The 140184-nt window shown below is 55.4% G+C and overlaps 3 protein-coding genes and 1 pseudogene across 3 annotated transcripts; all 4 read left to right on the top strand.

Moving 5' to 3' along the window:
• LOC100625810 (olfactory receptor 6B3-like) lies at window positions 42609-43547 on the top strand. Its single transcript, XM_003359708.2, has one exon. The coding sequence runs from the start codon at window positions 42609-42611 to the stop codon at window positions 43545-43547; it is 939 nt and encodes a 312-aa protein (XP_003359756.2).
• Window positions 51265-52229, top strand: LOC100521825 (olfactory receptor 6B2). The gene has a single exon (XM_003133786.2). It carries the CDS (start codon window positions 51265-51267, stop codon window positions 52210-52212), a length of 948 nt encoding a protein of 315 aa, XP_003133834.2. The 3' UTR covers window positions 52213-52229.
• On the top strand, window positions 54556-55898 carry LOC100522905 (annotated as a pseudogene).
• On the top strand, window positions 61058-93776 carry NDUFA10 (NADH:ubiquinone oxidoreductase subunit A10). The gene is made up of 10 exons (XM_003133785.5): window positions 61058-61232; window positions 63281-63449; window positions 64338-64553; window positions 65752-65838; window positions 66934-67055; window positions 68664-68743; window positions 70159-70213; window positions 72030-72115; window positions 78550-78658; window positions 93425-93776. Exons 1-10 carry the CDS (start codon window positions 61152-61154, stop codon window positions 93491-93493), a joined length of 1074 nt encoding a protein of 357 aa, XP_003133833.1. The 5' UTR covers window positions 61058-61151; the 3' UTR covers window positions 93494-93776.

Below are 140184 nucleotides of genomic sequence, written 5' to 3'. Positions count from 1 at the left end.
CACTTCCTTTCGGGTTAAAATAGCATCTCTGAGGGGCACCTGCTTGGCTAGCTCTCTGACCTCCTTGAGGACGACCTTGATGTCTATGTGTAAGGAAGATGCTCAGAGATGCTGTGACAATGAGAGGTAATCCTAGAAAAATCCTGGAAGTTGGCCAGAGCCTAGCATTGGTTTTCTTAATTGCTTCTGGTATCTTGTCATAGGAAATAATATGTCCTCGTTGTCTAAGCCATTGTTAGGGGTTTTACTTGTAGCCAAATGACACCTGTTCATATATACTGCATTTCCATGTGTGCCCAGATATGTTGCTAGAATCTCTAGACTTAGGTCACTCTTTTAAAATGTACTTGATTTCAATTTCTGAATATAGACAGGTGTTAATTGCTTTATAAATATATAAATATGTAATTTTGATATATATGAATAAATATTTTTATACACGCTACACTGTTTTAGTTGTTCTTATTGTTGTGGGTGGTGATTTACTGTCGTTATTTTTCCATTTCCTTTTTAAAAAATGCGTCACTGTGAATTCCGTGTTGGCTCAGCTGGTTACGGATACAGTGTCGCTGCTGTGGCTGGGGTGACTGCTGTGGCATGGGTTTGATCCCTGGCCCTGGAACTTCCACATACCACAGATATGGCCCCAGTAAATAAATAAATAATTGGATCACTTTCCTCCCTCACATCAGATAACCTATATGTGACCTTAGATAACCTACAGTAACAATCCAGTTTATAGGATTCCATATAATGTCTGTACATGATTACATGATCAGTTAGAAATAATTATATTTATACATGCGTACATAAATATAAACTTTATATAAAAGCTATACAACTATAAGTTATCCAAGAATATGGTGGTAGCTTTGTCCATCTGCTAAGCTTTTTACTTATTGTTAAGATGGAGTAGCAATTTCCAAGCTCCTTAAACATGGAACCAGAAGTCGGAGGTCCCCTTTACCCATTTTTTTTAATTGAGATGTCTGTCTTCTTATTATTAAGTTTTAAGAGTTTTTCATACATTCAGATAGGTCTTTTATCAAACGTATGTTTTGAAAATATTGCCTTCATTCCAGTACCTTTTATTTTCTTAATTCATCCTTCACAAACTAAATGTTTTTTAATTTTTATAAAGTCCAAATTATCAAATGTTTCCCTCTGTAGCTTGTGTTTCTTGTATCTTATCAAAAATGTATAACAGATTCACTTTGCAGTACACCTGAAACTAACATAAGATTGTAAGTCAGCTATACTTCAATAAAATAAAAAAATCCTTGCCTAACCCAATTTAAAAAAAAATGGTCTCCTATATTTTATTTTACATGTTTAAAAATTTCAGCTTTTATATTTGGGAATTTTATCCATTTTGAGTTAATTACTGTAAGGATTGAGGTTTATATATTTGCACAGGGAGAGTCAACTCTTTCGGCAGAACTTGTTGAAAACACTGTCCTTTCCCCCTTTGAGTTACCTGACAGTTATGTCAAAAATAAACTTGCCTTACATGGGTAGGTCTAGTCTGCATTCTTGCTTCTATTTGTCCAAATTACACTTTTGTGATTCTTCTGGCTGTTACATAAATCCTGAAATCATGTAATTTAAGTCCTCCAACTTTTATTTTTCTTAAAATTAATTTTGGCTGCAGTATTCTTTTTATTTACACAAACTACAAAATTAGCTTGGGTTTTTGTTGTTGTTGTTTGCTTTTTAGTGCTGTTCCCTCGGCATATGGAGGTTCCCAGGCTAGGGGTCAAATGAGAGCTATAGCTGCCAGCCTACACCACAGCCACAGCAATGCAGGATCTGAGCTGCGTCTGTGACCCACACAACAGCTCACAGCAATGCCAGATCCTTAACCCACTGAGTGAGGCCAGAGAACGCATCTTCATGGATCCTAGTTGGGTTCATTAACCACTGAGCCAGGAAGGGAACACCAGCTTGATTTCTACAAAAAGTACCAGAAATTATTTCGATTCAAATTGCAATTAATCTTTAGGTAATTTGGGAGGAAATAGATATTTTAACATTACTGAGTCTTTTGCTCATGGAACACAAGATACATCTAAACTTATTTAGTCAGTCTTCAATTTCTCTCAGCAGTATTTTCAAGTTTTCACAGCCCTTGCACATATTTGGTTAAATCTATCTTTATTTTTTCAAAGGTATTGCAAATGGCATTTCCAATTGTTCATTCTAGTATGTAAAATATAATCAATGTGATATACTGACTTGTTATCCTGTGACTACTGTGTTAATTATAATCAATTTTTCTATAAGTTCCTCAAGATTTCCTGGGAGATAATCATGTCTGCAAATAAGAACGCTTTTATTCTTCTTTCCGATCTGTATACATTTATTTCTTCTTCTTGTCTTTTTGGACTGGATAGAACATCTAGTGCAATTTTCATCAGATGGATATTACAGATAAGACATCCTTGCCTTATTTCTGACATTGGAGGAAATAGTCAATCATTAACCATTAAATATGATATTAGCTGGATGTTTAAATAGATGTGCCTTTTGAGGAAATTTCCTACTATTTACAGTTTCCTGAAAGTTTGAAACAAAAAGAGTTGTGAGTTTTGTGAAATCCTTTTCTGCAGTTTTTGATATTACCATAGGCTTTTCTTGCTAAACCTTGTAACATATGGTCTATTGCATTGATTGTTAAACCAATCTTGTATGCCTGGGATAATCCCCACCTGATCATTGTGCGTTATAACTTTGACATATTGTTGGATATACCTTGTTAAGTTCTGTGAAGATATTTTCATCTATGTCACTGAGGGATATTCCTCTGCAGTTTTTCTTTTTTAAAAATATCTTTCTCGTTTTACTCTCAGTGTAATACTAACATCAAAATTATTTGCAAACACAGTGCTTCCTCTTCAATTTTCTGAAAGACTATACGTATAACTAGTACGATTTCTTCTTAGGTGTTTGGTAGAATTGACAAAAGAATACCTCCGGGCCTAAAGTTTCCTTCCTGTGGGAAAGTTTAACTATGAATCCAATTAATTTAATAGATATAAGACTATTCTACTCCCTTTTTTCCTCCAGTGTGAGTTGTTTCAAGTTATGCATTAATTGTATCCGTATCATCCATTAACGACTATAGGGTCCTTAATTGTGTTTCCTTTTTCATCTTGATATAGATACTTTATGTCTTCTCTCTTTTTTTTTTTTACTTTTTTCAAACAACCATGTTCTGACTTCAATGATTTTCCCATCATTTTGTTTTCTATTTTACTGATCTTTTAATATTTATCATTTTCTTTGCTCTTTCAAAAACTATTTCTTTCTTAGAGTGAAATCGTAGAACACCTGTCTGAGGTCTTTCTGGTTTTCTCTCATATAAACATTTAATGCTGTGATATTCCCTCTCCGCACTTGTGTTGATCAGCTCAGGCTTCCATAACAAAATGTAATAGACGGGTGGCCTGAACAACAGAAATTTACTTTCTCACAATACTGGCAGTTGGGACATCCCAAGTTGAGGTCCAGTAGGGTTAAATTCTGACACAACTTTTTTCCCTGGCTTGCAGAGAGCTATCTTCTTGCTGTGCAGAGGAGACTAGCCAAATGACCAAGAGACATTCAATGTGCACAGCCTGCTTAATTATCAGGAAAAGCCTAAACCTTAATGAGACACCACTGTATACCTACTGAAAGAGCAGATGGGCTATATCCAGTGCTATTGAGGACGGTAGCTTGGTAGTACAGAAGTTTGGCATTTTCCACTATGGCTGAAGATACCTGTTTTTCCTACAATTTAACTTTCCCTCTAGAAGGTATTTACCCAACAGAAATGCACACACCTGTGCACAAGGAGGCCCTGGATGAGGCTGTTGTAACATCAAACATAATCACTGCAAATGGAAAACACAGAGACATCTACCCCAGTGGAAGAGATAAATAAATTATGGATCATTGTCTGATGGAATACTACACAACAGTAAAAAATGAACAAGCTATGGAACAATACAAATGAATCCCATGAGTGTAGCACTGAGCAAAATAAGCCAGACAGAACATGTACTAGAGGATCCTACTTAGACAACCTTGAAAAGAGCTGGAGAAACAACCATGACACTCAGGGTGCATGCTTGGCCGGGACAACTCCGAAGGAAGGTTAGACACGGTTACCTTCAGCATCAGCACAGTGCCTACGTTACTGGGGCTCATGGGGACTGGGAACTGCATGGTACCTGGGCAGGGGTTGTGCTGAGATCTCTGTTGGAGCGTCCAGCTCTATTCCAGGTGCATCTCTGTGTATGCCATAGCTGAGAGTGATGTGCTGAGATCTCTGCTGGAGCGTCCAGCTCTGTTCCAGGTGCATCTCTGTGTATGCCGTAGCTGAGATCTCTGCTGGAGTGTCCAGCTCTGTTCCAGGTGCATCTCTGTGTATGCCGTAGCTGAGATCTCTGCTGGAGCGTCCAGCTCTGTTCCAGGTGCATCTCTGTGTATGCCGTAGCTGAGATCTCTGCTGGAGCGTCCAGCTCTGTTCCAGGTGCATCTCTGTGTATGCCGTAGCTGAGAGCGAGGGCTGGAGCACATGGCCTTCACCCTTGGCAATGGCTTCCTCCCCGTGATGAGTTTGCTCTTGGTGTTGGTAGCCATGGTCCTTCCTGGTCCCCGCCTGGGTCCTCTGACCACCTCTCTTACCTCCTTTGCAGGCTGACAGTCCCAGGCCACCCCTCAAATGCCAGGGTCTCCTGAAGCTCCGTTTCTTAATTGAGTGGTTGTCAAATGTCAGCATCTGGTGGAACTGGCTGGAGAGCTCCTTACTGTCCATGTCACTGGACCCCACGCTCAGAGATTTTAGATCAGTAAGGCTGAGGCAGAGCCTGAGAATCTGCATTTGAACTCGTCTGTAGGCAAGGTTGATGCTGCTGGTTTGGAGACCACACTTTATCTCCAACTCACATCCCTTTTCCTCTCAGAACCCACATTTCCAAATGGCCACTGGTAGTCCCACCAGAACCCCAAAGCTGTGGGTCCCTGCCCTCACGTCTGGGTTAGCGACCGCACTGCCCACCGCTGTCCCAAACCCGTCCTGTTTCTCGACTGCAACACCCAGTCTGCGCCGCATCCTGCCAGCTCCCGTTCAACGTTCCTCTCTCCCATCTCCCACCAATGCTGGGCCCTTCACGCCTCCAAATGGGTGCCAGGTCTGCTGGTGGCTCCAGCCTGTCCAGGCTCTCCTTTCCTTCCCATGCAGACTCCCGTGATGAGCCATAAAGCTTTCCCACTCAGATCCTATTGCTCCTAAGGCAAACCAGGCAATCCCTTTCCCATCATCCCCCCTAAACGCCCTGCTCCACCCCAAGCCTGCCTGCAACCTCAGCTCCATCCAGAGAATGTGCTGGGCCATCTCCATTGTCTCTTTCTGCCTGAAATATCTGTCCAGCCCAATCCACCTGTGGGTGCGACCAGCTCTCCCGTCTCCCCAGGCCCCTCCAGGACCCACTCTGATGTGACTGCTTCTTCCTCTGTGCCATCAGCAAGCTGTGCCATTAGTTGCCCCTCGCCACTCTGGTCCCATCAAAGGGCAGGTGTTTGACCCCACGTCTGTGTCTCTGCAGAGCCGAGGGCTGGACTTTTTCTAGGTTGTTTCTGCACCCTGAGCCAGGGCCTGTCCCTTCGTACCCTGTGCTCGGGATCTGGTGGTGAGGATCTGACCCTGAGAAGGCCATCTGAGGTGATGAAGTAGACAGTGGTGCTCTCTGGGACCCTCCGTTTGCAATGACAACCTGTCCCTCTGGTCTAAACGAGCCTGCAGCCCAAGGGCAGGGCTGGCTGGGCAGGAATGTGTCCCCATTTCCCCTGCTGAGAGCAAGCCATGAGCGCCTACTGCATACACAGCCCTGCCGCTCCCTCCCAGTCTCCTTTGACTCTGGTAGCCCTGACGGTAGCTGCTTGACCTCTTCCAGGCGAGGGTGATGACTCACCCAAGACCTCTCGGCCAGGATCTGCTTTCACAAGGTCTCTGGGCTCCTGACCAGATCAGTGCAGATACTAACCAGTGGGCACCAAGGACCACCCCGCATTCAGCTCTGACCTCTGGTGCAGTCAAGCGACAGCAGGGAGGGGACAGGGGCGGGTGTAGGAGGTCCCAGTGAGCATCGGGTCAGTGCTGCAAGTCTGGAGCTGGATGCTTCTGGTTTTAGTGGAAGCAGGGAGGGGGTCAGCTTGCTCACCTGCCCCCCAGCCCATGTCTGGCTGTATCAGCCCCGCAGCGCATCAAAGTACTTGCGCGTGGAGTCACCCTGCTGGGAGAACGCCCTCCTGGTGCGGTGGGACTCAGGGCCTTGAGTGGGCAGTGAGGCGAGGTCGTTTGTTTTCCAGGCTCCGCAGTGCACTGGGACTCCCTCTTCTCCCGAGTCGCCAGTTGCCACCCTTTGCCCATCGTACCTCACTCTCAGGTCCAAGGAGCCAAGCCCAGAAGTCCCTCAGCTTCCCAGTGACAAGCACAGCATCTAAGAACAGACCATGTGGCCCTCAGTGGACATGTCCCCCGGGGTGGCGGGGGGGGGGGGGACTCCTGGGTCCAAAGCCCTTCCCTCAGCCCCTGCCCACCCCCACCTAGAGCCTATCATTCTCCTGAGCTGGAGTGATTGACTAGGAACTAAAAGCCTCCTCTGGCCCCTCCCTCCTGTGGGTCCTGACCTGGCTCAGGTCACTCCCCATGAGTTTGAGAAGGGCACCCTAAATGTATATCTGTTCCTGGAGGAGAGGGGACAGGCATGACATTTGAAACTTCCTGATTTTAAAAATCCTAAACCCCAATCATGTTTGACCAGGCAAGCAAACAGAAGGGGTTTGGGGTCAACCGCGAGCATGCCCCCTCTACCCATCGCTGACCCAACCTCTGCTGGCGGTTTGGTTCTTCACGTCCAACCCCGTTGGGGTGGGGGAGGTGGTGTGGGTTTGCGGGTGCATTCTGTTTAATTTGATTTTTCCTTGCAAACATATGATGACGCGCTACACCAGGTCTGCAATTTTTTTTTAACAAATCTGTGTGATCATTGTCTTTCTGGACCAGCTTTCAATGACTCCAGTGTATGGGGAGACCACAATTCATTCGTTGAACTCTATGGAAATGGATATTCAGGATATCGCACCAAAATGTTTCACTATGAAAAGACCACTTCACATGAGGTGGAGTGCACAAATTTTAAAGTGTTAACTGTAGGTACAACAGTGTACAGCAAGTCTCTAGAGCTTACTTGTTTTGTTTGAAACTTTATGCCTGTTAATAGGTAACCCTGCCAAGCCCTGGCCACCACCGTTCCACTGTGTGAGTCTAAGAACTTGAGTATTTTAGAGACCTCAAATGCGTGGAATCATGTAATTTTGTCTTCCTGTGATTGGCTGGTTTCCCTGAGCATTTGGACTCCAGGCTCACTCACGTTTTTGCATATTGCAGAATTTCCTTCTTTTTGCAGACTGGGTGTCACTCCACCGTAGGCACAGACCACAGCTTCTCTGCTAATCCATCCATGGACATTTCAGCTGTTTCCACATCTGGACTTTGCGAAGGATGCTGCAGAGCACACAGGAGGCTAAAATCTCTTCCAAATCCTGACTTTGATTCTTTTTGAGAAATACCCAGAAATGTGATTGCTGCATCTCACAGTAGTTCTATTTTTAATTTTTTTTTGAGAAATTTCTGTATTTTCCCCCAAAGAGCTGCAGCGCTTTGCATTCCCACCAGGGTGTACAATCGCTCCAATCCCTCCACACACTCACCAACATTTGCTGTCTTTTCTTTTTCTTTTTTTGGTTTTTTTCAGGGCCTCGCCTATGGCGTACGGAGGTTGTCAGAGGTTCCCAGGCCAGGGGTTGAATCAGAGCTACAGCTGCCTGCCTACACCACAGCCACGGCAATGCTGGATCCGAGCCACATCTGCAACCTACACCACAGCTCATGGCAAAGATTAGTGATACTGAAGATTTTTTAATATACTTGTTGACTGTTTGTATGTCTTCTTTGGAGAATTGTCTCTTCAAGTCCTTAGCTCACTTGTAAATTGTTCTTTTAAATTTTTGAGTTGTAGGAATTCCTTACATATTTGGAGATTGATGATCAGATATACGGTCTGAAATATTTTCTCTTACCGCTTTTTCACTCTGTTGAGAGTTTCCTCGGCTGTGCAGAAGCTTTTTAGTTCGACAGAGTCCTGCTTCTTTACCTTTTGTTGTTGCTGTCTATGCCAAGACCAATGCCTTGAAGCTTTTCTCTTATATTTTTCCTAGGATTTTTACCATTTGGGGTTTTATGTTTAAGTCTTTAATCCATTTTGAGTTGATTTTTGTGTGTGGTGTAATGTAAGGGTCCAATTTCATTCTTTTGCACATGGATACACAGTTTTCCCATAGATGGACGTTATTCCATGTCATTCCATGCAAAAACCAAAGAAAGCAGTAGCTTTACTTATTTCAGACTAAATAGACTTTAGGCCAAAGATTGTAACAGGAGGCAAAGAAGGCTGTTCTATGATGATAAGGGGTCAACCCAACACAAGGATACGGTGTTTAAAAATATGTGTGCACCTAACCTAGAAGCACCTAAATATATTACGTAAATCTTAACAGGCCTGAAGGGAAAAACAGTCAATGAATACTCCACTTTCAACAACAAGTAAATTACCCAGACCAAAAAAAAAAAAAAAAATCAATGAGGAAACATCAGACCTAAACTACACATTGGACCAAATGGACTTAATACACATTTACCAAGCATTCCGTCTGACAGCAAAAGAACGCACATTCTTCTCAAGCACACACGAAACATTCTCCAGGAGTTACCATGTGTTAGGTCACAAAACAAGTCATTAAACTTAAGAAGTTAGGATTATGTCAAGTATCTACTCTGATCACAATAGTATGAAACTAGAAATCAAACCCAAGAAGAAAACTGGATAATTCACAAATATATGAAGATTAAACAACATGCTACTGAACAACAAATGGATCAAAGAAATCAAAAGAGAAGCTGGAAAACATATTGAGACAAGTGAAAATACAGTATACCAAAACTTATGATGTCACAAAAGCAATTCCGAGAGGGAAGTTGATGATAATACACACACCTACATCCAGAAATACGGAAGATCTCAAATGAACGACCTCAAGGAACGAGAGAAAGAGCAGACTAAGCCCAAAGTTAACAGAAGATTTTTCTTATCGTACTGCTTTCCAAGTCGTCTACAACTTCTCTTTTCATTTTCCTTTGACCTAGGCATGTATAGGAATGTATTTCTTAATCTCCCAAAGTCAGGATTTTGGGCCTCTTTTAAATTTTATTATGTATAACAAAAGACACTGGTAAGAAAACCAGCATCATTTTTAAAACTTATAAAGATTTCGATTTGGGAGTTCCCGCCGTGGCGCAGTGGTTAACGAATCCGACTAGGAACCATGAGGTTGCAGGTTCTGTCCCTGCCCCTGCTCAGTGGGTTAACGATCCGGCGTTGCCGTGAGCTGTGGTGTAGGTTGCAGATGCGGCTCGGATCCCGCGTTGCTGTGGCTCTGGCGTAGGCCGGTGGCTACAGCTCCGATTTGACTCCTAGCCTGGGAACCTCCATATGCCGCGGGAGCGGCCCAAAGAAATAGCAAAAAGACAAAAAAAAAAAAAAAAGATTTCGATTTGTATTATCATGGCCAAGCCATGATCTATTTTTGGAACATTCTATGAACAAAAAAAATAAACATAATATATCCTCTGCTAAATGGACCTATGATTTTTCTCTATAAAAATACCTGTTAAGAAGTTAGTTGACTAATCTTTTATTTCCTGTGTCCTTGCTTATATTTTTGACTGCTAGATCTGGCTAATTCTGCAAGAAATTTCTTGCAGAAATTCTTAGGAGAAATTTCTCCTAAGATTAGTAATATCTTTTACTTTGAGTACTCAACTCCTTTTGTGCGTGTATATGAAAGTTATGGCTGATACATCATATGCCTGTTTACCTACTTTCTTTGCCTAATCAACTCTTAATCCTCTTTACAAAGATAAAGGATTATAAGGATTTTAACTATAACTTTGACCTTGTCAGGTCTTAATAGTTCCTCTTCTGCTTTTCATGTGCATTTAGCTGATATCTTATAATACTGTGATTTATGATAAAAAATATATATTTGGCCTTTTTCCCTGTCCTGAAACCCTTGGAAATTCCTACGTGATGAGAACGATAAAGGTGTCTTTTGTTACATTAATGAGTTGACTTTCCGAAGGACTGGTTGCCAGCATAACCAGCCATGTGATTAGATGGATGTCACTTCCTGTCCTACCCCCACCCCAACCTCTGAAGTTGAGTTCAATCACCCATGGCTAAGAATTTAACCAATAATGTCTCTGTAATGAACTTCCATAAAATCCCAAAAGGACGGACGTTGGGGAGCTTCTGGGCTGATGATTGTGTGGAGGCGAGGGAAGAGGGCTGCCTGGAGTGGCCGTGGGAGCCCACACCTGTCCCACCCAGCTTGCCCTGTGCCTCGCTTCCTCTGAGTGTTCCTGAGTTATATCCTTTATAATAACCTGGTGATCTAGTGGGTCAAATATCTTTCTGAATTTTTTGAGCCATCCAGCAAGTTAATCAAACCCAAGGCAGGGATTGTCAGAACCTCCACTCTACAGCTGGTCTGTCACAAGCACCGGGGCTGGGGAGTTCCCGGCGTGGCTCAGTGGTTAACAAACCCAGCTAGTATCCATGAGGACAAGGATTCCATCCCTGGCCTTGCTCAGTGGGCTAAGGACCCACCATTGCTGTGAGCTGTGGTGTAGTGTAGGTCGCAGACTCAGCTCAGGTTCTGCATTGCTGTGGTGTAGGCCAGCGGCTACAGCTCTGATTCCACCCCTAGCCTGGGAACCTCCACATGCTGCCAGTGCATCCCTAAAAAAGACAAAAGACAAAAGAAAGAAAAAGAAAAAGCACCTGGGCTGATGACAGGCATTTGAAATGGGGTGGGGGTCAGTCTTGCGGGACGGAGGTCTTAGCATCTCCATAGAGAGTGCCAGAACTGAGCTCAACTGTAGCGCCCCAGCTAGTGTCTGGAGACTTGTTTGGGGGTGTGGGAGAAACAGTCGCCCTCGCCGAGAGAGGAACTGGCCGGCCAGACCTTGGCTCATGAGATTATTTCTCAACAACTCCTCGTCATTTTAGTGATGTTTCTTGTGTCTTCGTATACAGCTGGCTCTTACTTTATTCCAAACTTTCAGTCTCTGTCACCCAGCAGAAAAGGTGTTGTGTTACATTTTGTGTCGTGACTTCTCTTTCGCCCCCAATATCATTAGTAACGCCTGGACGTACCCTACGGCCTAGAATATCACAGCACAATAATGAACAAAGAAGACGGCATATAAGATCACCGACCACAATTCCACTGATACAAATTCAAGAACAGACAAAAGTAATCTTTACATTAAGGCAGTGATTACCTTTGGAGATAAACAATGGAGGACTAGAAGCCTTTTGGACTGTGATACTATAATTTTCTTGGCTAGGTGACGATTTGAAAGACATGTCTAGGAGTTCGCTGACGGCTTGGTGGGTTAAGGACACGGTGTGTCATTGATGTGGCCCCAGGTCAATGCTGTGGTGTGGGTTTGGCCCATCTGGAAACTTCCGTATGCCGTGGATGTGGCCAAAACAAATCAAGGTGTGCTTAATTTTTCAAAATTGATTGAGTTGTATACTTAGGTTTCATCTAGCTTTTTGTAAAAATATTATACATAAGCCTATTTATTAATTTTCTCTGGTCTATGAACACAATGTTGTCTGCAGTTACAGGTTTATTTCTTTTCTGAGACTTGTTTCTTCTTCCACTGGGTTTTTAATTTACATTCTTATTTAGTTTTCATGTCTGCCTGCTTACCTGACACTCCAAAACAATGCTGAATTCAAGAGATGATGGAGTGTATTGTGTATATGCTGTTTTAGACGACTTCCTTTATAAGGTTAAGGAAATTTCTTTTATTCCTAGTTTGCTAAGAGTTTTGTAGGAAATGAGATGTTGGATTTCATCACATGTTTGTATTGTTTGTACTGTTTTCTTTATTTTATTGACAAATTGTTCCATCTGTTGATTTTTAAGTGCTTAACAAAATTTACCTTTCTGAACTAAACATGCATTTGTTGTAATGAATTATTTCTATGGATTTTCTTTAGTCTTTTAAGAGGATTTTCATTTGTTTGTAAAAGCTTTCCATCCATATTTATTAGTGAGAAGAGCCTGGAATTCCATAACGTCCTTTACAGATTCAGGAATCAAGATTATGCTGGCCTTATCAAGTAAGTTCATCAAGGTTCCTCCTTCCATTTTCATAGTCATGCTTCTTTCTTGTATGTTCAAAAAAGATCCCTGGCAGAATTTTATGCATCTAGAATATTTTATATGGAAAGTGTGTAATTTCAGATTCAAGGTCTTTATATATAATAATTCAGCTTTTAAATTTCATCTCATATTTGTCTACGGAGGTGCATCACTAGAGGAATATTTGTCCTTTGCATATAAATAGTCTGTTGGCTTAAAGTTGTCCATAACATCGTTTGTGGGTTCTGTGTGATGTCACCCCATTTTTTGGCCACACCCACAGCATGTGGGAGTTCCCGGGCTGGGGATCAAACCTGTGTGGCAGTTGCAAACTGTGCCACACAGGAACTTCCTGTGATGACCCTTTCATTCCTGAAATAGGTTACTGACGCCTTTACTTCTTGATCTCACCATGTGTTCACCACTTTTATTAGCATTTGAAAAAAACACCAAACTTTTAACTTGGTTGACCTCCGTATTGAGCATTTATTTCTCAGTTCACTGGTTTTCACTCCTATCATTTCTTCCCTTCTTTTTCCTTGATGTATGTATACGTCCACCAGTTTCCTGAAATGTCTTCTGTTATTTCCATTGAAGATTGTCTGTCTTACGAAAATAGGAATTTTTTCTGTGACTGCCTTAGGTTTCCATTTGAATCTGGTTTTCGTATTCTTTTTTGGGGGGGATAATTGTAATTTTTTTATATACGTAATGATTTTTATTTGTTTCCATTATAGTTAGTTTACAGTGTTCTGACAATTTTCTACTGTACAGCATGGTGACCCAGTTACACATACATGTATACATTCTTTTTTCACACATGATCATGCTCTATCATAAGTAACCAGACATAGTTTCCAGGGCTACACAGCAGGATCTCATTGCTAATCCATTCCAAAGGCAATGGTCTGCATCTATTAACCCCGAGCACCCCATCCATCCCACTCCTTCCCCATCCCCCTTGGCAACCACAAGTCTATTCTCCAAGTCCATGATTTTCTTTTCTGTGGAAAGGTTCCTTTGTGCCATATATTAGATTCCAGATATGTGATATCATATGGTATTTGTCTTTCTCATTCTGACTTACTTCACTCAGTATGAGAGTCTCTAGTTCCATCCATGTTGCTACAAATGGCATTATTTTGTTCTTTTTTATGGCTGAGTAGTATTCCATTGTGTATATATACCACATCTTCCTATTCCAATCATCTGTCAATGGACATCACCCTAATAACGAAACCAGACAAAGATACCACCAAAAAAGAAAACTATAGGCCAATATCTTTGATGAACATAGATGCAAAAATTCTCGATAAAATTTTAACCAACCAAATCCAACACCATATAAAAAAGATACACCATGACCAGGTGGGATTCATCCCAGGTTCACAAGGATGTTTCAACCCACAAATCAATCAACATCATATACCACATTAACAAAAGAAAAATCAAAAACCACAGGATCATCTCAATAGATGCAGAAAAAGCATTTGACAAATCCAACATCCATTCATGATAAAAACTCTTAACAAAGTGATTTTTGTATTCTTAACAGTTACAGGCCTAGCTTTACCTTTTAAAAAAGGAAACAGCCCCTTTGAGTTTTCGTCAATTTCAGAAAACTCATCTATTATTTATTCAAACATTGGTCCCAGTTCCTTCATCCATTCTTCATTCAAAGACTTCAATTACACACACACACACTCATAAAATACTCATATATATATTGACTTATGACTATATATCACATCCTTTCTGCATCTTACTACATTTTCAGTATTTTTAATTCTTCTGTCTCTTCATGCTTAAGTATGGATTTTTTTTTTTTTTTTTTGCTCTATATTCCAGTTTACCAATTCTCTTTCCAGGTATATTTAATCTACTCTCAAACTCATCCATTCAATTCTTAATTGTAGTCATTTCACTTCTTAAACGTATGCTTTTAATTCCTCGACTGTACTCCTCACACTTACTTTAAAGTTCATGTCTGAGATCTCCTGTGGATCTCTTTCTAATGGCAACTTTTTCTCTTCACTTTTTGCCTCGTGTTCCTGAATAGCTGGTTACTTTTGATTATACACCAAATAATACACATTTAAAACGCAGGGATGACTCGAGGCCCTGGACGTGCTAGTTCTACCCTGAGAGGCTTTAATTTTGCTTCTAGTCATCAGCCAGACAACCATTCGTGGCCACACTGATTCGACAAAAACTAAGAACATTTGGATCTGCAGACATCGCGTGGTCCGATTTCAGTACTGCGGCTTCCAGAATTTTGCGCTGCTAACTCCCTCCTGTAGATGCCAGGTAGTCTTCCTGGCCCTGTGAGCCTCCCAGCCAGTCACCTCTCAGCGTTTCGGCATCAACTTTAGCACAGGGCAACTTCCTCATGGAAAAAGCTCCAACCGATTTTTATTTCACCTGTTTTGGCTTCACCTCCATCCCCATCCTGGCCCCAAACCCTTGCTTCTCTCAGGTGCTTTTAGGTAATTAAACAGAATTCTAAAACATTTCATATTTCGATAAGAGGTTCCTGTCTGAAATACCCTTCTCCCATTGCCGGAACAATTTCTGTTGTGTCATTTTCCATTATTTTCTTTTTGAACCTCCTGTGTCATTTTGGTTTAGCTGTATCTTGTGTATAAAACATCGAAAAACATATAACTTTTTTTTTCTTACCATTCTAAGGGCCGTTTTCTATGTAAAGGTTAATTTATTACATTCTTCTTTGTGCTAATATTTGGCTATTTTTCTTACCTTTTATCTAATTGTAGTACAAATAATTGATTTTTTCTACTTTTTGCTTAGTATTCAGAAATTACGCATTATTTATATCCTTTTAGTAGCTACTCTTACATTTTTAAAACACATGTTTAAACTTATATTTTTTTCTTTTCATAACCACACCTGTGACTATAAAAAGAAGTTCCCAGACTAGAGTTTGAATCAGAGCTGCAGCTGTCAGCCTACACCACAGCGGCAGCAATGCTGGCTCCTTACCCCACTGAGCAAGGCCAGGGTTCGAACCAGCATCCTCAAGGACACCATGTTGGGTTCTTAACCCCCGAGCCACAGAGGGAGCTCACACATGGTAAACATATTTTATATCGACGTCTAGAGTGAACCCGAAGCTCCTTCCTGAAGAAACCACAAACATTAGCGTGCGCTTTCTGTAACTCACCACCCTCATGGTGAACGCTTTTAGCTTTTTAGAACCAGATTTTATTTTAAAAAATAAACATTGTGTAACATTCTGTACCAAAAGCCATGAGGCTTAAAAATGCATTTTACATTTTCATTTTACATTTTCATTTTTAAAAATGCACTTTACATTTTTATTTTACATTTTATGATTGCTTTTGTTGTCTGTCGTTCTCGTTCTTGAACCATTCATTTTGCTGGAGTACATCACAGTCAACTATGCCACTTCCTCCAAACAGGATGTACCGGCGTCTTGGCGTTTGCGATCAGTGGCTGCCTGCACAGGGACGTAGCTCCCTGGCTCGTTTCCACAAACAGCAAAGCTTCACCTGCGGACAAATGCATGAGACGTGCCCTGAGAAAACGGGGTTGGGTGGTGTAGACTGGCTCAAGAGGAGCTCCCAAGGCAAGCCTTGGAGCCCTTTCTGCATCTTGCACCTGCCGACGGAACACCGACCATGCTTTGTTCCGCAGCAGAGCCTTCTACTATCTGAGGGTTTGGGTTTATACTGTCTTGGTTATTCCTCAGGTCTTTGCCTTTCTGAAGTAAAATCTGTAAAACGTCTGCTCGCTCACGACAGTATTTCTGATTTTCCAAGTTATTGTGGGGTTTTCATTTAGAAACACTCTTTTCTGTTATTTAATGGCATTTGGAGTGGCCAAGAGGAAAAAAAAAAAAAGGTGCTTATTCAGCCATCTTGATCCAACACAGTTTTAATTTTTATAGCAATGTGAAAATGACACCTACATATTTGGATTGGTATTATGAATTTTTATTAATCTTTCAAATTAATTAATTGTATTCAGTGAAGAAGGGGCTCAAAACAATTCAAAGGATAAAACATGGATTTTAAAACTTCTGAGCACATGAGCACAAACATATCAAATTAATATATTTGATGTATATTTGAATGTATTCAAATGCTACCCTAGTACTTAAGTGTTTAGATACTACACTCAAATACCCATTTCAACATGATAGCCTTAACCTATTCTTATACTATGCTGTGCAGCTAAATGCATTCACGTGCTGATTTAAACGCATTCTCACAATACTGTGAGTTAAATAGTGACAGTGCTTAACAATGTTTAATGTCTTTTTGTTTTTTTTTGTATTTTTTTTTTTTTTAGCAAGCCCACTGCTAGTGACTTGACTGGGGCTCAGGCCCAGGTCTTCTGAAACAAACCCAGCCCCCATACCACAGGAAAGCAGCCCGTTTCTACCCGCCCCATAGTCCAACCTTATCAGACGGGGTTAGCCGTCACCTTGGGCTGTTTACTCATCCTGCTGGAGCCTATTTTCCAACCCTGAAGGAACATTCTCCCCTGGGCTCTGCCTTCAAACGAAATCTTGTGCTAACAGTCTTGAAAGTCTTGCCTCATTAAAGAGCTTCTAATGAGCTAATCAAACATGGATGGAGTTTGGCCAAGGAAAGACCCTGGGAGAAGGTGAAAGAGGGCAGAGATGGGAGCCCCTGGAGCCCTCATCCCTCAGGACTGGGGGCTCCTAATGAGCCAGGCTGGCTCACACCCAGCTCCCAGGGAGCACGCGGGACCTAAGTGCCTGTCGTAATGAGCACAGGTCTTCCTCCCCAGAGCCCACGAGCGAGCCGTGCCCTCTAACGCAGCCAGGGTGCCCTAACGGCACCTGCAAAGTAGCTGCACACCCACAGGCCCTGGTGAGCCCCTCATCCCAGCACAAAGGCAAAGTCTCCCTGTCGAAGCCGCCCAGACACTGGGTTCTAAGTACTTCCCCACCTGTGGGACCAGAACCGGAGAACCTGGAAATATCCGAAAGGTCCTTTAGCCACATCCCATCATTTCGCAGGGGGCGCAAACGAGGCCTCGACACACAGGGATGTGAGAGGCTGTGTGACCTCCGGGGTGCATCGCAAAGAGGAAGAGGCTGCAGCAATGACAGAGGCAACTTTGGAAAAGCGTGAGGAGGAATTTTTTCCCACCAGATGGTCACATTTTTATAAAATATAAAGTATGAAGTATAAATATAAAATATAAAGAGTGTTTTGTACTGTTCAAACAGCGTTTTTCCTCTGTTGTCTGCCTACGAACACAGCCGCTGCCTGGGCAGAGACTGAAATGCCGCATGCCAGCTTGCTCAGCCCCTTGCAGCTGGGGGGAACCTGTGCTGTGGCAGGGGTGGCGACACAACGTGAAGAGCCGTTGTCTGTGAAGCAGTGTACTCCTGACCGAAAGGGAGAGGAGATACGCTCTGCGGAAGAGACGAAAGATGCCCTCCACTTCCACGCCCTCGAGGGCAGCTCAGCAAGATCCTGCCATTGGCTGTTCACACGATCGCCCAGAAACAAGACGACGGTTTCATCCTCTCGGGCAAAGGGTGTGGCCGAGTCTAATGTAACACCACACTTTCCAGAACCTTCCTCAAGAGGCGGCCCACACGCCCTCTGCTCTCTCATTTGTCTCTCCCTCTGGCCTCCTCCCTGTAACAGAAGATGCCATCCTGGCTCGTGTTTTCATGTTCAAGTGGGTGGAGCACCAAGGGGCAAGAAAGGGGACTCGTGGTCAGCTGGAGCGCCAGCTGAAGCGCCTCATACCAGCAAGCGAACCTATCTCTAGTCAGGCCTCTGTCGTTTGGGGTTTTCTGTTGGTCGCGAACCCTCGAAAGTCCAGGCTTTCCTCTGCGCCCTTCCGTTCTCTCCTCGGCCATGTTTGAGGGAGGATGTGGTGTTGGGACACGGCACCAGTCGCCCAGCGTAAAAGTCAGTACTCTGAGGAGGGGAGGATGGAAGAGCACACGTCCTCAGCCCTTGAGACAACTTCCAGCCCGACTACCCCGGACTGGTGCCCTCCACAAGGTAATAAGACCTTTCCCATTTAAGCCACTCGGAGCAAGATGTTGGTTACTTTTGGCCCCAAACATCCTGAATTCGGATATGTGAACGAAAACTAAATTCTTAGTAGAGGAACGGACACACAAGTCCGTGAAACAAACCACAGAATCCAAAGCTGGACATGTGTAAATGCAGCATCTCAGACCAGCGGGCTTGGAGGCACTAGGCTACTGAACAGACGTGGCTGTGGGGGAGGCGAGGACTGTACCTCGCATAAACTCCATATGGATTTAAATCAGAACATAAGACCAATAGAATATAATGCAGAAGAATATTTTTTATGATCTTGGAGGGAAAAAGTTTTCTCATAAAGATACAAATCTTATTTACTAATTTTTTTTTGTCTTTTGTCCTTTTAGGGACGCACCCATAGCATATGGAGGTTCCCAGGCTAGGGGTTTAATCAGAGTTGTTGCTGCCGGCCTAAGCCAAAGCCACTGCAATGCCAGATCCAAGCCGCATCTTCGACCTACACCACAGCTCACGGCAACACCGAATCCTTAACCCACTGAGCGAGGCCAGGGATCGAACCCCCAACCTCATGGTTCCTCGTCAGATTCGTTTCCGCTGCGCCACAACAGGAACTCCTAAAAATACGAATCTTAGAAGCAACGAAAGGCAATTTAAACTTCTCTATGAGGGAAAGTACCACAGATGAAGCTGACAGACAAATATTAGGCCCGGAAATTGTGTCTGTAACATGCCATACAAATAAAGCAATGGTTATGCAGAATATACTGAGAATTCTTACACATCAATAAGTAAAGAAAGATCTTTAAAGAGAAAACAAAACAGCTGGGAGAGGGACAACAGCTGGAAGTGGGCACAATACAGAAGAAAAATGAAAATGGACAATAAGTATAAAAATATTTTGTTTCAATGATAAATATCAGTTATCAGTGAAAAAAGTGAAGTATAAAAAGATGCGCAACTTCAATGAAGAAACGTTCACTTTCAATGAATAGGGGAAAGATAAAACACCGAAGAATTATGTTTTGTTCATAAGTTTGTGAAACATTAACAGACTGATAACATCCAGTGTTTGAGAAGAATGTCATCTTTACTTAGTCTCCTCAGAACGCTCTCAAAACGACAAGTCCAAGAGAAAACATCTTAATTTCCCTTCCTAATCTGTTCGTTTTCCCATTTCTGGATTCCTCCATTCATTACTCAAGTCAAAACACCTGGAATTCTTTCATTGCCTCTTGGCCATCCACCTGTCGTCTTTGGAGAAATGCCTATTTGGGTCTTCTGCCCATTTTTCAATTGGATTCTTTGTTGTCGTTGAGCAGTATGAGTTGTTTCTATATTTTGGAGATTAGGTCTGTGTCTGTTGCACAGTCTGCAAAGATTTTCTCCCATTCTGTGGGCTGTCTTTTCATTTTTTTAATGGTTTCCTTTGCTGTGCAGAAGTTTTTGAGTTTAATTAGACTGCTACTGCACAGCACAGGAAACTGTGCATGATTGGGTCACTTTGCTATACAACAGAAAATTGAGGAAACGTTGCAAATCTTTTTTACCTGAATAAAAACCCTGGGATTCATTTTCTTTTTAATGCTCCTTTCCAGTATTCACAATATCCAGCCAATATTCAGTCATTACCTGCATCATCGAGACGTGTTTTAAAGAGGAAAAACATCATGTGAGTTTAAAAATCACATAGGAAGCTCCACTGTGGCTCAGCAGTAATGAACCTGACTCGTACCCATGAGGATGTGGTTTCTACCCCTGGCCTTGACCAGAGGATTAAGGATCCCGTGTTGTGGCGGCTGTTTAAATAGGCTGGCAGCTGCAGTCCACTGCAACCCCTAGCCTGGGAACTTCCATACGCCACACCTGTGGATCTAAAAAATGAAAAAAAGTCATATATATAACATAATTTTATCCCTGTTAAAAACACGTAATGTGAGCAAGTATGTAATCAAAGCAAGAGAACCAGGCTGATACAACTCTGTTTACAGCACTGATCTCTGAAGAGGGAAATTGGGAAGGAGAGGGGAAACTAGAAAGAAAGAGAAGGCTTTAGTGTTTTATTTCCTGTGTGTTTATTGCCTTATTTCCAAGTAAATATGTTCCTAAATGCTAATGTAACAAAATAAGTTCAAAATGCTATTGTTTTTTTAAAAAAATGAAACCTCCAAAGGAGGCTCCAAATGTCACAACGATGATTCCACCATAACCCTGAACCTGAACCATCTCCAGGTTCTGTTGACCTGATGTAACACGCTGTTGTACCTCCTTCCGGAGCCTCCGTCCTGCGTCCATCCTTCTCCCTCCCTTCTCTTCTTTCCTCTCTCTCCCCCGCCCTCTCTCTCTCTAATGCAGCTGTATAGTTTTCCACTATATTAGTGCACCACAGTTTACACGTTTTGTTTAACGAACACATATAATAGGATTCCTAGAAGGAGAGGAGAGAAAGGGGAGGAAAGGAGATTTGAAGAAATAATGGAGTAAACTTCCCACATTTTCTGAAAAATATCTGTCTACCCCTGTAAGAAGTTCCATGAATTCCAAATGCAATATATTTAGCTATGTCCACACCTAAGAGTCCCCGCTGTGGCTCAGTGGAGAAAGAACCCAACGCAGTCTCCGTGAGGGTGCAGTTCAGCCCCTGGCCTTGCTCAGTGGGTTAAGGAACTGGCATTGCCCCAAGCTGTGGTGTATGTCACAGATGTAGCTCTGATCCAGTGTGGCTGTGGCTGTGGTACAGACTACAGCTGCATCTCCGACATGACCTCGAGCCCAGGAACTTCCATATGCTACAGGTGTGGCTGTAAAACAAATAACCAAACAAACAAACAAATAAATAAAGGAATCCACACCTAAACACAGTCGTCCAATGTCAAAAGTCAAAGACAATAAGAGAACACTGAAAGCAGCCATTAAAGATTTAAAATGGCTCATCATATAAAATAAAGCCTATACCAGATTAACGATCAATTTATCAGAAACCATGAAGGTCAGAAATTAGTGAAATGACATAAACTGATAAAAGAAAAAGGTTGTCAACCAAGAAATCAATACGCAGCAAAAAAAAAAAAATCAGAATACCCTTCAAAAATGAAGAATAAATTAAGATATTCATAGATTTTTTAAAGTATTTGTCACTAGCCCCTACAAGAAATACTAAAAAATGGCGTTTGGTTGACAATATTCAGGAGCAGCAAAGAACTGCACTTCTGAATATACAACTACGGCAAACCACGTGTAAAGCAAAAGAGAGGAAACTCTTTTAGAGAGGAGAAGGGGCAGCTGGGGGAGGCCACTGGAGACGCCTGGGTGTTCCAAGCCAGTGGCCTCTCACTGGCTGGGTTCTAACAGCCTCTCACTGGCTGGACTGTTGCCAAGGCAAGGAGCGTACCCTTCCTCCCAGTGGCAAAGTGAGCAGCCTCACTCCCTGCCGGAAATGGGAGTAGATACCGCTTCTGTTGGTGTCTGTGTCGATGTAAAGGGGACTCAGGCAAAGGTTCCCCTTCTGGCCCCCCCACTCCATTTTGGCGAGGTTTCCTTTGGTTGCGTTTCACGAGACAGAGTTTCAAAATTCCTTTAGTGAATTTTAAGCATGCGGTCTACTTTGCCTCTGCTCTATTAAGCAGCCTTATTAACCACTAACATTTTATCTAAAAGTATTTATCCTTGTAAACTTGAAATGCCAACAACTGCACTGCCACGTGGACGTGCCCTCCCTGTGCCAGGAGGAGGGAGGACAATCTTATCACCAGAGACGGGAGTTTGGAGCCTGGAAACCTGTGTCAACAAAGCTTTCCTTCCAAGTTACGTCTTCATCCTTTTCCACCTCTAGCCCAAGCCCCTTTGTCTTGCCGATGCTTTACAAACTTACTGTTTCTTTGTCTAAAATGAATAAAGATCCCTGCTCTGATCACTTTAGCTTTTCATGCTCCTGTGAAGGCTCCCAGTCACCTGCAAAAGTTCAGCAAAATGTGTATGCTTTTCTCCTGACACTCTTTCTTTGTCTCTTTAATTTTCAGACCCACCCACGGACCCCAGAAAGGTCAAGGAAAACCTTTTCATTTTCAGACCAGTGAGGGCAACAGAGCTTAAGGGAACTCTTGTGGCACAGAAAATAGGACTGTGGATGGAAAGCGAGGAAAACCCTCAGTTACCCAGAGACCTGCACGCTGTGGTGCAAAGGATGAGGGCATCTCCCAGGCATCTCAAGAAGCAGCTCAGATCTCAGGTCCCTGGAGCTCTGTAATGCTGCTCCGTGGTGCTGCTGCAGGAAGTCATCCTACTCTCAGAGCATCAGACTGAAGCGGCCACAAGGCCACACCCAGCCCAGGTGCAGCCAGATTGACTCAGGTGTCACTCAGTGCACCTGAGTGACACCTGAGTCACTCACCATCAAACCGCCAAAAATAGAAATAAAGAGAAAACCTTAACAGCAGCCTGAGGAATAAAAGATCTGCCACATACACTGGAATAACAATAAAAATGCGTCTGGCTTTCCTTCTAAACAGTGGCATCTGGAAGACACTGGAATGGCATCTTTAATATATTGAAAGAAAAACACTGTCAGCATAGAATTTTATATCCAGCAAAAAAAAAAAAAGCGTCAAAATGCATGCAAAAATAGACATTCTCAGGCAGAGAGAAGCTGTGATAATTTGAAGCCTGCGGGATGTTACTGTGAGAAATTCTAAAAGAAGATCTCTGGTCAGAGAGAAAATGGCATGAAACAGAACCCTGAATCTTGAGAACCTGAGGTAACAAGAGAGCAAATTGCAGGGGTGGGAGGTGGGGGTGGATGGATGAAATTAGGCAAGTGTGATTCTCTTACATTGCTTATGTCGCAGCATAATATGACTCGAAGGCAGGCTTTTAGTGTTAAAGATGCATCTTTCGGTTTATAGAACAATCCTGAAAATGTGTTGCACCTGTTTCTTATGGCTGTTATAACAATTACCACACCCTTGGTGGCTCAAAATAGCACAAAATGATTATCTTACGACTCTGGAAGTCAGAGGCCCAAACTGGGGCTAAAATCAAGCTGTAGAACAGCTGTGCTTCTTCTGCAGGCTCTGGAGGAATCACGTCCTCACCTTTTCCTACTTCCAGAGGCCACTGGCTCTCCTTGGCTCGGGCCGCATCCCTCTGACCTCTGCGCCCTCCGTCGCATCCCTTCCTGACCCTGGTTTCCCTCCACCGTCCTTTAAGGACCTGCGATCACGCTGGGTCCACCCTCAAACCCACCCCCCAATCTCAAGATCTTTATCTCAGTCAGCACTGCAAAGCCCCTCTGCAGCGGGAGGAAATGTCCCCAGAGGCCACACACTCGGGTGCGGGTACCCCAGAGGGGCTGTTCCTCGTCTACCGTGCTAAGCAAAGTATAGCTTGAATGTCAATATGGAACACAAAGAGCAGTATTTAAAAATGTGTCATTTACCCAAAAGAAGAGAGGAAACGGAGAGACAAAGAACAAAGGGAATGGGTAGAAAATCGATAATAATATGGGAGATTTAAAACACGTCATTAATTACGTTACGTCTAAATGGAGTAAAGAAAAGAGGCCTCTTCTCTAAGAAAAGACAGAGCTGCCTTTATTTTTTTTTAAGCATGCTCTAATTTTAAAATCAATAACCTTGCATCTAAAAGGCAGATATTTTTTGAAAGGGCTATTAGCTTTCCTGTGCTCGTCCAAGAATACTGAGGGGCCCATCTCCTTTCCCAAGTGGTTTCCTGAGCTTTGGTCGCAGGGAACAAGCATCTTTCTCCTTAAATAAATATCCACTGTGAAGGACTGAAGAATAACACATTAGCATTCTCCCCTTCTCAGGAAGGAGGGGGAATACAGGCCAAGTAAAGCAGAAACTTTCTCCAAAAATCTCTGACTGTGACATTCTCAGCCCAACGCAAGCTGAAGAGTCAAAAACAATTTTCATCCTACAATCAGCTCTAAGTCGCAAAGACCCTGCTGCCAAACCAACATAACCTAGTTCGTGTCAGTGTCACGTTGCCTAGAAAGGAAGCTGTTCCAGTCAGATGCTCTCTTCTAAATCTCAGGAGCCCAACAGCACATAAAGTCAGCAGAAGGGACCTTCCGAGTAAACCACCCAGACACCGTGCAGTGCTCACCCTGCTTCGTTAGCACACCCCACCTTTCTGAGAGCACCACCTCCCCTGACTCTACGTGGTGGGATGAACCTGCTGCTTCTGACATATTTGGAATCTGGGTCACCTCGTCCTGTTGGGCAAGGGCATCCAAGAGAAGGTGGGACCAGTTCTCAGCGTGACCAGAAGACCCACGCACAACCCCACAAAGAGGTGAAACAGGAGCTGCAAAGCACAGAGCTGCTGTCCTCTGCTTGGAGAGAGAGACTGTCTGGGCCCAAATAGCCCAAGAACAGAGGAGAACAGATGGAGTCTGGGAACAGCAAGACCATCCCGAGCCCAGGTCCAGGACCCCTGGGACCGGCTGGGTCCCTCCTTTCGCAGACCACCCAGCAAATCCCCACTTTTCCGTACCTTTGTGGTAGAGCTCCGAGCCTCTCCAAACAGAACATATCCTTCCTTTTGCCTCAGGGGAGAGTTTTCCCCAGACCTCCCCAAGGTTCTCGGCACCAGAACTGATTCTTCCCAAGAGCTCACGGTTGGTCCAATTAGAGCGGAAGGCCTGAGCTGTAATCTGCCTTCAGGATGTGACGTGGACTTTCCAGCTTCCGAGCTCACAGCCAACAGTGACATGGCTTTCTTTTGCAGCATCGTTTCTAGAGGTAGCAAACATTGCTTCTTTGATTGAGGCTTCTTTTTTAATTTGATTGCGGTTTCTTTTTAAAGAGTGGAAGGACTAATTGTTCAACTACGTCAATGACAAGTCTTCTGGAAGATGCTGGGAAGTGTAACATTATGTTGACAAATCTGACAACTTAGATGAAAAGTCCCCAAACTTTAAACATTCTCCTTCTCGGGAGTTCCCATTGCAGCTCAGCACTAATGAACCTGACTAGTATCTGTGAGGACGCAAAGTTCAATTCCTGGCCTCGCTCAGGGGGTTAAGGATTCGGCCTTTGTGGTGAGCTGTGATGTAGGTTGCAGACGTGGCTTGGATCTGGTGTTGCTGTGGCTGTGGCGTAGGCCGCCAGCTCAGCTTGGATTCAACCCCCAGCCTGGGAACTTCCATATGCTGTACCTGCAGCCCTGAAAAGCAAACAAAACAAAAACAAAAAAATCACTTTATCAAATCTGATACAAGTAAAAAAAAGCATTAATAGCCAAATTTTAATTAAACTACAGAACTTGTTTAAGTTAAGGAATTAAACAAAATATTCCTACAAAGACAATTCTGGGCTCATATGGTTTCATAGACATCACTAAAAAATGTATTGAAAAATAATACCAATCTTACAGACACTGCCAGAAACTCTGCGCTTGAAACTAGGAAAACGCTGCCCCCGAAGACAGACGTTGCAAGAGCGGGTGACCGCGCTGTTGCCCCTATTAACGTGGACACAAGAGTCTCAAAAAGTCGCAACCGGGTAACCCAGAAATTTCGGAGGAGGGTCATGTCGTGACCAAAGAGGGTCCTTTCCATGAACTCCAGACTGGGCAGCATTCAAAGTTCATTATCGTAATTTACCATGTTACCAGAATAAAAGAGAAAAATATATGAAAATCTCAATAAATGCAGAAAAAAAAACCTTTGAGAAAGTTCAACACCCACTCAAAGTTAATACCTGAGACGATAAGAATAAAAGAATCGAAGAATACGTCCTCAAGCCAAAAAAAAAGGGCATCTTGAAACGTACAGCCAGTGTCACGCATGACGGTGAAAAACTGAAGTTTCCCCCTAAAGTCGGGAGTGGGGCAAGGACGTCTGCTCGCGTCGCTGTCCTTTAATATTGTGCTGGAGGATTCGGCCAGGGCAAGAAGACGAGGAAAAGAAATAAGAGACAGAGACTGGTTTAAAAAATTAAGATGTTTATTTTCAAATGATGTGATGGTCTATGTATAAAATACTCAGGAATCCACAACCCAGCTAGTTAATCTAATAAGTGAACTTGGTTGGGCCATAGAAACTGACTCACACAAAATGAATTGGTTTTCTGTTTTTGAGCAACAAAAACAGAAAAATGGTTAACCATGAAAGCTATTTATAGCAGTACCAGTAGCAAAAATAAGGAATACATTTAATAAAAGGCATGCAAAGATGTCTGAACTGAAAACTGCACAACTTTGAAAAAAGGTAAATGAAAGTAGACCTAGGTAAAGAGAGAAATGTACTATGTCCATACTGTTTAAATATGAACAGTAAATTCCCCTACATGATCCCAGGCGGAAACAGCAAAATATACAATCCGTGAAGAGGGATTGAAGCGTAAATAGGTGGAAAAACATTACTTATTATTGACGGTATAAACAATAAGAGAAATGACACGTGGACTCTAAGATTTATGTAGAATTTTGCAAAAATTAGAAGAGAGTAAATGAATTTAAACTGTTTTAAAGATCTGGCATTATCGCAGCAGTTACAGTCTTCTTTAGACTGTATTAAGAGGATAATGCATGTTATCTTTCATAAGATAAGAAAATAATAGCTTAAAATGTATAATAATGAAAAAGGGGAAATAGAAAACTGAAAAAAAAATTCTTTCTGCTGCAGAGAGATAAAAATAAATCTAAACCAAGGGGTCAAGTAAAAAATAATAAGCAATATATGTCAACAAAATTATACATCACTTATATTAAGTCTTAATGGACTAAATATTTTTCAAAGACTAGTATCATCAAATTGGCTAAATAAAAACCCCATGTACTTCCTACAAGAGACATACCAAAAATACAGAGTTCCCATTGTGTCTCGGTGGGTTAAGAACCCAACATAGTGTATGTAAGAATGAGGCTTCAATCTGGTCTGGTGCAAGCTGTGGGTTAAGAATCCCCTGTTGCCACAAGCCGCGGTGTAGGTGAAATGCAGCTCAGACCCAACGTTGCTATGGCAGTGGCATAGACTGGCGGCTGCACTTCCTATTTGACCCTTCACCTGGGAACTTCCATATGCTACAGGTGTGGCCTTAAAAAGAAAACAAACAAAAATATAAGGCCACAGAAAAAATGAAAGCAGGAGCAAGGGGAAAATCTATGTCACAGTAGATAAAGTTCACCAAAAGAAATCCTGTGCAGCTACGCCAATGTCAGCTCAGTCCACTTAAAGCAAGAGTCCACTCCCGACTTTAGGGGAAACTTCTGTTTTTCACCGTCATGCGTGCTACTGGCTGTACGTTTCAAGATGCCCTTTTTGGCTTGAGGACATATTCTTCGATTCTTTTATTCTTATCGTCTCAAGAGTTAAAGAGGGACGATGTGCAATGAGAAAGTCAGATCTGTGTGCTGTCCAGCCTGGGCAGGTCTACCTGCAGCCCTTATGAAAGACTGGGATTTTTCCTTTCTTAGTGGTGATGCAAACTCACTCTGTGGGCAGCACCCACCTGGGCCACGCAACATCCCTCTTGCAGCACTTGGGCGTGGTCAAGGAGAAGGGTGCTAATATAAAAACTATTCTGGCTCCTGTCATGAGAAGTAAAACCCTTCGTGTCTAACCCAGGACCCACATGTCTTCTGCCAGCATCCATGAAACCATCGCAGACCTAATGGTTGGCTCACAAGGAGGCAACAGTTCAGGTCCTTCACAGTTCTTGGCACATAGGAATTGCCAAGAAGCACTTGAAAAGGTGCTCAACATTATCAGGAATTAGGGAAATGCAAATTAAAATCATAATTAAATGCCCTGCTCATTCACTGGGATGCCCAATATTTTTTAAATGATATTACAATCTAGGTGAGGAAGGAGAGCAGCTAAAACCCTCAGACACTGCTGATCAGAGTGTAAAATGGTACCGCCCCGCGAAAACTTTTCAATATGTATTTATCCAGCAGAAATAAAAAGCCATGTGTGCACAAATTCCTGTATTCCAAAACATGGAAACAATGTAACTCCATCAACAGGAAGAGAGAGAAAACTGTACAGCATATTCATAAGATGGGATACTATTCAGCAATAAAAAGGAGCAAATTACTTATGTACACAATATAGATGAATCTCCAAAACATTGTATTGTACAAAAGAAGGCATATTGTATGATTCCACTTCCATAAAATTCTAGAAATCTACTCTATAGTGTTCAAAACCAGCATTTGATGCAAATGGACAAAAAAAATTATGAGATGCTACAATGTTCAATTTCGATTATGGTAATGTTGTTGCGGAAACCGCAAAAACTGTGGCAACGGAAGGAGACAAACAGCACTCGGAGATATGGAAAAGCAAGGTTCAGAGGCGTCACCTCCAGAGTCTGAGCACCAGGTCTCTGTTCTCAGTAACTTTTATACACTACAAGGTCTTGATTTTCCCATGTAAGCATCCCGGACCTCCCCCATCCCCAAGCAGACAGTGTGCCTCCCTAAGAAACTGAGCAAAGCAAGGTTGCAGAAGCAGAACTGAGAAGCAATGCTGGGTACCTGATTAGCAGGGCTGCTGGCTTGGACAGAGGGCACACAGTTGTTACATTATTACAAGAAGGGTGGCATAGTGACGAGCACAGCTGGAAAGGCTTGCAGCTGCCTTCTTAGCCAAGGGGGGTTGTTCTTTAGTTAAAACTCTATTTCAATGTGACACAACTATATACATGAGACAAGTGCATGGAACTTTCCATTTAAATGACTGTATATTAATAAATAAATTACAGCTCAGAAAATTTGTATCAAAAAGAATACCATGGTACATGTAGAATCCAACTACAGCTAGGGTCGCTATGAAAGCTCAGATTCTATCCCTGGCCCAGTGCAGCAGGTTAAAGGGTCTGGCATTGCCACAGCTTCAGGGTAGGTCACAGCTATGACTTGGATTCAATCCTTGGCCCATAGCCACAGGTGCGGCTATTTAAAAAAAAAAAAAAAGGGAATATTTCAGTAAAAATTCTACAGCAAACACCAAGCCTGGTAAAATACTAAGCTTCCCCACATCCACCCTAAGTGAATTTCTTTTTATTTCTTCTGCACCAAGATTATTTGTTGAAAAGATGACTCTTTCCCCACTGTGAAACTTTTTTCAAAGATCAATTTATCATTTGTATGTGATCAATCTGAGTTATCACACATTCTGTTCCACTGGCCTATACGTAAATCTTTAAGCCAATCGCCCACTGACTTCACTGTAACTTTACAGTAAATCTGGAATCAGGCAGCAGACATCCTCCAACTCTGTTTTCTTTTTCAAAAATGAAAAAGAGGGTGTTCCCGTCGTGGTGCCGTGGAAACGAATCCCACTAGGAACCGTGAGGGTGTGGGTTTGATCCCTGGCCTCGCTCAGTGGGTTAAGGATCCGGCGTGGCTGTGAGTTGCGGTGCAGGTTGCAGACGCAGCTCAGATCTGGTGTTGCTGTGGCTGTGGCGCAGGCCGGCAGCAACAGCTCCAATTAGACTCCGGGCCTGGGAACCTCCATATGCCGCAGGTGAGGCCCTAAGATGACAAAAGACAAGAAAAAAAGAAAGAAAAATGAAAAAGACTCCTCTAGGGTCCTTCCTTTTCTATAAAAATATTACAGGAAGACTTTCAATTTCTAAAGCTGCTGGGATTTTGACTATGATTGTACTAAATCTGTGAATCAATTTGGGAAGAATTAGCATTCTTCACAGCGTGATGATTTTGGCCCATGAACACGGTATCTCTCTCCATTTGATTTTCGCTGTTTTCTTTCACGATGTGTGAGAGGTTTGCTGCTTCTCTTACCCATACTTCAGTCTTCAGCATGAGGACTGACAAACGGCCAGGGTCTTCTGGCTCAGTCGTTGGTTGGGGACCCAACATCACACTCATGTGTGAGGGAGAAGGCCAGAGGGAGGTGGGGAAACCTCTCCAGGGCTCCTTGACCTGGGAGCCCAGTGGCTCCCAAGCCTATTGGTAAAGCCCCAGTGGGAGCTACAGTTATGTTGGGAGGATAGAGCTGGACTGGAAGGTGGATGGGTCTGAGATGAATGTTCCGATGGAAACTGGAATACCTGAACGGACTTTATTGAAGTGGGTGCCTTTCTTGACCTGGCTGTATCACTGGGACGGACAGTCTGTCTGACTGGAGAACATGCCCCCTGCTTAGTTTAATAATAGAAAAGACAGGTGAGCTCACCCTTTAAGCATATTAATGGGATAGTCTACGTGGGAACCCTCGGAATTGCCGGAGCCCACGCAGGTTGTTCATGTGAAATAGTACAGAATTACAGACAAATCCTATAATGGATAAGAAGAGACTGCCCCTTTAATTAACACCACATTCAATACCAGAGCGCTTATAAGCCAATTTCCGCATAACAGCCCCAGGCAGACTGTGGGAAAGGCAGGGGCTGCGGAGTCTAACGTAGACCACGAAGAGGCTCAAATGCAGTTGGACCCCAACAGCATCAGCAATTTTTATCATGGTTTTGAAACCACGGGGTTTCAAAATCATTTTATTATGGGATTTTGTTGTTGTTGTTGCATAAAAGTGCCAAAAATACAGCAAAGCCGAGGAGACTTGTCCTCACACGTGCTTTTTTCTCGATCTTGGGCTCAGCAGCCAACCCAGTCGATCTTCCTGTGGAAAGGACCCCGGCTGACATTCACCACCTGGCCACAGGGGTCTCTGAATTCACCAGCTTACTCTCATAATTGGGTGGGAAAGGATTTGGACTTAATGCAGGGTCTGAGTGTGATTTTAGAAAGTAAAGAGAAAGCTGGACCTGCCTTAAGTCCAGTTCTGATGCAGGTGACTAACAAAGGCTGGCGTATAAATCCACGAAGACCACAGCACACTCCCAGACAGTGCAATTCCTGGCATGACATGGGAGGAGCCATCCTTGACATCCCACGGGTGCTGAGGAGAAACTGCAGTCCTTGCCTGTCCCTGGGACTCAGGAGGGAGGAAGGCCATGCACGGCTGCGTTGTTCAGAGCACGCACGGGCCCCTTCTGAGGATACTGCCAGCTCCTAACCACACCTGAAAGAAGGCCGTACTTGGCCGGGGGACTGAGCGACAGCGGGTTCTCTCCGAATCGCAAACAGCAGTAGCTCTGGTGAGCCGCACTCAGATTTGACTCAGGCAGAGTCCAGAAGTCACACTCTTGCAGTCCCAAGCTCGAGGCTAAAGCCTGTGAGTGCCACCCAGTGGCAAAGGTGGGGACCAGGATATTTCCAGGCCCAACGGTGATGGCAAACTCGATCTGAGAGAAAACCACTAGCTACTAATAGGCACTGATTGCAAGTGTCCCTAAGACTAAGGGCATAAAATGATCCCGAAACCAGAAACAGCCATAATATCTTGAGTGATGGCAGAGAAACTGATGAGAAGGGGGTTCCTTGACAGAAATGGCCATTCGGGAGCTTGCTGCCTGGGTGTGAGGGGACCGTCTCTTTGTGCTCACGAGCTGGGAGCCTCCCCTGAATTTGGAAGCACCTGTGGAACGTCCAGATTCCATTGCCAGGTGGACAGTGTCTGTGAGCGGCTCTTGATTGACCAGCCATAAGCGTCTTGGCTCAGGAAGGGCAGCTTAAGGCAGATGGACAGCGCCCCACTGGACGTGCTGCGGTCCCGTGACCAACTAATGGAAAAGCCCCGGTTGAAGGAGGTAAGAACCAGTCAGTTCTGAGGGCGGAACTGCATCTGCTTTTCTTGCAGCGACAGAAGAATTAAACAATAAGGCCCCTGGGTTTGCGTGTTCCCTCACCTGTGGGCAGAGCCTGGCTATGTGGCCGGGCAGATGGGCAGTGCCAACCTGGCCTGGCGAGAGGGTGCTGGAATGCGGCACAGCCCTACAGAAAACACTCTGAGAATCAGGGTGCCCCGGTAGGACACGTCAAGGCCATCAGGAGAAACCCCTTCTAGGATCAGAAGGTGACCGGAAACAGCTAATGAGAGTTTCAGCGCTGTCACCGGAGCTCACCACTCGAATCCATAAAAGGAGTGGACAGAGGGGCCGCAGCCCCTTGGACCTGTGAGGCCGCAGAAGAGCCCGGGATGACTGGAGGCAGGGTCCCTGGGGGAAGGCCCCACCGGGAGCAGGCAGATAGGCTGCCCCAGACCACTGCTGGACACTCCAGGAGGCTGCAAACAGGTCCAGGTAAGTGTCTTACCCTGGACTAGGCTTTGCATTCCCAGTGGTGGACGAAATGCTGGAATCCTGTCAGGGACAGGAAATAAGGCACTGTGCCCATATGGACCACAGAGCTGCATTTCTTCAAACCAGGGAACATGCGTATAGCCCAGGAGGCCAGTGTGGGCAGACACTCCACATCCAGTGGCATTCCATCCTCAGAGCAGTGGTTTGAGAGAGAACTGGAGCAGGTCATCGGAACGCTTGTTTCCTAAGGTGGGGGAGAGGGCATCAAGGGCTGGCTGACCCTCAGCGGCAGGGCAGTGGCGGGGGGAATCCCCACTTGATAGCCGCTCCTTGCTGGGGAGGGGCCAGAGTCATTGCTGGTCTCAACCCTCCTTCTCCTGTGTGATGGTCCAGGACGAGCACTGCCTCTGCGGGTGCCCGAAGCAGGGACAGCTCCTAGCGAGAAACTATAACGATTGATGCTTTAAACTTTCAGACCAGAAATTCTGAAGGTGATGGGTGGGGTGTGCCTCATGCTGTCTGGAAGCATTGGAGTGGGCGGTGGGTGGAGGGGGGCAGGGGGGCAGCTGTGTGGCCCTGACAGCTGTGTGCCCCTGGGGGACCCACCCTTTCGGGGGGGAGCAGGACTGAGGGGGAGACTTTGCTGGACTGGCTGCTGCCAGGAATCTGGACCAGCACAGGGGCTGAAACCAACACCTTTCAAAGGAGGAAAGTTTGGGCTGAAGTTGGTGACAAGTGGAGAGAAAGAATGAGCTGAAGGTACAGGAAGGTGCATGAAGGGGTCTCCACGGAGGGAAGCGCAGACAGCCTCCCACACAGGGCACGGGAGGCCCGCTAGACTCGGAGAGAACAAGCATTTCTTGCCCAGCGCCAGCCGAAAGGAAAAGGAGTCAGTGAGACCAGTAATGAGCAGGCATCTCTCCATTAACAAGAACTAGCATCTTTCTACCAACAAAGTGGGCCAGTTTCAGTCACCATGCACCTGAAACGGTGAGCTCCTGGCAAAGCAGTCTCGATTCCCATGGATCTACGGAGGGCAGAGGGGTGCGATGAGCAAGTTTATCCTACAGGCCGAGGTCATGAAACTGTCCCCAGGTCCCATGAACCCAGTAGGGAAGGAATGGGCCCCAGGCAGGTTGGTGCCCAGCACGTCTGCTCCTCAGAAGAAATTCGTGAGCGGGTGAGAGTGAACAATATACTAATATACAGAGAGAGGAGAATACCTGTTATATGTGTAACTTACCAAAACCCCTAAAGATGAGAATAAAGAACTCAAATAAGTAAGAGAAGGCGGTGAGTTCAGTTAAAAACAAGTAAAAGACAAGTAATCGCTTCTCAAGAAAGACAGCCAAACGGCCACTAAGCCAGTTTTACCAGCAGCACAGTCTTATCAACAACTAGAGAAATGCACACTGAAGACGTGAGATGTCCAAATGGACAAAAACTTGGGCAAATGTGAGCTCCATCCACACTGGTCATCAGCTGCTGTGTTTTCACAGTGTGGACGCTACAATTTCTTATCCATTTACACTTCGAAGGGCACCTGAGCCATGTCAGCTTTTAACAAGTATGAGAAGAGCGGCTGTAAACACCCGTGCACAGGTGTGCGTGTAAATGTAACTCCCGCTTTATGAGAAACTGCCGAGCTGTTTCCCAGGGTGGTGGCACCTCCAGCGAGGCACCCACACCAGCAGTGTGTACAGTCCCGTCTCCAGCATCCTCGCGGCACTGGCTGTGGTCACTGGTTTTGTGTTAGCCCTTCCGACCCACAGGCGGGGAATCTTGTCATGGTTTTGATGGCGTTGCCTGGTGGCTGGTGGATGTGCTTCCTCTCAAGTGCTTATTGGCTGTCCGTTTATCCTCTTTGATGAAGTGTCTGTTTGTCCTTTCTTTGTTCATTCCACTGGCTTTCCTGAGAGCAGGAAAGACATCAGCAGGTCGGGGTATTTATTTACAAGAATGATAACCCCTACCCCGCCGGCTGGGTCCTCCTGCCCCCGTGTCTGAGCTCAGGGAGCCCCAACATGCGCAGCCCCAGGCTTCTCTCAGTTGGTCCCGTCTTTCCTGCCAACACAAGAGCTTCTCGGGGCAACGTTTAGCAGGACAGGCCTGTCTTGGCCGAGACGGACACAAGGGTGGGTGTGTTTTAATTATACAGTTGGAGCAAAAGTTCTTTTACGCCGAAACTCAAATTCCCCGTCCCTTTGTGGGTAACAATGTTCGTGAGCTTGAGATCGGCAGGGACCACCAAGTCCACCGCCCTGGATCAGGTCACGGTCACTGCACTGCAGCTGACCCCTTCCCCAAGCAGGGGTCACACCCTTTCCTAGCCCCAAAGGGAGGGGGCAGCGGACGTCGTGGTGAGGACAGCACTGTGTGACCGGAGACTGTGTTGACAGGGGAGGTAGCTTGGTCAGAAACCTGGGCACCTGGCCAGAGCTTGGGGGCGGCCGGCGGGCAGTGCCCTCAGCCAGAGGCCACCAGCGGGGCCCGGAGGCCTGGGACAGGAGATTTGCGCTAATTGGCAGAGCGGGGCAGCTCATCTCCGTGGAAGGGGTAATTGGACCCTGGAGCCCCACACCTGTGCACCACAGGGCAGGAAGCCAACGGCGCTTCTTCCCCAGCCTCTTTAAACCAGCAGGCGCTCAGAGCCCAGCCAGCCGCCCCGCAGGACTGGCCAGGTTCCCGGAGGCCGCCCACTCAGTTGTCGGTGGGAGAGAGGAGCGGCTCCTGACCTGCACTGGGCTGGGGAGGCCAGGGACACTCGTGGCTCTCCAGGTAGGTTCCTGTGTGTCCTTCCTCTCGGAGAAGTGGCTGGCCTAGCAACCTCTGGACCTGGTCCCTCAAGGAAGTGGCTGGAGCCAGGCCAGACAGAGGGGCCACTCACACCACTGGCCCGGACCCTGATCTCACAGGGTGGGGACTTCCTCCCCCACCCCCCAGGCTTCACCCCCAGCCACCCCGTGTCTGCAGCCCCCGCCCCCTCTGAGCTCTGAAGTTCTCCACCCAGGCACACAGGCACTGTTCCCACCACCCACTTTGTCCACCCCCCAGGAGGCCCCCCACTCTAGGAGCATGGGGGACCCCTGCTGAAGGCTCCTTGCCCCTGTGTCTACCAGGGCTGCTCTCTGCCTCTCCCCACCCACCCTCCCCTCCCCAACCGGGAGCCCGCTGACCAGGGCACTTTGCTGCAAAGCCAGAGCGGGTGTTGGTTGCTGCTGCCTCCAGATACCCCGCTGGGTGTGCACCGGAGGCTCCCCTGCCCCCTGCACTCCGGCCTCTGCTCCTGCTCCCGCCCTGTGTCCCCAGCCCCACTTCCGTCTCTTCCTCGTGTGAACTTGCTCTGATCCCCTCTTTGAGGAAGCCAGAAATGACCCCACATTTCTGGAAAGTTTGAGGGTGACAAGGACTCAGAGGACACTGAGTCACTTACCTTAAACATCTGCTCCCGCCAAGCCCAGGGGATGGGAGCTACATCTGAAGTGGGACCACTCCCCGCCCCGGTGTATCATGGAGCGACCTCTCCCTCTGGGTTGACCCCTTGGGCAGGTATGGCCCCAAACTACAAAGAAACCCAAGATCCCACCATCTCCAAGGTTAGGCTCGAATCTCACAAAACCCAAACTCCCGCCCTACGCTGCAGTGGGCGGGAAGCCACCTCTGGTCCAGGCTGGATTCTGTGCCACCCCGGTGATGCGGGGGGGGGGGAGGAGGAAAAGAACAGGCCACGTCCTTGGTCCCCTGCACTGGCTCCCTCTGCTCCGCCCCCTTCCCTCTACTGCAGCTCCTGTTCCCCGACGTGGTCGCCGGGATGGACCTTCCCCGAAACACACTGGGGGCGGGGGTGGGGGTCTTGTTTTATATGGGGACGTGGATTCTCACAGTGTATACTTCCCACTGTGACCGCTGACCCCGCAGAGCTGGGGTCTGAAAAACTTCCACTGAAGCGTTGCTGTCCTTCAAGGCAACGGGACGAAAGGATGGAACGTTTGGGTAAATAAGGATCCGACTTGGATCTGGTTTTCACGTCTCCTAAGAGTGTTCTGTTCTTGCTGGTTCCCTGGTCTTGTCTCTCTGTGTTCTCGCTGAGTTAACCGAGGGCCCCCTAACTGCCAGTCCCCACGTGCTTTGCCCGCGTCAGCCGCGGACCGCTCTCCTCCCCATGGTGCCGCCTCTGTCCTGGCCGGGACCGCGTGTCCCGGAAGCCCCCTGCCTCCCGGGCCCTCTCCACGTGCCCTCTTCCTCCTCCTTCCCTGGACAGCGATGCTTTTCCGCCTGGCCTTCTCCTCTTCGTCTTCACGCTCTCCTTGCTCACGTCCCAGCTGCGAGCAGTGGTGTCCCCTTGGCTCTCAGGAAGCCTGTCGGGAAGGCCGTGGCACGGCTGCTGGAACACGTCAGCCGCACCGCCTCTGGCCCAGACGACCTCACCGGCTTCGTACAGGCTCCCCAGCTCCACGACTGCTCTGTGCGGCTTGATCTCCATGCACGGTCCAGGGTAAGAGCACACCACTGCCCATCTCGGGGTGAAAGCAGCATCCTCCCCATGGCCCATGACCTTCTGTGCGATGCCCCCACCTTGGTGACAGAGCCTCCAATGGCTGCTTTGTCTCACTTTGCCACAGACACACTTGTCTCCTCGCCACTCTGCACACAGCAGGCGCGCTCCAGTGTGCACCCCCTGCAGCCACCTGGCCCAGCCTACCTCTGTCAGGTCTTTGCCCAGTGTCGCCCTCTCACTGACATTTGTTCCTATGCTGAGCACTGCCACTACCGCCTGTCCTGACCCACTCTTCCCACCACCACCCCTGGGCACACGCTGAGCACTTGGGTCTCCGGAGTGCGGCTGACCTCTCCTCGGCTTCCCTGCCTCCCCTAGAACTTATATTTCCTGAGGGCAGAGGTTTCAGACTGATTTCTCTCCCAGTTGATCCCAAGTGCCTGGAGACAACGACTTTGCAGCAGCAGGCGCTGCTGGGACGGAGGGATGGGGGACCCCTTCCTGCCCCTACTCACCCGGGTCTCTACTTGGCCACCCCGGAACCAACACATCCCGAGCCAAGCCGCCCACCACCGTCCTGTCTCACAAGTGAACTTCTCCCCTCCTGTCCTTCTGCATCGGAGCCCGAGTCTCCCTTGAATTGAGCTGAGCCCGGATTCCGCGATTGGCAGGGCGGCAGGGGTACCGGGGGTCAGCGAGGTGCTCTCAGGGACTGAACCTGGTTCCCTGGGCAGAATTCTGTCCTTTGGGAGGGGACGGGAGAGAGGCGGACAGCAGAGGGGCTTGCTCAGGAGACAGTTGGCGACTGCGGCTGGAGAGGGAGCTGCGTGCTGTGGGGGATGGGCAGACGGAGTCGGGACGGCGGCAGAGGACCCGCCAGTGCGTGACCATCACTCCGGGTGCTGGGAGGTTGCGCGGAAGCCCATGAGGGTGGAGACCGGGAGCTGATTCTAGAGCTTCCGGAGGAAGATGCGGGAGAAACCGGACTCAGCTTTGGCTTAATTGGGGGTGTGAGGGGCTGAAGCTTGATGTCCGGCCTGGGCGGCGGGGCGGCGGCCGTGGTGCTGATGCCCGAGACCAGCACAAGGAGGCCGTGGGGCCCCTGGTAATCCCTGGCCGCACGAGTGGGGTGTGCAGAGACGAGGGAGGGGCAGCATCAGATGGAGGGGAGTGGGGCGCCTTTGCGGAGTGTGGGCGCCAAGAGCGGGAGGTGCGGGACTGGGACCTGCCGGGAAACCAGAGACAGGTTGGTCCCGGCAGCTGTGGGACGGCCAGTGCCCGGCGCGCAGGGACAGAAGCCGGGGGGTGGCTGGCGGCCGAGGTGGGCGGGAACCGGGACCCTGGCTTTAGGGGTCTTTTACGGATGAGAGGACGGGGTCTGGCAGAGGCACCAAGTCCGGGCATTGTAAGCGGCTCCGAGGAGCCAGGGCTGGGGCGAGAGCAGCCTGGAGGGGTGGGATCTGAGGCTTGGGGGGCATCCGAGGGGGCCCCTCGCCCCACCGCAGGAGCGGGTGCAAAGCAGTTTGTAAGCGCTGCCAGTTGACGGGGCGGCTGCTGGTGGGGGTGGTTTTCGTAGGGTCCAAGGGTCCAGCCCATAGTGGGCTCGGGGGAATGAGGGTATGTGTCACCCCAGATCTTTCGATTTCTCAAAAGAAGCCAGAAATCTGGGCTTCTGTGTGGCATGTTCTGATTTTCCAAATCGGTCGTCAAAGTGAGTCCGTAAAGACTTCTCTGTAAGGACACGTGTGGGAGAGGAGAACAGAGCAACACAGGGTGGGGGCGGGGCCCTCGGAGCTGTTCCGGCTTCAGTTAAATTCTCACGCCGCCCCCCAATGAAATCCCTCCGCCCAGGTATTTCATTTCATTTCATTCTTTTTTTTTGGCCATGCCCTTGGCATGTGGAAGTTCCACCACCAGGGATCAAACCTGCGCCACAACAGCAACCGTAGCCACAGCAGTGACAACGCCGGATCCCTAACCTGCTGAGCCACCAGGGAGCTCCTCCCAGGTATATTTTCAGTGTCACTCTTGAAGTTCGCTGGTGGCCCATCGGTTGAGGATTGGCGTCATCACTGCGGCGGTGTGGGTTCAGTCCCTGGCCTGGGAACTTCTGCAGGCCATGGGCATGGCCAGAAAGAAAGAAGAAGAAAATAAAGTGTCACTTTTCATCTTTGGCTTATTCTTTAACAATAGCCATCAGGGAGCTCGCCTCATGGCTCAGTGGTTAATGAACCTGATTAGTATCCATGAAGATGCGGGTTCGATCCTGGCCTCACTCAGCGGGTTAAGGATCCAGTGTTGTCGTGAGCTGTGGTGTAGGTCACAGACGCGGCTCAGGTCCTGCGTGGCTGTGGCTGTGGTATAGGCCGGCAGCTGCAGCTCCAACTCAACCCCTAGCCTGGAACCTCTAAATGCCACTGGTGTGGGCCTAAAAAGTGAAAAATAAAATAAAACAATAACAATCGAAGCCTAAAGAAAATCAAGGACCGGACACCCTGTGAGTGGATGGTGCTTCTGGGCTGTGCTCTTGGCTCCATGGTGTCTGTGGACGAGGATGATGGGGCTGGAGGGCCTGCGGGTGCTGACACTCTGTTCCTCAGACATTTGTTTTCTTTCTTCCTTCCTTCTTTTCTTTCTTTCTTTCTTTTTGTTTTTAGGGCTACAGGTGCGGCACATGGAAATTCCCAGGCTAGGGGTCACATCTGAGCTGCAGCTGCCGGCTTACACCACAGCCACCGCCACAGCAACACAAGATCTGAGCTGAGTCTGCCACCTACGCCACAGCTCACGGCAATGCTGGACACTTAACCCATTGGACAAGTCCAGGAATCGAACCTGCATCTTCAGGGATACTAGTCGGGTTCATTATTGCTGAGCCCCAATGGAAACGCCAGAAATAAATAACGCCTTTGGGGATGACAAAGGTATGAAAAATTTGGAATCGTTTTTAATCAAAGCCTTTCGTATGTTTTCTGATGTAACATGTGAAGAAGAGACTCGTTTGGCTTCTTTAAGCAAATATTGAACCAATGACCTTGGCATCATTTATTAAACAATCTGCCCTTTCCTCATTGATTGTATCATATGAGCCCTGATTTAGGGCTCGTTATAACGTTTCTGCACTGCTATATTGATTAAATGGCAGTACTCATTATTTTTTAATTACTTTATTAAACCATTCGTTTCACTTAATCATATTTTCTCATCTCCAAGATAGCATGTCTCCATTAATTTTCTTCTTTCTTTTTCCTGAACTTTCCCGTATGTTCACACTTGCAGATGATTTTAAGAATTATCTCACTCTGTGTTAAGAAAAATAAAATGTGGTGCGATTTCAACCGTAAATGAGTCAAATTTTAAAATCCATTGGAGATACTGACATTTTTATAATGTGTTTTTTCATCAAGGAGCATTATTGGTTGCTGGTATGTAGGAAGACTCCAGTTTTAATATCCCTTTTGCTATCCCTTAACCAATTAGAGTAGTGTCCTGGATTTTCTAGGTTAAAAGCCATGTCAGGGAGTTCCCTGGTGGTCTAGTGGTTAAGGGTTTGGGGTTGTCAGTGCTGTGACTTGGGTTTGATTCCTGGCCCAGGAGCTTCCACATGTCATGGGCACGGCAGAGTAACAAAAATACAAAAACAAACAAACCACAAAAACCTCTGTCATCTGAAAGTAATGACCCTTTGGTCTGCCTCCTTATCCGTGTCTGTAGTCAGCAGTAGACAGGGGTGGTTTTAAAGAGGACTGGTCTTTGTCCCAGTCTCAGTGGGATGGGAGCGGCTCCAGTACGAAGGACACAGCTGTCACAGGCTGTTGGCTGAAGTCAGAGATCACGTGTCATGTTCAAATAAATAACTCTTTTGCAGATGGCAAAGGTATGAAAAATTTGGAATCGTTTTTAATCAAAGCCGTTTCCGCAGCCGCTGGACCCTGAAGAGATGGTTTTAGTAGCGTTGCTGGCCCTCACACTCCCCGGGGGGCCAGGGGGGGCGTGCGTTCTCCTAATGTGCTGGTGGGGGCTGTTCGCTGGCTCTTTATTTGAGCTTTGCAACTACAGTTTTTTAAAAAATCATGGGCGTGTAGTTCTTTTGTGCAAAGACTTTGTCACCTTGTGAAATGAACTGGGGGGAATTCTCACGCTCTGGGACCGTTTACGAAACACGGGAAGATCCACTCCTGATGGAAATGCGAGATTCGTGCCAGCGAAGCTTCCGGGGCGCCGGCTTTCTTGGACGCCACTCTAACCGGTCTTGTGTTTATGTCGCGGGGATATCTTTCGCCTTGTCTTTCACTTGTCCGTTTCCTGGAGGGCAGTCATGCTGAGTCTCTAACACGGGCCAGGGCGTGACCGCCTTTAGACGTCTTCAAGCTCAGCGTCCTTTTCCTCAGCTGCAGCGCGTCCTGTAAGGGCACCTGCGGAAGCCTCTGCCTTCGCTCCTGGATGACGCTGTCTGTTTGGTCCATGTGTTTCGTGTTCCTATAGCGTCAGAGGGCAACCAGCAACTCCATCTGTCCGTCTTAAGAGTTCCGAACTTGTAGCCCGAGTGGTTCATTGTCTTCTGCTGTCCACGTCCTGCGGGAGGAGCCGGTGTGTCCTGGTGCTGCCGCGAGCTTGGGCGCGTCCACGGACTTTGCACGGTGAGCCCCGGCTGTTCATCTCAAAGTGTGAGCCGTGTTTCCCCAGGGCTGTGGTGACGATTGCGGGGTGATCCGTGAATAGACCTGGCGCGCGATGAGCACTAAACGGCCCTTTATGCCATGGAGAGGGCTCTGGGGACCCACCTTTGGCACGGAGTGGGTGGGCCTGGGCAGCCACCAGACCGTCCGAAACCCTGCATGGAGGGGCCCTGTTTTCATGCCCCTGTCACTCCCCCGTCATGCCTGACAGGCACCTGGCAGGTGGCTTCTCCCCCAGTCACAGGCCCTGGAGAACATTCTACAAGCCTCCACTCTGCTGCCCCGGCCCTCTCTGCCCTGTGCTTTCTCTCGTCCAGAATCTGGTTGACACCCCTCCCTGGCTGATGTCCCCTCTGGATCTCTTTGATGCTGCAGGGGTTTATTTTATTATTCTTTTACCATATTTGAAGGGGCCTTAAGATGGCACCAGGGTGGAAAGGTGACCCCTCTCCCTGCTTGGCCTGGGGGCTCCTGCTGCTCTCCCTGAAGAGAGCCTGAGTCTGGGGTCTGGCTCTTCAGGACCCCCTGGGCCCAGCCAGTGTCCCTTCCTCTTGCAAAGTCCTCTCTGAAACCACGCGAAAGGCCAATTATCTTCGAATTCAGGCGATCCTGGCAGCAGAGACTATGGGGCGTCCTTTGCTGTCCTACATTCCCTGGAAAAGTCCAGGCTGCGAAAACAGACGGTTTCGAGACGCCCCTGGGAGAGGAGGGGGCAGGGTACTCAGGGTGACGGGTCCCCCGGAGACCCAGAGCTTTCACATGCGGATGGTAAGGGCTCAACTGGGGGACGGTGTCTGCTGCCCTGGTGCGGAAGGAGCCCATCCTTGGACCAGACCCACCCCCAGCTGAGCTCTGCTCTCTCCCCAGCCGCCCTCCGCCCTCCCCGGCTGCCCGGCTGACGGGGGTCTGCAGCCCGGGGCGCCCAGGCAGCAGGATGAGGGGCGAGAACGGGACCCAGGTGGGCGCCTTCGTGCTGCTGGGCTTCCCCACGGCCCCTGGGCTGCAGCGCCTGCTCTTCCTGCTCTTCCTGCTCATCTACCTCCTGGTGCTGCTGGAGAACCTGGCCATCATCCTCACCGTCTGGAGGAGCCTCTCCCTGCACAGGCCCATGTACTGCTTTCTGGGCTGCATGTCAGCCCTGGAGCTCTGGTACGTGTCTGACATCATCCCCAAGATGCTGGGCGGCTTCCTGCTGCAGCGCTGGCGCATCTCCTTCGCGGGCTGCATGACGCAGCTCTACTTCTTCAGCGCCCTCATGTGCACCGAGTGCGTGCTGCTGGCCTCCATGGCCTACGACCGCTACGTGGCCATCTGCCACCCCCTGCGCTACCCGGCCATCATGACCGCGGGGCTGTGCGCCCGCCTGGTGGCCTTCTCCTTTGCCAGCGGCTTCTCCATCTCCGTGATCAAGGTCTACTTCATCTCCAGCGCCACCTTCTGTGGCTCCAACGTCCTGAACCACTTCTTCTGCGACATCTCGCCCATCCTCAGACTGGCCTGCACGGACTTCTCGACGGCCGAGCTGGTGGACTTCGTCCTGGCCTTCGTCATCCTGGTGTTCCCGCTCTCGGCCACCGCGCTCTCCTACGCGCACATCGTCCTGGCCGTCCTGCGCACGCCCTCGGCCACGGGCCGCCGGCGCGCCTTCTCCACCTGCGCCTCCCACCTCACCGTGGTCGTCATCTTCTACGTGGCCTTGATCTTCATGTATGTCCGGCCCCAGGCCATCGACTCGCGGAGCTCCAACAAGCTCATCTCTGTTTTTTACACTGTCCTCACCCCCATTTTGAACCCCTTGATCTACTGTCTGAGGAACAAAGAATTCAAGGATGCTGTGCGGAAGGCTCTGGGCTTTGGCCAAGCTCCACCATAGGCACCATTTGCCTTCTGCTCATGGAAACGTTTAAACACACGCCTCCTCTCTGATGAGACCATTGGAGTTGTGACGATGCAGGCGCCTTGCCGTCTTGCAGGGCTTCTCTTATTTTGACCCTTGCTTCCACATCTATTTTTCTCCCTCGGCTCACAGATGTTAGAATCTAGGTGTGGGTGTGGGTGTGGGAATGCCGCTCTTTTCTGCCTGTCGTGTGTGAGCAAGGAAGAGCTGGGGATTTTCCCTTGGCTTTGAATTACCTTGCACATTTCAGGAAACAGCAAAAGGCTTCTAGAGTCCTCAGTATGGTGCAGCATTTTAAAGAACTGAGCCCTTGAGCTCTATGGGTACCTGAGCCCCAAGTGTCCTCGGAGCAAAGTGCGTGGGACTTGCAGGGACCTTAGACTGGGTTTCAACACTCAAACCTTCTGCTCTCAGTCCGGGGCTGGACTCCAGCCCCTCCTTTTCCTGCGCATGAACCCCCGCCCCCATCCGTCAGCTGCAGAGAGAAGGGTTGTATTCACATGGGAGCTGACCCTGGTGGACCTGCACCGCAGGAGCAGGTGTCCCGGAAGGAGGGAACCGCATCTGGAGCCCCTCAGAGCCCAGCGTGGTGCCTGCTGGGCAGTCCACAGACGTGGGGAACAAATGCCCCAAGGCGTAAAAACCAGGTTCCAGCCTTCTGCAAGGAGCGACCACGGGCCCTACACCCCAGCCTGAGTGCCAGGAGCCCTGCCCAGGATCGGGGAGAGGAGCTGGCATCTTAGGAGGAGTGACCTTCAGGGGCAAAAGCACCGAGTCAGCACTGGGGCACCGGGTCAGCATCTCAGGATGTGGCTCCAGTGTGTGCGGAGGCCCTTACAGCATTAGACAGGTTTCCAGACGCCACTGATCGGCTCCAGCGCTCAAACAGCAGTGTGTAGGACAGTTGGGAATGACAAGAGAAGATCTGAGCAGGTTCCCACGGGATCAGGGCGGGGTTTGGGGACTTGAAGGGGGGAGGGGCCGTGGGGACCACGGGGCTGCTGCAGCACAGACCACCTCTCTCTGTCTGACGCGGCCTGGGACTGGGACAGACCCCCGCTTCCCCCTCGCCTCCCCCCACCCGCCCCAGGGGATCCCTGCCCATCAGCCCCACGGAGTCCAGCCCTGTCCAGCTGCACAGGGCCCTTTGCCCCCTGCTGGTCACCATAGGGATCAGACTCAAACCGGCCAGGCGCAAAGGCCAGGAGAGCGTCCCGCAGTGGAGCCGGGCACCTGAGCAGGTCTGCGGTGCTGCCGGGACCCCACCTTCCACCTCTGTACATCAGTTCTAGTCCCTCCAGCCACATGCACTTGCTCTGGTTTGGGTCATTTGCTGGCCATCCCCCCACGCCCGGCCCGAGGTCAATACCTGAGACACAAAACGAGGGAGACTCAGCCGGCTGCGGTGGCCCCTGGGGACAGTGGACAGGGACAGCACTGGGACAGGTGCAGGGGCGTGCAGTGGCCTAATGAAGCCAGAGTGGGGGTCAAACCCAGGGGGCCCCCTGCAGGAGGGTTGGAGAGGAGGGGCTCCGGGCAGTGCCAGCGCCTGCAGGGTCCCAAAGGCAGCTCTGTGTGGTGGCCGCACTTCGGGGCTGACGCCTGGCATGCACGAAAGGAGGCGTGAGAGGCAGGTGGAGGTCGGCACCCAGAGGGGAGATGGACCGAGGCCCCCAGGTTCTCCTCCTCCACGGGAAGTGACTGATCTCCGTGCCCCATTCGCTCTGCTCAGTCAGACCCCAGGGCCCTGTAGGACGTAGCAGAGGGGCAGGGGGCCAGGAGACCCTGCCTCCTGCTGCTCCACCAGCCAGGGACCCGGCCATGTGCCTGCCAGGGCCTCGCACAGGGTTCCGAGAGCCTGTTTCCCTCCCGTCTGGTGGCTGAGCCAGCGACAGTTTCCCTCTCCCGGGAACCTCCTCCGTCCACAGCCTCCTCTGCGCACAGCTGGCTCACTCGGGCGTTCCTTCATGCACCCGCTCATTCATTCGCCTGGCCAAGCGCTCGCTCGGTGCCAGACCCGAATCCAGGCAGCCGAGGTCTGATGCTGAACCAAACAGACCAAACCCAGCCCTTGTGCCGCTTATGTTCCATCGAGGGTGGAGACACACACAGAATAACGAAGCTGAACGTGCAGAGGGGAGGCCAGGGACACATGGGAGAGGGAAAAGCGCAGCGGGAGTTACCCCCGTGGTCCCTGGAGCCCGCGAATGTGACCCGGGTCCTTGCAGACGTGATCAGGTGAAGAACCTGGAGATGGGGGGTCACTGCGGCTCGTCCAGGTGGGGACACACAGAGGAGGCTGAGCACAGCCGAGGGTGCCGTGTGACCCCAGAGGCAGAGATGGGGGCGGGGGCGAGGGGACGTCTGGAGTCCCCGGCGGCTGGAAGGGGCAGCAAGGACCCTCCCCGCAGCCTCGGGAGGAGCTCAGCAGTCCCACGTGTGATTTGGGACTTTTAGAATAAATTCTGTTGTTTGAAGCCGTGGGAGTGTGTTACTCCGGGTCCAGGACACTAAACCCACAGGAAAGAGAATGGGGTAGCCCTGGGGAGAAAGTGCTGTCATGAAGAACGTTCCAGAGGCCACAGGAACCAAAGCCCTCAGGAGGAGGGGGCAGGCCCCCGTGTGGGGCTGGGGGTCCAGCGGCATTGGAAGAGGGGAGAGTCGAATGAGACCAGAGGGGAGGAGACCCAGGCCCAATGGCGGGGGCCGTGCTGGCCCCGACGAGCCCGTCCTTCTGGGGCTGGACACTGCTGCGATTCCGAGCTGTGGGGACCAGGACCTGACCTGCGTCCCCTCGGTCCACACGCCGTGTGGCCGATACACAGCCACCCGGTGGCTCTGGCTTTGGCCTGCACCCGCTTGGAGCACAGTCAGCCCACAGTCCCTCCTCCCTCCGAGCCAGGGATAGTGGCTCCTCCAGCCAGGAGCACAGGATGTGGCCACCGAGGGGCGTGGTGGGGAGCTGGACCAGGGCCACGGCTGTGGGCCCCACAGACTTGCCCTTGGCTGACCCCAGAGGCAGGAGGAACTGCTAATTGGCTGTGTGGGCAGCGTCGCCTGTCTGTCGGGGGTAATTGGACCCTGGAGTCCTCATGCTCCAGCTGAAAACACCACGACCGTGCCTCCCAGCTGCCCAGGTGGCCCGCTTCTCCAGAGCATGTCCCTGAGGCCAGCCGGGGAGTCGCCAGACACGGGGAGAAGCCACTCATAGTGAGGTTTCCAGGACCCCAGGTGGGCCCCAGCACTTTCCATGCTGGCGCCTGACTGGCTGTGCTGTGACTTTAGAGCAATGCATTTACCTTGCATCTGGTGGAGGGAGTGTGTGTGTGTATGTGTGTGTGTGTGTGTGTGTGTGTGACACCCCCAACCATGCATGCCTGCACACAACCGATTTGAGGCAAGGGCTGTGCAGGACTCCCCTCTGCAGCCCATCACCAAGCCTCAAGGGTGCTCCATTAATGGCCCTCATACCTATGGGTACTGTGCTGAGTAGACACTTATGGGTACTGTGCTGAGTACACACCACGGGTACTGCGCTGAGCCCGACTTTCTAACATCATTCCCATCCAGACCCAGCAGATCAGAGGACACCTGCCCCCATCGTATCTCAGGTGCTGTCCAGGGGGTCTGCCAGGTATGAGGGAAGCTGAGGGTGCAGGTGGAGTCAGGGAAACACTGCAGCGCTGCCCCCTGATAGGCCCTAAAATGCATCCTCTCTGAGAAGGGGGTCTTCCCTCCCCGCTCTGGTTCTCCTGAGAACTGGAGGTGGCATTCGCCGGCCGGGTGAACACCTTCTCTCCGCGGCCCCTGGGGGACCTGCTTCCCAGGACAGGACACCGGCTGCCTCCGCCAACCCGCGGAGCCTGTGCGGGGAGGCGCCGGGGGAGCAACGGAGCCGAAAATGCAGCCGGTCTCAAAAGAGCCTGGGACCCAGGACTGGACGAAGGACACGAGAGGAAAGCAAGACCGACTCCACAGGCGGACTGGGGGCCCGCCGGCAGCAATGCACCACTGTTCATCCCGTGGACGTGCTGAGCATGAAGCCTGTGGCGGATGTGACCTCGGAGCAGCTGCAGGGAGAGTCTGCACTGGCTTGCCCCTCGTCTGCAAGCCTGACACTACTCCCAAATCGAAAGTTGACTTCGAAAATACAGCCGCGGTCCTGAGTGCATGTGAAAACAAGCCATGAGGGTCCTGAATTTGTAAGTGAACCCAAGTTTCCACGTAACCAGCCCATCCAGTGTTAATTCCCCAACTCACTAGGGATCCGTTACACGGTCCAAATAATCATCACCGACGCCTCGGAGCCCCACCATCCTAGGAGGGGAGCAGAGGCCAGAGCCTCCAGGGGACCCAACCTGTCCGAGGAGTGGGGGCTTGCACCCCCGCCCCCGGCAGGCCCTCAGTGGGGACAGGGACGCGGGGCAGGCCCCTGGCCGCATCAGGCTTGGCGGTCGGGACCCCTCCCAGGGCAGGGTCCTCGCTGCGCTTGGAGGCAAGGAGACAGTGGGTTTGGGTTGAAACCCTAGAGTAAACATTGAGCCTCCTGAAGTCCGGCCTCACCTCGGAGCTGTGTGCTCTCGGCTGTGTCGGCCCCGAGGGTGAGCTGGCTTCTCCCACAAAGCCCGCCTTGGTGGAGGAGAACAGTCTCCCGGGCAAGGCTGTGCCCTGAGGCAACTCCTTTTCGGAATTTCTTTTCCAGCCCAGCCCTCTCCCCTCTACTCCAGACTCCAACAGCCAACCACCCAGGAGCTCCCACTAGGACATCCAGCCAGTGCCCTACCCTGCCCCAAAGCACACCCCCGGATTGCTGGCTACCTGTGGTCCCCTTCTGCACCTCCTGTGTTGTCCGTGATAAGCATCTGGGCCAAAAACCTGGGTCTCAGAATCGGGGGCTTGCTCTCTCGCTTCTCCTTTTTGCCCATGAATCTCCCACGGCGTGAGAGTGTGTATCAGGGTTCATCCGCTCAGCTACTGAAAGGCGTCTTGGTTGCGTCCAATGTTTGGCAGTTATGAATGAGGCTGCTCCGATCCTGTGTGTGCAGACCGCGTGTGGAAACGGCTGGGTCATGTGACGAGACTCACTGCCTGCCCCCTGCCCAGCGGCCTTCTTCCTGCCCGGGACCCAGTCACCTCCCCGTCTCCGGCCGTGGCGCCCACTCTTCCCTCCTCTGGAAGCGCTGCTCCCCCATGGCCCGAGCCCTCCTCATGGCCTCATCTGACTTCCCTCCGAGGGCCCCGACCCTGCCACACCCCCTCGGGCCACGGGACGGTGGAGGGAAATTGTTGTCCCTCTCAGGGGCCCTCTAGGGTTCCTGGCTGGGTCTGAAGTCAGAGGCACAAAGACAGGAAAGAGCAGGAGAAGAGCATGTAGATGTATTTAATGCACATTTGATGAAACCCCGGGGCCCCAGTAAGGAAAGAGGTCTGAAGAAATGGCTGAGCCGGGGCGTTTTTAGGCTGTCCGGAGCGGGTTCAGAGGGGCGAGGAGTCTGAGGGGCCTGGGCTGAGCCGGGGACCTTAGCCAGGCCTGGGGGGACCTTCGCAGCACCCTCCTGCCCAGAGGCAAGCGGCCCCTTTCCTTCCCCCGGGACGTGGGGAGCGCCCACCTCCCCAGAGGGTCTTACCCGCCGATGCACGGGGTGGGGGGACAGTCACAGTGACCTTCCTGCCTCTGCCATTTGCTCAAACTCCCCCCACTGAAAATATTCAATATGCCAAGATGCCAGGCGGAGGCCGTGTGTCCTGACCCGTCACAGGGCCGTCTCCCAGATTCCCTGCCTCTCGGCCGGGTCTCTGAGTCTACCGCCTCCTCGGGGAACGGAAGCGCCACAGGGACAGCCCCCAGCGGGGGCTCCAGAAGCATCTCCAGTCCAAGAAAAACGGGACAGCAAGAAGGAGGCAAGGCACTCGTGACATCCTGAAATCCGAGTCACCCCTGAGAGCCGGCCCAGCGAGACAAACGCACCTTCCCAGGCGGGGGCGGCCGGAGACAGAGGCCAGGAAACGCCTGGTCCCCAGAGACCCCGTGGCCTCCCAGCAGGCTCAGGGCAGCTGGCATCCTCTCTTGTGACATCGTCGGCATGGACAAAGCCAAAGATCAATTGTGCGCCTGGACTTGTTTCAGTGAGTCCCGTCACCGCTGCCCCCACTGGGGCCCTCTGGACAGCACAGGTGCGGGGCTGCCAGGCACCCGCTGTGCAAGCCACTGACGTCTGTCGGTGCCCGGGGAGCCGGGTCCCCACTTCCTCCTCGGAGATCCCTGAGGTGGAGTGAGGCCCAGGTGTCACCCAGGGGCAGGAGGCTGAGCGAGGTGCCAGGGGCAGGGCAGGTCGGGGGAGGAGGGCAGTGGCAGCAGGTGGCAGAGGTCTGTGTCGTGGGCCAGGAAGGCACCAGGTTTGCAGCTCAGGGCGCGACCTGTCCTTGGGGCCGCCTCGTGGTCAGTTCCCGAGAGGCCCTCAGGCCCGCCACCTCCACCCTCCTGCCAGCGCGGTCCTGGGTGCCTGGTGGGACGTGGGCCTTGGCCCCCTGCAGCCGCCCAGTGGATCTGACGCCCAGACAGCTGCCTTAGCACAGGTGCCCCCTGCTCGCCTCCCTGGCGACAGCCTGCCCAGGTGACCAGGGGACTGACCCCGTGCCAGCAGAGGCCAGGCCGCAGCCCCCAGCCCGTCCTGTGGTCTCCTGCGAGCAGAACCGCAGCCCTCACCCCGGTTTGGAAATGCTCCCTGTTGGCTGGTCCCTGACCTCCTGCAGAGTCCCTGCCATTTCCCCCCGGTGGCTGGGAGGACGCTTCTGGATCTGTGACCCCTGCTCCCTCCTCCAGCCACGGCAGGCCAGTGGCTGCCCTTCCGCGGGGCCTTCTACTGGCCACAGGCCCCGAGCCTCAAGCGTCCCGGCCCCGCTGCTGTGGGCTCAGGCCGGGAGCGGCGGCCACGAGGAGTGTGCGTGTGTCTGAGGGTCTGTACGGTGGGTGAGCGTGTAAGAGCGTTGTGTGAACATGTCTGTGCGTTTCTGTGCCTATGAGTGTGTTGGTGTGACAGTGACCCTAGTGGGGGTGGGCATGGGTTGAGGGGGAGCAGCAGGTCACAGCGACCGGAGACCGAGAGACCCTGGCTCACCTGTGGTGGCTCCTCAGCCCCTGACAGCCCGTCCCTCTGGGAGGAGGGGACATGCCCGCTGGCCTCCCCCACAGGTCCTTGCTGTGCCGGGGCTCAACGCGGGCAGAGATGGCCCGCAGCCCTGCCATCTCTGACATGTAGGGACAATGGATAAAAGCAGCCTCTGTCCTGGTTGGCTGGGACTGAGTGCTGGGGGGAGGGGCTGCCAGGGGTGGCGGGGGATCCAGGCACAGTTCTGCTCAGACATCAGGTCAGAGCCATAGCAGGCCTGGTCCCAGCGGCGGCTCCTGATGGGCCGTGCACACGGCCTCTTCAGCCCTGGACACCGAGCCCCTGCTTGTCCCCTCTCCCCAGGTCCCCTCTGTCGTGGTATCTCGGTGCCAGCACTTGGGGCCTTTCTGCTGGGAAACACCGCAGATACGGTACCACGGCTGCCAGGTCCGTGAGGAGCCGGGCGCCCGTCCTTGGACCAGACACACCCCCAGCTGAGCTCTGCTCTCTCCCCAGCCGCCCTCCACCCTCCCCAGGCTGCCCGGCTGACGGGGGTCTGCAGCCCGGGGCGCCCAGGCAGCAGGATGAGGGGCGAGAACGGGACCCAGGTGGGCGCCTTCGTGCTGCTGGGCTTCCCCACGGCCCCCGGGCTGCAGCGCCTGCTCTTCCTGCTCTTCCTGCTCATCTACCTCCTGGTGCTGCTGGAGAACCTGGCCATCATCCTCACCGTCTGGAGGAGCCTCTCCCTGCACAGGCCCATGTACTGCTTTCTGGGCTGCATGTCGGCCCTGGAGCTCTGGTACGTGTCTGACATCATCCCCAAGATGCTGGGCGGCTTCCTGCTGCAGCGCTGGCGCATCTCCTTCGCGGGCTGCATGACGCAGCTCTACTTCTTCAGCGCCCTCATGTGCACCGAGTGCGTGCTGCTGGCCTCCATGGCCTACGACCGCTACGTGGCCATCTGCCACCCCCTGCGCTACCCGGCCATCATGACCGCGGGGCTGTGCGCCCGCCTGGTGGCCTTCTCCTTTGCCAGCGGCTTCTCCATCTCCGTGATCAAGGTCTACTTCATCTCCAGCGCCACCTTCTGTGGCTCCAACGTCCTGAACCACTTCTTCTGCGACATCTCGCCCATCCTCAGACTGGCCTGCACGGACTTCTCGACGGCCGAGCTGGTGGACTTCGTCCTGGCCTTCATCATCCTGGTGTTCCCGCTCTCGGCCACCGCGCTCTCCTACGCGCACATCGTCCTGGCCGTCCTGCGCACGCCCTCGGCCACGGGCCGCCGGCGCGCCTTCTCCACCTGCGCCTCCCACCTCACCGTGGTCGTCATCTTCTATATGGCCTTGATCTTCATGTATGTCCGGCCCCAGGCCATCGACTCGCGGAGCTCCAACAAGCTCATCTCCGCAGTTTACACCGTGCTCACTCCAATCGTCAACCCCTTGATCTACTGTCTGAGGAACAAAGAATTCAAGGATGCTTTGCGGAAGGCTCTCAGCTTAGGTCAGTCTTCACTGCAGCACAACTAAATATCCTAAAATCTAATTTGGGCATAGCAGAAATATCATCTTATGATGTGCTCTATGTTTTTTATTTATTATTATTTTTTTGCTTTTTTTAGGGCCACACTCATGGCACATGGAACAGGCTAGGGGTCGAGTTGGAGCCACAGCTGCCTGCCCACACCACAGCCATGGCAACTTGGGATCTGAACCTCGTCTACAAACTATGCCACAGCTCACGGCAACGTCGGATCCTTAACCCACTGAGCGAGGCCAGGGATCGAACCCGCCTCCTCATGGATACCAGTAGGATTCATTTCCATTGAGCCCCGAAGGGAACTCCTCTATGTTTTTAAAGTCAATCTTAAAATGAAATTTAGCAAACCTCCAAAACTGTGTACAGATAACAAGCCTCCATCTGGATTTGTTTTCACAAAAGGACCACAGTTAGATCATCAGATCATCGGCACCCAGCTTAAGCGCTAGCAGCCCCTCTCGCCCTGGCCCCAAAAGCTCCTCTATCCTGACTCCGAAGACCAGATTCTTGTGCGGACGTTTCTGAGGCTTTTATGAGTGAATCCATGATGGTCGCTTCCACATTCAGCTTCTTTCATTCATCTGGTGTTTATGTGAGTCCTTGATATTTACACATATAACATGTGATATTCCATCCCACAAACACATCACACTGCCTGTGCACACTTTACTGCTGAGGACAGAACCATGGATACTGTCTATCACACACAGCGCTGCTGTAACCCTCTGGCCGTGTTTAATTCATGAACGTACGTTCAGTTCCGTGAGCCGTGTACTGGCCTGACCAACTTAAACACAGGCCGCACCCACAACCAAAGGTTCATGCACGACCCAGCTTAGTAAGAACAGCAAGACTGCCTCCCCACACGCGTGCATGAGAATTTCAGCAGCTCCGTATCATTGCCAACGCTTGCTATCCCACGCATTTCTCCACCTGCCCTTCTTCCAGGGCTGCCAAAGAAGGGCTCACGGCAACTTTAAGGCTGCTGGGCACCTTCGTGAGTTGGTGGTTTACTGTGCCTGCGGGTGTGCCCTTTCTGAAGGGCGCTTGACCTCAAGTCTTCCCCCTGTTTATACACGGAGCCACTGTTTACTCTTAATAGGCAGGAGTTCTGCGTATTTGGGCCATGGCCCCTTTGGTTATATTGATTGCAAACATCTTAGTTTCTGGGCCCGCCTTCCATTCTTTGAGCAGTATGTGTTGGTGAAGAGACATTATTTTAGTGTCCAATTTGTCCCTTTCCCCCCCTCACAGGGAGTTTTTAATTTTTCATTTGAGAAATGTTTGCCTGTTCCAAGGCTGTGAAGATATTCTCCTGTTTAATTCTATAAGGTGCATTGTTTTACTTTTTATTGTTCTGCAATCCATCGGAAATGGAGGTTTATTTACGGTCTGAGCTGCAAGTCAACAGGCATGCTTTTCTATGAGGAGGTGATACTGACCAGCACCCAACATTTATTGAAAAGACCAGGCTTTCCCTTCTACAATGTCACCCTGTTTGTAAACCAAATTTTCTATCTATCTTTGTCTATTATCTGTCTATCTACCTGCCTACCTATCATCTTGCCTATTGATCGATCGATCGATTGATCAATCCATCTATCTATCTCTCTATCATCCATCTACCGTCTGTCTACCATCTATTTATCATCCATCCATCTCCATCTCTTTCTGGACCCCTCGTTCTGCCCCACTGTCCATTTGCCTGTCCCTGCACTAGCACCACGCTGCTGTCATGACTACGGCTTTTTGTATATCCTGATGGCTGGTAGTGAGCCCTCCATCTTTGTTCTTTTCTTCAAGATTGCCGTGGTTCTGCTTAGCCCTTCCCACTTGGGGGCTATGGAGAGATGCACTTTAGAATTAGCTTGTCAATTTCAACAAAAGAATATTGGGGGTGACTTTATTGGTACTGCATTAAATCTGCAGACCAATTTGGCAAGAACCGTCATCTTTACAATGCTGAGGCTTCCCATCCAATATCAAGACCTAGCCTCTATCATTTACGGGTCCTGCAGTTTCTCAATACTGTTTGGTCGTTTTCAGTGTAGGGAGTCACTCGCATCTTCCTAGGGATTTAAGGTTTGGTTTTGTTTTTTTAATTCTAACACAAATAGTATCTTTTTAAGTATTATTTTTAAAGTTAAATTTTAATCTTTTTCTTTGTTGCTGGTACACAGAATACAATTTTTAAAATTTTAATTTTGAAACAACTATCGACTTACAGGACGTTTCAAAGAAAACTAGAAGGGAGGGGAGGGGAGGCGGGCAAGACGGCACTGGGCAAGTGATTCACCCGGCTCCAGCTCCAGCGGGGGTCCTGCCCTCCACAGCCGCCCTTCCTCCTCTTCCCCGCCCCTGAGGCCCCTTCCCTTCCTGGCTCCTTCAGCCACAGTGGGAGAAGATGGGAGGTGGGCCTGCTTCCTGGAACACCCTGTCGGACTCCAAGGAGGAGAGCCAGCACCAGCACCAACTGAAAATTGGCGTGCTGGGGGACGGCACCTCCGGGAAGCCCTCCTTAGCTGCGTGTTTTGCTCAAGAAACTTTTGGGAAACAGCACAAATGGACTCTAGGACTGGCTTTCTTTTTGAGAAGGATAACATTGCCAGGAAACTGGACTCTTACTCTTCCAGTTTGAGACTTGGGAGGACAGACAACTGGAGGCAAGATGCTGGGTAAGTAGATCTGCGGAGCACAGGGACTCCTCCTGGTAGGTGATATTACAAATTATCAGAGCTTCGAGAACTCAGAAGATTGGTATTCTGTGGTGCAGAAAGTGAGTGAGGAGTCGGAAACTCAGCCACTGGTTGCCTTGGTAGGCAATAAAATTGATTTGGAGCATATGTGAACAGTAAGACCTGAAAAACACTTAAGGTTTTGCCAGGAAAATGGTTTTAGTAGCCACGTTGTCTCAGCAAAGACAGGAGCCTCTGTTTTCCTGTGTTCTCAGAAAGTTGCTGCTGAAATCCTTGGAATCAAGTTAAAGCAGAAACAGAACAGTCACAGAGGGTGGGGAAGGCAGATTTTGGAAACTACAACCAGGAACCTTTGTCAAGAACGGTCAACCCTCCTAGAAGCTCTACGTGTGCAGCCCGGTGAGCGCGTTTCTCCTTTGCGTCGACTGGTCCGGCTGCCCTTTGCCTCTGTGTGGCCCGAGGACCTCTGGGAACGTGTCTTCTCCGTGACCATCCCTGTGGTCAGGTGACACTCTCCTCTCAACTCACGTCATCGTTACGTGTTGCCTTAGCCACAGGCAGCTCCCTGGACTGGAAAGAATTCAGCTTGGGGACCACACACTTTGAATTCAACATGGAAAGCCCGTTCTCTGGAATTAGGCTGCTTCATCGAAAAAGAATACTGTTGCTTCTCTTTATGCCCTCACTTCTTTTTTCCCTAACCTCAGTTTTTTAAACAAACATAAAACCTATCCAAATCTTGATCATCAGCCAGGATTTTGCCACAGCAGTTTCATTCTCTCATCAGAGCTCATACCTGGTGAAGTATGCCTCGGAGCACAAACATTTAAACAAGTAATATGTTTCATCTACAGATACTTAAGAAGGCATTCTTTTGCAATCTATCGTGAGTGAAAATAGATAAAGCTGTATCTAACTGAAACGCTTGAAATAAAGCTACCACAGAAATATTTTTTTCGGAGTTCCCGTTGTGGCGCAGTGGTGAACGAATCCGACTAGGAACCATGAGGTTGCGGGTTCGGTCCCTGCCCTTGCTCAGTGGGTTAACGATCCGGCGTTGCCGTGAGCTGTGGTGTAGGTTGCAGACGCGGCGCGGATCCAGCGTTGCTGTGGCTCTGGCGTAGGTCGGTGGCTGCAGCTCCAATTCAACCCCTAGCTGGGAACCTCCATATGCCGCGGGAGCGGCCCAAGAAATAGCAAAAAAAAAAAAAAAAAAAAAGAAATATTTTTTTCAATTTTAAAAAAGGGCCTAAATTGTTTATATTGTAGCCATAGCTCACAGAGTAGTGAGTATTTGATATTGTATTTTTATTACTGTATCGCGGTCATGATGTATGGCGTAATACTCAGGTTAGGGGGCCTTGTGAATTCGGATGAATGCTCAGCTGACGCTCCAGGTGGACTTTCTCCGGCAGCCCTCATGAGAGTACTGCCAGAAGGAGTTACGGCTATTGTTGGATTATTGTGGGGCACAGTGGACCTGAGGTTCAGATGTTTTTCTCCTACAAATACATTTATTTAACTAAAAAAACAAAACACCACCACAAAGAAAGCTAGAAGGGGGTTCTGAGCACACTGCACCTGTTTTCCCAACACCACCATCCTCATGACCAGGGGACAGCCCCCACCATGGGTGCTGGCTTTGCTGCAATCCACATGCCTCTACCAGTTATACAGGCATTCGCCCATGTGCATGCACATTTGTGTGTGTGTGTGTGCACCTACACACGCAGCTCTATGCAGTGTTATCGCCCGCGCAGCTTTGTGGACCGCCACCGCCACCAAGATACGTTAACGGTCCCATCACACACACCCCATTTCCTAGCCTCTGTGTCCACAAATCTTTTCTCGATCTCCACAGTTTTGTTACTTTAGGGTTGTAACACCAGCAGAATTAGACTGTATGCAATCTTTTGAGGTTGGCTTTTTCCATTCAGCGTAATTCTTCGGAGGTCCGCCAGGCTGCTGCATGGATCAACAGTTCATCAGCTTTTACTGCTGACCAGTGTTCCGTGGTATGAACGCCCCACACTTTGTGTAGCTGTTCACCCCTGCAATCTCCTCCAGCATTTGGGGTTGCCACTCTTTCCATTTGGCCTTTCCGACTTAGCGGACAGCGGTCCCTCACGGTGGGCTCAAGTTACGTTTCGCGAATGGCTGATGATGTTAGCCTTTTTTTCATGTTATTTATCGGCCATCTGTAGGTCTTCTTCAGTGAAAAGTCTGTTCATGTCTTTTGCCCAATTTCTAATGGAGTCTTAGGTTCAGTCTTGAGATTTATGTGTTCTAGATGCCAGCACTTCGTCATATACGTCCTTGGCAGGTACCCCCACCCCACCCCCACCGTGTGCCTTTTCATCCTCTCAGGGTTTCTCACAGAGCAAAACTTTTATTTTGGTGAGATCTAATTTACCCATTTTCCATTTCATGTACTATGCTCTTGACGTCATAGCCAAGAATTCTCCCCCTGCTCCTAGGTTCTGGAGGTTTTATTCAATGCCTTTTTCTCTTTTAGCGATGCCTGTGGCCTGCAGAAGTTTCCAGGCCAGGGATCGAGCCGATGCCTCAGCAGTGATCCACGCCACTGTGGTGATGCCAGATCCTTCACCTGCTGTGCACAAGGGAACTCCTTAATGCCTTTTTTCCCCCTAAAAGCTTTATAGTTTTAATTTACAATTAAACCCAAGACCCATCTTGAGTTAGTTTTGTATGAGGTGCGAAAGTCACATTGAGGCTCATGTTTTCGTCCCTGGATGTCCAGTCGCTACATCACTTGTCGAAAAAGCCACAGACCTTTTATCGATTGGCATTTGCACCTGTGTGAAGCATCAGCTGGGAACACTAGCGCTGGTTTATTTCTGGACCCTCTGATCTACGTCTACCCCTCTGCCAGTGCCATCTTAAGTACCGTGGTCACAGAGCAAACCTGTGACACCGGAAGAATGACGGATTCCTCCCACCCCACTCTTCTTTCTGCAAATGACCGTGGCTATCCTAGGGCCCTTACATGCCACATAAATGTTGTGACAAGCTTGTCTATGTCTACCAAAAATGCTTTGGCAGGAACTGCATTAAAACTATAGATCAATTTGGGGAGAGCTGGCATCGTTGGTCTGTTAAGTTTTCCAGCCCATGGACAGTCTCTCCATGGGGACTCACCCAGGGGTTCTTTGACTTCTTTCACAGGTGTTTCCTGTTTTCAGCATATAGATCCTATTGGTGTTTTGCTAGATTTATACCTAAGCATTGTGTGTGTGTGTTCTTGCCTTTTCTAGGGCCACTCCATGGCATATGGAAATTCCCAGGCTAGGGGTCCAATCAGAGCCTTAGCCACTGGCCTACTCCACAGCCACAGCAACACGGGATCCAAGCCACGTCTGCAACCAGCACAACAGCTCACGGCAACGCCGGATCCTCAATCCACTGAGCAAGGCCAGGAATCAAACCCGCAACCTCATGGTTCCTCGTTGGATTTGTTAACCACTGAGCCACGACGGGAACTCTATGTATTTTTTGGAGCAACTGTAAATGGTATTGCATTCTTCTTGTTTCTACATTTTCGTTGTTGGTACCAAGAAACACAGCTAGTTTTGGGTTGATTTTCTATCCTGCAATCTTGCTGAATTCTAGTTTTTTTTTTTTTTTTCCGATTGCTTTGGCTCTTCCACATCCCGACAGTCTCATCTCTTCCTTTCCCATCTGTACGCCTCTAACTTCCTTTTTATTCTTGCCCAGTTGCCCTGGCTAGAACCTCCGGCGCTCTGCTGAATGGGCAGGGAGAGCAACGTCCTGGCCTGTTTCCTTAGATGGCTTCAGACAGCGTCGGTACAATGCGAAGTATGGATTTTGGAGATGTTCTTTATCAAGAGGTTAATTGGTAAATTGCTGCCCTTTATGTGCTTTCAGGATGAGGCCAGTATAGTTGTTTTGCTATTGCGCTGTCTCCTACTGATCCAGAAGTACCGCCTTTTTCTCTTACAAGCTAATACTGAATTTCCCCTCATGTGGTTTCACCGCTGTCCCGCAGCTAGTGTACAGTCATTCACGTTGAAGCTGGACAGAACTGCAACTGTTAGGATAGATTCATAAACGGCAGCGAGTGTACTGTCATTCGCGCTGAAGCTGCATGGAACTGTAACTGTTAAGACAGATTTATAAACAGAGCTCTTCTGGAAGTGACTGTCCCCAGGGAAGCTTCCTCTTCCTCTCCCTGGATAGAAAAGGGCAGTATCTGGTCATGGCTGGCTGTCCAGATCCCGTAAGGTATCGATGTGAATGGCCTTACAAGTAGGGACATTAAAATGTACCATTCATTTCTGTGCACCAAGAGCTCAACTTACTCGAACGCAAGGGTGTTTCTGTTTAACCAAGTTTTGGTTTTGTAAAAGTAGTTGAAAAACATCAGCTATAACAAAGCATGCTCCCTGCAATACTCATCACAAGCGCTAGTGTGAAGGGCCGTGAGGTGGCCTGTGTCAGTGATGCTGTCTCCTGTCCTGTCTCAGAAGCCATCTCTGGAGGTGGGTACCAAGGAGGAGAGAAGGCGAGGCCTGGAAAGGCCCTTGACAGAGAGGTGGTTTCCCTTAGAGTGGTGGATAAGGTGCCCAGGAGGCTGATTCCTTGTGGCAAAGTTGTCTGCAAAACTCAGGACAGTGATATGTGATATTTAACTTCAGGTTATTTAAGGCTATCTTCTGTTTCCTACTGAGATCTCTCTCCCTTTTTCACTGTGCCGTCAGTAAAGGCTGTTAAATTCAGAACTCTGTCTTGGGAGGTGAGATGAAGGGCATGCTTGCCTGGAGTGAAGCTGGGACAGACAAGTGGAGTGCTGGAGGCAAATGCCAACCCGGGTGGACAATGGGGCAGGGCCCAAGAAAGGGAGGTGTCCCCCACCCCCCAGCTTCTCAGACACACCGGCCAGCACACTGGGCTTCCCAGAGATTCTGGAATGTGGAGTCAGGTCTCAGATAGTATAAGTAGGGACTCCACGGGGCTGGATGACTTAGGGCTACCTGGTCACACCTGCTCCTCCAACTGTATTTGTGATGTGTCAGGAGCTTGGCTTGGGGCTGGGAGACAGTGGCGTAGGGTCTGGACATGGCCCCTGCTCTCCGGAAATGTAGGGTGTGGATCGCTGACAGAGGAGTCAGCTGAAGGCTTAAGCGGATCTTCTGAGTCAGACCCTCTGGTGCTGGGGCCTGGGAACCGCATTTGGACAAGCAGTTATTCTATTAGAGAAGCATCCACTGAAAGGATGTGTTTACAACTCCATGGTTATTCTGAAAAGTTGAAAACCGAACACAAGTTCGATGAAACAAACGTTAGGGTGTTGAAGTCAATAAGCAGGAGGCGGGCCTGAAGATTACAGGACCTGTCAAAGGACAGGTGCAGAAGGAAAGAAGTTCCCCGTTGGAGTCACCTGTGCTGCCCTGAGCCGACCTGAGGACCCAAGTCCTGAAGGGGCTGCGGTCTTAACGACGGAATGAGAAGCTTTCGTCTCTACTCCAGGTCTCAGCACCACCAGGCCGGCCAGGGAGAACGAGAGCCCCAACCGGCGGGGAGATGGGCCTTGGGAGGAGACCGCGGCGGGGAGACGACCCCTGCAGAGGTGGCGGATGCGCGGACCTCGGCCAGGCCGTCGGTCCTGGACCCTGACTGGCATCGCGGGGCGAGAAGGTCCGGCCACGGGCCCTCTTCCCAGCGGCTCGGGGCCGGCGCCCGTCCTGCGTCTGCTCGCCCTCCTTCCACTGCGCCGCCCCAGCCCCGGGCCATTTCTTAGCCTCCGCAGGTCTGCGAGCTGCCGATACTGTGATGAGAAGTCGGCCCCGGCGGGTCTAGGGCGTCTGCGGGGAGGGGAGCGTCCTGGACGTGGGACGAGGCGCAGTGAAACCTCCGAGGTCTCGGGCTGCCTCACTCCCCGAACCGCGGGACCTCAGAATCGGCGGCCGAGCGGCCTCCCCTGGGAGCGGGCCTCCCGCTAGAGCTCAGGCCGCGGACGAGCGCCGGGAGGAACTGCCCAAAGCCGCAAGGTCCGGAGACGGAGGCGGAAGCAGAGCCGGCGCCGCCCCTGCCCCGACCGCCCTCGCGGCGCCCGCGCCCGCCGCCCGGAAGTTCCCGACAGGCGCGGCGCGGGCACCCCGGCCGTGACGTCACGACGGCGCGACGGCCGCGGGAGAGGACCCCGGCGCGACCGCGTCCCCTCGGGTCCTTGAGCCGGCGCAGACCGCGGAGCCATGGCCTTGAGGCTGCTGAGACTGGCCCCCGCGTCCGCGTCCGCGGTCCCGCGGGGCCTCGGGGCGGTCGCCCAGCGCGTGGTGAGGCGGCGGCGGGCGGGAGCCGCGGGTGGGGACCTGGCCTGTCCTGGAGTCGCCCCTTCCTCACGTCCCCGGGTCCCCAGGCGGTGGCTCCCGGGGTCATTCTCGGGGGACCCATACTGACCCTTAGAGCGTCTGGTCCCGAGTCGGGAGGAAGGACCTCGGAGCGGCCTCAGGCTTCCTCCGGGCCATTTTCTCTCTGCTGCAAGCAGAACGCTGGGGCAGGGGCTGAATGCGCCGCCTGGCCGCCCTGCTGGGGGAGGCCGGTTGTGCGCTGGACGAAAGAGCAGGTGCGCGTGAGCCCAGAGGAGCCTGGGGCACGCGCGCTCCTTCTTGCATTAATTCGTGTGGCAGCTCTGTCAAGCGCCGGTTAATGACGTTGAGCAGAAACGAGAGAAGGCGTTCGGCTTAGGTATGGAAGGATTGGAACTTCGTACAGTAGAGAACAGGGGAATGGCATTGCCCGCGGAGCCCAAAGACAGGCACATGAACTGAGGCTCCAAACCTCAGGGGAACTTTATTCCATGACTGTGGCTGTGTCCTGGCGTCTTGGTTTGCTAGTGGCTGGAGCATCGTTGGTGTCGAATTAAAGGGACTTGACGTCTATGCTCAGGGTTTTGATTAGCAGAGGATTTTCAGTAGAACAGTTCGGCAGTCTTATTAAAAAGCCGTGCATGTTGTAAGGAGAGAAATCAAGCTGCAAAAAGGAAGAAAGACAGGTGGTTGTCCTTGTGATGCCCGTGTGTGCATCCCTGTGTGGTGGAGGTGAGGGCCCCAGGATAGCCGAGGTGATGCTCTCCTGCAGTGGACGCTCTCCATAGACGCATCTGAAACTGCCCACTTGTGCGTTCTGCTCCCGGAAGGGTGTGCAGATGGACCTCAGTGGGTCCGGAGAAGAATGACTAAGATGCTGGGGTTTACAGCTTGTAACTTGATAGAATCGCAGGAATCGAAAACGTGTCATGAAAGATCACTTCTTCCATGTGCTTCCAGAGCAGGAGGATGAGACTGAGGCCGTGGAGAGAGGATTAGCAGCCCTAGTGCCCTCTCTCTCTTTTAAGCCACTGAAACCCTGCTTTTCCCAGCGCTCCTCGGTTTTCCCTAGTGTCCCGTTTAGGACCCAGCATCTTGGCCACGGAGGATCAACCAGGCACACACAGTGCAGCACTCTGGTCTTTACTGTTGAAAGAAGTCGGGCGCAGTTTAAACCCGTGTTGTGCCGGAGCCAGTCGTGCCTTCCTACCCTGTGTTTGCTGCTGACCTGCAGTCTCCACACACACACTGGGGCTGTTGCATCTTGGTTTTTCTTGGCTTTGTTTTCCTTGTGACTGTGGTTTCTCTTTTTTTTCTTCTTTGTGTATTTTGGGGGAGGATTGTTTTCGTTTTAAGGTGGTGAGTAGATTGGAATGCTGGAGACTGGAGGTGAAGCAGGCGTTTGCGTTGTGGATGTGAGATGTCCAGGAATCTGTGTCCTGGGGCTGTGGCCAGAGAGACTTAAGAGTTGGGGTCCGTGGGGTTTTGTGAGTGATTGTGGAGCTGGGGGAGGGAGGAGGGTATCAGGCTTGCCTCTTGTCTTTGCTCTGCTAGGTAGGTGGGTGGTGGGTGGGAGCTTGAGAGGGGGAGCAGATTGGGCGTTATCAGGGTCTGGATGTTACATTTCAGTTTTAGCTCGTTTTCAGGAACTTTCAGAGGCAGGTCCAGCGCTCAGGCCTGGAGAAGTGTGCTTTTTCCCTTCCTCCCTGTCTCCCCCAGCCCCCTCCTTGCTGCCTTTCTTTCCTCCATCCATCCATCCATCCAGTTTTTAGTGTACATAGGAAGTATGTTCTGTTCCCGGCCCTGAGGATCAGCAGTGATCAAAACCCACAGTCCCCTGTGTCTTTAGGGACTTAGGTTGGGGGCGGGGCTCAGAAGCCATAGCCAGGTAAGTAATAAAGATGTAGATGCTGGCTTTTTCGTCACCCGGGGTCTTCTTGGCACTTACAGCTGATAGTGGCTGGTGCGGCCGTGAGCCGGATGCTCACGTGGTCTGTGTGCTGTGTGTCTTTCAGGGCGGAATCCACACGGGCGCCCCGTGCAGGCTGCAGTATGGCCCTCTGGCCTTCGTCCTTGGGGAAAGAACGACCAGGAAGCTGACGGAAACCAGCAAAGTGATAACTGTGGACGGCAACATATGTTCCGGAAAGGGCAGGCTGGCGAGAGAAATAGCCGAGAAGCTAGGTAGGCACGCACGCCACGCGGAGGAAGAGCTTTTCCTCAGCTCTGCAGTAACCTAGAGCTTGATCTTTACTTCAGTGCTGAGTAGGCAGAGTTGGGCCCAAGGTGGGTATTTTACATTTTTGAAATACTTATTGAAAAGGCTGTTTTTAATCTCTCAGATACGGGAAATTTAAAAAATCCGTGCTGGTTGTCAGTTTGAATTGGAATTTTTTTTTTTTTGTCTTTTGTGTTTTGTCCTTTTCAGGGCTGCACCCGCGGCATATGGAGGTTCCCAGGCTAGGGGTCCAGTCAGAGCTGTTGCTGCCAGCCACAGCCACAGCCACAACACCACCAGATACGAGCCGCGTCTGCGACCTATACCACAGCTCACAGCAACGCTGGATCCTTAACCCGCTGAGCGAGGCCAGGGATCGAACCTGCAACCTCATGGCATGTTTCCGCTGTGCCATGAGGGGAACTCCCTGAATTGGAATTTTATCTTGAGGCTTAAAGCAGAGCACTTGCATATGAGCCGTCTCATTTGAATCGTGTAACTGCCCTCTGACCCAGGGCCAGTGTTGTCACTCCTGGCACAGGCAGGTGACCTCGTGAGAAGCAGGTGTCACACAGCTACTTGGTGCAGGACAGGCTCGGCTGTTTCCTGACTCCAGGAGCGGTCGGGTGGGTGCCACAGCTGTGGCCTCTCTCCTTTTCACCGGGAATTCCTCCGAGGGCCCGGGGACACGTGCTGGGACGTGTCCTCAGTGTCTCGTGTGTTCCTTTTATACACCGCGGCACAGGGGTCGGGGTGCCTTCCCCGGGTCCTGACCAGCTGGCCTCGGTGGTGGCCTCGAGTCCCCGCTGCTCGCTGATGCCGAGTGACGGGCCTCCCGCTGCTCCTCTCCGCAGGCCTGAGGCACTTCCCCGAGGCCGGGATCCACTACGCCGACAGCACCACCGGCGACGGGAAGCCCCTGGACGTACAGCTCAGCGGCAACTGCAGTTTGGAGAAGTTCTATGACGACCCGAAAAGTAACGACGGCAACAGCTACCGCCTGCAGTCCTGGCTGTACGCCAGCCGCCTCCTGCAGTACGCGGACGCCCTGGAGCACCTGCTGAGCACAGGTGCAGTAGCCCTGGCCCGGGGGCTGGCAGCGCGCTCTGCCCGGGAGCCCTAGTTGTCTCCGAGCGCCGCTAGCCAGAGCCTTTTTGAGGGGATTGGATGAGGCACGTTCCGGGAAATTCCTGGGATCCGTTAACCGTTGTTTTAAGATAAAATTCACTTCGTGCTGTTTCATTTTTGTGTACCACGGTGGGCTTTCTGGTTTGTGTGGAGTTTCCACGCCCGGCTCTAAGCGGATGGATGAAACGTGTCAGGTGACACTGTGATCCAAGGCCAGCGTGGGGTCGGGGAGGGAGGGGGGCGCTCTGCAGCAGCAGCGCTGAGCCAGGTCCAGTGGCGTGAGGCGTGCGAGAGGACCGTCCCAGCCCGAGGAGGCTGCGGGCACACGCGTCCTCGGAAGGTGAGGGTGAGGAGAGAGGGAGCCTGAGAAGGGGGTGCGGCCAGAACAAGGCCGCACAAGTGACTCCCTCGGAGGAGGGCCGAGGAGCACAGAGAGCCCTGCTGCCTGAAGAGCGGGGCGCCCGGCGTCTCGTGACCACGGGCTTGAAGTGGTGAAGTCCTGCAGCTGAGAGGAGTGGGCGGGGTGGTGCTGGGGGCCCCTGGGGACCGGCCCTCTGAGTGGCCTGAGTGTCCCCGTGTACTGCCCTGACCATCAGGAGGCCACCACCAGGGAGCGGGCGCGGCGAGCGGGCTGGGACGGGGCCGGAGGGATTCTCCTCTGAAGGGGAGAGGGGCCGTGAGGGGTTTGGGTGGGGGGCTGGCCCTGCTGTGAGAATGCCCCCTGCTGAGGGTGGGGGCGGCAGGGCTGGGGGCCGTGCCCTGAGAACGTGAGTGCCGAGGCGGGAGGTGGGCGGGGGTGGGGGCGCCCCTGGGGTCTTGCCCAGGCCTGGGGTGGGAGCAGGACTGCAGTGGGTTGAAAGGTGAAGCCTGCGACTGAAAAAGCAAGACTCTCCCTGTCCGCTGGATGCTGTGTCAGGGCTGAGGGAAGGAAACCAAACGTTGTTTCTCCAAATCCGGAAAAGTATTGTGGTTTTTGAAAATGATTTCCCACGTAGACATGCATGTGTGTTCTTCTGACGTGTTTGCTGTGGAAATGGGGTTGTAAATACTCTTTTTTCCCGTTTCTGAAGCGGGAGGCCTGACTGGTCGCACTGCCGAGATCCCGTCTGAGCTTGTGTTTTGTCGCCGTGTTTTCAACAGGACAAGGCGTGGTGCTGGAGCGCTCCATCTACAGTGACTTTGTGTTCTTGGAGGCCATGTACAGACAGGGCTTCATCCGGAAGCAGTGTGAGTTGGGGGCGGGCTGGCCTCCCCGGGCGTGGGGTCCCCGCGGAGAGGCCCTGCTAACTCAGCCTGCAGTGGGCGCACGTTTGGGGAACGGCTGTTACACAGACGAGGGATGCCCTTAGGCATTAGATCCCACAGGGAAAAACCAGTCCCTTCTGCCGTCTTTCCCTCCGAAACTCACCTCCCCGTGAGGGCGCGTGCTGTCCCAGGTCCCCAGGACCCCCCGCCCCCCGGCTCCGGGTCCAGCCTGGCCGCACGCCTGCGCCCCTTCTCTCTGATCCGTGGTTTCACCCTCAAGGTTCGGCCCGCACCTGCGGGAGCAGCCTCCGCCCCCCTTCTCTCCAGCCCCTGCTGTCCCAGTGCTTTTAGGGACCAGCACTGTGTTGGGGGTTGTCAAAAACCCCAGACAGGCGGCCAGTGGACAGGAGTCAAGACTCCTGGCTAAAGCAGCCGGCCACGAGGAGAGCGGGGTCCCACCGGGGTGGCTGGGGTGTCGAGCCAGGCGCGTGCCGGGCGGGGCTGTGGAAGGGCCTGCGGGAGGTCACCCACGATCTTGGGCGCCTGGAGCAGCCGGCGGCTCAGGTCTGGGCAGTGAGGGAGAGCTGGGGACAGGGAGGCGGAAGCGAGCCGAGCGGGCCTGTCCGGGTGGGTGGCCCGTCCCCCAGGGGAAGAGCGGCCAGAGCCCTGCCTCCCACACAGACACCGAGGGGGCCATCAGCCAGCGTTTCTGGGGTGCAGGCGGCCGGCCGGCTCTGCTGCGCGTGGGGGACCTGCGGGTAGCAGGTGCGGCTCCCGCCAGCCCGGGCAGAGGGGGCAGCACCGAGGCTGCATGGCACCCCGCGCACTGCCAGCCCCGCGTGCATCTGAGCAGCCAGGACACAGGTGTCAGCGTCCTGCAGGAGTGAGCCCGGCCTTAAGGCCCCATACTTGGCGTTGTGTAGGCGGCCCGTTTCGCCGGCTGGACGCTCTGGTCTCTGGAGACGGGGGAAGCCCCGCTCCGAGCCGCCTGTGCCCCGCGGGCCCTTTGCCCTCCTGTTGCGGGCAGGGTGGCTGGGGCGGTCGGGTGACAGGCGGTGGTGGCGGCTCTCGTGCCAGGCGTGGAGCACTACAACGAGGTGAAGAAGGTCACCGCCTGCGAGTACCTGCCCCCGCACGTGGTCGTCTACGTGGACGTGCCCGTCCCCGAGATCCAGAGCCGCATCCAGAAGAAGGGCAACGTAAGTCGGCCTTCGTCTGGCACCCACCTGTCCCCGTGTCCCCTCGTCCCACTCAGACCCGCCCTGCACCGCGTGTTGCAGTCGGCCTCCCGGGCCCCAGCACCCGCTGCTCCCCACCCGTGCTCTCCCGCCGCTGGTGCCGTCGTCCCCTGCCCCTGGGTCACCCGGCCCGCTGTGAGCCTGGGCACAGCTCCTGACGGAGCTGCTTTCCGCCCTGTCCCCTTCCATTTTCTGGTGGCGTCGCCGCAGGTTGGAAGCAGTCCCCAACACCCTTTCCGTTTCCTGGTCCGTCTCTTTCCTCAGCGCGGCCTCGTCCTCCTCTTCCTACCCCGCGGCTCTGGAAGAGCAGCGGAGAGCTCCCCACGCCTGCGCTCCCGCAGTGGCCTGAGGCGGCAGGTGCCTGGGAAGCCTGCGTTCCCCAGGCGGCCTGCAGGCGCCAGCAGGTTCACAGGCCCGCCTCTGCCCTCACGCCAGTTCTTGTCTGGGAACGTCCCTCCCGCCGCAGTGGTGTTTCCCTTTTGCGCCTTGGGGTGGAAGGGTGGCCGCGCCCTGTGGGTTCCCGGGATGCCTCGTCAGGGACTGGGAGAGCCGGTAGGAGGCACCTACGTGGCCTCTGTCTCTGTTGGCGACCAGTCTGCGCCTTGGAAAGCTTCGGGGTTCGCTGGCTCCTGTGACCTGCAGTTTAGCCTTTGGGGGACACCAAAGTGGCGAAAGGAGGGAACTGCAAGTCAGAAATGTTTCATTATCACTCAGTGGAATATTCTGAATACTTTGGTTATTAAAGTGACAATTACTGAGAAATATGAAGATAGAAACTTAGCGTTTTCTAGGTAACTCTATTTCAGAAAGAATCTTGAGGAACAGGTTAGAGCTCTGAACATTTTTTATTTTTCACTACTTAGTGAGTCCTGTCCCCAGGTCAGATTACCACCGAGTCAAAGAAAAGAGACTTTTCGTCAAGCATTATTTTATTGTCCTTAATAAATGTGTGTTCTTATATCCTCGTGGGGAGACTAACAGTAAACAAGGAAATGAACACGAAATGCATGAAATGAAGGCAGGTGCCGGGGCGAAAATCCAACAGGCGGAAGCCAGCTTAGCCTCTAGCATTGCTGCACCGTGAGAGGTTTTGTGTATGGAAGCTCGCTGCTCCTAACTAGAGTTTTAAATTTCTGAGACGGGCTTAGCAGACGCCACGTGAAAGGGAAGCGGGCGATGGCGCCGGCGGGAGGGGCCGAGGGGAGCTGGGGAGGCGCGGGCCAGCCCCTTGCCCGGCCTGCCCTCTCTCCGCGCCTGCGCTTGGCCCCAGCGCAGCGGGAAGCCGGGCCCTGGAACTGTAAGGGGACTCGACCTGGCTCTGCTCCGGTGCACGTCTCTGAGACAAAGGCCGTGCCGTAGGGCCGCCAGGCCACACTTGCCTGCTCGCTGGGCAGGGCGAAAACTGCTCTCACGGGAACCAAGGCCCCTTTCTTTTACCCCAAAGTCCCTGCAGCCCCCGGCGTGACTTGTTCTAGGAGCAGAGTGCTCCCTGTTTGTTTCACGTTCCGCGAAGCCCGGGGCAGAGGGAGAGCCCAGATGTTTCAGACGGGCTTCTCTGCTTTTGTGTAGCCGCACGAGATGAAGATCACCGCCGCCTACCTGCAGGACATCGAGAACGCCTACAAGAAGACCTTCCTGCCTGAGATGAGGTGAGCCAGGGCAGGCGGGTGTGCGCCGCCAAGCCCCACGCCCGCGGGTCCCCAGGCCCGTCCCGGGGAGCGCGTTCATCCCGTGATGCCGTCTGGGCTTCAGCCTGACGGTCACGAGCAAGGACAGCAGCCGGCTTTGCCATTTGATCTGCTCGCCTTGGGGTTGGTCCACTTGTTTTCTGATTGGCTTATTTTGCCAGGGCTTTTTGTTGTGTTTTTAGCACCTTTTGCGGCTAGAGGTCAGCTGGCACCATATTCTGGGACAGGTCCTGGCATCAGAGGTCCCCCGTTTTGACTCTGGGTGGCACTGAAGTGTCCTGTCCACCAGCACGGGGCCTGAGGCCTGGAGACCTGCTCCGAGTCCACGCTCGGCTGTGAAGGGCCAGCAGCACCTCTGGGTACTTCTGAGAGTCGCCCTCTGGGGTGTCTGGGTTAAACCACGGCACCACCAGACCTTTGCCCCCTGGGTTCTCTACCACCACCCCACCCCCCGCTTTCTTCAGCGACGGCACCAAGGGATGTGTGTTCGCATGTACTCTTTCCAGCCAGTCCTTCTGTCCCCTCACGCACGTCCTGTGCAGGGTGTCACTTACCACCGTCACTCCCGCCAGAACTCGAACTCGGGGGTTTGAATCATGCTTCTGCTGCAGGTTTCCAGTGGTAGTTCGCAAACTTTTAGCGAACGTAAGCCTCTCTTTCTACCTGAAAGTGTTACGCTTTTGTTACTTCAGATTTGAAAGTGACTATAAAATTGTGACCGTAAACAAGGTCACGTCTGGTAACGCGGGGAGAGAGGCTCGCTGTTTAAACTGGGGGGAGCATTGAGGCTTCTGCTGCCTGCTCGCCTGTGAGGACCGAGTGGAAACGGCAGGGCCGCCTGCGGTGGGGCCACTCTCTTCTCAAGACCAGAGTGCAGGAAAATACTAAGTTTGTGAGTCTGGGCGAGGGGGCCACAGGGCTCCGAGACGAAACAGGGAGGCAGGGAGCGTGGACCCGGGCACCTCAGTCCCAAAGCCCCCTTGGAGAGCTTCTGCTCCAGAACCCCACGGGGAGGAGCTTCCCAGCAAGTTGCCTTGGTGTCCACCGTCCTCGCGGGGGCCGCTCTCCGCGTGGCCTCCTGGGCAGCCCGGGCTCCTGGAGGTGGTTGTGAGGCAGCAGAGGTGGCGCCTAGGCGCTGGTCTCTGCCCGGGGAGGGGTGGTGTCCCGTCGGGGAACATCAGGACACGGGCCCGCCGTTGTCACCGTGCAGCCTGGAGCGTGTCCCTGCCCCTGATTTGCCCCTCACCAGTCAGAGCCCGCGAGCCTGTTCAGAGACGGAGGTGTTGCCGTTTCGAGGGCAGCCTCGATGTCACGTGTTCATTGTACAGGAAGGTCCCCCTGGGAGACGTACATGAGATGTCACCTTTCTCTTGCAGCGAAAAATGTGAGGTGTTACAGTACAGTGCGAGGGAAGCCGAAGATGCAGAAAAGGTAAGGGAGCGGCTGGAAAGCTTGTAATCATCCTTAGACTCGGTTTTTGGCCGTCAGATGACGAGTCCAGCTCCTCCGGGCCTGTGGCCTGTAATCGGGAAGAAGTCCCAAGCAGCCGCCACGCTCCCCCGGTCATGAGTTTTGCTTTTCTCTCACGTGACTCAGTTTCCAGGATCTCTAAACTGTGGAATAGCGACGTGCAAAGAGCCGTTGTTTATCCACCTCGCGTTTTGTTAAGCGGGTGGTAGGTGGTTAACGGAGGAGGATTCGGTAACAGGTGGCCTGGAACAACGTGGGTTGCACTGCGTGGTGCACTCAAGCGCGGGGAGGCGGACGTCCTGCGCCGGGCACGGGGCCGCCTCCAAGCTGGGCTCGCTCGGCGTTTTCACCGCGTGGAGCCTGTTGCTCAGGGGTCAGCTGTGTAGAGGTGCCAGCTTTCCCCAAAGGAGTAGGTGCTCGTGGGCCTGGGGCCAGCCTCTGCAGTTTCCAGGAGAGCTTAAGGAGGAAGAGCCAAAACCCGCAGGAGCACGTTCCTTCGCGGATGGAAGCCATGCCACGGCATTTGGGTCATGCAGGCGCTGTGGTATAAACACGAGGACTGACCGCCGAATGGAGCGGAGTCCCGAGGCAGGCGCCACCCGTGCCCATGCCCGTGTGTGACTTTCACGTGGCTTGGTCCGTACGGGAAGGGGTGGCGTAAGATAAAGGAGAGGAGGGCGGGTCATTTCTCAGATGGACTCAGGCAACGGACCGTCCACTTGATTTTTTAGAAGGTCCTACATTTTACATAGTAGGCATAAATTACTACAAAGTAAAACAAACTGAGAATTTCTAGAAGAAAATAGCACTTTTATTACTGGAGGTTGAGGTGTAGGTGGTGGCAGCAGACAGAAAGCTTTGCAGAGCTGCCAGCTTTAGTGAGAAGCTCTGAAGGGAAGCAGGGAAGGGGGGAATGAGGGTGGGGGGGGGATGGGAAGCGAGGGGAGGGGAGGAATGGGGCGGGGGGTTGGAGAGCGCGGGCCCCTCCTCCCAGACGGGCCGCAGGGCTCTGAGCCCGGCTCGGGGCGCTCTTTCAGGCCTGGTTCTTTCTCCCGGGGTCAGTTCACTTGCATCCCCCGCCCTCCCCCCAGCCTTCGCGTCCGTGGATGTGCGATGATGTCGAGTTGTGGTTCGGGTTGTTTTTATTCCTTTGTCAGACTCGTTAGTGGCCTGTGGGCCCGAGAAGACCACATTTTCTCCAGGCTGTGTCATTACTTGAGTTTATAATCGAACGTGCTCAGGTTCTGGAAACCTGAAGAGCGGTCCCGTTGGCTGTGTTGGGGGAGAAAGCCTGAGGCAGCTGCCCCCCACCCCCAGGAGGTCAGGCAGACGCGCCGCTGGCTTCCGGGCCGAGGAGCGGGGCTCCCGGAGCTCTGGGCGCCACGCTGGTTCTCCCGCGTCTCGGCTTTGGGAGCAGAGCTCCGCGGGGCACATGAGGCGTCGGCCACGAGTGCTGGTCGTCCTGCCTCCAGAGCTCTTTGCACCCACTCCTGCTCCAGCTCCTGCCTGGTGACAGCCACACCCCGCCTGGGGCGCGACGGGCCAAGGACCTGGCCTTGTCTGTGCGGCAGCTCAGGCCACGGCCGTGGCTCGGGCTGGAGCCCTGGCCCGGGAACGTCCCCGTGCTGCGGGCGTGGCCGGAAAAGGGGGGCGCCTGCCTTGGGGGTGTTCCCTCCGCACCCCTGCTTCGCTGAAGGCTGTCTGTCTGGCTCTTTGACTTGGATGGCGACCCCCTGCAGAGTCTGAGACTGAGCGTCCCTCCCGATGCCCTGTCCAGGTGGTCGAGGACATCGAGTACCTGAAGTGCGACAAGGGCCCGTGGCCGGACCAGGACGACCGCACCTTCCACAGGCTGAGGATGCTGTGAGTCTGGGACGGGGGCGCGGGGGGCTGGCTTCCCAGCGGGGCCGCGGCCTGCGGGAGACACTTGGTCTGGGTGCCGGCGCCGAGGCGTACTTCCTGTTGCCTGCAAATCGGCCTTTGCTTTTTCTCTTCTTACAAGGAATTAATTGATTGCAGTAGCGGTCAACAAATACTTGGCCTCCGTCGTGCACCAGGCTCTGTTCCAGATTTAGGGGCTGTGTGACAGATGGGTGCGGGCGGGGTCCCCACGCAGCAGGAGCCCGTGGTACTGGGGGCCGGAGCAGGGCACCGAGTCCCGGGTGGAGCGTGGCTGCCGAGGGCCTCGGGAAGGCCTGTTGTGAAGGGGCCCCGCGGCCTCTGGCCTGAGCGTGGGGCACGGGTGTTGGCAGCTGGAGGGGCTCAGGTAGCAGCATGGCAGGGGGTGCCCGCGGCCTCCGTGGCTGGAGCGGGGGAGGGGGAGGCCTGGTGATGTGGGGGCAGGGACCGGTCATAGAGCAGAGGCCACGGCGGACGAGGGGACACACCGAGCGAGCTGCTCTGTTCAGCACTAAAAACGCGGTCACACGTGGGCAGAAAGCTCGGCAGACTCTCGGTGGCCGGGATTCCTCCCGGGGCCTGGCGCGTCGGCGCCCTCTGCTCCAGTAAGCATCCCAGACTCCCAGCCGGGAGGCAGGCGTCACGGTCACCACACGGCACCTGGAGCCCGGGGCTGGGTGCTGCCAAGAGGGACGGTGGCAGAAAGTTCTAGGCCCACGAGCTGGGCTTCTGCTGGAGTGTTCCAGGCAGGGAAGGCAGAGCCGAACCCAGAAAACATGATTCCCTGTGGGATGGGGGCTGCCCCTCGTGGCGGAGGGGCCCATGGAGCCGGCCCCCTGGGGCCCCGCGTTGCCTCTGCTGCTGGCGCCCCAGGCTCGCGGTGGCGGGGCCAGGTCCGTGTTGGGAGCACAAGTCTGTGTCGGCCCACCCTGCCCTGGCGACCACTAGGCCTCAGCCGAGGGGGCGCGGCCCCCAGTGCGAAGCAGGTGGAGGGCCGCTTCTCCGTGACTAGTGCACCTGCTTCCCTCTGCGTGGCCGCCTCCCAAGATGAGCGTGTCCAGGAAAACTGACGCCACTGGCGGAACGCGTCCTGTGCTTGAAAGCGAACGACTTTCCCCGTGAACCTCTGGATGTGGTTGTTGTGGCTGAGACGCGCACCGTTACTCATTTTGAACAGTGTGTGTTTTGGGGAGGGAGCAGCGCGCTCCGTCCTGGCGGGAAGGATCCCTGGGGCCCTCGAGGCAGAGGCAGAGGGAGAGGCCTGGCCTGGAGGGGGCGAGGTGGCGCTGTCTCGGGCCGGGCGGGGCTGGGAGGTGGCGGCAGGCTGCGGGCACAGGAGCATCTCGGGTGGCTCCTGTCCTCACCGTGAAATGAGAAGCGGGCCAGCAGCCAGAGTGGCCGTGTTGAAGGTTCGAGGGGGGGAACGAGGTCCAGGCGAGTGGGGAGGCTGGACGGGGGTGCATGGGCGGGTGTAGAGCCAAGTGAGGCTCTTCCAGTCTCTTTAGGGATCGTGCCTGTGTCTTTGTGACCTGCTCTTTAATGCGGGCATGTCCCGATTTTGTTAAATATTAAAAATTTGTCATGTTAATGGCTATTCATGCTGCGTGAATCCATTGACTAATGCAAGCCAGCGGTTGGCCAGTGGTGGCTTGTGGGCCCCTCCAGGCCTTAACTGTGAGAGTGGCCCTAACATTTTTAAAGATGGTAAGAAAAAAAAAGACCATGTGAAGCGGAACGTAGCCCTTGTGGCCTGAAATGTTCGCTTTTGGCCCAAAGATGTCGACCTCTGAGATGCAGGCCTCATCCCTTTACCGTTGCTTAGAGGCAGCCTCTCGGGTCGTTGCTGTTTCTTCGTATTCCTGCTGCAGTAATAAGCACCTTTTCAGGTGACTGTCCCGAGGTGACGGAAGGGAGTCCCCGGGTCGTCTGGTGCTCGCTGTGTAGCGGTTGATGTGGCGTTGCCCTCCAGGAAGTGTCCCTGGGGCCCTGTGAACCGTCTCCTGAACGTCCTTGTTAGAACAGACTTTTCGCTCTTGTTCCAGGACAAGCAGTGGGCTTTCGGCCTCTTCGTTCGTCTCCGTTGTAGGACCGGAGCCGTGGTTTCCAGGGGTTTCTCTGCTGGAGCGGAACCGGGGCCCCTCTTTGTTTTTAAGCCCTTGGTGGTTAAATTTGGTTTTCATCAGAAACTTACTTACATGTGGATGTTTTTGTAAATTTACCTAAATGGGGTGACACACTTAGCATTCTGAACCCTGTTCAAAGCAGAGCCTCTAACAGGCAGACCTGAGAGAGGTTCCGGTTCGGCTCTGGACCGTGGCAGTCGGGCGAGTCACGTGGGTGTCTTGGTCTCCCAGCACGTGGACGAGTCAGGTGGACCCCAGACGGTGGCCTCTTAGGTGTGTGATACCAGCATTATGTCGAAAAACAATACGTGCTCCTTCCTTAAAAAGGAGTCACTGCTAAAACATGCTGAGCTCCGTTGACAGCAGACCTCGAGCTGTGGGAGCCGCAGCACCCACGAGGCGCAGCAGGCCAGCCCCGCCGCGTGCGCTCCCTGCCTGCTCTGCTGCTCCCCTGCCACCCGCCGGGGCCCGCCTCACTCCGCCTGCGCTCCCCCAGCCACGCAGCACCCTCCCTGGAGGGTGTTTTGAGAAGCACTCCTGCTCATCCTGCAGGTGAGGGACCAGGGCTCCGAGTGGCCTTGGCACAGTCCCAGGGCAGCAGTGGCTGTGTGGCCACCGGCTCCCTGCAGCCCTGGGCACAGCCGCTTTGCCCACCCTCCCTCCCAGCCCGGGGTCAGTCCGGGTGGGACTCTGCCCTCCCCCTTCCCGGGCCTGCCATCTGAGCCACAGCTGCCACCTAGGCTGCAGCTCTGGCAATGCTGGAACCTCTAGCCCACCGCACCAGGGATCAACCCATACTCCCAGCCGCCTGAGCTGCTGCAGTTGGATCCCTAACCTGCTGCGGCGCGGTGGGAACTCCCGGGCCCTGGACCCTGATCTCCGCTCCTCAGCTGCTTGCTTCTCCATCCTCCCTTCCCTGTGCCTACGTTTGCCAGGTCAGCCTTCTTAAAGTGCCGCAGTGACCTTGCTTTTCTGTTGCTCAGAATCCCTCAGCGGCATGTCTTTGTTGCGGCATGAATCCAGGCTTCATGGATTAATTCTGAGCCCTAATCATGTGGCCCTGCCTCTGCCATCAGGGTGCAGTCTCCTGAATCTCTTACCTCCCCGCCCGGGCGTCCTGAAAAGCCTGAGCGCACTTGGTCGCCTGGCTGTGTTCACCTTCTTCCTCCCAGCTTTTCCAGGCCCTTGTTTTATGCAGACTCAATGGAGTCCTGGTTAGTGTTTGCTCCTGCAGGGCGGGTCCGTGAGCCGTGCACATAGGCGACAGCCCTGCAGCCTGACATCCTGCTGAGACGAGGCCGCAGCGGGGTGACGGTTCGCCGCTTCCCGGCAGTGAGCACAGCGTTGTTGCCAAACGGACTCCAGAGTGTGTGTTCCCGCAACTCCAGACCACGTCCGGAGTTCCCGTCTGGAGATGAGAGCTTCTCGGCGATTCGGTTATGCTGCTGTCAGGTCACAGCGGAGCCTGTGGTTCCCTCGGAGTTTACCGCCGACAGTGTTCTGTTCGTTGTTTTTTTTCCTGTCGGGGGTGGTGTTCCTTCTCCCTGTCTTTTGCTCCTCTGCCTCCCCAGGATATTTCATAACAGTTCACAGTGGAATGGTGTTTATTTTTGTACAAGTACCAGTTCTTAATTTGAGGGACTCGCATGAAAATTATGAGCAATTTTCTGAGATAATTATGGTAAACATGCCACTTACCAGTTAGACTGATTTTGTCCAGAACCTGACCAAATTACTGGCTCCGAGCGTCTTTGTGCCCTGCACTCCTTAGTGTTGCTGAATAGGTGTGTGCGCGAGGGCTTATTTTTCAGCCTCGACGGCACCGGGTGTTCATACCACGATCCGTACCTGGCCGGCGCCGCCCGCCCGGCTGGTTGCCTTCTTGTGCCGGTGACCTGGCACCGTCAGGCCCCCCTGCCCGCTGCCCCCCAGGGCCTGGTCCTCCCTTGCCCTTGCTGGCTTCTGGGCCGTGATAGCAGCCTAAGCAGATACCCGAGGTTGTGACCTCCAGACGCGGCCTTGAACCTCGTCAGCGGGCATCCTCGGTTTCGCAGCCCTCGCTTCTCCGGGACTGCTGGCCGGGGTCGCTCTCGCAGGAAGCCCCGGTGCTGTCAGCGGTGTGGGAATGATTCGGCATGGGAGGTCTAGGGTTTCAGGCAGAGCTGGGCACTTCAGGAGAAAGTAAAGTCATGCTTGGACTCGCTTTAGGGGCAAGTATACACAGTCTGCGCCCGGGAAGTGGGGTGAGTCATGGGTCCGTTTCCGTTTCCCGTCCTTTCTGGCCTCCCCTCGTTGGGAACAGTAAGGCGGCCAGGCTCCTCGGATCGTCTCCGCGCCGCGGGCTGTGTCCCCCGGGCTCGCCGGCTTCGCTGGAGAGGGGGACGTCCTCCTCTGGGTGCCCTTGTCAGGCTCAGTGCTCGGCGCTGGGCTCCCTGGGCCCGGGGCTCCCTGGCCCTCCCTTCCTCCCGACGCTGCCCCTGGAGAGCGTCTGGGTGGAGGCTGAGATGGGGGCGTTTTGCGAGGTGGGCCCCCCTGCTCTCTTCGTCGTCGAAGCTCGTGGCCCTAAAGTGAAAGAGCAGTTTAGCCAAGTTGACGTACGTGGTGGGACAGTCACTGTAGATTAATTTTTTTAAGCTTCGAAGACGGTCTGGGGGAATTTGTTCAAAGACAAGCCCCTTCGGGGGGTCTGTGTGTGGACTGTCATTCTGCGAGGTGCGTGTAGATGGCGCTCTTGCTCTGCGTTTACACAGGTTCCTGGGCTAGTTCGTTCTCTCCAATTTTTCAGGGTTGTTTAGGTTTTTCAAACTATGGAGAAAACCAGATCATACCCCACCTTGATACTTATTAACATTTAAAAGTACAAGCTTCGTTTTTAGTTGAAATTGTTTACTGTAAGATCAAAAATTACCCTTATATAATGAATGTAGAGCAGCTCTCTTCATGTTAAAAATGAACAGAATGCTCTTTACCACATTGATGCAGGCGCACAAGAGATGCTACAGCAAAAACGCAAACTGGGAGACGCCCTCCTCTCTGAGGGTGCGCGTTACAGCGGCGGGCAGGTCCGCGGAGGTCCGCGGACACGCGCTCGGGAGAACCGCTGGCCCACAGCATCTGCGGGCTTCTCAGTCCTCACGCGAGGGACGCGGCTTTTTCAGGGACCCTCAGATGCGCTTCTGCCTGCGCTCCCCGAGTGGATGAAAGCCAGATCCACTGAAAGAGCTTCCGTTTGGGCCCCTGCCGACAGAAACGTCTCCTGCCCTTCTACGTCATTGCTGGGGAAGGGCCTTTTAAAATAATTATTTTCTTTGTTTTGAGCCCTTAAGACAGGAGACTTTGTTTTAATGTTTCTTCCTAAAAGCACTCAAAATCCTCTTCATCTTCAAGTATAGTGGTTATATTCAGACTAAATTTAATTTAAAATAAGCAAATTATAACAAAGGAGAAATATTTTAACATTCAAAATAAAATGGTGGAATTCCCATGGTGGCACAGCGAAAACGAATCCAGCTAGGAACCATGAGGTTGTGGGTTCAATCCCTGGCCTCGCTCAGTGGGTTAAGGATCTGGCGTTGCCGTGAGCTGTGGTGTAGGTCGTAGACATGGCTCGGATCCCACACTGCCGTGGCTTGGGCATAGGCCAGTGGCCGTAGCTCCGATTCGGCCCCTAGCCTGGGACCCTCCATGTGCTGCCGGTGCTGCCCTACAAAGCTAATCAAATAAAATGAAATGGTGAAGTAAGGACGTGTGTCCTCGTTGGCGAGCAGGAGGCGGTTCGCCCCCGCGCCTCTGCAGAGTCCCTGTAGCCCTCGTCCCTTCCACCGCCCAGGTCAGCCCTTCAGTGGCCTCAGCTTCTGGGCGGAGGGTGGGCGCCCCACATTTAGGGGACGAGAGGGCCTCGCCGCTCTTCCCTCGCGTTTGCTGTGTGAGCGGAGCCTCTGCGTAGCTCTGCGTAGCGTTTTATTCCCGCTCTTCCCTTGTTTAAAGCTCACTTGGCTCCTCTTGTAGGTTCTCAGAACTGTGTCCTTTCCCCAAAAGGTGTCATCCGTGGTCGTGAGCCCCGGCAGACTCGCCCTGCGGCTCCAAAAGCCGAAAGCCGTTTCTCCCCGCAGCTCCGGGCCCAGGCGGCCGGGGAGGGCAGCTTCTGGGCTGACGGCTCGGGAAGGGCTGGCGGCTGCTTAACGATCCAGCTGTTACACGGATGCTCACAGATCAGCCTTAGAGCTCATTGTCCGTGCTTTGATGTGGGTGTGATCACGTGTGTCCTGTTTTTAGGGTTCAGAATAAGCTGGAGGTGCTGAATTACACGACCATTCCCGTCTATCTCCCGGAAATCACCATCGGCGCGCACCAGAGCGACCGGGTCTTCCAGAAATTCACAGAGGTACGGCCCGCGGGGCGGGGCGGGGCGGGGCGGGGCGGGGCGGGGCGCAGGGTCCCTCCTCTTATGATGGGGCTCTCTGGTGTCCCTCTTTCCCGTCATCACTGTCGAGAGCCGCCTGCTCTGTGGCGTGCGGGGTCTGCTCGGCGTGCGTGCGGGGCCGTGGCAGGCCCTTCCCTGTTCTTCAGGTCTTGCTCTTTCTGATGCTGCGCCCTCTTCGCGGCACATCCGTGCGCCAGGAGGACGTGCGTCTACGCAGAAGGTCCTCACGCGGACGGGAGGGCGCGGGGCAGGCACGAGGCCGGAGACGGCCTTTGCTCTGGGTTCCAGGCCTTTGCTCTGGGTTCCAGGCCTTTGCTCTGGGTTCCAGGCCTTTGCTCTGGGTTCCAGGCCTTTGCTCTGGGTTCCAGGCCTCTGCCGCGCACCGCTTGTCCTTAGAGCAGCTTACAGGGTCGTCTGTCCTGTGGCTTCTGCTGGGAGCCTGGCCGCCGTGGGAGCCGAGCCTCCTCGTGGCATGGGCCGGCTCCTGCCGCCGTGCTTCTGCTGGTTATTGGCAGACGTGCCAAGGATGGTGTTTAAATCGGAACCTCAAGCTGAGCGGCCCGCACTTTGGGAACCTTAGTTGAGCATTTTGGCGGCACCGTGATTCTCGCCTGAGGTCGTGTGGCACCGACTGGCTGGGCGGCCCCTCGCTTTCCTTCCTGAGACACGGCGTTTCCTTTCCTTTCCTTTTAGTTACTCCGTGACTTCTGTTACGTTGGTAGTTGTACAACGACCATCACGACCATTGGCATTTATTTTCTTTTAACTAAGTTCTGTTGGCAGTTTCAGGAGTGACTTGAATAAATGTAGAAATTGGGGGAAACACATCAAACCGTGAAAGGTATCACTCAGGGACCTGTGGTTAACACCGTGGCGTGTTTCTTTCTTCCTGACGCCTGCAGGTGTGTGTGTGTGTGTCTGTGGTTGCCCTTCTGTTTTGAAGGGAGCCGTGTGGGCAGGGCAGCGCTGGCTCCCGGCTGTGGCTGGTGCCCTTAGGCCCATCCTTCAGGCCCTGTCATCAGCACTGCCTCGTACTGGCCACGTCGTCCTCCTGAAATGCGTCCTGCAGCTTCCTCTCTGGCCTCCTCCATGGCCAGTCCCTCCCTCTGGCCCCCATCTGCCAGGCAGAAGCACCTGTGCTGAAATGCCAAACCCACAGCGTCTGTCCCAGCCCTTCCGTGGCTCCGCTCGAGTCCGTTCTGTGTGCCCTCCTCCCTCGTCGCAACCCGAGGGCATGTGTGCTCACCCAGATGTCAAGCCATTGCTGGAACGTAGTAACATGGCTTTGTTTCATAGTCTTTTCTTGTGGTTGTTGGTCATGATGAGTGGTACTGGCTTTTCGTGAGTGTTACCGACGTACAGTTTACGTAAAGTAGACCTAGGTAGGCGAGTTCTCCGAGGCTCAGGGGGTTGAAGATCTGATGTTGTCACTGCCGTGGTGCCAGTTCCATCCCTGGTCTGGGGACTTACACATGCCACAGGCACAGCCACAAATAAACACAATGAACTTAGGTTAAAAAAAAGAGGGCTTTTTTTGTTTTTGTTTTTTGTTTTTTTTGCTCTTTAGGGCCGCACCCGTGGCATATGGAGGTTCCCAGACCAGGGATTGAACTGGAACTACAGCTGCTGCCCTATATCACAGCCACGGCGATTCCAGATCCAAGCCACATCTGTGAGCTGCGTCAGAGCTCACAGCAACGCCAGATCCTCAACCCACTGAGTGAGGCCAGGGATCGAACCTGCGTCCTCATAGATACTAGTCACATTTGCTTCCACTGAGCCACGACAGGAGCTCCCAAGGTGTTCCATTCTCTTCACTACATGGCAGCGCGTTTGCCGAGCCGCTGTGACCCGATGGGCAGCTTGTGCCCTTGGACGACCTGAGCCGCCGCCCTCTGCTCCCTGCAGGCTCCGCAGGCAGTGCTCCCTCTGCTCGTCTGCGTGTTTCCTCCGTGTGTTCATTCGTCGATCTTTTACTCCACTGAATATTTATCGAGTGCGTCCTGGGCACCAGGCCTGTCCAGGAACAAAGCTGCGTGACGCAGCAGGGACTCGCTGGCCTCAGGGCCTCACCTCAGAGGGATAAACAAAGTGAACCCGAGAATTTGTTAAGTGGTGGTGGCAGTGCTGGCGGAAATTGAATTCCTTGAAGAGGGCAGCCACCGTGAGGGGGGGTTGAATCTGAAGCCTTGGTGTGGTGGGGACGGCCTCGCTGAGAAGGTGCCGTGTGAGCGGGAGGTGGTGATGGGGGCCAGGCAGGAGGCGAACAGGTGCAGAGGCGAAGCAGTAAGGGGGCCGCCGTGGCCGGAGCAGAGGAGGAGGGAGGACCGGGCCAGAAAGGTCGCTGCACTTCTGGGCCGAGGTGGGGCTCGGGCTTGTCCCCACAGGCTGTGGGGGGGACTTCGTGGGACCGTCTGGTTCCTAATGAGAGAGCGGGCTGGCTGGGGCACGGGCGAAGCCGGGCGGCGGGTCGGGAGGCTGCTAAAGGAGTGGAGTCTGGGATCAGTCGGCGGGGACCAGCCTGCCCAGGGCAGAGGCCGCCCAGCTGGGCTGGGAGGTGAGAGAAGCCAGCTCTTGGCAGGGTTTTGGCTTCAGGAACTAGAACTGTGGCGTTGGAACAGGCAGGGACTGGGAAGACACAGGTCAGCTTTCCGGAGAGACCAGGACTCTCCCGTCAGACCGGCTGAGTCGGAGAGGCTCCTCGTGCCCAGGAGGCGGCGTCATACGTGACTGGCTCGCCCTGTTGGGTTGCGCTTTGCAGATGCTTGTTTTTCATAAATTGTGGCATAATTTGCGGCACCCCGTGCTGTCAGGTTGTGGTTAGCATGTTTTAGCAAGGAAGCGTCGCTTAAGTCAGGGCCATACAGGGTTTTAGACCTAAGGTTCTCATGCCCCTGGCAGACCGCAGTCCCGGGTGAAGGTGCCTTGAATCCAACCGGGAAGCAGAGACGCCTGGACCACTGTCTCGCCATGTTTGCTCCGGTGCGGTGGTTTGGACCAAGGCTCGCTTCCGAGGGCGGCCTGGCATGAGTTTGGAGTTGGGAGGTTGTGTGCCAGGGCCCTGGTGGAGGTCACTGGGCAGCGAGGAGGGGAGGGAAGCGGGGAAGGTCAGGTGGCCCTGTCCCGGCTGTGATGAGGCTGCTCTGAGTCAATCAGTTTCCAGCCAACCAACAGCCGGGCCACTGTCATGACAACAGGGGACCCTGCAAGCCTCCGAAATTAAGTCTCTGTGGAGCACGGGCGGGTAAAAGTCCCACAGAAGAGGAAAAGGCCGTCCAGTTTGCTTGCTTATCTTTATGCCTTTTTTGTTGCCTCAACGCACTGGCTGTGTCTGGACACGGGGGAGAATTTCTAGCAGTGGTGGCCCTTCCATTGCTTCCGCTCTCAGGAGGTTTCCAGTAGCTCACCCAGCTGCCCTGTTGGCTGTGGGTGGGTGGTAGACACTCCCTTCAGATCAGGAAGGTCCGCAGCATTAGCAGTTTTCGAGGAGCGTCTGTTGGGTCTGGATGTTGGGTCTGCCTTGGCTGATTTTCCTCTTTCTTTGGCTGATGTAGTCGTGATAACTTGATTGATTGACTCCTTGGCCTGTGTCGGTCTCCTTAGAGGCCCGCCTTGATTTCTGGGCTGAATCCCTCTCGTGTCTTTACTGCCGCCGGACCTGATGCTCGTATTTAGTCCGGGGGTTTGTACGTGTGTCCTAGAGAGGGCCTCGTGATTTCCTCGTCAGCTTTGCCGTCGGGATTGCGCGGGTATCAAACACCGAGGTGGGTGGGACCTGGCTTCCCTTCTCTGAAGAGCGTGCGTGAGGTCGCCCTCCATCTTCCCACAGCGTTAGAAGGGTGAGCTGGTGGGGGATTTCAGGGAACACATTTCTTCATAGACGTGGGATATTCAGTGTGCTAGCACGTGCTGAGTTTTGAACGGCGGTGTGTCACCAGTCCCCACCCGTGCTCAGCAGTCCTGTTACCCCGGGCCTCCCCCAAGCCCTGCGGGCCCTCCTCCCCGTGCAGTGCCCACCTCAGTTGGGGGGATGGTCCTTGCGCCTCCGCAGGGTTGGCTTGGTTTGCTGTGTTTGGGGTGGTGGTCTGCCTTGGTTCTGAGCATCCTGCTGTCTTGGGGGCTGTGATCTGCGCGTTGCCTGGAGCCAAGAGCGTCCTGGGCAGACGCTTGTCAGTTTCAGGTCTCCCGAGCTCCGCCTCAGGTCGGCTGCCGTTTCCGGGGCTCCGCGGGCTCCGCCTGAGCACCTGGGACCTTCGCACCGGGTTCTCTGTTCCACAGGAGCTTCCCCCCTGTTTTCTCCACAACCTTTGGCCAGATTTGTCCTTCACTCTGCCTTCTAGTCTTTTCAGCTCTTCCTGATCTCCTTAGATTTGTATTTTCTGTATTTGAGGTTTTAATTTTAGTCCTTTTTGATCTTAGAATTTCCATTCTTTTAACTTTTTTCTTTTATTATAGCTAATTTACAGTGCCCCCGTTCTTTATAACTTCAAGTTCTCTAATGAACTTTTGTTGTTATGTCATTTTTTTTTTTTTGCCTTTTTAGGGCCGCACCCATGGCATACGGAGATTCCCAGGCTATGGGTCTAATCAGAGCTGTAGCCACTGGCTTACGCCACCGCCACAGCAGTGCAGGGTCCGAGCCAAGTGTGCAACCTACACCACAGCTCATGGCAACGCTGGAACCTTAACTGAGTGAGGCCAGGGATCAAACCTGCAACCTCATGGTTCCTGGTCGGATTCGTTAAGCACTGCGCCACGACGAGAACTCCTGATATCTCATTTCTTGAGCTCGTTAATTACAAAGCTGTCTGGTAACTGTGGTGTCTGGACCTCTTTTAGATCCGTTTACACCAGTTCTCCCTTTGTCCTTTTTGTGGTGAGTCATCCCGTGTATTTTTGGTGCTGCTGTGTTCTAAGCGCCAGCCATCGTTGGGAAGCGCTGTCGAAGTGTGTCCTTACGTCGCGGGCAGCTCTGGGTCCGTCCGAAATCACGTGGACGGACGCCGAGCTTGGGTTCGGGAGGTCGGTGTGCTTCCCGCTTGCCCTTCCTGGCGGAGCCCTTGCCTGGAGCCTCTCCTTTGGCGGATTCTGTCCTCATGGTCCCCACTGCTGAGCACTCGCCCAGCCCCGGGCTCCCGCTCCCACCGGTGGGGGGCTCTGGAAGAAGCCACCCCGCAGCATCCCCTCTGCTCCCCTCCTGGACCCCTGCCTTTAACGCCTCTGCACAGATTTGGTTTTGTTTTCACACGTGGTCCAGTTTTCCTGGTTGCTGGGGGGCAGGTGGTGTGCACTGGTCCCCCGGCAGGTGGACATAGTAGTCTTTGGGGAGGGGGGCACACCTGCGGCGTATGGAGATTCCCAGGCTGGGGTTGAACCAGAGCTGCAGCTGCCAGCCTACACCACAGCCACAGCAGCAGCGGGGATCCGAGCCACATCTGTACTTACACCACAGCCACAGCGACGCCTTAACCCACTGAGCGAGGCCAGGGATCGAACCCGCATCTTCATGGATCCTGGTCGGGTTCGTTTCATGGAGCCACATGCGACGTAGTCTTTTCGGCCAGTGACCCAGTGAGGCTGTGCCGCAGGTCTCACTGTTATTTTGTTTTGTCTCATTTCCCATCTGTGAGCATTACGAGAATCTACCATGTTGGACTTGTGATTTTAATGTTTAGAAATGTTGAAATTCTTAATCAGTATTTAAACGATTGGGGAAATCTAATTTTTAAAATTCGTAACTTTTTAAAAGTAGCTTCATTTCTTAGAATGGTTTTAGATTTACGGAAAAATTGTGAGGATACGCGAGTTCCCATGGGGAGAGGTGGGTGTATCACGTCTCACGGTGCGGTGGGGTTTCGTGGTTACAGGAGACGAGCAGGGTGGATGCGCTCTTGCTAACTCAGGTCCAGCCAGTATTCTGATCTCCTTGGCTTCTCCCTGACGCCCTCTCTGCTCCGGGATCCGACGCAGGACAGCACACGACTGTCCGTGGCCATGTCTGCAGAAGCTCCCTTGGCCGTGACCACCTCTCAGCTCTCCTTGCTTTGGTGATTCTGACAGTTTTGAGGAGGACTGGTCAGGGGCACTGGGGTTTCTCTGGATTAGCCTGGATTTGTGTTTGGGGGGAGTTCGCAGCCAAAGTGCTGTCCGAGGGGCACAGCACCGCCGTGTTGCCCCTGCTCACCCGGCTGAGGGGTGACTGTCGGTCCCCCCGCTGTGTGGGCGCTCTCTCCTCCGTTCCAGACGTCACCGTGGGCGTCGCAGGCTCCGCATTGTCTGGGGAGTAAAAATCGTGCGGCTATTTAGAGGAACGCTGTCTTTTTAAAGGGAATTTAGTTGCTTGATGGTTGAAAACGTGATACACTGAAGTGAGACCAAGTCACAGGCCCGGATGGCTTCATTCCCAGAGCTTCATCCAGACGTTGAAGCCGCGAGCAGCAGTTGCCCGGCTTTCCCCCTGGAAGGTGCACTGGGGTGAAGACGAACGGACGGTAGCGCCCTCTGCGCAGCTCGGGGCCGCCGTCTTGCAGCTGGAAGACGTGTGGCTCCTCTGGAAGGTTCCCTCGCCAGGTGCCGGGTCGCAGGGCGTGTTTCTAGACCAGCCGGTGCGGCTGGCGAGGCCACAGGGTCTGCGCCCCGGCCTGGCCGGTTCCCTGCAGGGGCTGGGCCAGCAGCTTGCCCTCGGCTTAAGGAATCGCTCCTTTTGGGAGGAGGACTGGCTCAGAGTGAGAGCGAAGGGTGTTCTGCAGCCATTCGCTCCTTGGAACATCGGGGTCGATGGGTACTTTTTTGTGGCTTTGGTCCTCGGAAATCAGCTACCCTGGTAGGCAGTTTCTTATTTTTTAGTAAAAAGAAATCTTACTGTTGAAAATGTGTGTTTTAGCCAAACTGCAGGGACATCCCGAGATGTTTCTGCAGTTGGCCCTCGAACAACACGGTCCCGCCCCGGCCGGTCCAGGGCTCAGCTCAGCACCTGCTTGGTGTGGCAGGGGATGAGGGTACGGTGAGACCCCGCCTGATCCGCAGGAGCCTGCCCTCTGCCCACAGAGACACGCGGGGGAGACACGCGGGGCAGGCGCTTGGTGGGGCGGGGCTCGCACCGCACGGCCGCTACACGGCATGCGTGTTTCGAGTCGGTACTGAGCTGGTTGATACTTCACGGTGGGAAATTGTAGGGCAGTGCTTCTAATTCCTGGAAAAAGAAGTAGTGCCCTGACCTTTGGTGTTTTGTATTAAGCATCAGGCCTCCTTTTCCTTTCAGGAGCTTGCTGCTCTGTCTTTGGGGTTTCACACGTTAACAAAGATGAGTCTAGGTTTAAATTCCTTTTTTGTCATGCCAGGACTTTCTGACTTGTGGACAGGATCTTCTTCCGCTCAGGCTCTCAGCATCTTCTCTCCTTTAAACATCTTAGGTTCCATGTGCGCTGACTCTGCCGTTTATGGTTTCCCTGCTTCTGGCCCTCGCGGCCGCTTTCCTTCTGCGTCTTGGAGACTTTGGATGTCACGTCCGTGCTCCGTGGGCATTAACCCCAGGCCTGGGCGGAGCGGGCCCCTCCTCCGGGGACGTTCGGGTTCAGGCGAGCACCAGACTCGGGGTGCTGTCCTGTGCCGGGCCGGGTGCCGAGTGTTGCTGGCTGACCCCTGGAGGGGCTGCACTGCGGCCCGGCCGGAGCCCAGGTGGAGCGGGAGGGTCGGCTGCCTTGGTGGCTCGTGTGCCCAGCCCCGGCTGGGAGGCTGGCCGCCCACGCTGCGCCAGGACGGGCCCAGAGGCCTCCTGGCTGCCCCCCGCCCCCGCGCAGCCTGGAGCCCGGCCGGCCGAGTGCAGAGCTGTGCGCGTGTCCCCCCAGCCTGTGGCAGCCAGGGCCTCTGCGTTTCAGCCCGCGGGGTTCTGGCCGAGCTCAGCGGTGCATGTAAACGCATTTCTAGGGCGTTGTTCTCCAGAGGTTCTCAGGACGGTGGGTTCCCAGGACAGTGGGTTCTCAGGATGGTGGCTTCCCAGGATGGTGGGTTCCCAGGACAGTGGTTCCCAGGACGGTGGGTTCTCAGGACGGTGGCTTCTCAGGACGGTGGGTTCTCAGGACGGTGAGCTGTCGTGCTGGAAACGGAAGGCGTCTGCAGCATCTGGAGCCTCCTGTGTCCCGTCCCCAGAGGGCCGGGGGAGGCATGGCTGCCCTCTGCCCGGCAGGTGGCTGCGCCCCAGCCTTCAAGGTGTGGAAGGGAGGCTGGAGACTGGAAGGCGGCTTGTCTTCTGTGTAACCCAAGGTTCTGTTCGGGGGGCCGGTCCGTGTGGACAGCACTGGGCAGCGAGGAGATGGCACCTTCCCCACACGCCCCGCGGAGCCTGGCGTTGGCTCGGGGCTGACGCTGGTTCACCTGTCCCTCTGCAGAGATTTGCCTCTTGTTCCAGGACCTGAGCACTGGGGTTAGACGAGGGGGGTCAAACAAGGCCCTGCTCTCACCCTGGGCGGGGGCGGGAACAAGCCATAAATAAATAGATGGGGGGCCCGAGGCTGTGGGTGGAAGTGAAGCCATCTCAGGCAGTGTGTTCTGGTCAGAGAGGTCCTGGTTCCTGTGGGTGGGGCTGGGAGGTGGAGGCCCCCCCCCCACCGCTACCCCCATGGTGAAGTGCAGGGGGCGGGGGTAGCAGGTCGGAGCATAGGGCCTGTGGGCTGCAGTGTCAGGACACAGGGTGGGAGTTAGGCGGCTGCGAGCCGTCAGCGTCTCTCGAGTGGTAGAGTCAGAACTGCACGCGGAAGGAGGCCCCGCTTGACGGGTTGAATGTGGATGGGGCAGAGGTGGAGGTGGGAGGTGGAGCTTCGGTCCCCGGGAGAGAAGGTGGGGACATGGCTGTGACTCTGGACGCGCCACCGTCCCCTTTCCTGCAGCCTCTGTTCCCAGCTCATCCCTGCCCTCTCCTTGTGCAGCCACTTGCTCCTCCTGGGGTCTCCAAACTAGACGAGGCGTAAGAGTCGTCGTGGGGTGAGTGCGGGGCCGGGGCGTGCAGCCAGGGCCCGCTGGCGGAGGCGCTGGCTTTATGGCTTTGCGCTTAGGTGCGTGTGCTGTGTGGGACTGGGTCGACAGGAGGGACCTGGGTAGACCCACTAGGGGGTCCCTCTAAAGCGGATCCTTTCAGGGAAGGATGGTCCAGGAATCTCAGGTGTCCCCTCCAATGACGCCTGCAGGGGGCTGTGAGGACCTGGAGTCTGAGAAGTCTCTCTCCACGCCTTTGCCACACCCTCCCCCCCGCCGTCATTGGCATCGACCCCGTAAGTGTCTCGGGAGCACTGCCTGTGTGCGTGACAGCCTGCTGGTTTTTTAAAGCCATTTTTCAAATACTGTATCAGGTCACTTTTTATTTCTGTGCAGCCCATCCTTCCCTGTGCGTGAGTTTCCGCTTTACCGATTCAGCCTCTTTCCAATTTCAGGAGGCCAGATGCTATTAAGATAGCGCGTTCTCTCTGTGAATCTGGTCGTGTCCAAGGCAGTTGCCAGGACAACAGAGTCTTCTGTTCTCTCCTGCTATTTTTATGTCTTTACTCTCTCTGGTTACTATTTTCGTTTCGGAATTGAGCTCTTCTTTACCACTTTTAAAAATAGATGTCTAATAACATTAATGTGTTCACACCGTATGCTCCTGCTCTGTGAAGCTCACTTTAATAAAGACAGACCTGCAGTAAACAGAAGCGCCTAAACCTGCGCAAGAAGCAGGCACAGACCTGGCGTTGCACGTTCCTCTTGACGCGGAAACCTTAGGTAGCACTTGGTCTGGTACCTGTTTTTTGTTCAGACGCAGACTCCCCGTTGAGAAGTCGTCTCACGTGAAGGTGGCTGACGCCCATGGTCTGCCAGTCTGTCCCTCACTCGTTGTGGCTGGAAGAGGTGCTGGGACCCCCTCGCCCCCCCCATGCACCGCGGGAAGTTCTACTTGAAGGGCAGCGTTAGTCTGCGCGTCCCGTTGTGGCTCGTTCTGCGTGCAGAGGAGGCCCGTGCCCTCGGAGAGGAAAGCCAGCACGAAAGGCAGACTTTCGACAGGCGCCCTGACCTGCGGGTAATTGCAGGTTTTCACCTGGACCCAGTGGTGCGAAGCGATTGGGTGACGCTTCGTGGGCAGCCTGACCAACCGGGGTGCCCAGACCTTGCTCTGTGGTCCGTGGTGACTGGTGGTGTAGAACGTTGAGGTAGCATCCTGTCTTCAGGTGTTGGGGCGAGTGCAGTGGGGCTTTCCTGGTCAGTTACCGTGAGTGAAGCCGGGCTAAGACGGTTTCAAGTGTGATGTGTCTCGAGGCAGGGAGGATAAGACCTGAATGTGGCTCCGTTTACAGTAGGCACTGGCGTTTCCCTGTTAAAAATAGGAGGCACTCACTCTTAAAACGAAGATTGTTTTTAAAATGACTTTGATAAGACTTTTGGAAAGTTGACGTTCAGGTTTTTTTCACTTGATGGACGCTTAGCAGGAGTGGAGAATTGGGAAATTGTGTAGCAAAGAAGCGACCTCAGTGTCTGCGTGCTTTCCCTTAGAATGAAGGCGGCGTTCTTGGCGGAGTCCCGAGCATGCGCATGGGGAGGCGGTACCAGGGCCGGAAGTGGGGGTCCCGGAGCCGCCCCAAGCGACAGGGTAGCTTTGAGCTCCGCGGAGCCCCGAGAGCAGCGTCACGGGCACCCAGTATCTCCCCTGCCTGCCCCGCGGAGTGAAGCGGACCCAGGAGGGCTTTATTCCTGCCTTGTTGTGCAAACATTCACCTTTTTACAGTAATACAGCACCGGAGTTGATGCCGGAATTCATACCTGTCTTTCAGTCCCCAGGGAAGCTTCCAGCTAGGAGAGCCTCACGGGACAGCCCCGAGGTGACTCGGAAACAGAAGTTCCCCCAGGGCGGTTCTTGGAGATGAACGCTTGTGAAAGGGCAGGAAAGGAGGGAAGGCAGCCGCGGGGTAGTGGGCGGGACCCTGGCCCGCGTGTCCTGCCTGCGGCGGCAAGGGTGGAGGCCAGCCAGTCCCAACAAAGGCCCGCCACCCCGCGACCCCACGACGGAGCGAGCCACGCACTCTGGGCGCAAGTCGGCAGCACACGGAGAGCGGCCGTTCGCCTCGTTCGGGGGAGTCCTGGGTTGGAGGGTCAGGGCGGCTGGGCCCGGGGCTCAGCCCGCCCCCCACCGCCCGGCCGGGTGACCTCAGCACTCTCTTGGACGCGGCGGGGGCCGGACCGGGCGGGGGCTGCCATCACTGCAGCGGGCGACGCCGAGGTGGACCCGAGAGGACACGACAGCGGACCTGTCCCGGGGGTTCCCGGGGTGCTGGCCCCCTTCACCTGAGGGCCGGCCGGCCGCAGCTTGGGGGGGAGGAGGCGCTGGGGCAGGCGCTCCAGGGAGGGCGGCAGCCGGCCGAGCAGGGCTCTGTCCTGATGGGTGTTTCCGGGCATCAAGGCTCAGACCCGATGGTCCCCGCGGAGTTTGTTTCACAGAACGAAGGGTTTCATGCACTTCTTTCGCAGGAGGGACTCTGACAGGTGACGGGAAGACGGCTCGGCCTGGGAGCAGGGAGAGAGGCTGGCTGTCTCAGCAAAACCGAATCAGAGTCTGGGGAAGGTTGCCCGTCACAGGGGCTGAGCCCCGACGTCCGCGTTGTCCTGGGCCTCCCGCCAGGGTCCTGCTCTTGCTGCCACGTTCCAGCCCCGCTTCCTGGCCTCAGGGGTTAAGCATTTTCTCTGCATCTGCTTTCTCTCCTCTGTTGGCTTCCAGGCTGCCCAGGGTCCAACCCGTGCCTTCCCCCGTTGGCGCCACAGAAAGCAGGGCGGAGGCACCTCTCGGGCCCCGGGAGCCCTCCCGCAGCTCCGGCCCTCCAGCTCTTGCTCCGGGCGGTGCATCTCACGTCCCGCGCCTGGGACACCTCACACCTCCCTGTCCCGTTGGGCTCGCAGCACGTCGTCGGCGCTGGTCTCGTCCCGCCCGTCCTCCCGTGTCAGCCTCGTTTCCCGTCTGCCTCCTGCCGCTGCACGGACTCCTGTGGGGCTGTTCTCTCGGTCCTGCCGGTGGGGACCTCTGCTGGCTGTGGCTTAGTCCCGTCCCGTTGCGATGGACTCTTTCCTTCGGCCCGGAGGCCCACGCTGACGGCTTTCTCCCGCGCAGGTTCTGCGTGGGCTGCGGGCTCGCACCACTTCCGGGGAGGTGTCTGAAGTTAGGCCTGTCTCTGGCCCTTGCACCTAAAGGACCTTTTTCCTTCTGGCTGCTTTTAAGACTCTTAAATTTCTTTCTCACTAGTTTTCATTAATTGGATGCTGGTGTGTTTCTGTGTGGCTTTCTCTGTTTATCCTGCTTGGAGTTTGTGGAGTTTCTTGGAGGTGAAGGGTTGTAGTTTTCCTATCATTTGGGGACTATTTGGTCATTACTTCTTCAGATCGCTTCCCTCCACCCAGGGACCCTGCGGACTTGGGTGCCCTCCTCTGGGCACCAAGGGCCCGTTGGAAGCTGGCCCCGGAAGTCCAGGTTGCGGAGGCGGTGATGCAACTAACTGATACTGGCTGGACTCAGCGCGTTTGATATTCTGCTAGTTTTCAATCTCTGCTCTGTGGTTTAAAATTTGATTTGCAAAGAAGACAGCAGAGGCAGACTGTGGCCTCAGCAGGTGCTGGCGGCTGGCCTGGTGCGGGTTTGCTGGTGGGGGGCAGCTGGACAACCTTCAGCTGCTCTTTCCTCGAGATGTTAGCTTGCTGTTCTTTGGACATAAAGCCGTGGCTGGTCCTTCAGAGAAAAGGAAAGTCCTTCCTGGTAGGCCCACCTTGTAGGCATGGTGGAAGTTAAGCTTGTGCTTTTTTGTTGTGTTTTGTAGCGGTTGGCTAGGAATGTCTTTGCGGGCAGGGGAGGCCGCTGGGAGGTGTCGGTTCTCGGGGTGGCTGCTCTCCTGCGGCCTCTCCGTGTACAGACAGGCCCCAGCGGCCCCTCATGTTCTGTAGCTGCGCTAAGGCTTTGCCTCCAGCTGAGTGGGTGACACGTACCTGCACCGTCCCCAGACCTGGGGGTCGGAGCGCAAGCCCAGGTGGGGGGTCCGGGTGTGGGGCCTGTGCTCCTTCTGGGGGGTTCTGGGAGCCTCTGTCTCTTTCCTTTTCCAGCTTCTGGCCCCTGTGCCTTGGCTCCCATCCCCGGTCAGCCTAACCTCTGCTTCTGTCACTGCATCTCCTCTGCTCTGACCCTCTCGTGGGACCCTCGAGATGGCCTGGGCCCACCTGTCAGTCCAGCGCGGTCTCCCCACCTGGAGATCCCCGCTCAGTCAGGTCTGCACGGCCCCTGTGCTGTGTGGCCTCACAGTCACAGGTTCTGGGCGTCTTTGGGGCCATTACCGTGCGACACAGAGATTCTGCCCGCCCACCGTCTCCACACACAGCCCCCACCTGCCCACAGACCTCCGTCACCTGGAGTCCGCATGGGGCTCCCGGCATCCCCGCTTCTTAGGTTTACCGGGTGCCCTGACTCGTCTGGGTGGCACCCCTCCACCCCCGCCCTGGAGCTGCCGGGGGAGCTCGCGTCTGTCTCCGGGGCAGCCCTGCCTTCCTGGCTGCAGACCCGGTTTTCCAGCTCCGTCGCGCGGCAGCCCCACGCTGCTTCCAGAACCAGGCGGGGTGCTCCCCTGCCTGGGCAGCCACCCACCTCTCTGCTCCTGCTCCTCTCCGCTTCCCAGGACTTCCGGGCCCCTAAGACCCTGGAGGTGGCTCTGGCCCTTCTTCTCAGGTGCTTGCAGAGACCCTGGCATCCTCTGGCCTCCTGCACCCCCTGTGCCCAGGGTGTCCCCTCTCTGGTGGTCCACTGTACACGCTCCCTGCTGGCACCCCTGGTAGGCTCGGGACGGCCTGGTGCTGCCCCGTGTGCCCGCTCCCTTCCCTACCCTCCTGTGGCCGTTAGCTCCCGGGGGGCTGGGTGTTGCCCTTTCTGCCTTTGTGCTCCTGACACCTCTCGTGACCAGAGGCTCCCGGGCCACCTGCACGTCTGTCCTTCCACCACAGACCTGCGCTCCCACAGGCGGGGTGCGGCTAGGTGCGGGGTGGGTGGCGCGGGCCTGGCACTGGGCTCCCTCCGGGCGCTGGGCTGCTACTGCAGGACTCGCCTCCCCCTCGCGAGGCTGGAATTGAGTGTCTTTTGCTGATCAGGATAAAGGAAGTGCTGGTGCCTTTTAAATGCTTTAGTGCCTGTTCATGAGGCGAAATTCAGAGCGTTGCTGCTGCAGTGCGTGTGGTGTGTACAGGTCTACTGTTTGGCCACGGCTGCTGCAAAGTGTGGGAAAGAAAGCAGTGCTTTGTTTCACTGCGTCCTTGACAAAGCCCGTGCTGGAACGTTCCCTGTCTGACACAAGACCCCTGGGCTTCAGAGCAAGGCCCCCGCCAGGAGCGGCTCCTGCCAGCCTGTGGCCCCTGTCCAGGGAGCCCTCCTGGCTGTGGGAAGCGGCCTGTTTGCCACTGTGTGTGCCCTGCGCCCCTGCCCCCCGCCCCCGACTTGGGGCAGGGTACCCCGGGCGAGGCAGGGGGAGGAGAGACAGGCTGAGGCATCCCCTCCGCCACCCGCAGCTGTGGCTCCCCCTTCTGCCCTGAGCGCCACCTGCCACCCTCCTGCCGGTGACAGAGGCACTGGGGTAGGTCTGCGCTTGTAGCGCCCCCACCGGAAGGATCCGCGGGGCGAGGGGCCGAGGGGCGGGGCGGGGGACGGGCCTTGACACCCCCCAGTGACCCGCTTTCCCGCCGCAGCTGCCAGGCCGCAAGTACAGCCCGGGCTACAACGAGGACGTGGGGGACAAGTGGATCTGGCTGAAGTGACCGGTGCCTCCGACCCAGCTGCCCGAGGACGACACTGCCCCCCGGCCACCCCGCTCCCCTGGGCTCCCTCTGGCTTAGAAGCAGCGGGGTGGGGGCAGAGCACGCGGTGCGGGGGGCGCCTTCTGGCCTTGTGGGGGCGCTCAGTGCTTGGCTCGGGGGAAGAGTCGCCCCGGAGAGCGAGTGTCACGGGAGCGTTGCATTTCTGCACAGCGCGCGCCACCCGCGGCAGGCGACTTGGGCGGGCTTTCTTCAGACGTCGAGAAATAAAACCGTTCCTCTGGCACGTCTCTCCATGGTACATTGCACACACACGCGTGTCGCATACGTGCCCGCGCACACGCCTTTATTTCCCGTTTGCCAACAGTTTGGTTCGATTAGGACGCACGTTGGGAGGGGAGCGTTTTCCCGAAGCCTCTATCCGGTTGTTTTAGAAGGTCGCTGCCGCCGTAGAGGGACCGGGAAAGCGAACAGGAGACGCTGCGAAGAGGAGGCGGCTACCCTCGGGGGGAAGAGCGTGGGTCTGCTGTACGGGGAGCTCCGGAGTCCCCGTGATGACCAGACCCCGGGGGTCCTGTGCCTGCTTCCCTGGAGGCCCGGGGGCGTCAGCAAGATCAGACGCACACGCCGAGCAGTGTAGACGCCGAGCCCTCCATCCAGAGTGGGTCGTGTGGGAAACCACCCTTCTTCACTCCCTGGGCTGAAGCGCGGCTCGTGGAGGCCGCCTTTCGGTGCAGGAGTCGAGCTGTAGCCGTGAAGCCTGTGAAATTGCCTTTTCTAGTCCAGCTCCGCGGGCTCCGCGCCCAGCGGGCGGCCTTTCGCGGTGACATGAATTCAAGTCCAAGGCAGTTTAAATTCCGTTGCTCGGCTCCCCTGGCCACGGCGCTCCGTAGCCACACGTACTGGCCGCCTGGCCGCCTGTGTAGACGCCACATCGTCACAGCAGGGGCCCCGCAGGCCGCCCTCCTCTCTCTCCCTCCCCCCAATTCCCCCCTTCTTTCTTCTCCCCTCCCCCCTTCTCTCTCCCCCCCTCTCTCCCTCCCCCTCCTCTCACTCCCTCTGTCCCCCTCCCTCCTCCTCCCTCCCCCCACTCCCTTTTCTCTCCCATCTTTGGATTTTAAGGATCGAACATAAAGTTTCCCATCAGTTTCCGAGGTGGAGTCCAGACTGAAGCAGCTAAAAAACGAACTGCTTTCTTCATGAAATGGAAGCGCCCCAGGCATGGGGCCAGGGGAGGAGGGTCCTTTTGGCCCAAGCACCACAAACCCATTAAAGAAAAGGGGAGGGAAAGGAAAAGCATCGTGTTGATGACGTGGCCCTTCCCGTCGCCGCGGCAGGACGAGCTAGTGCTGTGCGTGGCCTCGCTGCCGCCCTGCAGCCTCCCTCCCGCAGGGCCCGCATGTGACTGCGGAACCGGGTGTCCAGGCAGGTCCGCGCCCAGCGGGGCGAGGCGTCTGGGGTGCGGTGGCTGCTGTCGCGCGAGGTCGGGCAGAGCAAGGAAACAGGCACCCACTCCGCTCCTCAGAGCTCCGAGGCTTAGTGCCGGGACGCCGACCCCTCGAAAGCCCGGGTCGAGGCCCGGCGGCAGGATCCGGAAGTAGGTGTGCCCCCCGAACCCGACGCCGGGTGTGTGTACAGGCCTGAGCTGTTTCGAGGAGGACGTGCTCGTGTTTCCCAGAGGTCCTCTCTGTTCTAGCAGGTTTGCAGCCGTTTTGTAAGCAGAGTCGGGGGATCGCAGGCCGCTCCTTACTGCCCCCTCGGCCAGCAGGTTGCCTGGCCTCACCGTCCCCTGCCCGCTGCTGTCCACCCAGCTGTCACCCGTCACGGCCAAGGCGTGTGGCCGAACGCGGGCAGGTGGCTACCATTGCTGGGTGGATGGTCTCAGCGCTGCGCTTGTCAAAACAAAGGAGTGAGCAGGCAGCCGCTTTTTGTCAGAAAGCGCGGGTGCGGGTCTGCACAGTTTGGGGGCCGGCAGAGTGGGGGTGCGGGGAGCTGCAGCAGAAAAGCCTGTGTGCGCAGCAGCACCGGCTGGTCAACGCCAGGTGAGTGGAAGCCTGACCCACGGCTTCTGGGTTGTAATCCAGGTGGAAATCAAGCCTGGGCACTGAGGCGCTGCTGTGCAGAATGCGGGCACCAGGAAACAGGTGGCATCTCTGTCACCTGCCGCCGTGAGCTTTGCAGAGGAAAGTGCCCTTCTGGTTCACACCCGGGACCAAAGCAGAGGCTTTCTCGGGGCGGTGGCTCCTTCTCCGTGTCGGGACCCTCGGCCGCTGCAGCCTCCAGTTCAGAAGAGGTGAGACACAGTGTGGCCAGACACTCGCAGCCTGGCTCAGGCTGCTGTCAGGGTCCCCGTGGGAGGCCGCGAAGCAGGGTCACGTTTTCTCTGCAAACATAGAAGTAAGTTCACGTGTATGCGGTTGAAACTCCCAGTGGGAAATTGTATCAAGGTGGTTGGCCTGTTTTCCAAGTGCTGCTCCCGCTTAGCCCAGCTGCCACTTGTGTTTGGAAAGTACTCAGGTTCCTACCATGTAGTTTCATGGAATTATTTTTTAATAAAGAGGCTGTCTATGCTTGTGACTGCGTTAAAATCCCAGCTACTTTTTTATATTTTTTCCACTGTAGTCGATTTACAGTGTCTGTCACTTCCTACCGTACGGCAGAGCGACCCAGTCACACACACACACACACGCGTGTCTGTCTCCCGTTGTTCTCCTTCCCGCTCCATGCCCGTCTAGTAAGTGACCAGATACAGTTCCCAGTGCTATACGGCAGCATCTCATTGCCTACCCACTCCAGAGGCAATAGTCTGCCTCTGTCAACCCCAGATTCCCCCGCCCTCTCACGCCCCCCGCCTGGCAGCCGCAGGTCTGTTCTCCACGTCCCGGAGTTTCTTTTCTGTGGAAAGGTTCATTTGTGCCATGTATTAGATTCCAGGTACCAGTGATATCGTGTGGTATTTGTCTTTCTCTTTCTGACTCACTTCACTTCGTGTTAGATACCTCAGAAAACTAAATATAAAACTACCATATGCCCAGCAACCCCACCCTTGGGCATGTGTCTGGACAAAGCTTTCATTGAAAAAGATACGTGCCTCCCCTGTGTTCGTTGCAGCCCTATTCCCAGTAGCCAAGACATGGAGACACCCTGAGTGTCCACCAGCAGATGAATGGATTAGGATGTGGTACATACACACGATGGAATACTACTCGGCCATAAAAAAGAACAAAATAATGCCACTTGCAGCAACCTGGGTGGAACTAGAAATCCCAGCTTTTAAATTTAAAAAGGCATTTCCTGGCGTGTGTTGATGGTGACTGGTTCTTCTGTATGTGGGTGTGTGTGGTGCCTCTGGGCCCAGGCACCTGCCAGCACTGAATGGAGGGCAGTGAAGAAGCAGGTGCCCCGCAGCTCCGGATGGGGGCCACTACACCAGGCGCGGGGCGAGGCATCAGTAGAGGAGGTCCAGGCCCACCCCCCCGGGGCACCGCAGCGCCCTCCGCAGGAGCTGAGGAAGGGAGGATCCAGACGGGGGGACCGTGGAGATGTGGCCCCAATGGGAGCCCGCGGCCGGTCCCGGGAGGGGGCAGGGGACCTGTTAAGCCGCCTTGTAAGGTCGCCCCCACCTGCAGGGAAGGAGGCAGGCACTGCCCGCCCCCCTCCTCCTCCTTGTGGAGCCTCAGGCGTTGGGACGCACAGGCTCGGCCTCGGCTTCTCCCGTCTGCGCCGTCAGCCCCGCAGGCGCAGACTCTCAGGGCAGCGTCTTGTGTGTCTCGCAGTGGACTGTGCGCCTTGCGCCGTTTCCTAGGAATCTGGAAGCCTGAAGGACCACTTTGATCCTAACCCCAGGGACCTCGCCCGTCTGCGTGAGCCCTGCGCCCAGCCTGGATCCTGGGATGTCACCATGGGCGCCCGGTCCCCATGGGCTCTGCTGTCTGCAGCTGGACCAGACGTGGGCTCAGCCCTCCTCCTGTTCGTGACGCTGCTTCTCATGTGCCCCCCGTTTTGGGGAGGTGACCCCCATAGTGACCCCCACGTGCTAGTGTCCTGCTTGTTCTCTGTGTCCTGCCTGCTTTTCTGGGGGGATGGGTGAGCCCTGCGTCACAGGGGGTCTTTCTGTTGGGAGCCAGGGGACAGCCTGCGTGTCCATGGATGACTCCAGACCCCTGACCTGAGGTCTGGTCCCTCTTCCTGCTTCTTTCACCCCCACACGCATCCCTGAGCACCGGCCCACCCCCTCCACCGGGCTGGCTGGTGATCCCCCGCCCCTGACGCGGGATGCGGCCCCTGGCCTGCCGTGGTGCCCCCCTCCTGGAATCGCCCTCAGTGCTGCTGCACATGTCGACACCTCAGGTGGGAATCAGGGTTGTCACTCGGCCAGAACGTATCCCCAGAGGTGGCCAGTGGTGGTGGCCACCCCAGAACTCTGGATCATCAGGCCTGAGATTTGGAGCTGTGGGCTGCCCCCTCTAGGAACCCGGCTGCTCTCGAGTCAGGCCTCCGGCCCTGCTCCCAGCCCCCTCCCCAGTCCAGGCTCCAGACGCCGCCCAGGCCCCACAGCCTGGCGGGCGCCTGGAGAGGCAGGTCCTGAGCACACTCCACACTCGTCACCGTGTCACCGTCACCCTCACCTGAGAGGGTCCTCCCTCTCCGCCCCGGGCGCCATGCCCTGGGGGCCACCTTCGGGAGAGGGCGGGGGCCTGGTCCAGGCTCCTGATCCGCTCGTAGGCCGGCCCGGGTCCGCATCCTGTTGTGATAATAAGCTCCGCGGCCCTGCTGGAGTCTCCTCTGCTTCCCTGGCCTCACACAGTCCCCCGCCTCTGGCCCCTGGGCCTCCTGCAGAAAGGTCTGCCCTACAGCCCCTGATGCTGACGCGTCTCGTTGCTGAGCTGCCCTGTGCTAGGGGCGGCTTTCCTTGTCGCTGCCATTGGTGGTATTTGCATACTCAACATGAAGCTTGCTTTCTTAGAAGACAAATGCAATAAACTCATTTCCGTTGAAATAAAAAGCAAGAAGCCTTGCTACACACCAGCCGAAGCCGAAATTAAAATGAGTCCCTTCTGCGAAGGGGAAAAAAAATCTTACTGAGAGAATGTGATTTACATGCAGAAAGAATTCCAGCTGGCTAGAAATCCCCACTGCAAAAAGCCGCACAACGAGCCATTTGTCTGCGGAAGCGCTGCTGCCCGTGGCAGGGAGAGGCGGCGGCGACAACAGCTGTAACGTCTGGTGCCGAGGACTCGTTTCCAGAGCGCGCAGCCGCCGTTATTAGCCGGTTAATCACCACCGACCAGCGGTGCCTGCAGGCGGGCCTATCTGATCCTGCTCTGGCTTTTCCAGCTGGCCAGAGTTTTAAATTTGTGAGTACAAAAAAAAATTGCCCTATCAGGAGTGACTTGAAAGATCCCAGACCTTTTTCTATGTTGTTTGTCTGTTTGGGTTTGTTTGTTTGTAGCACCTGTGGCATATGGACGTTCCTAGGCCGGGGCTGGAACCTGCATCACAGCAGTGGCCCAAGCTGCCACAGTGACAATGCCAGGTCCTTAACCTGCTGAGCCACCGGGAAGCTCCCTTGTCTATATTTTAGCATAAGGCAGCCCTTTCCTCTCTCCAACAAGTGCCATGTGTTTGCTCGTCTCTGCTGTCACTCCTTCTTGCCTTGAAGTTACAGGACTGGTGGTGAAGGCACTTAGCTCAGCCTCCTTAGTTTGCCCTAAATGCCCTCTGCTCTGAGGGCCGGTCAGCAGTGAGCCCCTCAGGGGCAGAGCTGTGCCCCAGGAAGCTGCCACTGGTGCAGGTGGGGGTGCCCACCACACTGGCTCTGCCTGCAGGACCTCAGCAGGCCCAAGCCCGGGAGCTCAGGAGGCTGCCATGTCCTTCCCTGGCTCCTCCCCACAGACACCCAGGGTGGGTTCTGGAAGCGGGGAGTGTGTGCGTGTGCAGCTCGTGGCCACAGGGACGTAGCCTTCAGCCAGGGTGGGGCAAGCCTCGGCCCCTGCTCAGAGGCCCCTGCAGGTGTCGCCAGGAGGCTGGTCCCTGGGGAGAGCCAGGCGTGCTTTGTGGGGCTGGGGGCGGGGCCGTCTGAACCCCGTGGACCGTGGCTCGGGCAACACGCGTGCTTGCTTGCCGGAGGCCTCAGGTCCTGGTGTCCTCAGGGCCGGTTCCTCCCGCAGGCTGTAGGGATGGGATCCTTCCAGCTTCTGGACACGGCCCACATCCCCTGGCTTGTTGTCCCTTCCTCGGCTACTGGCCTCTGACCCTGGCCCTCCTGCCTCCCCCCCGAGCACAGGGCGCACCCACCCAGACGACCCAGGGTGGTCCTGTCTGCAGACCCTCAATCACTGTGCGGAGTCCCCTGTGCCACGTGAGGTCCGGGGACCAGGAGGGGACACCCTTGGAGGCCGGTACTCTCTCCACCGCAGACCCCACAGCAAACAGCTAAAAGCCCTTTAAGGACCAAGGGACGGCCCGGCAGTGCTCTTGGAGGCCCCGATCTCACACCCCACCTCCCGAGGGGCCTGGCGAGGAGGGTCCGCCTTGGAGAAAGTGACCGGCCCTGAGACCCGTTTCCGGGTTGTCCCCTGCCGCCCCATGAGCCAGGCCCACACTGACTCACTGGATTGGGCAGTTGACAAGGGGCCCTGCACCTGTGCTGGCAACTCTGTGACCTGGGGGAGGGTCTCCACTGTCACAGCCAGTGTGGGGGCTGCTCAGGGGAGGAAAGTGATGGCCCCTGCTCATCGCAGAAGCTGAAGCAAAGCCAGGAAAATCGCCTGGCACAGCAGAGGCCAGAGCACCTGTCCCCTCGCAGGGCTTCTGAGGAGACCTGCCCAGGGGCCACTGGCCGCTGACCTTCGCCGTCCTGACTCGCTTCCTCCTCCGCCTCTGAGATGCGCCGTCGAGGGCCTGTGGTGTGACGGCGGGACAGGCCTGGCGGGAACTCTGCTCGGCTTGTGTGGGGACCTCGTGTGACCGTGGGCTGGACCTGGAGGCCGGCCGGGGGCAGGAGAGCCGGCACCAGAGCCTGTCCCCGGGTGCTGTCTGGGTCTGGGGCCCACCGCGCTGGGTGCGTCCTCCCGGCCCAGCACTGACCATGGGGACAAGGAGGGGTCAGGATCTGGGGAGGGCACCCCTCCCTGCTGCCCAGGCCGTGGCCTCGGGGCCCTGGGACCCGCTCCCGCCTGGTGCTGGCATCAGGATCTCGTGTCTTGGTCACCCTCCCTCCAGGTCCCTGTTCCCCAGCGCTGCACACGTGTGTCGGTTTTGGAATGTCTGGGGAACGAGGAAGAGGATGGCAGGGCCAGGTGTGTCCCCTTCCTCCGGGCCAGTCAGGTCCTTCCCTATGCCCAGAGGTGACAGAAGTCGGGGTCCCTCCCTGGGGTGTTTGTTGCCTGAGCCCTGAGGCCAGCATGCCCCGTCCTGAGGTCCAGGGCACGGGGGAGCGTGTGAGTGGGGCCCCTGGCTGGTGCCGCGTGTGCCCCTGTGGCCTCTGGCATCAGTATCTCTGCCACCTTCACTTTGCCGGGTTTTCGCTCTTTCAGAAAGAGCCTTCCCTCTGGTTTCGTGCGCAGGATGTGGGCAGTGGTGGGCACAGCTCGGACACCCACGCCTCCCAGGGGTCTTGGCTGATCTTGGCCTGCGAGCCAGGACCCGCCGTGGACCTGGGATGGGGCCGCAGGGCCCGGCCTGCTCCAGCCCGGCAGGGAGGGCCTGAGGGTGGTGTCGGCTTGGTTCGTAACCCATGGTTCCTCTGAGAGGGGCCCTTCCCCAGTTCCTCCCAAGATCAGTAAACCTGCCGTGGGAGCCGGGCTGGGTAGAAAGTTCCAGAAGCCTTGGCCAGCGCACGTAGTCATCTGGATGTCGACATGCTGCTGCCTTGGGGTGGGGGGTGCCCTGGGCACAGCGTCCCTGTGAAACGTGAGACGGCATCCTTGTTCTGAGGACGGGGCAGAGCGAGAGGTCTCTAGGCAGCGGGGGGGTGTGGGCTCTGAGGACAGGGCAGAGGCAGGTGTGGACACCACCCTGAACTCGGGGTGGGCTGTGGAGCCGCTTTGGGGTGTCTGCGGCTTCAGACAGGCCCCGCACCCAGTGCCCGCAGCTTTAAATGGTCGTGGGAGAGTCTGATTCCCGAATCAGTCAGGTGCCCAAATCTAGGTCACGGGGGGACAGGGAAGCGCCTGGGCACGGGGCTGGCCACCCCCCTGGCCTCCCGGAAGGCGCCTGCCTCCCAGGCCTCTGCCAGCTTCCAGGCGTCTGCCCGGCTCCCAGGACGTCACAGCCACATCTCTGCTCCCTGAGGGCTCTGGGTGGGTGGGGGCGGCCAGGTGCCCCTGTGGGCCAGAGGGAGTGGGGGGTGGTCCAGAGACCCCAGCCTCGTTCCACTGCCCACTCCTGGAGTCAGTGACAGCGGGAGGACCGTTTATTTCTCTCCAGGGTCAGAGTGGCTGGTGGGCCTGGGGAGCCGGCTGGTGGGTGGGAGGCCTGGACCCGAGACCCCATTGCCGGCGTGTAGTGGCCCCGGAGCCACCAGCCCTCAGTGCAGGCGCCCTCCTCCAGAAGCTGGTCTTGTTTCCCGGGATGACCGGGCTTCTGTCGGGTGGTCAGTCGTTTTCCCGACCCAGCAGCCAGTCTGATGAGGAAGAGCGCCCCCAACCTCCCAGGCAGGCGTGTTGGAAGCCCGCTTCCCGGTTTGTCCAGGCTGGATTAGGCGAGAACCCCACCCCCACCCCCCCACCCCCGCCCCGGGGCTTCCGCGGCAGGTCTGACCTTGGCCTCGGGAGCCCCCTCCACCCTGCAGGGGGCCCAGGCCTCTGTCCCACCCGCAAGGCACCAGGCCGAGCTCTCCCCCCGTGTGGAGAGATGGGAACAGTCTCGGCATCCATGGGTCCTTTCAGGTCTGGCTCAGGACTCCTGGTAGGAGGATCGCGGCGCCCAGCGGGGTGGTCCTGCCTTGTGCAGCAGCCTGGGTCCGGAGCCGTGCCCTGTGACCCCGGGAGGACCAGCCAGGAGGCTGCAGCCCCTCCGGATGCAGGGAGACCCCTTGATGCGCAGGAAGGAAGGCGCGGAGCCCCGGGGGTGTGAGGTTGCCCAGCAGCGCTGCCCGGGGCTGACCCTCGGCGCTCTGCCCAGGCACTCGCCCCCGAGGAGGGGCGTCCGGGACCCCAGCCCCTGGCGTGAGGAGTAGAGGAGGCAGGAAGGCCCCTCGCTGCCCGGGGGTCAGGGAGTGTGACCGAGAGGAGAGGGGGAGGGGCTGGCGGATCACGGTCCAGCCAAGGCCTGAAGGACCAGGGCCGGGTGGAGGGCCCCACACAGAGCTCGATCGTCACCCTTGAGAAGCGGAACCAGCGAGGGGAAGTCCTGGGGTCCAGGAAGGGGTCAGGCGCCAGGGGGCGGGTGCCGGGGAGCCCTGGAGTCTGTCCAAGGGGGTGGGGGTGTCCTGCTTGCCTTAGGCAGGCCGGTGTGGCTGCAGAGATGGGTGGGGGTCCGGGAGGGGGAGGGGCTGCAGGGGGGGGCTGGGCGGGGGCGGGGGCCGCCGTGCGGGAGCAGCCCGGGGCCGTGTGTTTGGGATCCCTGGGTGTCCTGGTTTGCACAGCCCGCCTTGGGCATCCAGGGATGAGACACGCTCCTCCCTAAGGCGCCGTGTCCCGCCTGGAAGGGTGGCGTCGTCGGACCCACGGCTGGCCAGCGGACGTCCTCCCCCCGGACGTTTTGCTTTTGTGACCTGGGTTGCGCTCCTGTCGTCACCATAGAACCAGGTTTTCCCTCCTCAGGGACATCCCGTGTCCCCCACATCAAACACTTCCTTGGGGCACCAAGAGTTGTCTGCTGGTGGACGTTCAGAAAGGCCGTCACAGGCGCTGCCGAGCGAGGGTCCCCTGCCCGCAGTCCCTGGGCAAATGGGAAGGAACAAATCGGACGGATTGGAAAAAGAACCCTGCACAAATGAGCAGGACCGTAAACCTCAGCCCCAGATGCGGAGAGAGGGACGGTCCCACCTCGCGGCCCCTGCTCGCCTCCCGCCTCGGGCCACGCCGGCCAGGGACCAGGCCGGGAGCCCTGCTCGTCCTCCCGTGGACCCCGGGAGGGCGCAGGCCGGCAGAAGCGGAGGCCCGAGCCCTCATCGGCCGTGGGAGCAGCCTGGGACCCAGAACTTCTAGCGACACCTCCCGGCGCGGGGACCCCAGCCTCCGCCCCTCGAGCTTCCCGGGCGCCCAGAGCACAGACTCCTGTGCCTCCGACAGCAACAGACCGTTGCCAGGTTTTGGGGGACGAGGGTCAAAAGCTCCCAGGGACACTTGGACGGAGGCGCAGAGGCCTGCGTGGGAGGGAAAGCGGGGCCTGGCGGCGTGCAGACCGCTGCAGGCGCGAGTGAGCCCGGCACGAGCAGGCCTGCGGGTGACTGCACCCCTGACTTAGGAAACCCGAACCCCTCCCGCCCTCCGAGAAAACACTTTGGCAAGAAGAGGCACTCAGGAAAATAAGTGTCAACAATATGTAAAAAACTATGGAAAGAAGATGCCAGACCTCAGAAAACAAGTCAAAAACCAACCAGTATCAATACATGAATTACAGGAGTTCCCACTCCGACGCAGTGGTTCAGAAACCGACTGCAGCGGCTCGGGAGGCTGCGGAGGCACCGGTTCCATCCCCAGCCCCTTGCGGCGGGTTAAAATATCCGGCCTTGCCACAGCGGCAACTCGGATTCAATCCCTGGCCCAGGAACTGCCACATGCCGCCGGTGCGACCATGTTAAAAAAAATTACAAACAGCGAGGAATAAAACAGACGAAAGCTGAAATCAATCAAACAAATGCCATGTTCTCAGAGTGCGGTCCCCGGGCCCGTGTCGGCGTCCCTGAGGTGGTTATAAAAGCAGGTCTCCGCTGGCCCATTGCCTCAGGAGCTCCCAGGCTCAACCAGCAGCCTGTGGGTTGACGACCCTTCCAGGTGGTTCCGAGACCACCAATAGGTGGGGGCCACTGGCCTCGAGGACAGGCTTCAGACGACCCAGTACGTGGACGGAGCTAAACAATAAGCTTTCGTTAAGGACGTGGTCAGCCTGATCCATGTTCAGATCAGACAGGATGATCCGGCGTAAAGATAACTGGTCTTCCCGAAGCGGTGCTGCCAGCCAGTGGGGCAGAAAGTGCGCACGTGTGTGTGTGTGTGTGTGTGTGTGCGAGCGTGCGTGCCTGTGTGTGCATGTGCCTCTGTGTGTGTGTGTGCGTGTGCCTGTGTGCGTGTGTGAGAGAGCTTTCAAAATACAGAACCAGATTGGGTGTTTTTCATTTCAAGGCATCTCTGAAATCGAAGGCACCGACTGGTGTGCCACAGGCACACGCGGGTTTAGAAAGTGCCCATTTACTCCTGTCTCGTGGGGTGAAGTGAGGTGCCCTTGGGTGGCACCCGGGTCGGATCCACGTTGTGCGAGTGCAGCCGTCTCGCCCGCCGTGCACACGTGACGGCAGCACGCGCACTCGTGCTAATGGGGCAGCCGCGCTCCTGTGCCTAGCGCGTCTGTGCCGCGCGCGTGTGTTCCTGCCAGATGGGCGGTGCCCAGAGCCTGCGTTTCCCGCGCCTGGCCTGTCTCCCCCGCTGTGTTTCAAGCTCCGTCCGATGCCCGCACGAGCAGAATCAAACCTCCGACGTGTCCCTTTAGTATCTCACCGAGTCATGACTGACCCCTTCTGGAAGTCACGTCCCCGACGCAGGGCACCCCTGTGTCCTCCCGGGGCTGTGGGGGGCCTTCTTTGGGAGATGAGTCAGAGAGTGAGCTCCCTGGCAGCCCGGGACAGCTGGTCCTCACCGGCGTCCGCCGTCCTCCCCGGGCCCTCACAGTAGACGGCCCAGGTGCTGCCTTCGGGCCCCTGGGTCGTCGGTGGAGGCGACACATGATGACCAGCCGCCATCTCTTTCTGGAACACAGCGGCCTCTCCTGCGTTGGCAGTTCTGTCGGGCGGAGGTCAGTCTCCGCAACAGGCAGGAAAGGCTCGCTGAGACCTGGGGTCGGGGCGGAGCGTCCGTCACGGGACAGCATCCACTTGCCGCCTGTCCCAGGGCCTGCCCTCTGCCCGGGGGGCCACTCACATCCAGTGGGGCCTCCTGACAGCACAGGCTGCCTGCCCCACGGGCGGCTCCATCTGCATCAGCCCCCCCCCACTGCCTGTGGCCCCGGCTTTGACCCCAGTTTCCTGCGCGCTCAGCAGTCGGAGCCTCGCTTCACGCCGGACCTCAGGGCTCTCTGTGAGCGCCTGCTGCGTTCTTGCTGATGTGCAGAAAAGCTTTTTCTGGCCTGGAAATTGTGCATGTTACAAACATCTCCTGTCATTTCCCCAGTGCTTCTGCATGGCTGGAATCCTTTATAATGAACCTGCATAATTTTTACCCAAAAAAAAGAAAACAGATTTTTCTTAAAAATATACACAGCGTGGCAAGAACAGAACTGCTGGAAACGACGTCGCAAACCTGGGGGCCAGTGAGCCCGGGGGACTGTTCCGAGCAGAGCGGGCTTCGTCAGGGCGTCTCCTCCCGCAGAGCTCTGCCCCCCGCCCCGAAACGCACAGTCCTCTCGGCAGCCGTCCTGCCAGGCGGGTTGGATAAGCCGCCTCCTGTGAAGCCTGCTGGAAGATGCCGGGTGGGGGGCGCCGGCCAAGCTGAACCCTGCAGACCCCACTCGGTCACCCCAGGGAGGTGAGTGCTGGCTGCCGGAACCCTAACTGGGCCCCGCACCCAGGTCCTCCCCGTTGGGGCACCAGGTGTCACCTGTGTGGCAGTCTGGCTGCCAGGCACAGTTTCTCCTGACGTTATGGGTGAACAGGAAGCAGGTGGCGGCTGGAGATGCCCCCTGGCCTCATTGGCGTGTGTGTTTTCTGGGTCCACACTTTCCGGTCCACGCTGCTTCACCCCTGCCCACGGGCCCGTGCACCCATCTCCTCCTGGCCGCCCCCGCTCAGTGGTTCAATCTCACAGGCCTGCCCAGCTGGAACCTGGCCAGGCCGAGACCTCCGTGTCCCCTCCCAGCAGCGTGGCCCTGCGGCTGCTCTGAGCCGAAGTTGCGGGCAGGGGACACGGCCTGAGAGGGGTCATCAGTGGAGACGGGTCCTCTGCCCAGAAATGCAGGGTCACTTCCTGCATTAATTGTAGAGCCTCTGGCAAAATGAGGCACCATCGCCCTGTTAGACGAGCCATACCAGGGAGTTCCCGTTGTGGCTCAGTGGGTTAAGAACCCAACTAGCCTCCATGAGGACACAGGTTCGGCCCCTGGCCCCGCTTGGTGGGTTAAGGATCCAGTGATGGCTGAAGATCTTGGGCAGCCAGCTGGCCAGCTGTGTTTGTAGCAGGTCCCTCACAACAATGGCAAACTGTTACTGGGGACCAGGTGTGAAAAGGCTGTGCCCCTGCTCTCCAGGGACTTGAATGCGGGGATCCACGGGGGCAGAATGGTGAGCAGCGCTGTGAGCAGCCGTAGCAGCTTCAAGGTGTGTCTCAGACAGTCCGTGACAATGAAAGTTAGCAGCTGGCACCAAATGGCCCTAGAGAAAATCAGACAATAGCAAGTGTTGGCGAGGATTCGGGGAAACAGGCCTGGGTGCCCGACCGGTGGGAATGTATGTGGGCAGCTGTTTGTAAACACGGAGTCACCCTTGACCCGGCAGTTCTAGCCCCGGGTTAAACTCCAGAAAAATGAAAACACACGACCTTGCACAGGGACGGTCACAGCTGCACAATTCCCCAAGCCCGAGGGTGCCAACAACCCTGGCATCCATCGGAACACGGCCCGTCCACGCGGCGGAAGGTCATTCGGCCACACACAGGAGCGGAGCCCTGACGACGGGCGGCAGCAGGGATGGACCCTGAACACATGAGGCCTGGGGGATGGAGCCACTCAGAGAGGACATGTTGTGTGATTCCGTGTATTTGAAACATTGAGAGTTTCGAAGCCAGAGAGGCAGAGAGTGGACTCGTGGTTGCCAGGGGCTTGGGGGTGCGGGAGGGGTGATGGCCAGTGGGCAGGAGGGTCATGGGGATGCTGGCATGTTGGGTTACAGCAATGCTTGCTCAGTGCTACCAGCTGGCGAGAAATCTAAACGGTGCACATACCGCGGGAGCATTTCACGGCACGTAAGTTACGCCTCTACAGGTTGCTAGAAGACTGGGTGGCAAAAGATAAAGTTGATGGCTTAGCACATTGCTGATGCTTTGAGCATCACAGCCGAGGGGAGACCGTGTCCTGAGGTGGACGCCACTGGCCGCCCGTCTAGCACCTCCCGCTGGCTGGGCCGTGGTGTCCTCGTGTCCACACCCTTGCCCTGGCTTTGCAGCTGGCACTCCATTGGTGATTCATCTGGGAGGGGCACGGAAGCCCGTTCTGGCCCATGAAACACAAGGGGACAGCTGCTGGGCTTCTAGAAAAGACTTTGTCTCTTTAAGGAGACACCAGATGAGATGCCCATTTCCTGCCCCTGGACGTCCAGCCATGAGCAAAACTAGCAGAGACGCGGGCGGACCCTGGGCTCTGGAGCTTTCTTGTTTAAGCTGGTGCATGTAGGGAACTCTGCGAACTCCAGCAAAGCCGTCTAGCCGACCACTTCTGTCCGCTCCCTCTCCCCCCACCTCCCCCTCTCCCCCTCCCCTCCCTCCCACATCCGCTTGAACATAATAAGGACTGGCGCCACAGTCAGCGTTTCAGTGAGTGAGCAGGAGTGGACGGCGTCCTTGACTGTGGCCAGGTTCCAGGTCTGGCAGTGCTGGCCGCTGGGAGCAGGGTCTCCTCCAGGTCAGGCGTGCCTGTGGGAGTCACGGTGTGCAGGTGTCACCCTGCTTTGTGGGAAAATGCTGACGGCCCGTGAGCTCCGAGGCGGAGGCCAGCAGAGAAATTGCAAGCGTTTGTCAGCAGGTGCACAACGGAAGACAGAGCCGCTGACCGAGTCCCAGGCCGGCCACTCCCATCGGTGGCGGAGCCAGGGGCCAGGGTTCCAGAGACAGGGCAGGTCCTTGATCTTATTCTGTTGAGAATTACCAACCTCCGTCAGCTTTGGCGCTGTCCCGCCCCGAGAAGCCCAGACTCCAAGGAAGGTGCAGGGTCCACCCAGACCTGCTGACCTCACGGCTCCGCCTCCTCCGTCCAGGTGCTCAGAACACGCCCTGAGCCTGGAGTCGGGCAGATCCTCGCACAAAAAGCCCGTCTCACGGTGAAGGCTGACGACCTCGTGTGATGCGCTGAATGCTGTACTGAGAGGGACACGCAGAGCGGCCGGCCGGCGGCGCTCGGGCTGCTCACCGCGTGATCACGGCAACAGGGCGCCGCCCGCCCAGCATCACACGTGGGACTCGGACCACACGTCACCGCCCCGGAAAGAGCAAAGCCCGGAATTCAAAGTCCGGTTGCAACTCAACCCACGTCACATTCGCACCACCGTCGAGTCAAAACCTACGGCTGGACCATCCTAAGGCCGAGAGCGGTTTTCCTACCCAGGGACGCAGGGCAGTGTCCACATCAGGGAATGGACCTTTCCCGTTTGTGACACGTGTTTGGGCAGCTTTGGTGGCCCTGACCCACATTGCAGCCCTGGGAGGGTGGGCCCAGGAAGGCTCGGAGGGGAGGCGTCTCCGGGGCAGGGGCCTGCGAGAGCTGAGGAGGGCATCAGGCCCAAGGGTCGAGGTGAGAACCCCACCCCTGGTCGCAGAGGCCAGGCAAGGGGGCCCCAAGGGCTCTGGCCTCTTAACTCACATGAAAAACAAAACTGGGTCATTTAAGCCTGCGGGCCGCTTGTCCCTGGAAAGGCGTCCTATTTAAGTGGCCCTCTTCCCCGTGGGTTGGGGACGTCCCTGCGTCACTGGCGTTGGAGACCTGCCCCAAGAGCGCTTCTGCAGACCCCAGACCCTGGATCCTCAGAGCATTTCCCACTGTGCTGGGGCAGTGGGCAGGGCCCCCACCTGCCCCGCAGGGACCTGCGAGAGCAAGGCGGGGCCCTCTCTGCTCAGCACCCAGGCAGCCGCCCAGGACCAGGACCAGCTGCCTGCCTGTCTGGCCCCCAACTGAGGCTCTTCCGAGCCAGGGCGTCTCCGCAGGCAGGGCCCTGGGGCTCCCCGGGAACCAGTAAGAGGCAGGAAACCCCGCTGGACTGGGAAGGAGCTTGGAGGACCCCTGGCCGGTGTCAGAACCTGAGCCAGATGAGGAGGCAGGAACAGGCTGGGAGGACGGGCTCCCCAGATCGTCGTCTGCCTGCAGTGAGCGTGGGACGGGCAGTCCCAGTTCGGCCGCCGTCCTGTCCCCGGCCCCCTGGGGCCTTCCCAACACCTGGACCGCCCCTGCGGAACCTCAGATCCTGCGGGGCCGCAGTCTGTCAGCCGGCCTCTCTCCCCACCACGGGAATCTTCTAGAATGGAGGGTGGTGACGTTCGCGGCCTAGGCCTGAAAAGCGACTGGGATAAACACGTTATGAAACCAGAAAGCCTCAGGTTTGGAAACACATCCCAAAGAAAGAGCTGCTTTAGAGAAGGGCTCACAGGCTCATTGTCTAAAACAGCCAGACACGCAGAGTAAGCCTCACACCCCACTCCCACCAGCACCTGGAAACGGCATCAATAGCAAAGCAAGAAATAGTTCACTTCCATTAAAGTTGGAACTTATGGTTATTGGAAAATAGTTTTTTAACTGTTAAGGGAAAAACAGAAAGTGAGAGAACACACATTCAGCCACACAAAAATGGACAAAAACAGGGATTGGAGGAGTTCCCACCGTGGCACAGCAGGTTAAGGAGCAGGGGCCCGGCGGGCCTGGGAGGGTGGACTGAGGTGCATGCTCTCTGGTCCCTACTGTGGTTCAGGGAGGGGCTTCACTGTCCCTCGGCCACGGAGACCAGAACAGTTCAGCGCCCGGCTGGGCAGCTGTTGGGGAGCTCGCGACGAGTGCTTTCTGGAACACAGGTCAGCACGCGTGCGAGCCGCCTGGGACTCTTCCACAACAGCGGGGGTGCGTATTTAGCCAGCGGTAAAGAGCCAGTGCGTCCCCCCTGCGCCCACAGTATGGGGACACGAGAGTCTGGGCAGCTTGCTCAGGGAGCAGAGTAAAGGACAGTATTTTCCTGTCTCTGGGGACCGTGTAATGGGCAGTGACTTCCTTCAAGGAGAAGCCGCACAGCCCCCGCTGGGTGCCGGGGACGGGATGAGACACAGGAGCGTGGCCTCCTGCCCCCGCCCCCTCCAGGGCCCTGTGGCCCCGGCACCTCCACCTCCTCCCTGTCGCCTGCTCCCGCCTCCCCGTGACCACGTGAGGAGCTGTTCCCCCGCCCGCCCCGGGGACCCCGTGCGCAGCCAGTGCCGCTCTGGGGATGGCCTCCCGCCAGGCCCTGCCTGAATCTCCGATGGCTGCCAGCCTCTCAGGGACATTCTCCCCTCTTTCCGTGTTGCTTTTTAGGGCCACGCCAGCGGCACATGGAGGTTCCCAGCCCAGGGGTCGATTGGAGCTACAGCTGCCGGCCTACACCACAGTCACAGCAATCCAGATCCGAGCCGTATCTGTGACCTACACCACAGCTCACGGCGACACCAGATCCTTCACCCACTGAGCAAGGCCAGGGATCGAACCTGCGTCCTCATGGACACTCGCCGTGTTCTTAACCCACTGAGCCACAGCAGGAGCACCCTCTCTCCTCTTGGTTGGGTCTCTGGGGAGCGAGCCCGCGTTTGGTTCACTCAACAGGTAGAGGCTGGGCTGCCGCTCGGGGCCTGGGCAGGGCCGGGCGCAGCAGGGACAGGCCAAACGCCCTGCCCCGAGCAAAGGGCGTGAACAATCACGTGGTGAGTGGGTGGTCCGCGGCCGGCGGGCTGTGCTGGAGGGCCCCTGAGCTGTCGCCCTGGGCCGGGACCTCCATGGCCGCTGGCGTGGCCAAAAAGCAACACAGAAAAGAGGGAGAATGTCCCTGAGAGGCTGGCAGCCATCGGAATTCAGGCAGGGCCTGGCGGGAGGCCATCCCCAGAGCGGCACTGGCTGCGCACGGGTCCCCGGGCGGGCGGGGGGAACAGCTCCTCACGTGGTCACGGGGAGGCGGGAGCAGGTGACAGGGAGGAGGTGGAGGTGTGGGGGCCACAGGGCCCTGGAGGGGGTGGGGGCAGGAGGCCACGCTCCTGTGTCTCATCCCGTCCACAGCAACCAGCGGGGCTGTGCGGCTTCTCCTTGAAGGAAGTCACTGCCCATTACACAGTCCCCAGAGACAGGAAAATACTGTCCTTTACTCTGCTCCCTGAGCAAGCTGCCCAGACTCTCGTGTCCCCATACTGTGGGCGCAGGGGGACGCACGAAGCGAATGGGAGGGGAAAAGCCAGCGGCCTCCTTGGGCCTCACCCCCTTCCTCCCACTTCACTGTCCTGAGTCACCTCTTGGCTCAGACGGCCGTGTCTCCCCCAGTGTCGCCCGCACCTGCAGGCTGATACCCTGGGCGCTGTCATCCCTGCCGTCAGCTCGCAGGCTGCCCACGGCCCAGAGATGCTGGACCTGCGTCTCCTCCGCAGACACGATGTTCTCTCTATGTCGACACAGAGCCCAGGGGACACCAGGGGGGGGCTCCAGCAGAGGCAGCGGAGACCCTGCCCGGTCCCAGCTCCGCAGGCTCCCAAGCTGCTCCCAGACGCCCCGTGTGTCTTTGAATGTGACTCTGGAGAAGGCCCTCGAGGTCAAAGCTCAGAGGAATTACATCGAGAACCTCAAACCCCCAGGTCCCCACTGCCCGGAGGCAGTGGCTGTGAGGCTGTGAGTTTTGTGGGCAGCGTCTGTATCGCTTTTGTTTTGGTTTGGGGGATTTCCTCACTGTACCCGAGCGTGTGGAAATTCCCAGGCCAGGCTCTGAACCCAGGCCGCAAGGCCATGGCCAGAGCCCCAGCTTGACAATGTTGGGTCCTTAGCCTGCCGAGCCACGAGGAAGCCCATTTGTAGACTCTCTCCTGAGCAGTCACGGCTGCATTCATTGGTCGCGCGTATTCAGCAGGTACCCGACACCTCATTCCCTGTAGGAGCCGATCTGGGCGCCGGAGAAACGGTGGGGAACAAAACTGACACGGTCTGTCCTGGGGCCTTGCCCTTCTAGAAGGAGACGGACGTGAGCCGGCTGCATGGTCGGCAGGACGGCGGGAGGGAGAGCGGGAGGGGCTTTAAGCAGGGGTACCCGACAGCCCCAGGCCAAGGTGACAGGTGGGGCAGGAGGGGCCTGGCCGCGGGGGAAGGTGGGGGGGGGCAGCAGGCCTGAGGGAGACTCTGTCCCCCCAGGCGGCCACGTCCCTTCCCTGGGGGTCAGTTTCTGTGAGGGCAGTGACAACACAGTTCTCAGAGCCCCCAGGGGCCCCGGCTTCCCATTACTGTACTTGGTTCTGAGGCTGAATTTCCATCTCTGCCCAGACCCCCTCCTCCGCTGCTGACCTTTGCCCTCGGCCCCTCCAAAGGCCAAGCGGTCTTCTGACGGCGTCCTTCACGCATCACCCTCTGCCTGGGCCTTTGGGGTCCTGTGGCGGGAGCTCGGCGGCCAGACAGGCGCCGAGGCCCGTGGGCAGTGAATGGACGTGGCCGTCCACTCCTGGGCTGAGCTCTGCCTCTTGGCTGTGAGGGGAGACGGCGCCTTCCTTTCCTGCCAGAGGGCCGTCCTGGGACCCCCTCACGTGTGTGCGCCCCCCCCCAAAGTGAGGGAGGGGCCTGCGCGGGGGGGGGGGACGCTCCGGGACAGTGCCTGTGCTTGTGGGGAGTGGCCGGGGGGACAGGTGGCCGCCAGCCTCCCCCGCCTCCGCCACCAAAAGCGCAGTCAGGGATTCGCGGAGACAATCTGGGGCTTTGATGAACGTACAGAATCCGCCACCGAAGCTGAGGCTGGGGTGTCGGCGGTGTCGGCTGTGGGAAGGGGATGGCGTTTTCCAGAAACCCTAAGAGTGAGAGTGACAGGCAGCAGGGTGTGGGGGAGGAATTGGGCGGGGGGTCAACCATCCAGAGTCCATGGTGGCCCGACCAGGAAGGGGCCTCCGCTCCTCGGCCTTTGTGGAGACCTGGGTGTCTCCTGCACCTCTGCCCTAGCTGAGGCACCTGTGTGGGCAGTTGCCACTTGTCTCTGGGACTTGGTTTCTCCTCCAAGTGAAGACTTCCCATTAGCACCAGCAGCCTTCACACTGAGCCAGGCAGCTCCTGTGGGTGGTGGGTGTCGGGTCAGGTGGGCAGGGGACAGCAGCTCTCCTGCCCCCGCCCCCTCGAGGGGAGGCTGTCACAGGAAGCACGGCTGCCACAGGGACCCACCGTGAGCTCCCTTATAGACGTCACTCTGCTGCCCACTAAGACCCAGCCCGGGCTCAGGTGCCAGAGGATGGGAGGAAGGGCCAAGCACCCCACCGTGCCCACCCCGCCCACCCCCTGTCTGCTGGTCCTGGCGCCAGCTTGGAGCCCTTTGAAAACTGTCCTGTGGTTCCAGAGAGGTTTGAGAGGTTTCCCTTGGTGGGTCCGTGCCTGCATCCACTGCCCAACCACTCTGCCTGGCCCCACTGCCCGGTCCCACTGCATGTCCCCATTGCATGGTCCCCCCTGTGTGTCCTCACGGCCCAGTCCCCACTGCCCAGCCCCACGGTGTGTATTTTCAGGATAGTTCCCACCATGGGTGTGTCTACACTGCCGCCAGCTCTCCCTGAGCCAAGCAGGCCTGGGGGGGGCTTCGGGCTCTGGCAGAACCACAGAGCCCTCCCCTCCCAGTGCCTTGACCTCAGGGCGTCACCACCTTGTCCTCTGCCCTGAGAAGGGGAAGCAGGCGGGGCTCTGCCCAGTCACAGGCTCACCGAGCCTTCACCGCCCAAACCCTCCCTGAGCGCTGCTCTGCTCCAGGCCCGCCCAGTGGCCCGAGGAAGGAGCTGGCTTAGGCTCCTTAGCCGCATTATCTTTTTTTTTTAATGGCGTAGCTAATAATCAAAAACCAGATGTGGGCAGGTGCTTCTTTTGACAGACCTTCTGGCTGGGCTATTTCAAAATAAAAAATATTTCAAAATACTATAAACATAGGTTGTGGTGATTGTTGTACAGCTATAAATGTAATAAAATTCAGTGAATAGTAGAAAAAATTAAAAATAAAAATAGAAAGTATTTCAGAAGTGATCAGGAAAATCACGACAATTTTGCCTCGCTGTTTGAAATTCTGTCTAGTCTAAGGGTGCTTTTTTCTAAAATCTGCATTACATGTGGCTACTTTTCCAAATAGCAACGAAAGCCCTCACCTTCATCCCTCTGGCTTTATTAATTTAAGTCTATATTTAGTCAGATCCAATCTCCCGTTTTAAAGCTCTCACTCACTCGTTGGTAAGGTATATGCATGTTAAATCTTTTTTTCGCCGTAAGAAAAACTATGACATAAAAAATGCTGTTTTTCCTTGCCCTTGAGGAGTCATGGGAGGTAATTCATCTCCCGTAATTTTAGGGAGAGAATTTTCAATCAAATAGGACTTCTCTTGAACTCGTTCTCAAATAGACACGTGAGTCATTAGCTGTGTATGTTTACATTTTCCAGAAAGACTGTTTGAGCGGGTCTGTGCTCTAAGCAGGGACACGTTCCAGTGGCTCTAAGCAGGGACCAGACAGCTACCAAGTGGAGACAAAGTGGTTTTCAGGCCCAAATCCTCATGCGTGGATCATAGAACGTGCGCGTTGTCGTTATCGACTCAGGAGCTCGTTGCAAAAAAGATAATTCAGCGTTGAAAGTAGAATTCCTCGGAAGCCAAGAGAAAATGTTTGTTCTTTAAAAAGACGTCGTGAAAAATGACACGTTTTGTTTTCCTTCTCTCCAGGACCAAAATGTAAAAATACTTCCCCAAGTCCAGAGAGTACAATGATGTATGCATCACCGAGACACAAACATTCCAGATGTTTCCAGCCTCGATTCGCCGATGCCCCCGCCCCCTTTCTCCTCAAATACATTCGAGGCCAAACCTCCCGCCGTTTCCCCTGTAAGCGCTTTGGCCTCTGCGTCTCCACTAGACAAAGCGCTTTTCCTTCGTAGCAACTGAAATTCTATGTCGTTCCTACGTCAGCAAGACTTCCTTCATTCTCCAAGTTCCCATTTCAAAGGCCGCTGATCCCCCGGGAACCGAACGTGCTTTCAGGTCGACCTGAATCAGGACGCGACGCCGTCCTGTTGCAGGAGGCTGTGAAGTTTCTCGCTCCTTTTTTTCTCTCCCCTTCCTTCTTCTCCCCGCGCCTCCGGCTCATTGACGAGACCACGGCCTGCAACATGGCATCGAACGTCCCCCGCCGTGTCCCCGCCGTGCCATCAAACCTCTTCCCCTGTCCCTGCGTGTCCCGCACGTTGCAGTTAGAACCACCGGTCAGGTCGGTTTTCTAGGGCGGAGCATCCATGAGAGGTGGTGTGGGCGGCTGCGTACCTGCCTGCATCCTGACGCTTGTGGCAGCTGGTTGTTTGCTTTTCGCGAGGTGACCATCGACCTGCGGTTCGGGTGGGATTCAATGGGAGCTAAAGGTTTGTTTTTCTGAACATCATGGGAGAGGAGAATTCTTGGTTTTGCCATAAATCTTAATGAGGACATATGTGAGATTAGCCAGCCTGCTTGAGGGTGTTCGGGAGACGCAGGGCTTGGCCAGGTCAGCCCTGCTCAGTTCTCCACTGGGTTCCGGGAGCACAGACGGTTCGTGGAGGAGACGCCGGTGCAGAACTCAGCGAATGGCCCCGGGGGACCCTGGGGCGTCCCGAGGGGTGGGGGATGAAGGCAGGAGCTGGGCCGGTGGTGCCAGGGCTGAGGAAGAGGATCCAGCCGGAGTTCCCTGCGGGCGCAGCAGGTGAAGGATCCGGCGCTGTTACCGCAGCAGCCAGGGTGGCTGCTGGGGCGAGTGTTCCATCCCTGGCCTGGGAGCTTCCACGTACCTCAGGCAGCATCGAAGAATAAAACAATGAAATCCTCTTCACCAGTTAAAAGAAGAAGAAGGAGAGGATACAGTCAAGGTTCTTCAGAGTGCAGCCAGCCAGGCTTGGGGCGGGAAGCGGTGAAGCGGGGTGAAGCAGGGTGAAGGCAAGGGCAGGGACGGGGCCCGGTGTCTGGTTGGGCGGCCGCGTGAACCGACCGCATCTGCTTGAGACGGTGTGTAGGGCAGGAGGGGCCGGGCCTGCTGGAGGCTGAGCCAAGGACAGTCCACGGCGGGGGGCGGGGGGCAGTGATGAAGCCGGTGAGGGAGCTGCAGAGCGGGGGCCCTCAAGACTCCAGCGGCCCTCTGCCTTCTCTGCTTCCCATGCCAGGGCTGCGTCCCGGCCCCTGCACTCGGCGCTGCCCCTCAGACCCCTGCAGGATGTGCTTTTCTGTATGAACTATGCCAGGTCCTCTGACCAGGCGAAAGTCCCAGCCAGCACAGCACCGTGGAGCAGCAAGGCTGGACGCGGGCTCAGACCGCTTCTGCAGGGGTTTAGACGGGAACAGACGGATCGCCCCTCCCTGCCGGCTGTTCACTTATCCACAGGTCCGGCTAGAACGCTGGCTACAGGTTCGCATGGAAAGGTGATCATTAGCAGCCCTGGGCAGGGATGGCGCAGGCCACGGGGAGGGGACGTCCCGTCACAGAAGGCAGGCGAGCCAGGAGCTGCCGGAAACGCGGGTTGTCACCAAACGGGAGGAGAGCCACGCCCCGGTGCATCCGAACAGGGCTGGGTTTCAGCAGAATTTCCAGGCCCCCCCGCCTCTTCTCTCGGGCACACCGTCCACCCACTAGACAAGCCCCAGGCCCCCGGGCCCAGGCCCTGCTGATGTCAGCAGGGTCCTCCCTGCTGCGATTCCCAGTGCTGGAGCCCGGGGGAAAGGCTGTGCCGGCAGAAGGACTCTCCCGCTGGTCGGCGTGGCTCTGAAACGCCCTTGTCGTGACACGCGACCGTCGTCTCGATGTGAACAAGACGACCAGACATTTGGTTCGGGTCTGGCCAAGCTGGTTTGGGTTTTTTTTTTTTTTTTTTTCTCAGTCACAAAAGAAGATTAGGAATGTTCGGCTTCATGGGGAGACGGTCCTAAGAAATGCTCTCATCCCCCACTTTCAACACCGATACTTGTGAAAACGCCAAGGGGTCTGGACCCTCCACGGAGCACCTGTTAGAGCAGAGTTTCTCCGCGGGAGGGCTGATGGGTGGGGGGCGGGTGGCGCTTTCTGCAGCCACCTGCTTTGGGGGTGCGGTAGGTCTCTGAAGTCCTGAGCGTCTTTGTTTCATTTACTTATTTTCCGTTTCACTTCATTACAGTTGATTAACGATGTCACGTTAATTTCTGCTGCACAGCAAACCGACTCGGTTAGACATAGACGTGTGTATAGAGAGATGCCTCTTCATGTTCTTTCCCGCTATGGTTCATCGCGGAGTGTTGCTGCGAGTTCCCTGTGCTGTGCAACTGGACCTCGTTGTTTCTCCTTCCTACACAGAACGGTTTGCCTCTGCCGACCCCCAGCTCCCACTCCGCCCTCCCCCGTGGCAACCATGAGTCTGTTCTCTGTGTCTGTGCGTCGGCTTCTCTTTCCTGGGTAGATTAGTTTGTGTCATGTGTTAGATCACACATGTGAGTGACATCGGATGCTGTCTGTCCTCCGACTTCCTCTTCTTAGTCTGATCGTCTCTGGGTCCATCCGTGTTCCTACAAATGGCGTTACTTCATTCTTTTTTATGGCTGAGGGATATTCCATTTTGTATTGTACTACACTTTTTAAAATCCATTCGTCTGTGAACGGCCAGTTAGGTTGTCTCCATGTCTTGGCCGTTGTAAACAGTGCTGCCGTGAACACTGGGGTGCATGAGTCTTTTGAATTACGGTTTGATCTGGAGAGCTGCCAGGAGGGGGACTGCAGGATCAAAGGATAACTCCCTTGTTTAGTTCCGAGGAACCTCCCTACTGCTTTCCACAGTGGCGGCACCAACGTACCTGCCCACCAGCAGTGTTGGAAGGTTCCTTTTTCTCCACACCCTCTCCAGCATCTATGGTTTGAAGACTTTTTGATGATGGCCATTCTGACTGGTGTGAGGCGGTACCTCTTTGTAGTTTTTTTTTTTTTTTCTTTTTAGGGCCACACTTGCGGCATATGGAGATTCCCGGGCTGGGGGTCCAATCAGAGCTGCAGATGCCAGCCTACACCACAGCCACAGCAACGCCAGATCCAAGCCACATCTGTGACCTGTGCACAGCTGTGGCGACACCAGATCCTTAACTCAGTGAGCAAGGCCAGGGATCGAACCCCCACCCTCATGGATGCTAGTTGAGTTCTTAACCTGCTGAGCCACAATGGGAACTCCGTCACTGTAGTTTCCATTTGCATTTCTCTAATAATTAGCAATGTTGAGCATCTTTTCATGTGCCTTTTGGAGAAATGCCTATTTGGGTCTTTCCTTCCAAGCCCTGCTCTTGCTGCTCCCTATAAGTTTTGGTGCTTCGTCTCATCATTTTTGTGGATCTCAAAGTGTTTTGAACTGTTTCTTTTTGGCTGCTTCTTCGACCTGCTTAATTCCCACCTGGCTGGGAGCTTCCCAGTTTTCTTTCGGCCACTGACTTCCGTTCCACCAGGATCACAGAACATAGTATCACTTCTGTCCTGCTACTTTCACTGAGGTTTATGCAGGAGGAGCATAGCTTGTCCCTGGAGAGTGTTCCAGGTGCCCTGCGAGAAGCAGGTGGGTTTGGCTGCCGCTGGGCGTGGTGTCTACGAGGTCCGTCGCGGTGTTATTTAAACCTTCTGGTTTCTTGCTCGTGATGTCTGCTCTTGAAATGGGGCTGTTGACCTTGCCAGCTGTCACCGTGGAAGCGCCTGTTCCACCCTCCGTTTCTGTCCGCTCTTGCTTCGTGGCCTGCGTCATCTGCGGCCGGGTGCCCACGTGCTTGTCACCCCGTCCTGGGGCATTGCCCCTTTCGCTGTTGCGGGGTCTCACTGTTTATCCCTAGCGACACTTTTGTCTCCAAGTCTACTGGGTTTGTTACGAAAGCGGCTGCTCCAGCCTTGTTGCGACGGCCCTTTGCTGCAAGTTTTCTGTCATTTTGCTTTCACTCTGTGTGCATCTTGTCACAGTGGGTCTCCTGAGGACAGCGTGCAGCTCGTGAGCTGTGGCAGGTGTGTTGTCATCCCCTTCACAGGTGAAGCCACTGCTTAGGAAGAGTCGCAAACCTCGTAGCCCAGCCTTGCCACGCAGGACGTCTTGCCCGGATCTCCGCCCGCACAGGGAAAGTTTGCGTTTTCGCTCTGGCGCAGGAGGCTTTGCTGACCCCGTGCTGCAGTGTTTGGAACTGAGCTCCCTTGCAGGTGTTGCTTGTCTGGTTTTCCCGCTGCTGCGTGGCCTAGGCCTTGCCTCATTTTCAGAAGCTCGAGCTGAACCTTGTGGAGATGAGAGGCTTTGCTTGAGGTTCTGCAGCCAGTCGGAGGGAAGTGGACCCAGGTCAGGGCAGCTTGTCTGGCCCCTGGGCCACAGCTCGCCCGCTATGAGCCAGGCTCACAAGAGGGATGAGCGCAGGCTTGTTTCCAGGCGCACGGCGCCCACGGCGGGTGGGGCCGACTCTCCCAGGCCTGTCTGCCGAGAGGCTCGACGTGGCCGTGACCTGGTCCCCTCGCCGCTGGCGTCTCCTCTCCTTGCCGGGAGGGGTGACCGTCGTGGCTGCAGAAGGCAGGGAGGTAACTCTCAGGAGTCACAGGGGCCTCTTCTTGTCGCGGCCCAGCGGCCAGTGCTGTTGGCACAGCAGTGCAGCCTGCAGGGGGCTGGGGCTTCAGTCCTGGGTCTGAGGGAATGGGTACCGGGCAGCAGAGCACTGGCCACAGCCCCTGGTTTGGGCACCACCACCCGGCCACCTGGGTCTAGGTGCAGCAATTTTGAATCCGTTTTCTTCCTGCGGATGGTGCAGCCGGCCTCCTTTCTTCGTTCCCTCTGCTCATGACGGGCTGCTCGCCGGGTGCTGAGCTCAGCCACGAGGGTGGCGGGGAAACGCTTCTGCTTTGTGATGTGCGTGGTGGGTTCTCACAGCCCACTGGGGGGGGGGCGGGGGGGCCCCCAAATCTAAGATCTTTATCAGCCGCCTCGGTCCTGATGGCCACACCGCAGGCTCCAACTGCAATGCCCCCTGAGGCTGACCTCCTGCTGACCCTCTGCCTCGTTCCCCAGACGGCGGCCACCTCCAGTGGGTGGGGACTCTGGAGCTCTGGGCTCAGCAGAAGGCGGGTGTGGGGGCCGAGCTCCCAGGCAGACGGGCTGTCCAGGCCCCCGAGCGGGGACGTGGTGGTGGATGCCCGTCTCACCTCCGACACCCGGGTCCAGACGTGCGCTGCCCCGCCCGGAAGTGGCCGGAGGCCTGGGAGCCAAATGTCCATCATCGTCTGGTTGATGGAGCCTGTAGCAGCCACCTGATTAAGGAGAAAGCGACATTATGTGGCCACGTGTGGACCCAACAGCTCACGCTGTGGTTTGCTTTCCAGTCATGAGGCATTTCACACAAGGGCAAGTGAGACCCTAGACCGGGTGCCCAGCGCCCAGATCAACCAGACAAGCAGTGGGGGAGGGGGCGTCCCAGCCACCCGGTGCCCAGAAGCAGCCGGGTTCCTCCGGGCCGTGGGGTGACCTCCCCTCCCAGCCGGGTTTAGGCTCTCCGGGGCCAGGGTTCGGCAGACACAGGGTCCTGCGCTGCAGCCCGGAATCTGGCCTGTATGCTTCCCACCTCCTGGTCCAAGGCTTGGGGGGGGGAAATGCCAGTGCCCACGCCCTCTGCTTCTGCCCTTGGCTGCGGCCTCTGGCCTCTCTAGGGAGACAAGCTGGCCTCGGCTCCAGGAAACTCGCTCTGGGAAGGCAGGTGTCCCCGCAGTGGGGCAGGGTCAGACTCTGCTTGGCTATGATTAATGGGGGTAAAGCTGCCCAAAAGAAGCTAAATTTAACAAGAATTTTAGTCCTCCGCCTCCACGCGCCGCCCTCAGCCGCAGGCAGACGGCAGGTGTTTCCACCGGCCGGACACAGATAACATCGAGCGGTGGAAAACAATCCCCAGAAATCGGAAAAATGTTGAACAAGGAAAGAAAATGTTCAATCCGCCAAAACAACCAAAACAAGCGGAGATACACGCTCACGCCCGTGGGGATTTGTCGGCTGGGCTGGGGAAATTCGAGAGGCCGCAGGAAAGAACTGTGCCTTCAAATCCACTGCCCGTGAAGACGGGAGCTGCGTGTGTCGCCCACAGAATCCAGCCCCCAGGGACCCCCAGGGCGGGCCCCCTGGCGAGACCGAAACCAGGGCAGAGGCAGGGCTTTGCAGGCTCCCCTCACCCGGCCAGGCCGGGGTGCCCGCCTCGGCGGTGGGTGTGGATGCCCCGAGGTTCCCCGCTTCCCTGCTTCCCGCTCACTGATATTTCAGTCTTCTCTGCCAGTCATTCTGTCGTTCATTCCGCAAGGGTGCTCTGTGCTGGCATGGGCACGGCAGGGCCCAGGGCTCGGGGTCGCCAGGAGGGAGGCGCCCAGACCAGGCGAGAGGGTCGGGGACCCCCTCCCTGTGAGGGGCTCTGCCGGCTCGAGGCCCCGTGAGGCCATGTTTTGGTGGGCCAAGCACCTGGTTGGAAGGTGGGTCCCTGGGAAAGTACCAGGCCCACCCCTTGGCCCTGTGGCTCTGATCTCAGGCTGCAGCCCGGAAGCCCTCGAACGCGGCCATGTGCGCTGTGAGTGAGAAGCTCTGTGTTCATGAAGCCCTGCTCGTGAACTTGGTGCCCGGCTCCCTCCACCCGGGGTCCGTCCTGAGGGCCCCTCCCTGGGTCACAGGCACTGGCCTGGCCACGGGCTGCAGGGAGGACAGAGGGGCCTGGGCAGGTCACTTCCCTTCCCGAGCCGCCTGTCGTGGGTGGTGACCCGGGTCCCTCTCCCGGGGACATTCGGGCCCTGCTGGTGTGCACCTGGGCAGGCTTGGAGGCGCGCTGACGATGTCCCCGTGCCGGTGGGGGTGGGACCGCCCCCTTCTCACCCTCAGGTGTGCCTGGCGGAGCAGTCACTCTCCCAACAGAAGGGACAGGGCCAAGCCCCCACTAAGATTCTGAAGGGAAACGGCCTTGGTAGGATTTGGGTTTTGAGGATCCAGAGAAAGACCTGAGACGTTCTGGCCGTGCCAAGGGCTTGGGGCCAGATGGGAGCTGTGCGTCTGACCGGGGGGGTGACCCAGGCCCCAGAGACCCCCAGGCAGGGGCAGCGGAGGGTCCCACTCGCAGGACCCCTGAGAGATGCTCAGTCTGACCGAGCTGAGTTCGACCCCATGGAACTCTGGGCCGATCCCTGTGACTCAGGGGCTCCGTCATCATCGATTGTTGCCTGGCAGTGGCTGACGGTTGCAAAAGCAGCACAAAGCCCTGGTGGTGAGATCGGCAACGGCGGATGCCAGGAGAGGCGGACAAAACCCCCGAGAACGGGTCCGACCCGATGCGACCACCGTGAACAGCTTGCCCAATGGCTTTCCACTTCTTTTCTATTTCTCCCCGCCCCCCCCCTCTAGTACAGTTTACTGTACATACGTACACAACGCACGTACGCGCCAGAAACTATAGCTTAGGCTGCAAAGTTTGATAGCTCTCACATGGCTTTGCCACCGCGAGGCCTGCGTGAGGCTGGACCGTGAACTGTCCGTCACCCCAGGTCTTCCTCGTGCTCTTTTGAGGTCCCTTCCTCCTCTCCCACCGTCCATACCACCCAGGTGCATGGTGACCCCGTACCGATCCGTCAGCCAAGAGTTTTGCGTCAAGGGAGTCATGCAGTCTGTACTTTTCTTTGCTTCTTTTTGGGTCTTTTTACATCTCCGTGCCCCATTTCGGACCTTTCAGCCCTGTCTTCAAGTTCAGTCATCTTTTCACCTGCAACGTGACACATTCCCTGAGTCCTGCGGCACTGCGGTTTCCGTCTCTGTGACTCTGGTTCTTCTGGTGCTTCTGATGCCTCTGTTGCTCTATTGGATGAGAGCGTCTGCCTCTGGCTCTGTGAACGCACGAGTGGAGCCGTGGGCACAGCCCGTGTGCTGTCCACGAGAGCTCCGTGGCATCTCAGCACTGTCAGCTTCCACTCATCTTTCCTGTGATGGGCACGTGTCCCTCCTTCTCGCTGTGCCTGGTGATGTTCAGTAGATGCAGACACCGTGAACCCGACCTGCTGGGTGCCAGGTGTTTTGCCTTTGGGTAGATGCTGGCCTCCTGGGCTGCGTTCCCTGATCAGGATTCAGGGAACACTGGAGGGCCAGCGTCTCTGTAGGATCTGGGGCCATGTGGACTCTGCCACACCCTCTCCTATATCTGTGGACTCCAGCCCCTAACCGTCCCCAGACTGCAAGCTCTGCCAGGGTCCCCTCCACTGTCCGCACTCCCTCGGGGCAGGGAGCACAGACTTGGTGGGGCTCAGATGCTCTTTGTTTCCATGGCTCAGGCCCAAGGTCATCTCTTCACGTCCAGAGTCTCAAAAGCTTTCTTTTCCCATGCGGTGTCCAGCTTTTCATGGGTTCAGACAGGAGGGTAACTCTAGTTCTGTTAGCCCGTTTCAGCTGGAAGCAGAAATACTGATGTGTGTTTTGAAAAAGAAGCAGGCCCGACTTAGTGTTCTGAAACCTGATCACCAGGCCTGGAAGTTGAAATCCTGAAAGGATTTTAAGGCCAAGTTGACGATCCCATGGTCCCCACAAAGCCCTGCACGTCAGCAGGGGCCTGGAGGGAGGCAGGAGGGGCCGACACTGCAGGGGAGATCCGAGGCGGGATGCAGGTGAGGCCCCAGGTGGTATGCAGGTGGGGTCCTAGGTGTATGCAGGTGGGATCCTAGGTGTATGCAGGTGGGATCCTAGGTATGTACAGGTGAGATCCTAGGTGGCACCTCAGGAAATAGCATAGCAATAATACTGAAAGAGAAAAAGCTATTTATGTTAGAAGACTAACATTTATTTATGCCTATGTTTTTGAGTTATTTTAGTGACTTTATTAGCAAAACAAAGGTCCTGTAATTACACTCCTTATAAATAGGACAAAATGTAAGCAATTAACATAAGCGTATTCAAACACCGCAGTTACAGAACATTATCTAGACTGTATAAAACAAGAGCTTCCATTTGAGCAATTGATTAATCGCATCGCAGTAAAGAAACTCATGGAGAAAAATCAAAGTTATTTTAATGGAGAGGAAGGGGTTTCACTGTGGTTCTGGAGGCCCAGAAGCAGGCTTGTCGGAGGGTGGGGGCAGCTCGGAGGTGACCCACGTCCGCTTTCAGGCGGAGCGGACGGTGCTGGGTGCAGACGCGTTCGTCTGCCTCGTGGAGGCCGAGCGGGGCGGGGAGCCCTCCGTGGGAAGGGCCCCAGGCTGTCTCTTCCTTCCGTTCTGGAATCTGGGGGCAGGGGCTGTCCTCTTCCCAGGAGCTGCCCCAGGGGCCCTGGAACCTGGTTCTGGAACAAGAGGGGGGTGAGGATGGAGGCCAGGCCAGCGGCGCGCTGTTCGGATGGGCCGGTTGGAACAAAGAGCCTGGCCTCCTGCTTCCGACTGGTTTTCTGACTGGGGACGTGTCCCCAGGGCAGAGACCTCATGGGGTCATTAAGGGCACCAGCCGTTTCACCTGCTCAGCTTGCTCTCCTGCCCAGGTGGGGTCTTATATAAGCAGGTGTTTAAACTGGGCCTCATTCATCCCTCTGGGTCCTCAGACCCCGAGGCACCTCCTAGGGGGGCTGTTTCTGTTCCAACCAGTCCTGAGCGCCCTTCGCCGCGAGCTTCCCCACCTCTCACCGCCCCGCGTCTCCCCGAGGCTGCCACGTGCTCACTCGGGTTCCAGGTCCTCCTGGGTCTGAGAAAGGAGCTCCAGGCTTCCCTGAAGGGGGTTATGTCCCCGCCCCCTGAGCCTCTCAGAGCCACGGGTCCTGACCCTGTGCCCCGAGAGGTCGTCCTAGATGCAGAGGTGGCAGCAAGATTTGGGTGGGCCCTGACTGTCCCGTCAGATGGGTCTTTCCGGAAGGTCTGCCGTCGACGCCGGCTCTTCCAAATGTCCACATCTGTCTTCCATTGTTCTTTCTGGGAAGCATCTCCTCACACCCCAGGAGGAAGTGTCTCTTTCTTGTTCCTTGTTGGCTGGTTTTCTTCCTTCCGAAGCTGGGCTCTGCAGGCTGGCTACCTCGGGAGGGCACTCGCCCTGAGGCTTGTTGCTGTGCTCCTAAAACCCTGTTCCTCCCTCCCCCGTCTCTGCCTCTGCCTGAACCAGGTCGTATCCCAGCAGTGACTGAGCCTCTAAAATCTGTCAGTGCCACCGTGTCCAGCACAATCCAGGCAGCCTGTTCACCCCTCACCCCCCTCCCCACCCCCCAGCCCTACTTCTGCCTGGGCCCCATCAGACCCGCTGGGACGTCACCGGCCCTCGGGCCTCGTGGAGGCTCAGCTTTCTGGAGCTGCTGACACACAGACCAGGCTGACCCGGAGCATTCTGCCCAGAACTACATCAGTGCCCCACCCCCGGGCAGACTCCGGGGGGGGGGCAGTACACCCCCTTAAAAAAGCCTTTCTTTATGCTAGAGTGAGCTCACGGGTCATCAACAATCCCAGGGTCTGTGTGATGTGACCGTCTGTGTGATGTGACCGTGGGGTCAGCCGTCGTGGTAACTGCTGCCTCTCCCCGCCCAGCGCGGCCGCTACCCCAGGCTCCCCTGACATCTTTACGAGGCTCAGCCTCTCCCGTCTCACCAACATCCTCAGCACCCTTCCAGCCTGGACCGGAGAGTCTCGGCCCCTCTAGTCACACCCGCCCCTCACCCACCAGCCACACGTCTGGACAAAACATGCCCAAACCTGCACAGGCTGGCCGCTGGCGACCTGGCCCTCGTGGGCTTGCTCTCGTCTTCTTTGTCCTGCACTGCTTGTGTTCAAACAGGAACCAGACGGCAGCCCCCATCCCTTACTCGGCTGACGGCCAGCCCCCACCCCAGGCAACCTAGGGTCCCCTGTGCGTTGTCCACTGCTGGGTCCAGAGCCCCCAACGGTGCCTTGCACACAGTAGGCACACAACACGGGTTTGCGAGTGAGTGAATGAATGAGTGAATGATGCAGTGAGATCTCTTAAAGGGACGGAAAGCAGTGACCTCAGAGCGCCCTGGTGTGTTCAGCCTGATGACTGCATTTGTCACCGTCACGTGGGAAGGCTCTCTGGGCTCCTCAGCAGCTTTTATTTAAGTATCTGCCCCGCTGCGCTGTCGGCTTAACCTCAGGACAATGTGGGCCTCTATGCGCCAGGTGACAGGGGGTGACGGGAAGGGTGCCGTGTGCCCCTGGGAAGGCGCTGGCCCGGGGCGGGGGGTCGCAATGCAGGTGGCGGGTGGGGGGTGCTGGGCCCCTGATGGCTGCCCTAGAAAGGGCAGTACTGGATGACACTGCCCACCCCTGAGTGTCCACTTCAAACCACTGCTTGTGGTTTGTTCTGTTTGGGGTTTGTTCAGCCTCTTGAATCTGTAGGTTTATGTCTTTTGCTCAGTTTAGGAAGTTTTTGCCACTATTTCTTCAAGTGCTTTCTTAGGTCCCTCCCAAGGTCCCCTCTCTTTCTGAGGCTCTGAAGGCACAAGCCCTAGATCTTCGGTTAGACTCCCTTAGGTCCTGAGGTGCTGTTACTCTTATTTCCTTACAGTTGCTATTATTCAGGTTGGATAATCTCCTGTGTTCTGTCTTCTAGTTCACTTACATTTCCTCTGTCTCCTCCAGTCTCTGGTCAGGCCCATCCACTGATTTTTAATTTTATTTGTTTAGTTAGTTAGTTAGTTTGTCTTTTTAGGACTGCACCCACAGCATATGGAGGTTCCCAGGCGAAGGGTCTCATCGGAACTGGCCTACACCACAGCCACAGCAACACTGGATCCGAGCCACATCCATGACCTACACCACAGCTCATGGCAATGCCAGATCCTTAACCCACTGGTCGAGGCCAGGGATTGAACCCGTGCCCTCATGGATACTAGTAGGGTTTGTTAACTGCTGAGCCATGACGGGAACTCCTCCACTGATTTGAAAATAAATTTTTTTTTAATTTAGTTATTATATTTTTTAAGTTCTAGAATTTCTGTTTGGTTTTTCTTTATTCTTCTATTTCATTGTTGGGACCTTCTATTTTGTTGAAACTTTCCAGTTTTTTGCTCATCTCAAGTGTATTTTTAACTGCTTATTGAAGTAATTTCATGATGGCTGCTTTGAAATCTGTACCAGCTCTTTGATGTCTTTGCCAGCTCATTGTTGGCATATTTTGATTTTCTCATTTCATTCATTCAGTTTGAGATGCTCCCACGTTTTCCTTTACGTGTGCCTTGACTCAGGATAAGTCGTCCCGTTGTCCTTGACCCTGAACTCTCCCCTGTCCCTGCCCTCACAGGATTTTGCAGGCCCTCTGCTCCCTGCAGGCAGTGTTTGTGTTGTGAGCTGGGGGGTGGTGAGGAGGTGAATGGCCTCACCCACTGTGATCTTGGCGGCCTCTCCAGCCCTCTCTCCCAATAGCCCGCCACCCCTGGTGCCACACACAGCCTCTCCCTGCTGCTCGTCTTGCTCTCTGCACCTGTTTCTGATCATTTTTTCTGTCCTGAGAGTCCCTCTTCCTGAGCTCGGCCAACAGGCCAGGGAATCAAGCCCGGCCTCAGCACCTGCAGCAGGAGTGGTGCAGACATCCTGGTCTGATGGTGGAGACATCTGGACACAGCTGGAGAAAACAGATGATGGATGTCCTGCCCCGCCTGATGGGGAGACAGATAAGGAGGGAAACAGTGAGCCCAGCCCTTCCCCCTCCCATCTCCTCAGCAGACTTGGGCTCACATGCACCTGTGTGCAGCTGTGCACCTCAAACTCACCAAGAAAGGAAGGTCAGGGCCAGGAGCATGAGAACGTTACTAATGTTTGCTGGCAAAGGGCATTTTGCCCGAATGCTACAGAATGTAGGGTATGACCTGTGTCAGGTGGCACAACGGCAGGGAGCCCCTTTCCCACCACCTGTGCCCCAGACTCCACTCACCTGTGTGATCACGGAGGGGACCAAGAGAGCCCCTGGTCTCCAGATGCATAGGCCCCTTCTTTCCACCAGGTGGAGCTGGGCTCTGCTGGACCCATGTGGAAACAGGGGGTGGGGCCTGGGCTCCAGGACACTGACCTTCCGAGCTGGAAGCAGCCAAGCTGGCCAGTCCCTCTAGCTCTTCAGCGAAACCATGAAGGCATCAAACAGCATCAAAGACCCACTTAGCACTTCCATCAGTTTTGTTAGTGGGATCCTCAACTCAGTAAGATTTTATTTTTTGAAAGCATTTGGGCTGAGGGTTTGACAAACATGAAATCAACCAGTTCCAAAGTCCAGAAGACATGAGATCTCTGTGTAAAATCCAAACCTCTCTTTGCACCAGCAGGAAGCAGTTAAAGATGATGCTAGGAAAACAGTTTGTATTCAAATCCCCCCCTGCCCCCCAGAAGTATGCTCTTAGAAACAGACCCAGGGATAGCTTTCCGGGGAAAGTGATAAAACTTTGCTGACAGACACGAAGCCCCCCAAAAATTGAGAAAGATGCCAGATCAGATGGCGAGGAGACTTCCTGTCTAAATATATTAGCTCGCGGCCCCCCCCATTATCTTTTAAAAGCAATGCAAGTCCAATTGAAATCCCACAGATGTAATAGGAAAAAAAAATTCTTGGAACTGGACAAAGTGATTCTAAAATTGATAAGGAAGTCTAAATGGCAAGCACTTTTGAATAGAAAAGTGAAAGTTTTTCTGTTGTTTTCATTTTTATTTTTTGTCTCACCAGCTGTGAAAGCACAGCCTTTGTGTTTCTAAGAGTGTAGGTGTCATGTAGAAAGGTTCAGGAGAAGGGGGCCATTTATATATGTGAACGGGTGCATAGAAAAACAGGACACAGATGGCAACTGCTCACCAGAAATTGCTTGGAAAACTGGCTACTTTTTGGGAAAGATGACAATCCTACCTCACACCATACACACAGATGAATTCCAGATACATTTATCAAAAACAAATGTAGGAGTTCCCACTGTGGCATAGCGGGCCACGAATCCGACTGCAACTGCAGCAGCTCAGGTTGCTACAGAGACACAGGTTCCATCCCTGGCCCCACGTAGTGAGTTAAAGGATCCAGCTTTTTTTTTTTTTTTTCCCCTGTCTTTTTAGGGTCATGCACCTGCGGCACATGGAGGTTCCCAGGCTAGGGGTTGAATTGGAGCTATAGCTGCTGGCCTGCGCCACAGCCACAGCAACGCCAAATCCAAGCTGAGTCTGCGACCTAACCATAGCTCGTGGCAATGCCAGAGTTTTTCTTTTTTTGCGGGGGGAGGGGTGCAGATCCAGCTTCTCAGCCTGGGTCACAGCTGCCGCTCACCTGGCCCGGGAACTTCCATATGCCACAGGTGCAGCTTTTTAAAAAAAATCATAAATGTAAAGAAATATGGGGTTCTAAAATCTAAAATCTTTTCTCTAAAGGAGAGATATGTTAGAATTGACACAGGAGACTCCTCCTTACACGAAAGACTTGACAGCAAAGTGCATCAAGGAAAAGTATCCATACATTTGGTGACATAACACTGAGATGTAGATGCAGCTGGTCAAAAACCAGGCTAAAGAAATAAGCACAAACTGGATAAAATCTGATATCCAGCAAAGGTGAATGGTCCAGAATACGAGAGACCCTGCGAGTGCTCAGGTGACAGACACACAGGCCGACAAAAAAGCAGGAGCAGGGCTCCACGGAGGAGCAGGTGACTGAACGGCAAACCCCCAGGCAGGGCTGGCATCGCTGTGTCGACTCCACTATACACACAACCGAAACCTGAGAGGTACGTTCTACTCAGTGGATGAAACTGAGGACCAAAGCCCGAGAGGCAGCATCTCAAGGAACCCTGAGCACGCGGGTCCGAGGCGGGGAGGGACAGCCAGGATGTAGGGAGTTCGCCCGCAAAGGGCAGGGAGTCGGAACAAAAGAGCCCAGTTCATAACAGAAACCCCGACACCTCGAGGCATTGAGTGGGTTTCTGTGCGCACGAAGCCATTCCTCTGATGCCACCTCGGTGCTCTGGGGCCCTGCATCCCCTGCTTCCTGCGGAACCACACGCAACTGAGACAACGTAGAAGACTAACCGGCCAGAACATTTGTAAAAATGAAAGGGACCGGTGGCGGGGGGGCACGTTCGGGGGCCTGATCCGATGGCGAGTGTCCTTATAAAGGGGACATTTGGAGGCAGCCTTACTGGGGAGAAGGCCCTGGGCCGAAACGAGATGCACCCCCTGTGTTCCTGGTGTCACCATTCTCCCTGCCCCGCCCCACCCGACTCCAAGCCCAGGGCGGGGTGGCCTCGTGCCCAGCTCTGCCTCCAGCCTTTCCTCTGACGTCCAGCTTCCCAGCTGCTCCCACTGCTGGTCCCTCTGCCCCCATCCTCTGCAGTGTGACCCCCGTGGCCGGCCGCCCCTGGACAGGGTCCATCAGGCCAGCGTCTCCGCACCCCTGGCCGCGCATCCAGCTCACCTCCCAGCCTCATTCCCGCCCCACCCACGAGGGGCAGCCCCTCAAACCCAGGGAACTATGAGTTCTTTACAAGCGGCTGCACCCCGGAGCCTCTGCCCCCACCCGTCCCCTGAGAAGCCCTCGGACTTTAACGCCTGGATCCAAGTCCCATCCTGCAGGGCAGACCGGGCCCTCCCAGCCAGCCGCCCTCTCCCACTGCCCAGAGCCCACCCCCACTCCTGCTCCCCTGTTCTTCTCCTGGGGCCAGGGCCTGGGGGCCCGTCCCCCGGCCGCAGAGGCCGAAGCCCAGGGCCTTGGGCTCATCCTGGCAACTGTCTTTGGAGTGAGCGTTTTCCGAGCCACAGCTAGACAGTTCGTTGTTTTGGCTTCCATTTTATCCAGTATTTTCTGCTTTTCTTTCTAAAATTCAGAGGCAGGAAATTCTCTCTGAAAGTCGCAAGCCGCTATGACTTGTGTGGCTAGTGTGCACTCGCAAAGAAGGCCCCAAGTGTCTCAGAGGTTCCTGTGTTTGCCAGAGACCTCGGGAGCTCAAAGCAGCCGTGACAGGGCAGCCCTAAAGTGGAGTCTGGTGCCAGCTGGGCAGGGGGCCGGGTCTCCCCTCCTGTCCCCCCGCCCCTGGCATTGTGACTCCGTTGAGCCCTGCCCAGCTGCCAGGCAGAGCCCCACCTTCCCTCCTGGGGCTGGAGGTCAGGTCACAGCTGAGAGACCCACGTCCCCAGGCCTTGGAGCCAGAGGGGACCCTGACGGTGCCCCTGGGTTCTGCCCTGCGTGGCTCACGGCGGATCCCCCGCATGGGCTCAGCATGGGGAGAAGAGCTGGGTCCCTGGAGCCCCTCAGCCCCTGGGGCTCCCCACTGCCCGTGGCCCCTGCTCAGGACTCAGGCGGAGGCCCCAGGAGGGGGAGGCCAGGAGCGCACCCCTGGGTCCGGGGCTGGCAGCCGGGTGGGTGTCAGGCTGGCCCCTCACTGCCCACGAGCAGGCAGAGCACGTCCTTGTCCTCGACCCCACCTCCCAGCCTGTCAGATGGGGCCAGTGAAGGTCCTGGTTTTGTTCAGCCCTGCATCCCAGTGCCTGGCCTCTAGTCGGTGCTCAAGAGCTGTTTGTTGAATGAACAAGCACCGGGCTGTGGCTTCCAGCAGCTACATCTGTGCTCACTCATTTTCCCTGGTTGTCGCAGGGAGAGATTTCTGCCTCCCCGGAGGCGGAGGTGAATCTTCACATGAAGGAATGTCCCGCCCGGAGTCCTTAAGTTTTCACACTCGCCTCAGAGGTGCCGATGGATGGCCTGTGAGCCTGTGTAGCAACCGGGAGCCTGCAGAACCACGGCACCCCCCAGGCACTGCCACATCAGCATCTGCATTTAACAAGGTTGCAGGGACCCCTGTGTTCAGCCCCCCAGCCCACGAGTCCCCGGGGCTGCCCAAAGGGGCCGGCAGGGAGGGGTCCGGCCGGGGACCAGGCCCGGCTGGGGTGTGACTCTCCCTTCACCCTCCCAGCCTGGAGGGCCTGCGGTGGGTTTCTGTTGTCTGGTGAGGATGTGGCCACGAGGCCGTGCCGTGGGGAGGGGGTCCTTTATCAGCAAGAGCAGCTGATCTGAGGAGCCTAATCGCCCGTTTCCTGTGGGCCATCGACCCTCTACCGGCCTCTCCAGCTTCAGGCCAGCTGTCTGCCATTCCAGGCGCTCACGCCTTTGGAACATTTGTAAGTATCAGCAGGAAAATCGGAAATGGCTTGGGAAGCGGGCTGCGTGAAACAATGGAGCCCAGAGGCCCAGCTTCGGAGAAACAGGCCTGGCCACCCTTTGGAATCTGTGGATTTAAACACACGCTCAGGAATGTGCGTTCTGTGCTGGGAGAGATAAACAGCCTGAAAACTAACCAGGCCAGCAGTTCTGCTCCAGCAAGACGTGGCCGGTCGATGCGGGAGGGCCCCCAGCTGCTCTCCCATGCGGGAACTCATCCTGGGGCCGGCAGCCCGGACAGGTGCACAGCTCAGCACGTGCTGCGTGGTGCAGGGAGCCCGGCCCTGGCAGGTGGGCTCGCTCTGCTGCCCGGGGAGGTGGTGCCTCGCCGCTGCCAGAGGGGTGTGCGTGCGGCCTGCTTGTCTCTGTGACCCATCTGCAGGCAGGCAGGATTGTTCGGAGGTCTTCAGGGGAGGCTTCTGTGTTTTCCAATAGGACTAGGGGATTTTGCAGTTGGTATTAAAGACACTTACCCAAGGAGTCAAATGCCCTGGAATTGACCTATTCGTTCTTTTGCCATGAAAGTTAGGCATGGCCTGCACGGCTGGGGTTGAAGGTGACCCCGGATTAGAATACGCTTGATGCTCCTGATAATAACAGCGGTCCCTGAGCCCTCATCCTGGGCCAGCTCTGCGCCCACTGTCTGTCTGACCTGGGTCTGCCACACCTGGTAGGGACCGCATGGCAGCCACTTGGCTTCTGAGACTAAGATGGGCCTTGGCCCAGGGAGGGGATGGAGCTGCCAGGGAGCCCGGCCCTGAGGCTGGACTGCTGTGGGAATGAGGGGGCCTTGCTCCTGCCCTGCGGCTCCTTTTGTCACCAGGCCACCTTTGCCACGTGGTGGTCCCGGGCTGAGTTCAAGGAGCATCTTATCTAGTCTGCAAGCTGTGATCTGAGCACTGCCTCCATGTAGAACCGAATTCCGGTGCCTGGCAGGAGACAGGCTGCCAGTTCTCGTGGGGACAGACGCCTCTGCTGACAGGGCCAGGTTCCCTCTCTCTGAGAAGGCGCTACAGCAAGACCTGCCTTCAGCCTGCTCTCCCCGAGTCCGTCCGCCTGGTAGCCTGGGGCACGGGCTCTCGCAGACCTGCGGTCTGTCTTCCCAGGCACGGCCGGGACCGTCTCGGATGCGCGAGGCTACTGACGGCAGAGGCAACCTTGTTTAAGCCCCCGGGGCTTGCGGTTAAGTTTGTGATGTTTCCCGTCTGTTCCAAAGGGAGGGAGGTGGTCAGGCACCTCCCCGCCCCAGTTAATCTTTTCATTCCGGTGCAGAAACTAGGAGTTAAACCGAAGCCCAGGGCTTGCCTGAGTGGAGACACACAGACCAGTGGTCGGCGGCCGGGCCTCAACCTCTTGCTCAGAGATGTGGGAGCAACAGTTCACAGATGACAGAAAAGGGCAAAACGGAATGATCAAGAAAAGCAAGAGGGACCTGCAGCACGTATTTTTAAAGGCACAAGGTGGGGAGAGCCCTGCTTCGCAGCATGGGCCTGGGGCTTCCGCGCCCAGAGAGGTCCCTGCTTCACCAGGCAGCTGCTCTGCGCTGGGAGAGCTTCCCTGGGGACCGCTGTTGCTTACGGAGACTCCGAACGGCCCTCTGTGCCTGAAAAGGTAAACCCTTTTCTCTGCCTCCCTCTGGATCCTCCCGGAGCCCGCTGCTTCCGACTCTCAGATACTTGAAGCTACGAAGACACGTCATTTTCCTTTTCCAGGGTGAGCGTCCCCAGCTCTCCCGTCTGGTCCTCACGGGGCAGAGCCGCCGGGCCTCCTTCCTTGCTGCCCCAGGCCAGGTGCACTGGCAGGGCCAACTCACAGCTGGACTACACTTCCCAGCAGCCCAGGCCCAGGGACTGCACTTCCCAGCATCCTGTGTGACTAGGGACTATACTTCCCAGCATCCCGTGCTGTTTATTATCAGGGACTACACTTCCCAGCATCCTGTGCTTATAGGAGATGCTGAGTCTTGAGTCCTGGCCAAGGGGAATGTGGGGAGCCCTTGGATTCCTCCAGACCTGGCCCAGGAAAACCCCACCCGGGCTCCTCCTCCACGTCCTTCCTTCCTCCCGTCCTGGGATAGAGGCGCCAGGTGTTCCAGAGGGCAGCGTCCCCGGGGCTGGATCCCTGGCGGACCACCTGCAGCAGGGCACCGCCTCCCTGCCCACACCTGGAGCCCCTCCGCTGTGACCGCCCTCCAATGAGAGGGGCCTGTTACCCCAGCCTTGCCTCCACTGGCGAACCCAGTCCCGTAGCCAGGGGATGGCAGAAAGCCAGTTGTCACCCGCCCCCCGAGACCTGCATATCTGCTCCCAGATGTCCCCAAGGGACACCCCCAAGGGGCCTCAGTACTTGCTGTCCTCACATTCCTGCTGACTCTCGATGAGTCAACACCCCCAGACGTTCCCTCCAGATTGGCCTGCGAGCAGAACTGGCAGGACCAGGAAATGTCCCCAACACAGCCTACTCTGTGCACAGCGCTGCCGCAATGGCTTGAGTCCCCTTAGACGGGGACAACTGCAATGTGCCAGTGGAGAGATTAAAATTATTTTTCAAAACCAGCCGAAGGCTGAACAGCAAACCCTGCGCCTGTGACTCCGAGGAGAGGGGTGAGATGACAGCTTCTCAGGTTTCAGGCTCTTAGTCAAGCAGCCCCATGCTCTTGGATGCACCCCTTTTTCCTAAAAGAACACATTTCTCGTTACTGGGTTTTCTCTGGCATGACAAGAAAGAGTTTTAATAAGAAGGAGAAGGTGCCAGTTGTCCGCCAATCGCAGAAAAGTCGGTGACACAACCCCGTTCTTTCCCCTTCACCTCACATGACGTGAGTCCAGCGTGAGGGCCAGAGACGGGGGCCTCTGATTTCCCATTAAACGAAAATGAGAATTGTCTCGAGTGATGAATTACCTGGGCAGTCCTGCCAGAAATGAGGTGTGCTCGGGCTCAGAAAGAAAAGAAAACAGCGCGTCCTTGAGTGCGGCTTGTTTGTGCGGCTCCTTTCCCTCCTGTTCTGGCGTCCGGGGGAAGAGGACAAAGGACCAGGCCCCCTGGAGACCCGGGCCGGGGACACGGAGCCTGGAGGCCACTCGAGAGCCCCGGGGTATGTGCCTGGCTGGGCTGCTGTATCTGTGTGGGGAAAGAGGTTCGCCTTCCCAGCCTGCCCCGCCCTTGCCAGGCCTGCAGCCTGGCCATCAGCCGTGTCCCCGCCGGCCAGGAGCTGCTGCCTCTGCCCCCAGGACCCAAGTCGGTGGGGGGCAAAGCACGCAGAGTGGGGCAGGGTGGTGGGAGGGGACAAACTTGGGGGAAGTGCGGGCTTGGTGACAATTTATAAAAACGACCTCAGTGAGTCCCTGGCTCTGTTTTACCCACGAGAGACCCTTTCAGATCCCTGAGCACTTCGTCCAAAGCTGCAGGGCCTGTGGGAGCTGAAGGCCAAGCCAGCCTGGGAGGAGGCGATCCGGGCGGCGGGGCCCCAGCAGGTGCTTCCCAGGCTGTGGGGTGAAGGGGTCACGTGGGGGGCCGCAGGGAGGAGGCCTGAGGCAGGCCAGGTCTCTCGGACCCGAAGGTGGGCAGACACTTCCTTCTCCCCTGTAAACGAGGGTTTGCCACCTGGGGTCTGACCACATGGGTTTGAGGACCGTCTCAGGATGGGACAGTGACAGTGGCCTCCAGAGCTGGCGCATGAACGAGGGGACATGGCGGGCAGACAGAGAACCGACCCCCGTGTCCTGCCCAGCCAGGCCAGGGCTCTCTCGTCCCCTGCTCCATCCCCCATCCCACTCAGTGGGTGGCCCCCACTCTGCCCCAACCCCGCTGGGAACCCAAATCGGGGTGGGTGACAGGCTTGGCCGAGGTGCACTTGGTGGTCCAAGCACCTGTTTATGCCATGGCTGTGTTTCCAGGTTAGGGTCGTGTGAACACACCCTGTGTGTGTCTGGATGTCACACTCACGCTCATGCACGGCCCCCAGGGGAGGAGTTAGTGGCTCCTTCCCTTTAGTTTCCCGGAGCCACCCCAGGAAGTGTGCCCGCAGGTGCCTCCCTCCACACAAGGTTTTCACTCAAGGGCCGAGGCTGGAAGTTCAAGATCAAGACACAGTGGCTTCGCTCCTCCCGCTCCTCCTGAGGCCGGGCGAGGGGGCGCATCTGTTCCAGGCCCTCCGTGCCTCTGGGGTTTGCCAGCAAGCGCTGGGCTCCTCAGCTGGTGGAACCCAGCCTCCACCCTCGCTCGTCCTCCCGTGGGCCTGGCCGGCACAGATTTATCCCTTTTGTGTCTCTCTCTCTCTCTATCTGTTTTAGCGCAGCTCCCGACGCCTATGGAGATTCCCAGGCTAGGGGTGGAATTGGAGCTACAGCTGCCAGCCTACACCAGAGGCACAGCAACACGGGATCCAAGCTGTGTCTGCAGCCTACACCACAGCTCACAGCAACGCCGGACCCTCAACCCACCGAGCGAAGCCAGGGATCAAACCTGTGTCCTCATGGACGCATGTCAGATTCATTTCCGCTGGGCCCGACGGGAACTCCAGATGGCTCCCTTTGTAAGAACACCAGTCATGTGGGAGTCGAGGCCCATCCTACTCCAGCGAGACCTCATGCGCAGCAGTAACGTCCACAGTGACTCTTTCCAGGTAAAGTCACGCGTGAAGGTCCTGGGGTCGGGGGCCAATGCAGGGATTTAGGCAGGGACACCGCTCAGCCCCTGGTAGCAGAGTACGTGAGTCTGAACTTGATAGACCTTGGACGGTCTCGTGAGGAGGGCGTCCTTGGTTTCTAGGCTCGTGACGTCCACTCTCACCGGCACCTGCCCCTGACCAGCCCCGCCCCCTTCCCCAGAGAATTTGGACGCTGGCTCATCATCTTTCCACAATTGCAGACGCCATTCTAGACGATTCTGAGGCCCGAGTGGGTCACATGTCCACCCTCTCAGCCCCTCCATCACGTTTCTCCAGCTTATGGCCTTTCATTCAAGAAGACGCACCTGTGACCGTGGCCGCGTCTTGCGTCACCCCGACACATGCGTCTGCACCACTGTCTGTGTCACCGCCTCCCACCTTCGGACTGGTTCCTTCCCTCTCTCTCTGAAACCGGCTCTGTGACCCGTCCAGAGGTCAGCCCCCCTATTCATTGGGCTCTTGGGGTCACAGGTCACAGGCTTGGCTCACCTCCTGGCAAATGCAGGAGCTGTGGGCTGCAGGCGTGGCTGGAGCCAGGGGCCAGGGAGGCCGCGCTCTTTCCAGTTCCCCTCTCCGGGCCCCTTCCCTTCTCTCTGCCCCACTTCGGACTGACTGTTCTTCCAACAGGGGTCTCCACGCGGCTACGCGTGGCCGCGGGAGCCCAAGTCTGGATCATCATGGCTCGTGATCTAGCAGGAGGAGAGAGACTTTCTGGCAGAATCCAAATGTCAAATCGAATTAAAGGGCACTGACAGGCTGTTCCCGACCTGCTGGTACACGCTGGGCGGGTGCCCCCCCACCCCCAGGGGCGAGGGACAAGCGGGCCGGGCCCACCCCTGAGGCCTGCGTGAGTTGGGCTGTTCCGCTTCACATGTTGACCCAGGAGGTATTTTCACCCTGAGAACGTTTGCGTGTTTGAGGTCCCCCTCCGCCGCCCCCACGGCCCCGCAGCAGCAGAAGCTCCTGGCCAAGGATCAAACCCTCGCCACAGCAGTGCCAGTCTGTGACCCACTGGGCTGCCAGGGGACCCCACCCCGAGAGTTTTTGACGCCAGGTTCACGACCATCCTGTTCATCAGAACGGCACCAACAGCCGTGGAGGTCCACCAAGGAAGCCCTTTCTGAAGCTCCTTCCGTTTCTGCCCCGTGCCGCTGACCAAAGTGTGTCCATTTTCACTTTTCGGTGACAATTTGATTCATCCGTTTTTGTGGGGTTTGAGGGCTTCATTTTTGTTGTTTAACTGTGTCTAATCACCACAATTCTCTCTGTTGCGAATGAGTGGTCTTTTGTGGCCGTTACTGCTGCGAAGCCTAATTTCTTGGGTCGTTTGCCCAGATCTAAGTTTCGTTAAGAATTTCTTTTTTAATTCTCCTGTCACTCTAACTCCCAACACCGTTAACATGCGGATTTTTGCAGACCGTCAGCCTCGTGCTCTAACGACTCTCTCTACCACCTCTCTCTGTCCTGCTTCCGTCTCATACCTTTCAACATCAGCAGTGACTTTCTTTTCCAATTTTATCTACAGCAGTTTTACTGCACACAGCTTCCATTTTCGAAGGCCTTCTTTGGGTTATTTCTACCAAATACTTCATTTTGAGTCGGAAGAACATCCAACACTGGTGTTTCTGAGCTAACCCTGGAAAACGGCACGTCACTACCCTCGGATAATTGCTCTTGTCTACGCCTGGTCTATTTCATGGCTTATCCAGTTCTTCCATGAACCACGAATAACCATCTGCTCTTTGATAGAACGGACTATCTGCCACGAGGTCGAAACATCTCCAGTTAAATGTGGCAGAGCCACAGCAGTTGCTGTCCCTCCAGAGTGAAGCTGGGCAGACGGGGAGAAGCTATTTCATTTCCCAGGGGAGCTGGAGTTGCTCCTGCAGGAAGGGTGATGGGAAAATGTTGGAAATAAAGCGATAAAAGACACAGGCGTGCTCATCCGTCTTGGGACGTCTCTCCTTCCCGGCGGCCTTTGCTTTGGTCCAGTGGGTACCCACGGCCCCCTTCTGTGCCCCAAAGTCCCCCTGTCATTACAAAGGGACCACTGAACCAAAGCCCCCTTTCACTCCTGGTGCCCCCCCACTCCCCTCTGTGCTGTCGACTGAAAAAAAAAAGCTCAACTTAAAAGCTGAGCATTAGGTTTTATCGGGTGGACTTACTGAGGATAATTTGGAGGGACGGCTCCGGGGGGGTGACGGAGCGGGGGCTGCAGGATATGCAGGGGGTTTGCTGCAACGACCAGGAATTGGGAACATCAAAAGATGGCTGTTAATGAAAGAAAACCAGACATCTCAAGCGAAGGAATTCAGCGCTTTTCTGCACATGAGGAGATTCGCGCTCTGGGCTCATGGAAGCCACTCCTTTGCTCTGCGCCTCGGCTCTCTGGGGCCAGCGTCCTTCTGCCCTCCCGCCACCCCGACTGGCCAGTCCTGAAGCTGAGCACCTGCCCCCTGGCCCGGCGGTGCCATCCGCTGCAAAGAGGAGGAGCAGTGGGGAAGGACAACTGGTTTCAAGCTCAGCGGCTTTCCCTGCGCCCCTCCTGCTGGGGAGGAGGTCTGGGGGCGGCCGGGTCCCCAGTCCCCTGCAGACAGTGCTGCCACATTAGGCCAGACAGCCGGGTGTTTCCCGAGCTTGGGGTGGGGAGGCTGACAGGGGTTGGTTTCATGTGTCGCAGCTGCCTAAACATTGCCTGGACCATTCCAGGCCCTGACGGGCAGGTGGCCTGAGCCCCAGGCCTGCCGGACCCGCTCTGGGGAGGGCGGGGCAGGGGGAGGGGCGCTGCGGGGATCCGCTGTG

The sequence above is a fragment of the Sus scrofa genome, chromosome 15 (genome assembly GCF_000003025.6).
Source record: "Sus scrofa isolate TJ Tabasco breed Duroc chromosome 15, Sscrofa11.1, whole genome shotgun sequence".
Taxonomy (NCBI): Eukaryota; Metazoa; Chordata; class Mammalia; order Artiodactyla; family Suidae; genus Sus; species Sus scrofa.
This window is presented reverse-complemented; position numbering and strand designations above follow the sequence as displayed.

Coding starts and splice junctions, on each gene's coding strand:
- NDUFA10 (XM_003133785.5), top strand. CDS start 61,152: ATGGCCTTGAGGCTGCTGAGACTGGCCCCCGCGTCCGCGTCCGCGGTC. Junction 64,554..65,751: donor GGAGCACCTGCTGAGCACAG/GTGCAGTAGCCC, acceptor TGTTTTCAACAG/GACAAGGCGTGGTGCTGGAG. Junction 70,214..72,029: donor AAGCCGAAGATGCAGAAAAG/GTAAGGGAGCGG, acceptor TGCCCTGTCCAG/GTGGTCGAGGACATCGAGTA.
- LOC100521825 (XM_003133786.2), top strand. CDS start 51,265: ATGAGGGGCGAGAACGGGACCCAGGTGGGCGCCTTCGTGCTGCTGGGC.
- LOC100625810 (XM_003359708.2), top strand. CDS start 42,609: ATGAGGGGCGAGAACGGGACCCAGGTGGGCGCCTTCGTGCTGCTGGGC.